The sequence below is a fragment of the Hemicordylus capensis genome, chromosome 4, assembly GCF_027244095.1.
Source record: "Hemicordylus capensis ecotype Gifberg chromosome 4, rHemCap1.1.pri, whole genome shotgun sequence".
Classification (NCBI taxonomy): Eukaryota; Metazoa; Chordata; class Lepidosauria; order Squamata; family Cordylidae; genus Hemicordylus; species Hemicordylus capensis.
This window is the reverse complement of record NC_069660.1, coordinates 178,639,091-178,783,269: the sequence shown is the minus strand read 5'-3', so window position 1 is coordinate 178,783,269 and position 144,179 is coordinate 178,639,091. Positions and strand designations below refer to the sequence as shown.

General features: G+C 43.4%; 1 protein-coding gene and 1 long non-coding RNA gene across 2 annotated transcripts; one reads left to right on the top strand and one right to left on the bottom strand.

Annotated features, from left to right (window-relative positions):
* Nucleotides 1-50,594: 50,594 nt before the first annotated feature.
* LOC128322063 (uncharacterized) lies at nucleotides 50,595-118,370 on the top strand. The gene is made up of 4 exons (XR_008305500.1): nucleotides 50,595-50,695; nucleotides 99,474-99,597; nucleotides 100,644-100,807; nucleotides 118,307-118,370. It is a non-coding gene; the product is annotated as an uncharacterized LOC128322063 (long non-coding RNA).
* A 17,666-nt stretch (nucleotides 118,371-136,036) lies between these two features.
* MED10 (mediator complex subunit 10) lies at nucleotides 136,037-140,858 on the bottom strand. Its single transcript, XM_053250798.1, has 4 exons — nucleotides 140,441-140,858; nucleotides 139,012-139,095; nucleotides 137,901-138,003; nucleotides 136,037-136,795 (listed from the first exon to the last, which is right to left on the bottom strand). Exons 1-4 carry the CDS (start codon nucleotides 140,560-140,562, stop codon nucleotides 136,700-136,702), a joined length of 405 nt encoding a protein of 134 aa, XP_053106773.1. The 5' UTR covers nucleotides 140,563-140,858; the 3' UTR covers nucleotides 136,037-136,699.
* Between the last annotated feature and the right edge of the window lie 3,321 nt (nucleotides 140,859-144,179).

The window sequence follows — 144,179 nt, the reverse complement described above, 5'->3', positions numbered from 1 at the left end:
TAATTCTAGGGATAAGTTGTAGGAGCAATCCCTCCTCCCAAAACAATTCTAGTCTGAAATATCTTGTCAATGACTGGAAAGTCTGAAGAGAATTTGATAGTTTTAATAAATACTCCGGATTTATTGTTGTGTCTATAGCTAATGACAAAAGTAACTATTTTTCCCCCTGTCGCTCAGCATGACCTAAATAAACAGCTTCTGCAGGTGTTGGTGTGAATCGGACTGTGGAGATAGACAATTCTTCTTCCAAAAAGGGAGAGAAATTCTGATTCAAGAGCTGTGTTTATGGCTGATATGGGTTTGTATTGGTCAGCATACGTAACACTACTGTAACCAAGTAATACTTTTGTCTTTTTGTTCCTGGAGCAATTTTGCAACTGTTCTTAATATATATATTTTAAAGTGAGGTGAATATATATATATACACACACACATACATATACATACATACATACACCTCTGTAGTATTGCCCCACAGTTTATTAATTTTGAACATATTTAAACCACTTTCCTGGCAGCTCAAAGTTGTTTACAACAGTAAAAAAAAGAAGAAGAAGAAACTCAAACAATACATAACATAAAATAAGGTCATTGACACGACCTAAAGGTGTGGGGCTGGGGAGGGTGGGGGGCAAGCAGGATCACACCTACCTTCCCCCCAGACGATCTTCTTCTTGGCAGTGCCACTTTTGCATCCACACTGCTGGGAGTGGCATGGAGATCTGGAGGCTGGAGAATGGATGGTATCTATCTTATGTTTCTTTTTAGATTGTGAGCTCTTTGGGGACAGGAATCCATATTTATTTTTATTTCCCTGTGTAAATGGCTTTGGGAACTTTTGTTGAAAAGCAGTATATAAATATTCATCATTATCATCATCAACTTTGTACAATGGATTCAATACCTACTAGAGAAAAAATATATTATTTACAAAAACTGTTTATTTTTCGATTCTTTTCAAGGGTTTTTACCAAAATCAACAACATGCAACAGAATGAAACTCAGGAAAACAAAACCTTGATTGCACAACTGCAAGCTGAGTGACAGATTGTTTTAAACCGGTTACCACTTTGTGTAGGAGTGTGATTCCGGTTCAAGACAACCAAAATATTTTAGGTTTCAGTTCAGCAAGTTGATTGGAAAAACTCTCTGAACCAGTATTGGGATTCAGGTTCAGTTCAACTTCCTCTTTAGAAGAGCTACCTCTTTACTGAGTTTTTAGAGTGTTCTAAAATCACTATATTCCAGTCAAACCTTGACTCTTTGTTTAGGTTCCGGTTCAAGTAATAACTACAAATTAGTTCAGTGACCAATTCAGATACTTTGAACCAGTTTAGAAATGCTTTATGCAGAATAATATCAAGACTCTTTAAGAGGCTGCCCTTGAAGCTTCTTACCATGAGCATGAAACACTCTTTTCAAATAAATGCAGTTTGTCTGCGAGCAGTTTTTCCACCACATTATCTGACCCAGCTTATGTAACAATTGTTTGCATAGAGAGCAATTCATTTTAAGAATACTGCACTCTGCCCATCAAAGGGTAAAATGTTTCCTAGAACCAGGCAACAGCAGCTGAGATAAAATGGCCTTTGTGGCGTCAAAATCAGCAAGGCCATTCGTTGCTGAGTCAGCTAATGGATGTTATCCATGAGGCAGCCACCTCTCTGATGACAAGAGTGATGGCAAGCAGATCTTCTGGCAAAGTTTGCTTCCTATGACCAAAATTTAAAAAAAAATTAGAACCTCTTTGGCACAATATTCCAAAGTATCTTCCAGATACACCACAAAGCCATTTTCTGAAGAAAGGCTCTGGATGGAATATCAAATGTCTGTCTTTCTAATCTGTATGCACATCTGTCTAGAGGAGCTATATACCAACATTCTGAGGCTATTCACATGATCTCAGCTGGAGCAGGGAAGGCGACGGGGGGAAGGCAGTGTTTCACCTACCTTCCCCCCAGAGGATCCTTTGCCAAGTCTTTGGCACACCAACATGTGCCCAGATGATCCACGCTGCTCTGTGGAACTCATTTCCCCAGCCTCCAGATAACCCTCAATGCACTGCGCAATGAGTGTGGTGCATTCAGGGAATCCCCCAATAGACAGGCACTCTAGGCTCTTGACTCTGTGCATACACGACCCCAGTGCAAGGGTTAAGGGTGCACGTGTGCCCTTGACTGACTAATAGCCAGGGTACAACGTAGGGTTAGGCAGGCAGACAGCAGCACTGGGATCCTCGTGGATCCCAGCATTGCACACGAGCAGCCTAACCCAGGCCGGGCTGCCCTAGCCTGGGTTAGGCTGCTCATAAGAACTGGCTTTCTGTCTCTTTGCAATTGTACACGTGATGCTAAATGCATCCTTGGTCTCATCATGCTTCAGTTGTCTTGGGTAGATAGATCAGGCCCCCATGGACTGAGAGCATGGCAGGGGGGTAGCTGGCTTTAGCCCACCTATCTGCCAAAGTCCCAGTCTGGCTTAAGGATGCGTCTGAAACATTTCAGAGGCCATTATAAAAGCCCCCGAAACGTTTCAGCCACCGGGGCCATTTCGGATTTCGGAGGCAGCGGGGGTGCTCCCTTAAGGGTGGGGGAGGGTGCACTTACCCCTCCCACCGCATTTCCCTGCCGCCCCATTGCCTGCTAAAAACCCTTTCCCCCGCCCCCTGCGCTTGCAATTGCAAATACTCAGAGCAGACCATACCCAACAGCTGTCAAACTACCCTTCAATGGTTTTTTTAAAATGCCAAGTTTGGGGGAAACGCCACTCTACACATCAAGGGAAAGCAGCGGGGCATAACAGGCTTTTTCCCCAAAAGCCACTGGAAACAGGATAATTTTAAGTCAGACATAAATCGGGCTGAGCCAGAACGTGCAGCCTTGCTTTGGGGGGGGGGAACGAATTCTGTCTGTACTGGTCCCTAATAGCCCTATTATTATTATTATTATTATTATTATTATTATTATTATTAACATTTATATCGCCCTCTTCCCCCAAGGAGCCCAGAGCAGTGTGCTACATACTTCTGTTTCTCCTCACAACAACCCTGTGAAGTAGGTTAGGCTGAGAGAGAAGTGACTGGCCCAGAGTCACCCAGCTAGTTTCATCGCTGAATGGGGATTTGAACTCGGGTCTCCCCGGTCCTAGTCCAGCATTCTAGCCACTACACCACGCTGGCTCCAAAGGGACTTGGAAGTAAAGGCAGCTGGTTTGTGGATTCACACTCTTCATCCCGAAGGAGATTCGAACCAAAAGCCATGTGTGTAAAGCCTCTAGGAGCGTCTTTCCTTGTCAAAGAGCAAGCGCATGGGGCCTGGCCCAGAGTGGAGCTGTGTTAGGAAATCATGTCGAAGCCCCCTTCTAGGATCCAACCTGGCTGTTATTTACCAAAGAAAACTGAAACACATCAGGACCAGTGATACATTTAACATTATGTGTAGTTGAGCCCACAGTCTTTGGCACAAATAAGAAGAACCCCCAGTATTATTCTAGCCCCGTGTGCAATCAGAGTGTAGAGGGGAGAAATGGGAGCACACCAGCTAGCCACACAGCAGCATACAGACGGCTGGTCATGCCACCTAGGCATGCTTACATTCAGCACTTGCCGCTGCAGACAAGGGCTGAATATGGAGAAGCCCAGGGGTTGTAGCCAGTGGTGCATCCCTATGGTGGTCTGGCTAGTCAACAACTCCTATTCCTCCCTTGACCTATTGGTTCTCCATCTGCACAGAGTTATTGTGCATTGTAGAAGTAGGCCAATAAGTTGACACTTGATTTTCAGTGGGACACTGCATAAACAACGTGCAACCTAGGATGCAGTTGGGAAGGGACTAAACTTGTTCTTCAACCCAATACTGGGGTCACCAGGGACATGGGACAGATTTGTCCCCACCTCAATTGTGCCTCCTGAGTGCACACCTTTACTTTCTCACATATAAATGAATAAGTATGGACCCCAAACAAGATGTTGCAGTATATCCATGGAGTGCATGTGCTACCTGAGTTTGCGGCTGAGCATGGTGCAAGAACAAAAGTTATCAACAAAGATAAGAGTCTTACTTCTTGCGCAAATTTGAGTCCCAGCTCTTTTTCAAACCCCTTCCCCCTCAGAAACACAAATGTATGAAATGGCTGGTGAGAAAACACCAGTTTCACACACCTTTTCCCCCTCAGAAGCAGAAGGGCTTCTGAATGTCTTGAGAGAGTTTTCTTCAAGATGAGACATTTCCTAGTATTTTTGTTCAAGCCCTCCTCCTGCCTTGCAACAGAATTCCATTAGCTCTGCCACCTGCTTGTCTGTTAACAGTGCTGAGACAAATAGCTTTCCATCCCATTGACTAACATGGGTGCAGCTGGCTGAGTTGCCCCCATTAGATGTCTTCCCCCCCCCGACGTATCAGCAGGTCACCCAAAGTCTGCTGGCAACTCACCCACAGGTGCTCTGGTTCTACATCTATAAGGATCATAATGTTTCCAGCTCTTTCAAAAATAGATATAAGATTGTTGTCACACCTACCTATGGGAAAAAGAAAAGTGCTGCACTTGGAGACATCACCATAGTGCAGACGAGATCTCTATGAGTTACCAAGAAACTCACCACTTTATCTTTTACACACTAAGTCCAGACCACAGAGGTATACAAAAAGGTGTTTTCTTAGAGGATGCCCTTCAGCTGTGGAATTCCCTCTCTATGGAGACTTCTGTGAATGATGTATGACATTTTTATTCAAATTAACTTTTCATGGCTGGGCACAGGAGGGGATACAGCAAGTTGAGAATTGAAATTGGAGCTTAATTAAAAAGATTGTTATTCACCCTTTGGAATGGAACAAACTTTGGAAGCCAAATTGTTCAATATATAAATAAATAATCTTTTTGGACATACCATGGTGTCTCTCTCTCTCTCTCTCTCTCTCTCTCTCTCTCACTCACTCACTCTCTCTCTCTCTCTCTCTCACACACACACACACCTGCCTCTTTTTTAATTGTTTCAGAATCTGAAGCAGACTAAAGGTGATTGTATCCCAAGTGATTGAGGAACCTGCAGTAGGTAGTAATAACAGCTGTTAATGTGATAGCTAGAAGGAAAAATTACCAGTGTAATTGAAGATTCCCTAATGTTCTGCACCATGCCAAAGGGGAAAACACCTTAAATGGAGCAGAGACACATGCCAGATGGTGTTGGAATGATATTTAATTATAAAGGACAATCAATGACAAAACAGGTTGACCAAACCCCAGAAAATTGGTCTCTGCTCCATTTTCTCTCACACAAAGAGCAAAAGCCCTGGAACTGAGGGATGGATTTCAGAATTGCAGGATTCAGGCAGAATGATAATCCACAGCTTTCTGGAATATGTTAGGAAAAGCTTTTCTTCCTGTAGGTTTATCATAACCAAAAATGTCATAACCAAACTTTCTTTTATGATTGTATTATATTATATGGGGCAGGGTTAAATGGGGGTTGACTGTTGTTAAAGTACTGCAACCTTGAGCACACAATAGATTCTGGCCACTTTTGTTCACACATGCTCAAAAAAGATAAATTTATACTGGAACAGAATGAGCATGAGATGGAGAACATGGCCGACATACTGCATAATGTTACCTGCACCTTGCAACATAAGATTTGTGCAGTTGCAATTGTACACCAAGTTTGCATTATTTCATCCTATTGATTTAAAACCTGCACCCTCCTTCCATCCCATAAATTATGGCATTTATTTTAATAAACACAAATATTGTTATAGCTGTGCTCCTTGCTTATGGAAAACAGCTCCCTCTCTGGAGGGCACCTAGAAATGACACTTGATGGAAGATGATAGCAGGGCTGTGTGTGTGCCTCAGCTCCATGGGTGCACTAAAAATTCACAGACTGTGGTACTGGGCACAGAATTCATGAGAATCTCTGTTTTTACTTTTTAAAGAAAGAGCAAGTTTCTAGCCTTTCTTTTATTGTTCCCATATTGAGAAATTACCCAGGCCATTCAGAAGAGTTTTATATTTGTTTTCTCCTATCAGACCAGGATTTCCCCATTTTGTACAATGTGGCCAGATTCTGATTGGTGGCTAATTTTATGGATGGATGGATGGATGGATTGATCGATTTATTGACTGTTAGATTTGTATACCACCTTTCATTAAAACAATCCCAAGACGGTTCACACAAAAATTAAAACAAGACTATACAAATTACACAATTAAAATGTTAAGCTAAAATATAAAAACATAAATCTGACTAAAAAGATTTAAAATACAAGCATAAGATAACCATACAAAATACAAAGAAGCAGCAGTAGAGACAATAATATAAAAGCCTGGGTAAAAAGCCAAGATTTCACACGCTTTCTAAAAACTGTGATGGAGACCAAAGAGCAAATAGCCATCAGGAGAGCATTCCAGAGTCTGGGGGCAGCAACAGAGAAGGCCCTGTCCTATGTGCACAGCAGCCGATCCTCTCTCATTGTCGACACCCGGAGCAGAGCCCCTCAGATGACCTCGTCAAGTGGGCAGCAACCCTTGGGAGCAGGCAGTCCCTCAGGTATCCCGGGCCCAAACTGTTAAGGGCTTTAAAGGTCAAAACCAGATAGAATTAGACAGCTGTTAGTGCTAAATTTAAATAGTATAGTTTAGGATGGATTATTAATTTAGTTTATTAATGTCTGCTGTTCTTAAATGACCTCTGTCTATTTTTTGTTTGCTGGTCAGAGACAAAAATAGTTTGATTGATTGTGGGTGGTTGGTTGGTTGGTCAGTTTCTAACCCTTAAAACCTCAGTCTGTGGATACAGAAACCTCAGACACTGGCCTGTACCAGCCTGAAGAACAGCCCCCTTCTACTCTTAAGAAAACTGGCCAGGTACAGACATAGCACAGAACTGCAGGTCCAGTGGACCCACGGTTCCATGTCCCCCTCCCACCACTCTCCTGTTCAGACGTTGAGAAGAGGGGCCTCTCTGCAGTCAGTGAGACTGCAGAGAGGCAGGGGAGCTTGCTGTGCTGGCCTCCTTCCTGACAGAAGGATAGCCTGCACAGGCAATTGGGCCAAAGTAAGGGAGGAGCTTCCTCCCTCAACCCTTGGGAGCAGGCAGTTCCTCAGGTATCCCGATCTTGTCAGGCCCAGATTGTGGTGCCAGTGTTCGGACATAGTGCTGGCACCGCTAAACTGGAGTTAAAAGCAGCGAAACTCTTCTCTGACCCAAGGTACAGAATGGAGTTTGGTGAGGGAAACTCCAGGTCCCTTTTCACCTTTGCCAAGTTCGGACATGCAGCTTCAGGAACCAGAGATGAAGGGATCTCTGGTTTCCCAGTATGTCCGAACTCAGCCACTATTTGTTAAACTCCCCTAAGCTTTAAAAAGCAGCTTTGGAATTGGGCACCAAAAGCCTTTAAGAGAAACTCAGCAGAAAAGCATCCTGTCTGCATACCTGCAGCACATTTCCTTTAAGGAGCTCTCCTGCCAAGTCCCAGCCAACTTTATAAAATGAAGAATTTTTTATTTTAGATAATGGTGTTGCTTTATTGTAGTAAAACAACAAGGGAAACATTCAAGCCTTCTGCAACCCCTCCAAAGGATCAGACCTGTCAAATTTCAGTCAGATAGGACAAAGGAGCTTCATTATATTCAATCAAAAAAGCACATCAGTTCCATTATTTTTTTAATCCCCCACCCTGTTCTGAGACCTTTCTGTGATCTGCATACATATACAGCCCATTCATTTTTATTCCCACTAATTTTCAGTGCAAAACTAAATAAAATGAATGGGGCTCATTTGTTTTAATTTTGATTCATTTTTTAAAATGAATCACTCACAATAAGGTATAAAAGAAACCCCCTGTCACAAAGATACACATCTCAGCCAGTTGCCATCAATAATTTCCCCAGATCCTGCCATGTTCTACCTATACCCTGCCAACTTCCACCCTGGTTCATCTTCTGGTCCGCCATATGCTTATTGCATTCTGGTTCCACTCCTGACATACCAGCCACTCTTCTCCCCAACCCAAGTAACCTGGTTCTGCTTTTGCTGTGTTGCTTTCCTACCTATGCGTTCAGAATGGTCAACAGTTTTGAAATCAATAGTTGGCAATCCTATGTGGCCTCTGAGGAGAGGGTGTGGCACTTTTATATTATGTTCAACACATTACAGTTGGTGCTGTAAAAATGCTGAAGTAGCAATAGTTGTTTCTATGGTAGTTAGAACTGGCTACAACATTTTGCTTAAACAAAATTCAAAGCAAATGTGGGCATTCCTCTTCAGGCAAAATATCCAAGGAATTTCAGAAGAAGCCAAACCATTTTCAATAAAATTATCAAACTATCCCAAGGAATTTGTACACATTTCCTAAATCATTTCACCTGAACTGAAATTTAAAGCAAATCTGATGGTTCTCTCCATGCAAAATATCTGAGGAACTGCAAGGGAATTTTTGAAATAATTTCAATAAGATCAACAAAAATTTCTTGGAGAAGGGGACTGAGTCCACCTATCTCCACAGTAGTGATATCAACATAAATTAAATGATCACAAATTTGATGAATAGCTTCAGCTTGAAAATAATGTAGATTATGTTTTGAAAACTTTGTTCAGTTTACCCAGCAAAAGAGTACTGTTTCCAGTTTCTCCAAGAACAATCCCACAAAGTTGATTTCAAGAGCTTTTAAAACCATTCTTGATGGTGATGTAAAGAAATACATCAAGAACATGCTTATAATTCTATGCATCTTATTATACTTCCATGTATGTTTTAAATCTTATAAATAACACTATAGTGGTCAAAGAGTCTGGATAGCCCCTGCTAACTGGGCAATGGAGCCTCTTTTAAAATGGCAGCTCTGTTATACTTCTACAGAGAGCAACTGTCCCTATTCAGCCCAGCACAGTATCTCTTCAGTGGCTGTTGCTGGTGTGTTCCTTGTGTTCCTTTCAGACTGTGAGTGAGTCCCTTAGGGACAATATTCTTATCCTCTTGCTATCTAAACCACACAGAGATTTTTTTAAAATTGGAAAGCAGTATATAAAAGCTAGTAGTAGTAGTAGTAGTAGTAGTAGTAATATCCAAAGAGGAAAATCATATTATTCCTTGTGGTCTAATATTATATAAGGAAACCAATTTTCCACAATGAATTTCTGTATAATGTACTTTCTGTAACGTGAAAGAATGATTCCATCCAGGCTATTCACATTGAGGCTATTCACACATGCATGCAAAACCGGGCTAAGGGAGCCCAGCCCGGTTTTGCACGCACTTGTGAACCACTGGGATTGAGCCGATCCCGGCAGCAACACGGCAGCAAACCCAAACCCGCCTAAGTAGCCGCCCTTGGAAGCCAGGTTAAGGGAGTGGGCGCTCCATTAACCTTGTTTTCCTGATCGTCAGCCGTGGCTGCCAGACTGCTGGCATGATGCACTGTGTACTCATGGTATTTCTGGAGGCTGATTTGGGGCACGGGGAATCATCTGGGCATGTGGGGAGCGCATCCAGCAACGCCAGCGGAATCATCTGCAGGGAAGTTAAATATATCCCGCCTTCCCTGCAGCCTGCTCTGGAGCCCTTCTCATGGATCATGAGAAAAGGCTCATCCTCTTTAACTGCTCCTCTAAAGAGAAAATCTGCACAAGCTTCCAGCTTTTAGCAATTATTATTTTAAAAATTACTTTTTAGATCATCTCTTTGGTATTGCTATTTTAGAAGAAGAAGAAGAAGAAGAAGAAGAAGAAGAAGAAGAAGAAGAAGAAGAAGAAGAAGAAGAAGAAGAAGAAGAAGAAGAAGAAACCACTTTCCTTTATGTCCCCATAAAGCTGGGTTAAGGGAATGGAATTGCTGTCACACTTGCTATTTCTTTATAAACATCTATTTACATAGCCACAGTTCCAGAATATTTGAAGACGAATCCCTCAATTTCTGCATTGCTTTAAGCATGACACTTGCAGGGCAGGGCCAACAGCTGCTGAAAAGAAGTCAGTATCAGGCATACTCACTCAACAGTGAGCATCACACAAGAATCCCTACATCTGCTGCTGCTTTGTTTTGCATGGAGGCTTTCCGCCTCATGTTGGAAGCTGAGAGAGGTGGTTTTCTAGTCCACCTGCACGAACTTCACAGCTAGCCAACAACAGTAACTTTGTCACCAGCCTTCATAACCACTATATTAACACAATTTATGGCTGCAGATATCTTTACCTCCCTGCTTCTCTTCCCCAGTGTATCATTCACATTGATCATGGTGTAACACGCCTTCCTTCACATACATTTCCAATGTTATGTGAGAGTCTCTAGACTCCTATTATAGCATATCCTCATGTATAAGAAGGTCAGGCTACAATAATTGAGACTTTAATCATAAGCATGTCAGAATTAAAGTTCGCATAGTGCCTGTAACTCTTTCTGCTTCCTTCCACATAACCACAAAAATGGCAGTTTTGATTATATGGCCTCAGAGCAGGAGTCTCAGGGGAGCTTTGAAATTCGAGTTACTCACTGTGTGACAGAAACCTTTGATCTCTTCTAGCTACCCAGAATGTGAAATTATAGTCTATGGAAAAGCCCACCATTGCTTCAAAATTCATTTGTGCATTCTGACAGGGAAGGAACCAATTGGCATACCTTGAAATGATTTATAGTTCATGGCATGATGAACAAGAGGCATGATACCTCTCAATGCCAGTTGCAGGGGAGCAACAGCAGGAGAGAGGGCATGCCCACCGCTTGCCTGAGGGCTCCCCAGAGGCATCTGGTGGGCCACACTGTGTGAAACAGGATGCTGGACTAGATAGGCCTTGGGCCTGATCTAGCAGGGTTGTTCTTATATTCTTATTATGACATTATAATCCAACAGTAAAATGTGTGACAAGTTTGCAAGATTACCATCCTGTAGGCTCCATTCCTGACCCCAGCATGAACCATGCTTAACACATATCCCTAGGTGTTCCAGTGATACAAGGCTGATTTACACAAGTATTTTCATCACTTGATAACCATACTATCAATGTAGTCAATAAAGCACATATTGACTTCTTTATGGTATTCTTTGGCTTTCTCAATTATCTAGCGTGTATCAGCAATGATGTCTCTTGTTCCTCGGCCTTTTCTGAAACCAGCTTGAACATCTGGCATTTCCCTTTCCACATAGGGCTTTAATCTGCGTTGGATGATACAGAGCATAATTTTGCTAGCACATGAAATTAAGGATATTGTGCGATGGTTTGTGCAATCTGTCAAGTCTCCTTTCTTTGTTATGGGTATGTAGACTGACCTCTTCCAATCTGTTGGCCGCTGTGTTGTTCTCCTAATTTGCTGGCATAGTTTGGTCAGACCCTTGACTAATTCTTCATCTGTTGCCTGCCACATTTCTGTAGCTATTCCATTAATTCCTGTAGCCTTCTGACTTGATAATGCCTAGAGTGCTGATCTAACTTCATCTTCCCCTACCAGAGGTTCTTGCAAGTAGGGAATATCTTCTAGAGTATCTTGGATGTTGATGTCCCTGCTGTACAGATTTTCAGTATACTCCTTCCATCTCTGTTTCATCTTCTCTGAATCAGTTACTATCTGTCCTTTGGCATCCCAACATACTAATTTGAGGTTGGAACCTCCTTCTGAGTTCAGAGCTCTTTTGGAAAATGTTCCTTGTTTTTCCGTGCCTATTTCCTTCCTCAAGGTCTTTACAGATGTCATTGTAGTACTGCTCCTTGTCTCTTCTAACAACTTTCCGCAATTCCCTTTTAAGTTCCTTCCTGAGGTCTACCACTGGAAAACTCCGCCCCCCCCCCACTGGAGATGCCACACATCAAACCCAGGACCCTTTTTCTGTATCTAAAGCCACAGTCCCTTCCTCATGTCACCTTAGGTAAAATGGGCCTCAATTTTTGTAGCACACTACAATTAAGTTGTGGGCTTGTTTTTCAAGATACATGTGTAGACTTTGAATGAGTTACATGTTTAAAAAATGTGCCAATGAGCACCACATTCTAATTTCCACACTCCTCCCTTGTTCTCGGCATGCAACAGATGTTTGAATTCATACCCCATAAATTCCTAGCGGAGCCTGTCAAAACGGTAGCAGGTGGCTTTGGCACTCACAAAAGCTCACAGGCAACCTTGGCCATGGCAATTGGCATGCCTGCTGGATGCGTTTGTTAAAATGAGAAACAGTGCAACTGGCAGGTTGCCTTTTCAAAAGATAAATCAAATGTTTCCCAGATCACATGCTTTTTGTTTCAAATCTGCCTCTGATTCAAAAGTGCACTGCTATTTCTGTCGACATTTGTTTTATAGTTTCAAGGTTGTCTCAGTATTCATGGGAGTGAATACTATATGAAATTTATATATGAGAAAGTTTAAGGGCAAATGATATGAAATATACACATGCATGTAATGCACAGGATAATCCAATAGATTATTTTTGGAAAGAAAATTAGCCTGAAGACAGGCAGTAGTTTGGGGCAGAAGGGCAACAGAGTGTGTTTCTGTGTGCTTAACTCTTTCCTTGATGGTTGTACAGCATGATATGTACATCTCTGTACATCATGATATGTACATCTCTATCTAGAGATATACATATCAAGTGGTATGAAATATGATAAATACATAAAATAAATTATGCTCAAATCCTCCCCATGTTTCTTTTTCTCTCCATAGGGTTCCACTGCATATTTACAAGGCTAGGCATCCTGCTCCTACTCCCCCAATTGCAGCTTCCTGAGGCTGCTTTTAATTTACAGAAAAACAAAACCCTGTCTGGGCTTCATTGCATGAAAGTGTTTGCCCCGTAGGCTGCAATACAGAAGAAACTAGGGGTGTGCAATTAAATTAGCCATGAAATCAATTCAGGTCGAATTGGGGTGTTTCGCAAATTCAACCCTGAATCAAATCAACCTCAGAAGAGAGGGCCCAATTCTGGGTCAAGGAGAATCACTCCCAGATTCTACCCAAATCAATTAGGGCAATTCAAATGCCATTTTGCAGCCCATTCTGCTGACACATTAAGTTTGGAGCAGAGAGCTGGTCTACCCGCTGAACCCAATTAATAGACTGGCTCTGCCCAGGAAAAAGTGCCATTTTGAGGCCCATTTTTCCAGCAAATGGGCCTCAAAATGGTGTACAAATTACCCCAATCAATGATGGTTATTTGGGGCTGATTCATCGAGGCAGCTGGCCAAGCCAGTTTCTTTCGATGAATCAGTTCAGGGGGTCTGCAGTTTAATTCGACCACAAATCGAATCACAGATTTTGATTCATGCACACCCCTAGAAGAAACCCATTGCAGAGTAGATGTTATTGCTTATATTGATAATTATATGAGGAATTTTTCTTGCAACAGAAGCTAGGAAAACAAAACATAGGATGCAGTAGTTGTGTTGTTCCTACTGTATAAGCAACTGAAAGTGGAGATATTTTGAGGAAACAATTAAGCAGCCAATGTGTACTATAAGAGACATATCTCAGTCCCACGATCCCTTGCAATAGTCCAGAGAATGTTGTGTCAATTTCAATGTGGCAGCAGAAGCAATGGCCACATTTGCACATAACACAGAACCACAGTTGTATAGGCCTGCGGTTCCACGGACATTATGTCTGAATACATGAAACCAGAGTCTGGCATTGCAATGCAACCAAGGGTTCAGAACTGGAACTCCAATCTGAACGCTCAGGTTGTATTGAGTTTTGTCGCCACAACACGAGGTTCCAAGGCAGCCTGCGGAATATCCAAATTCAGAACTGCCGGCTGCTGGCCCTGGAACCAAAGTTGAGGGAGGAAGCTCCTCCTTCAGCATAATTGGCTGTGCAGACTGTCTTTCAGTAAAGAAGGAAGCCTGCAAAGCCTGCAGTCTCACTGACTGCAGAGAGACTACCTGGATGTTTGAATCCAGATGGGAGAGCTGGAGTGACACAGAACCACAGGTCCATTGGATCTGTGGTTCTGCATCACATATGAATGCTGCCAATTAGGGCTGATCCAGTGCCTATTGTAGGCCATCACATTTTTCCTTTTTTGTTTGTTTAGAATTAAACTTTGCATCTTTTTCCAACTGTCTGGGAATGAAGTGAGCTACCATATATGGAAAACACCGTGGTGAGGCAGGAGAAAAGGGGTTCTTTGATTGACATCTCTAGTTGGCTAATGACAGGATGACTTTTCAGCCTTACAGCTGCTAAAAACATTCTACAGTTGATTGATCTGCTTCTCCATTCGCTTCCAATCATGTATGTAGTTTATTTACACACACACACACACACACACACACACACACACACACAATATAATTTTAATATTCCAATTTAATATTATTATTGTGTGTTTTATAGTCTTATATTATTTTAAAAGTCTTGTAAATGGCCTTGAGATTATTTTAATGAAAATAAATAAATAAATAAATAAATAAGGTTGCACTTCAAACCTGAGCACAAAAATTACCTCCTCAGAAATCTTTGTACCTATCTGCCTGAAACTAGGGTGGCATCAAGCCCTAACAAGTACCAGGTTTTATTGCTTATAACCAAAGTCATCACAATATAACATGAGGATATAGGTTAATTGAAATTAATAATGTCTGCTTATACTATTGGAGTATCTTCTGGACTCTCCCTCCTTGCTATAGACCTAACAAGGATCTACCATACCATCCATGGAAGTTTAATAGTTTTTAAGTATTTTAATTGGTTTAAATGGTTCTGGGTTGTTTTAAAATTGTTTTTACATTGGTTTAAGCAATGTGTTTTAAATGGTGTTTGTTTTTATGTTTTTTAAACCTGTTGTGCACCACCCAGAGCCTTTGGATGAGGCAGTCTAGAAATGTAATAAATAAAAAATTAAATAAAATTATGAATTATAGAGTGGCATCAAGCCCTAACAAGGTCTATTATCACTGGAAGTTCATTCCATTATGAATTAAAACAAAAAGCTAAAGGCATGCCTGTGATTTCCCATTATTTTCTATAAGCAACTGTAGTGGATTGCAGCCTTTGTCTCAGAGCAAGCTCACGTGAGGGAAAGAAATGCTGAATCATCCCTGCTGAGCTGCCTGGCTAGGCGTCTCCTAAAACTATTCGGTATCCGAAACAGATCAGAATTGGATCTGACCCAATTCTCTGTTCTGTGCACAGCCTCACATTTGAGTATGTGGGAAGTATTGAGTTTGAGGTCATATAGAAGTGCTATATGTGCTCACAGTGCAAGTGATGAACATGCATGTGAACCACTCCTAAGAGGTCTTCTAAAGCTAACAATTTGTATACCCTCCACCATCCCTGTGAAATCAACAAAACCACAGCATACTTTGACATAAGCTTTTAAAAATATGTTTAAAAGATTATTCAGAAGAGACTTACATTTTACATACCTGTCCTCTACACAAATCCTTGCCCCTCTAATAAAGGGCTTTTACAGAGCTCTTTCTTGATGAAAAAATTGACCAGTTTGGATTAGTGGAATGTAAATCCACACTTAGGATTTGCTTAAATAAACAGTGACCCTTAATGTAATTTCAGGATTTGTTGATTTGGGGTTCCTCTCCTAAATCACAGCCCTTCTTTACACAGGTGGGGAAGCTCATGAAGTTTTAGTTCCAAATCCTTACTCTTTGTCACATAACATTATCAACTCACTGTGTCTTTGCAGTGAATTCTGAGCTCACCAGTCTGCCCAATTGAAATATAAACCATGCTGTTATTTACCCAACTACTTTTCCAGAGATGAAAAGAGCCAAATCATGAGCCCCTAAGCATCCAGGAGTACTTTACCTCCTTTTGATTTTATTTCAACTCCGATTAAATTCCACTGATCATATCATCAGATCAGAGACTGAAGCAAACATAAATGATTTTGCCAGGACAACAGGCTGCATAAAAGGCTTTTATGTGTATTGTTGTGCCTAAAAGCTATTATTTTATTAAGCATCCCTCAAGAGGAATGTTGTGAAGTATGCATCTGTTAGAAAAATTTTAACACATCTGTGGCTTCATAGTGAAATTCTGTGAAATTATGAACCTGTACCAAAGTTTTACAAAATGGGACACTTTCTGTAAACATCAAACCCAACAAGCTATTTGTATACCTCCAGTGCAGCATAAGAAACAAACAGTTGTAAGAAATGTGCAAGAAAGATACCAAATCTCAGAGGGGATAAACCCCCAGGAACAGATGGCAGTCAGCCTTAGATGCTATGGGGAATTGGATGAAAAGCAATTAGTCGAGGATTTGATTACTAATAACCCCTGATAAAACTGTGGGAGTCCTTTAGCCTGCGGAAGCAACAAATATCAAAAACAGAGCCATCACTCTGTAGTACATTTATATAGTGGTGCCTTCAGAGTATGCTCAAGGCTAGGCTTTAAAAATGCACCTCTGATTTTCATTACATTATAATTATTACAAATAATATCAGCTACCTGCAGATCCTCTAATGCAATATGTGTCATCATCTGCCATTCTTTACTGTTTACATAGGGCAAACAGGAGATATATAAATTGGGCATTAAAATGGCAATACAAATAAATTGGTGGCTGAGTCTGCAATTCAGCCCTGCTGAATCAGGCCCAAGGCCTACCTAGTCCAGCATCCATTTCACACAGTGGCCCACCAGATGCCTCTGAGAAGCCCACAGGAAAGAGCTGAGGGCATGCCCTCTCTCTTGCTGTTGCCCCCTGCAACTTGAGGCATTTTGCCTTTGAGGCTAGAGGTGGCTTATAGCCACCAGACTAGTAGCCATCAATAGATCTGTCCTCCATGAACTTGTCTAAGCCCCTTTTACAGCCATCCAAGCTAGTCGCTACTGCCACTTCATGTGGCAGAGAATTCCATAGATAAATTACATGCTGTGTGAAAAAATACTTCCTTTTGTGGGTCCTAAATTTCCAGGCCTTCAGTTTCATGGGATGACCCCTGGTTCTAGTGTTGTGAGAGGGGGAGAAAAATTCCACTCAGTCCACTCTCTCTACTCCATGCATAATTTTATACACCTCTATCATATCTCCCCATAGTCGCCGCTTTTCCAAGGTAAAGAGCTCCAGATGCTGTAGCCTTGCCTCATAAGGAAGGTGCTCCAGGCCCCTGATCACCTTGGTTGCCCTCTTTTGCACCCTTTCCAGTTCTACAATGTCCTTCATAATTGTCACTTCTTATCAGTGACAAGTTACTCCAAATGTGGTTGCACCATAGATTTTTATAAGCGTATTATAATATTAGCATTTTTATTAACAAACCCCTTCCTAATGACCCCTAGCATAGAATTTGCCTTTTGCACAGCTGCCACACACTGAGTTGGCATGTTCAATGAGCTGTCCACCAAGACCCCAAGATTTCTCTCCTGGTCAGTCACTGACAATTCAGTTCCAATTAGCATATATGTGTGAAGTAGGGATGTGCGAACCGGTTCGAATTCAAACCGAACCAGCCACCAGGTTCGAGCTGCAGGTTCGAATTTAAACCGAACCGAAACAACAAAACCAAGGGTTGGTTGGCACCCTCTTTGCACTAGACCACCACTCACTCTGGGCCACCCCAGCACCCCACAAGTGGCTTTAAGTTTTTTCTCCATAGGGAAGAATGCAGGTTTCAGCAGCCCCATAACTGCACTTGGGGGTGCTGGGGTGGCCCAGAGCGAGGGTGCCAACCACCCCCATGGGTTGCTAACCCATGGGGTACTGGGTTTTGTTGTTTCTGAAGTGTTCTGAGTGTAGATTCTTTGGTAGCATATAAGATTTTCAATGACAAACTATGAATCCACTCTCATTGCTAACCTTAAAGACACATAAACTTCAAAAATCACTTAAAAATCAGCTCTTTGCCCAGTTCTTTTCAAATAATTCTGATAGCTTCCTTGCCCACCTTGGGAACTACCACCCACCACACTCCAATCTAGGACACCCCTTTCTCCCTGACGTGAAGCTATACATTTGCTGCAATCCTCATTATTCCCTATGAGGAATTCCAAAATAATTTTAAAATTCACCAATAATCAGAGGAGTGTCCGATTGTCTTGGAACTTTGTGGATAGTAGGCAACCCTGGTTGTCTACCACTTATCCCACTTTTGTGCCCCTAGGTGCTCCACAATAGGGGATATGGGCTGGTTCGGGTCCTATTATACCCTATGAGAAAAATAATTAAAAATATTTCAAATATTCATAAAAAATCATAGGGGTGTCTGATTGCTTCGGGGTTTGCATGGTTGTTGGCAACCATGGGTGCTCCACAATAAGGAATAATGGGCTGCTTGGAGTCCCATTATATCCTATGAGAAAAAATAGAAATAATTTTCAAAAATTCATTAAAAAAATCGTACGAGTGTCCGATTGCTTTGGGGTTTGGGTGGTAGGTACCCCTGGGTGCCAGCTACCATCCTACCAATTTTTGGGTGTCTGAACCAGTTCAAATTCGAACCGAACCAGGGGAGATTTGAGCAAAACCAAAACCAAACCACCGCCTCCTGGTTCGAACCTGGTTCGAATTCGAACCGAACCGGGCAAACCAGTTTTGTGCACATCCCTAATGTGAAGTTAGGTTGTGTGTTTGGGGTGTGTGTGACATATGCATCACTTTACACTTGCTTACACTGAACCACATTTTTCATTTTGTCACCCATTCACCCAGTTTGGAGAGATCCTTTTGGAGCTCCTCACAATCTGTTGTGGATTTCAGTACCCTTAATAGTTTAGTGTCATCTGTAAATTTGGCCACTTCACTGCTTACCCCTTCTTTTAGATCATTTATGAATAAGTTAAAGAGCACTGGTTGTAGTACAAATCCCTGGGGGGCCGCACTTCCTAACTACCTCTGTTGTGAACACTGTCTATTTATTCCTACTCTCTGTTTCCTGTTACCAATCCACACATGAACCTGTCCTTTCATCCCATGACAGCTAAGTTTACTCAAGCCTTTGGTGGGGAACTATGTCAGCCAGATCACCTTTGTCTACATGCCTGTTGACACTCTCAAAGAACTCCACAATGTTAATGAGGCAAGACGTGCCCTTGTAGAAGTCATGCTGGTTCTCCTTCAGCAAGGCCTGTTCTTAAATATGTTTAACAATTTTGTCCTTAAGTATGTTTTTCATCAATTTACCTGGCACTGAAGTTATGCGAACCGACCTGCAGTTTCCCAGATGCCCCCTGGATCCGTTTTGGATAATAAGAGTTACAGTAGCTACTTCCCACTCTTCTGGTACAGAGCCTGATGATCTCTAACAGCAATTTCACATTTGATTTCCTTCCTCTTGGGTGGAGTTCTGGGCTAACTTTTAGTTTTTCAAGGTAGTTTCTCATCCTCTCTCATCACCTCAAACTGCCCCAGTTCTTCAGCCTCCAAGCCTGAGAAGCTCAGTTCTGGAGTGGGTCACTATCCTCCAACATGAAGACAGCTGCAAAGAATTCATTCAGCTTCTCTGCATCCTTATCCTCCTTAATAATCCTTTTCATGCCCTTATCATCTAAGAGACCAACTGCCTCCCTGGCTCGTTTTCTGCTTCTGATATATTTAAAGAAGTTTTTGTTATCCCCCTTGACACATCTAGCTATATGCTCCTCAAACTCTCTTTTTGCATTCTTTATTGTCTCCTTGCATTTCTTTTGCCAGAGTTTATGTTCCTTCCTGTTCTCTTCATTTGAGCAGGACTTCCATTTTCGGAAGGAAATCTTTTCCCCTTTTATAGCTTCCCTGACTCTACTTGTTAGCCATGCTGGCGTCCTCCTGAACTTGATGGTACCTTTCCTCCTTTTTGGTATATATCCCAACTAAGCTTGTGGTTTTACATAAGTTCCATGGTTTCTGGGGTGATCTGACCCTGCTGGCTTTCCCTTTCAGTTTCCCCATTTTTTTAGAAGTTTCCTCTTCTGAAGTCCAGCTGTGTTGGACTTCTTTGGCAATGCTCCACTTGCATATAAGCTGAATTGGATCACACGATGGTCACTCTTCCCCAGTGGTTCTCCAACTCTGACATCTTGCACCAGGTACTGAGCACAACTCAGGGTTATGTCCAAGGTTGCTTTCTCTCTGGTTGGTTCCACAACCAGCTGTTCGAAGGCATGTCTAGAAATCTGGCCTCTCTGTCAATACCTGCACGTCAATTTGCCCAGTCTATGTAAGGGTAATTGAAATCACCCATTATTACGGCTCTGTCTCTCTTTGATGCCTCTCTGATTTGCTGCTCCAACTCTAGGTCACTCTCAACATTTTGATCTGGAGGGCAACAGCACATCTCTAGTAAGACATGTCCTTTCAGTTCTCGTATTATCACCCACAATGATTCTGAAGAGGACTCTGGACCTCCTGGGTTTTCTAGCTTGTTGGATTCTATCCCTTCTTTAATATACAAAGCTACACCACACCCAATTCTCCTTTCCCTGTCCTTCTGTAGAGTTTATATCCAGGACAAGCAGTGTCCCACTGGTTCTCACGGTTCTACCAGTCTGCCAGCAGTCTGGTTCCATCTTGGTTCAAGTGGAGCCTGTCTTTTGAACAGGCTTTGCTTGCCCCAAAATGTGGAGATTGGTGGGCCCCTTCTGATTGAATCAGTTATGCCTTAATTGGTTGACTTCTGTATGGCAGCCATGCTTCTGTATATGCTTCTTTTTCTGTTTTTTAAAATCTCATCTTGTAAAATACATTTTATTTCCCCTACATTAGAACCAGCATCTTCACTGCTCACTTTATGTATCTGATGAAGGAGGCTGTTCATTATGACACAAAAAATTGCTGGTCTTCAAAGTATCACAAGACTCTTATTTGTAGGATTATTCCTTTCAATTCTATCTTTTCCTTCCTCCAAGAAGCTCAGGGTGGCATCTATCCCCCCAACCAATTTTATCCTCACAGTAACCCTGTGAAGTAGATTAGGCTGAGGGCAGTAATTTGACCAAAGGCACCCAGAAAGCTTTATAGCTGAAAGGGGTTGACATTGACAAGCAGACCCAGTAATCCTTTCCTGTTCCCTTAAATGCCCCCAGACAGTCAAAAGGTATCTCCCTTCTGGGCGAGAAATCTCATTTCTCTCCACCAGTCCTTTCGCTCTCCATCTACCTCTGCTTGCTGTGGGGTAAAAAACTGAATCCCACTGATTGCAACTGACTTGGGATGGAAATGGACAAGGTGACTGATGGATAAGCAGGATAAAGTGCATAAATTGCCTAAAGGTATTTAAAGCGGCACAGGAAAGCTTTCATTAGTGTCAACAAAAGCTTCCCTCCCGGGGCTAGCAGCAGCTTCAGGGGCATGATTTTCACTGGTACCATGGCATAAACAGAAAAAGGTTAAATGTCCCTGCACATCAAGGTCTCAATCTTGACAATCTCTGTCACATGGCTATTTAACCCAAGAAAACAAACACAGAGGACCAAACTATGCATTTAACATAATATGTAACTTGACCCTAACATTGCCAAAAAGCTGAATGAAGGATGAAGCCATTCAAAAAGCAGCATGCTTGATTATCAAAGGCTGTGGTTGGGAAAAGCAAGGAGCTAATTTAGCCATGACCCCAATTATGCCCATTAATTGATACTTTTACTTTTTCTCATAGTGCCATTAATTTGTATGGGAGAAGTAAAGTGCTCTTTCCCCATAGACCTGAAGAGCAGTCATTCATTCAGGTGGGAAACAGTACAGGGTTCCTCTGGAGAACCCCATATTGGGGAGCTATGCCCACTTCTTACCCACTTGATACACTGGGAATCAAGAAGGGTTTTATCTGCATAGCCCCACCACCAGTTCTGAATACCCCTATGTTCAGTTCCTTCTCAATCATGTTACAGTGTGAAAGAATGTTGGTGACCAGCTATATATCTGAAAACATTCACAGCAAGCAGACAACCAGTTTGTATTGTGAAGGCACCCATTAGATGCAAGCTGGAAGATTTTGTATTATTTGAAAGTGACTGGTTTAAAAATACTTCACCTTACAAAAAATGTTGTTAAAGAAGCTGTTTGAATTGTGACAGAATGGTGACACAAATTTATCTCTGTGATAGTATTATGAGCACCAGTCTGAGCTCAAGGCTGTTTTTGGCAGTATGCTGCAATTATGTATATTGAATGACTTAAAATATTTAAAAGGGGGAGGAGGCAGCTTGGCAAGATTTATTTTTTAAATTGCAGGAACCAGGATGTGCCAATTTATTCACTTTGACAGCTGTTCAAATGGGACTAACTTAGGAATGTTATGAAGTTCATGATGTAAGTTTATTAAGGTTTTTTAAATTATAAAATGTGCTAACTCTAATGTGCTATTGTACATAGAGACTATGCAATCAAATTTTTTTAAAAAATTCCTTGCTTAGCAAGCAGATCAAAACATAATTTGTAAGGATCTGATTTTACACAGATGGATCAGAACGTTTTACATTTCAATTTTTTGGGGGTGAAAGATATATTCATCAGTATAACATTTTCTGTAGAGTTCATATAAATCATAGTCTTACTCTTCTTGAGAGGATTCAGCATGTGGCCTACATGGGTTCCTCAGTGGTCTTCCATTGGGAACTGATCAGGCCCATTCCTGTTTCGCTTTAGCCCAGGCCAGTAGCAGGGTTCAGCATTGCTGGACAGCAGCCAAGGGCCCAGGATCCTCAGAAGGGCTCACCACTGATCCTTGAGACCATCTCTGTGTCTTCATTTGGTGATGGTGAAGCAACTCTCTGAGTGTCCACCAAGGTAGGAGAGGATTTATGAGGACCGTTTGCTGAGGGTCCCCTGAAACTGATGGTGTAGCATCAGGTGCTCCTAGCCTAATTCACTTAGGGCCATGGAACCAAATACTTAAACTATTTTGGAAGTTTGCTGATTAGAATGTTTACTAAATCCCACTGGCATATGACTTGTAATAATACTAAGCACTTTTAGTATTTTTTAAGGGTTCAAAGCTCTTCACATAGAGATTGGTCAGTATTATTCTTCTCATATTGCAGATGGGGGCTGAGAGAGAGAGAGAGAGAGAGAGAGATATGCTTCCCTAAGGCGACCTAAGAGAGTTTGTGGCTAAGATGAGATGTAAATGTAAACCGCCCAGAGCCATTTTTGGATGGGCGGTATATAAATCAAATGAATGAATGAATGAATGTTGAACTTCCACATCCACAGTCTATCAATAATCATTCAGCTTTTGAACTGGAATAAACCTGTAGGTCATCTCCCTTCCACTCTGACTTATATACCACTTTTGGACAAAAGTTCTCAAAGCGGTTTACACAGAAAAATAAATAATAAACAAATACGATGGTTCCATGTCTCAAAAGGGCTCACAATCTAAAAGGAAACATAAGATTTTATGTTGCTCGTTTTTAATCTTAAAACCAGCAAAAGCCATTGGAAGATTGCTGTGCTGGGATTGGATAGCAACACAGTTGCTCTCCCCCTGCTTAATATCAGAGATCCACTACTTTAAAAGGTGACTGTTTGCACAGTTTGCAGGGGTAACTCCTCCCCTCCTCCCAATGTTTGCTGATATCCAGGTTGGTTTTTGACAATGGTTCTGATATGGCTTGGATATGCTTAGAGACACTGAAGATTTTTCCTTCTTCTGGAGAACTGTTGAATAAGTGTCATCCAGCTCTGCTACTATTATAGCACTCCAGGATGTAGACAGGACATATTATCATTATTTCTCGTTTACACAGTCAGACAGGTGTTATTGACTGGTTTGTTTTATCCAGACATCGAGTCCTTCCCAAGGACCTGGGATGGCTGAATTTTATTATCAATGTTGTTATAGAAAGCCAGCGTGGTGTAGTGGTTAGAGTGCAGGACTATGACCAGGGAGACCCGGGTTCAAATCCCCATTCAGCCGTGATACTAGCTGGGTGACTCTGGGCCAGTCACTTCTCTCTCAGCCTAGCCTACTTCACAGGGTTGTTGTGAAAGAGAAACTTTCATGTAGTACACTGCTCTGGGCTCCTTGGAGGAAGAGCGGGATATAAATGTAATAATAATAATGATGATGATGATGATGATGATATCATCGCGGAATATAGGCTGTTCCTAGTAAAGTTGCTTTTTGTAATTGGTTGGTGGTGATTTCTGTGGCCCCTATGGTGTTGAGGTGCTCTTCAAGTTGTTTTGGAATTGCATCTAGGGTGCCAGTTACCACTGGGATTACTTTGGTCTTTTTCTGCAACAGCCTTTCAATTTCAATTTGTAGATCTTTGTATTTGGTGATTTTTTCTTTTTCTTTTTCTTCTATTCTGCTATCCCCTGGTATTGCTATGTTGATTATTTTAACTTGTTTTTCTTTCTTCTTGACTACAGTTATATCTGGTGTATTGTGTAGCAGATGTTTGTCTTTTTGTAGTCGGAAGTCCCATAATATTATTGCATCTTCATTTTCTACCACTTTTTCAATTTTATGGTTCCACCCATTTTTGGCTACTGGTAGCTTGTATTTTTTGCAGATGTTCCAGTGTACCATCCCTGCTACCTTGTCATGCCTTTATCTGTAGTCAGTCAGTGCGATCTTTTTACAACAGCTGATTAGGTGGTCCACTATTTCATCTGCTTCTTTACAAAGGCAGCACTTGCTGTTTGTTGTGGATTTTTCGACTTTTGCTCTTATTGCATTATTATTATTATTTCTTGTTTACACAATCAGACAGGTGTTATTGACTGGTTTGTTTTATCCAGACATCGAGTCCTTCCCAAGTACCTGGGATGGCTGAATTTTATCATCAATACTGTTGGTTACTATAGATATCGTCGCAAAATATAGGCTGTTCCCAGTAAAGCTGCTTTTTGTAATTGGCTGATGGTGATTTCTGTGGCCCCTATGGTGTTGAGGTGCTCTTCAAGGTCTTTTGGAACTGCACCCAGGGCGCCAATTACCACTGGGATTATTTGGGTCTTTTTCTGCCACAGCCTTTCAATTTCAATTTGTAGATCTTTGTATTTGGTGATTTTTTCTATTTCTTTTTCTTCTATTCTGCTATCCCCTGGTATTGCTATGTCGATTATTTTCACTTGTTTTTCTTTCTTCTCGACTACACTTATATCTGGTGTATTGTGTGGCAGATGTTTGTCTGTTTGTAGTCGGAAGTCCCATAATATTTTTACATCTTCATTTTCTTCAACTTTTTCAATTGTATGGTCCCACCAATTTTTGGCTACAGCTAGCTTGTATTTTTTGCAGATGTTCCAGTGTACCATCCCTGCTACCTTGTCATGCCTTTATCTGTAGTCAGTCAGTGCGATCTTTTTACAACAGCTGATTAGGTGGTCCACTATTTCATCTGCTTCTTTACAAAGGCAGCACTTGCTGTTTGTTGTGGATTTTTCGACTTTTGCTCTTATTGCATTATTATTATTATTTCTTGTTTACACAATCAGACAGGTGTTATTGACTGGTTTGTTTTATCCAGACATCGAGTCCTTCCCAAGTACCTGGGATGGCTGAATTTTATCATCAATACTGTTGGTTACTATAGATATCGTCGCAAAATATAGGCTGTTCCCAGTAAAGCTGCTTTTTGTAATTGGCTGATGGTGATTTCTGTGGCCCCTATGGTGTTGAGGTGCTCTTCAAGGTCTTTTGGAACTGCACCCAGGGCGCCAATTACCACTGGGATTATTTGGGTCTTTTTCTGCCACAGCCTTTCAATTTCAATTTGTAGATCTTTGTATTTGGTGATTTTTTCTATTTCTTTTTCTTCTATTCTGCTATTCCCTGGTATTGCTATGTCGATTATTTTCACTTGTTTTTCTTTCTTCTCGACTACACTTATATCTGGTGTATTGTGTGGCAGATGTTTGTCTGTTTGTAGTCGGAAGTCCCATAATATTTTTACATCTTCATTTTCTTCAACTTTTTCAATTGTATGGTCCCACCAATTTTTGGCTACAGCTAGCTTGTATTTTTTGCAGATGTTCCAGTGTATCATCCCTGCTACCTTGTCATGCCTTTGTTTGTAGTCAGTCTGTGCGATCTTTTTACAACAGCTGATTAGGTGGTCCACTGTTTCATCTGCTTCTTTACAAAGGCGGCACTTGCTGTTTGTTGTGGATTTTTCGACTTTTGCTCTTATTGCATTTGTTCTTAGTGCCTGTTCTTGTGCAGCCAGTATTAAACCCTCTGTTTCTTTCTTCAAGTTGCCATTCTTAAGCCATTGCCAGGTCTTGGTGATGTTTGATTTTCCACTTATATTGTGCAAATATTGACCAAGCAGTGGCTTATTTTTCCATTTTTCTGCTCGGTTCTTGACTTGTTCTTTCTTGTAGGCCTGCTTTCTTTCATTGGTGTTGAATAGTTTCTTGTTATTGACCATTTGAAGTGCATCTTCTTCACTGTCCTTGATATATTCTTCAAGGCCTCTTTTCTCCTCCTCTACTGTTTGATGGACTTGCAGCATTCCTCTTCCACCTGAGCTGCGAGGGAGGTATAGCCTATCAACATCACTGCAGGGGTGCAGAGCATGATTGAGGGTCATTATTTTCCTGGTCTTACGATCCAGCATCTCTAGCTCTGCCTGGGTCCAGTCTATTATTCCTGCAGTGTATCTGATAACAGGTATAGCCCAGGTGTTTATGGCTTGTATGGTGTTCCCGCCATTGAGTTTGGACTTGAGGATTTTTCTAACTATTATTATTATTATTATTATTTTACACAGTCAGACAGGTGTTATTGACTGGTTTGTTTTATCTAGACATCGAGTCCTTCCCAAGTACCTGGGATGGCTGAATTTTATCATCAATACTGTTGTTTATTATAGATATCGTCGCAAAATATAGGCTGTTCCCAGTAAAGCTGCTTTTTGTAATTGGCTGATGGTGATTTCTGTGGCCCCTATGGTGTTGAGGTGCTCTTCAAGGTCTTTTGGAACTGTTTTTCTTTCTTCTCGACTACAGTTATATCTGGTGTATTGTGTGGCAGATGTTTGTCTGTCTGTAGTCGGAAGTCCCATAATATTTTTACATCATCATCATCATCATCATCATCATCATCATTATTATTTTATCACCTTTATAAACCACCCTATCAAAGCCTATGGGTGGTGCACAACAAGTTTAAAAAGACATAAAACAAACACCACCTAAAACACACTACTTAAGACAATCTTAAAACAATCTTAAAACTATTTAAAACCAATTAAAATATCTAAAAACAATTTTAAAAGCTTGGAAGGCCAGGCCAAAGAAATAATATCACAACTGAATCGATGTAAGCTGTAAAGGCAAAGTGTGCTGTCAAGTCGATTTTGACTGCTGGCGCCCAGAGAGCCCTGTGGTTTTCTTTGGTAGAATACAGGAGGGGTTTACCATTGCCTCCTCCCGTGTAGTATGAGATGATGCCTTTCAGCATCTTCCTATATCGCTGCTGCCCAATATAGTAGCAGCAGGGATTCGAACCTCCAACCTTCTGTAAGTTTAGTTTAATAATGTAAAGAGGGTAGAGCAGGAAGATGAAGACCCAGGAGCTCACTGAAGAAAGATGTTTCTTTTCTCACTGAAGAAAGATGGTCTAGAACTGAAGAAGATGGGTGTCAGAAATAAGGATCAAAGGGTGGTTACATTAGGATCATGTTGATTGGACCAGAGTACCCAGTTGCACATACACAAATGTTTAAGCACCCATGCATGTACACGTGCACATGTGTATACTGTATGTTGTCCAGACATATACATTTGCTACAGGAAATACTTATGTGTAGCACCAGTATATCCATTTGCTGTCCGAAGTCAGGAGGTCTCCTTAGTCTCGTAGCCTTCTCTTGGTTTTTATTAAGTCATCGGTTTTGTCACGGTCTAAGGCAGTGGTTCTTAATGTGGGGTCTACCAGATGTTACTGAACTACAACTCCCAGCATCCCCACCCATAGTTCAGCAACATCTGGTGGACCCCATGTTAAGAACTACTGGCCTAAGACCTCCCTCTCTCCTTTGCTCTTCCCCCTTCCCTTATATATCTGTTCTCTCTTTCACTCTCATTTCTTTACCACTCCTCTCATTCCCTCAACTCTCTTTTATTTTTTGTTCTCTTTTGTGTTTTAATTCCGATTTCTATTAAGGGGCTATGGGGGGGGTGCTGTTGGGTGGGATTTAATGGGGATGAACAACTTGCTTGCATGTCAGTGGGGTTGTTACATTTTGTTCTTATTTTAAAAGAAGAAAGAAAAGTAGCCAATATAGCAGCCAATTTTTTAATATATAGATATATATTTTTTAAAGATCAGCAAAGGCTTCTCATCTTCATGGGTGTGTTGTCTATTGAACTTTGACTACTGAATTCAAGTTTTGCACTGGTGTTGGTAATTTAACTGATTTTTTTACAAATTGCAGCTCCTGGGCAGGACTCCTAGTAAATGACTGCCTAAGAAGTTCTCCTAGTAAAAGAGAAGAAAGGGAGGAGAGAGTCTGGAGTTCGTGCTGTGCTGTGCTTCAGAGGACAGTGAACCAGAGGTGCACATCCCTCGTAAGCATTTGAAGATTCCCCCCTCAATTTACTGAACCTACCAAATGTAATACCTCATAACCTTAATTCCTCAAAACATTTTCTTCCCCCAAAAAGTATCTTTCCTCTCCCCGCACCCCAATTTAAGTGAGGAGTTGCTCCTCAATCTTTCCCTTTGTCTGCATCCCTGCAGTGCACAATTAATTTACTGTGCCCGAATATAACACAACAGGAGGGAGAGCCTGTACCCTTCAGAGGACTGAGGTAAAAAGAAAAAGGCAAAAACAGGCCTAGGACACACAATGCCTAGAGACTTTGAGTGAGGGGACTATCGTGCATTGCTGGTAGGAAGAAAGTAGACAGGCAAGGGAGGTTTAAAGCTAAGGAATCTAGTCCAGAGAACTAATGGGACATAGAGGTGCTAGGCCTAGAGCAACCATCTTCATTATTTTTCAAGCAGGAGTCACTCTGACCAAAACAACCCTTCAACAATGCCATTTCCCACCATGCTGACCCCATGCCACTGCTGCACTTTAACCAGCACTTGAGGAGCTCTTTAAGAGAAACGGAGCTCTATCAAGCCCCAGTGCCATCTTGGAAGCTGCACATGAGACACAGGGAAGTGTCATCCTTCACAGTACTCAGTGTTCACCTTCAAAGATGGTGCTAGGGCTTCAGAGGGCTCCATTTCCCTAAAAGAGCTCCACTGGATTTGGGAGCAGTCACCTCCATGCAGTTTCTCCAAAGCTTCACACAAGCCTAATGAACAAGTTAGTCAAGGAGCTGCACTCTGGTTTGTGGGGGCTGTCTGTCACTGGCATACAATGAAGAAGACTGGCCTTGTTCCCAATAGAAAAAGTCTGCCCATTTTGGCTTTTACTGTCACTGCATCGTAGACATGGCAAAGCCAAGGGGTTGACAAAGTCCATGACGCAATGAGTGACATATGGGAATGAATTTCACAAATCTATATACATATATATATTTGGCTGCAGGCTTTCAATGTGTGCATATTATATGTCATGTAAAGTCAAGCTCCTTCCTATCTGGGCCAGAGTGCAAGGCACCTCAAGTGCAAATCTGACTAAGAAGAGCATCCAGAAAATTTATAATACTTGATTTTCTATAATACAATTATTGCTAGACTAAGAATTTCAAGATACAATTTCAGGAGATTAAAATGGCTGGATTAATCCCTAGAGAAGTGATGATTCATAGTTTTAATCAATTTAGTAGGACAGATCTGTGCAAGGGTAATCAAAGGAGCCCTCAGGATTCAGTGTTAATGCCATTAAGGCCACATTGCCAAAAGAGAAAGTAGTTAATGTCACAGTGACACAAAATATTACTATTACATCTCTATCAATATATTAATCGGATGAACGAAGTTGTAGAGACAATCCATAGTGGTTAAATTTCTTAAACCTTCTTCAAGACAGCTGCATTTCTTTTCAGCACAGGCTTCTGCAAATAGGATCTCTCTTTCCAATGCTGAAGGCAAATCTGGTTACTTTTCAAAGATAAACATATGCATACCACCCCTCACACCATTAAAGGAGAGATTCTAAAATTAAACCTTTTCAGAATGCAAACATTTTGATATTGTATGCAGACACAATCCATGACCCTTTTTGTGGGAAGCTTCCAGAGCTGTATGAGTTATGGCGGCGGGGTGTGTGTGTGTGTGTGTGTGTCCCCACAAGGTGTCTATAGAGAGCCCTTTCCTCACCCCTGGTCTTCTAGCCATCAGCCAGGTGAATGTTTTGCTGAATGCACTGCAACAAGCCCAGTAACTTCAATGGGAGCACAGGTGTAGCGAACCCCCTGGGGACCAGGGGACAACATATTGGCAGGGTGCCCCCACTGTGCACCCCAGAGCCCCATGACCTGCCCCCTGCATCTGATGTCAGATGCAAGGGGCGAGGCCACCAACATCTCCCCGCTGCTGCTCCTACCTGCTGTTGGCCACTTCTGACACTGCTACTGCTGCTGCCCCTGCCCCGCCGCCGCTTATTAACTTGGCCCTGTAGTGGTGGCAGACGCTGTGGCTGTCAGGCCTCTCTGGCTGGCCTGCACAACTCTCTGGCCGAACTGCGTGCCTGCACAGTTCGACTGTGTACATTGCATGCCTGTGACATCACGGGCATGAGAAGTCTGTAGTCGAACTAGGCAAGTGCACAAGTCGGCTGGAGAGCTGTGCAGGCTGGCCAGAGAGGCCCAACAACCACAGCGCCGCCCGCCCACCCACCCCCCGCCACCATGGGGAGTGTCCTGCCCCACTCAGTTCACTTCCCAGCCCCCGGAGGCCAAGATAAGAAGCTGTGGGGCAGGGGTGGTGGCAGGGCGGTCTGCTTGGGAGCCACTTGGGGACCCCCTGACTCTCTGGGCCCAAGGACAGTTGTCCCTGCTTGGATGCTATGCCCCTGAATGGGAGGCCTTATGCGGTCACCCCACTTCACTCTAGCATCACTCTAACCTAGACATGCTCCTCATGGGAGGAGCTTGCACTCCAAGGCCCTGGAGAGGAGACCCTGTGTGAGACACAGAAAGGTTTCCTCCCAGCATGCAGCCCGTTACCTTTAGTGCTGTGATGTTCAAACACCCCTCTAGAATCAGTTCCCTCCGCTGCTCTCTTCCTCAGACTTCCTCCTTCATCTCCCCACTTGCCTTAGGTTCCCAAGGAAATAGCCTGCCCCTGGGATTCTTCTCATTTGCAGGAAAGGAAGTGAAAGGCAGCTAAAACCTTGAAGCTGCAAGTCAAACCCAAAGGTCTGGCAATCCTACAGGTGAAACTCGGAAAATTAGAATATCATGCAAAAGTCCATTAATTTCAGTAATGCAAATTAAAAGGTGAAACTGATATATGAGACAGATGCATTACATGCAAAGCGAGATAAGTCAAGCCTTAATTTGTTATAATTGTGATGATCATGGCATACAGCTCATGAAAACCCCAAATCCACAATCTCAGAAAATAAGAATATTACATGGAACCAAGAAGACAAGGATTGAAGAATAGAACAATATCGGACCTCTGAAAAGTATAAGCATGCATATGTATTCAGTACTTGGTCTGGGCCCCTTTTGCAGCAATTACTGCCTCAATGCAGAGTGGCATGGATGCTATCAGCCTGTGGCACTGATGAGGTATTATGGAAGACCAGGATGCTTCATTAGCGGCCTTCAGCAATTCTGCATTGTTTGGTCTCATGTCTCTCATCCTTCTCTTGGCAATGCCCCATAGATTCTCTATGGGGTCAGGTCAGGCGAGTTTGCTGGCCAGTCAAGCACAGTATACTGTATACTTTTCAGAGGTCCGATATTGTTCTATTCTTCAATCCTTGTCTTCTTGGTTCCATGTAATATTCTAATTTTCTGAGATTGTGGATTTGGGGTTTTCATGAGCTGTACGCCATGATCATCACAATTATAACAAATTAAGGCTTGACTTATCTCGCTTTGCATGTAATGCGTCTGTCTCATATATCAGTTTCACCTTTTAATTTGCATTACTGAAATTAATGAACTTTTGCACGATATTCTAATTTTCCGAGTTTCACCTGTATTTCAGCAGTGAGAGAAAGCTGTAATGATGATCACTCCAAACTAGAACTGCTCCATTTCTTCCGTGTTTAGAATTGTCTCAATCTTGTGCCCTAGCTCTGCAATGAATAGATATTTTCCCCACTGAATTTATTTATAATAAAATCAACTTGGTGCATGTCAGTAGTTCTCCTACTGCTGCTGCAAGACAGACCCCTGCCTTTGGCAGAAATAATTTTGCTTTGGGCAGTAGCAAGGATTTAATATAAATGGACACACTCAGAGGAACCTTCATCATGCCAAGACAAACATGTGTGTCTTTCACAAATAAGGGAGGAAGCCTCTTCAGATATGCTTTTGTCTCACTCAGAGGAACTCTTGTATGTGAAATGAGCCTCAGCCTAAGGACTATTTACTTTTACTTTTGTTTTAGTCATGTGCCATTGCAAGATTATTCAAAAACTGAAAAATATATGCAAATAACAATAGAACTGGAACTGGAAAGCATCCACAATCCAGTTCACAATCCACAATGTGGACATCAAAATAATTTTGGTGGCATTTTGCAGATGCCAAATAAAAACTGGCTACTTTTAGAGTCATCTCTTTTGGAATTTTGCAAGTAAATATTCCAGTTTTTTTCTAATTAGACCAATAAGACCTTCCTACCATAACCAAAACTAAAAGTTACTCCTCATCCATAACAGGACAATGGAATATCTAATGCAGAATGTCCTCAGCAACACTTCCCCGATGCAATGAATGCGATCACAAGGGATATTATTACAGCACTCATCTGAAACTGCTAACAATGTTTGCTGAATTCTAAGCAAAGAGAATTCCTTCCTCAAAAGAGTTATTCAAAATAACTAGTAGGATTAAAATCTATAGCCTTATTTTATCATGGCATGTCCTGGGGCTTTCTAATTACTTTACACAAACTCTCATGAGCCAGACCTCTCTTCATTAGATGCAGAAGGGGGCTCTACACCATGAATGCTCATGCCACAATAAATTTGTTTGTCTGCAAGGTGCCACCAGACCCTGCATCACTCGGGGATTATTAGTTTACTGATTTTTTCCCAGCAACACTGGAAAAGCCAGCATGTATGTAGCAGGAAATTAATTATTGAGAGACATTGTTGTATTGCTAGGGGTGATTTTAGAGTAAAACTAGAAAAAATGATTATATCCTAAATATAAGATTTAGAAACAAGTCCCAAAAAAGGTAGATGAACAGTGAATTGGCCCAATATTCACCTTTACTGACCAAAAATGTTCAGAATAGTGAAATCTCTCATCAACTGCTCTTTTGGAATATAATGCTTTATGGGGAACCAGAGTTAGGCTAAGAATTATTCTTTGGGAAAGGCTACTGAATTTTCAAAACAACAACAAAACAAACATGCTAGACACAGACACACACACACCCTCACCCCTGAATGGAAACTGCTACTTTATTAGGCCTACAGAAGGAGCCTCATGTGTAACTCTGATCCAGCAAGACAGGCATACTGAGAATGCTGGAAGGTAGGGTTGTTAGTTACCCCATGAAACAGCCATTTGTGAAGCAGCAGCTGCAGAAGATGAGTGCTCCCTCCCTCTCCTTCTCACATGCTGGTCCTTCCTCCACTCTCTAATGGGCTGGGGGGACACTGCAGCCAGAATTGCTGAGCAGAGGTGGTTGATGGATGAAAATACTCCCACCTAGATTTCTCATTCCACCCCACAGAACCATGTCTCTGAATATAAGATGCTAGGAGCACACCACAGCAGACAGCTATCACCAACCCAAATTTCCAGGGCCACCAGGCTGCAGCTGGAAACAGAATGCTAGACTAGATGGACATTTGGTCCACCTCAAATAGAGCTGAGAACTTCAACCCGCTCCTGTAGCTTAATAGCAGCTTACAGAAATAGGAACATAGGAAGCTGCCATATACTGAGTCAGACTATTGGTCTATCTAGCTCAGTATTGTCTTCACAGACTGGCTGTGGCTTCTCCGAGGTTGCAGGCAGGAATCTCTCTTCTAAACAGCAATGGGACAAATTGTGGAAATGGAAGTCGGACGTAAACCCCCACCCCCACCCCCAATTACCTGATGTGCCTTGAAATCCCCCACCCCCGAGTTACAGTACTGCCTGCATATACTTCATAACCTTGTGGGTTTCCAAATCCTTGTGTGTAAATCTTTGTAGATATATCATGTACAAACAACCACTTTGTACATAATTGTGCTTTGGCAACGTACTGTATGCTTTGGTAGTTTGTTGGTTCAATAAAAAAAATCTTGTCCTATAAAAAAAAAAATCTTGTCCTATCTTGGAGACGCCAGGGAGGGAACTTGAATATCTTACAGTGCTCACACTTCTAGTCTCCCTTTCATATGCAACCAGAGCAGGTGATGTTGTTTAATTCCATGTTGTGAAAAGCTTCACCTAATGATTTTTGCACATCAAACTTCTGATAGATACAAGAAAAGGGCAAGCCATGTGTTGTTGTTTAACCCCTTCTGGTCTGCTCTCAAACCCAGATCCATCCCAACATGTTCATATGACATAGACAGAGACTGGCCTTACTTAATGAGCATCTGATGTTCAAGGATCTACAGACTGACCTACAGGGGAAGGATCTACTGGTGCAGTGAGAGAGCAGCCCAACAGATCTGCCCAACTATCTGTACCAGTGTAGCTGGGTAGTGGCCATTTTTGACGTCCTCCCTTTCCCTAGGAAGCCCTCAGGCCACCTGAAAATATGTCCCCGAAGGCTGTGCAACCCTCAAAGCCATTTTGGGGGGGTGGCACAGAGGGCCTTCTGGGTAAGGGGAGGGCTTCAAAAATTGCTGCTTCACCACTGCACCAGTATAGTTATGTTATGTTAGTCTGCTCTCTCGCTGCACCAGTGCATTCTTCCTCTGTATGTCAGTCATAGAAATTAGTCAAATATTTCTGTTGAGAATATCTGCTGAGTAATCCTGAATCTTTGTCTTCTCTCAGCTTCATTTCATTGTAATGTCGAGGACAGTGGTTTGTTTTCTAAATAATCTAGTATTCTAAATTAGAGGGGTACATGGTTAAAATGGTTAAAGCTCATTTTCATAACAATTGAAAAATCATCAAGATATGAAACAGTCATTTCATATAAAATATATAAAATAAAATGTATTTATTTTAAAAAGTATTTTAAAAGTCAAGATATCTGAGCAATTTATCAAACATCATTTATGCCCTTGGATGATGACTGGTATTAAATACTAGACGGAAAGTGATGGGGTGGGGAGAGAGAGATCCCCTGATAACTGAACAAAGAAGCACTTTTTAAAAGTGGTTATTCTCTTTATTTAGCAGAGGGAGAGCAACTGGCCCTATCCATCCCCAGCACAGCATCCCTGCAGTGGCTGTTGCTGGCGATTATATTATGTTTCTTTTTTAGACTTTGAGCCCTTCAGGGACAGGGATCCGTTTTATTTATTTGTTTGTTTATATCTATGTAAACCACTTTGGGAACGTCTGTCAAAAAGTGGTATATAAATATCCGTCATATTGATATATACTGTCCCTTTAAGCTTTAGTGTAACTTTATAGTTTAAAAAAATATCCATGCGCTTCAATATGCTTTGGTGACTAATGCCTACTAGCTATTGGATACACCACACCTGCTTGGGTGGGGCAATACAAGGTGCTGGTTATTACCTGTAAAGCCCTAAACAGCTTAGGCCCTGGGTATTTAAGAGAACGTCTTCTTCGCCATGAGCCCCACTGCCTGTTATGATCATCTGGAGAGGTTCACCTGCTGTTGCCGCCAACTTGTTTGGCGGCTACTCTGGAACGGACCTTCTCCATTGCTGCCCCTGGACTTTGGAATGTGCTCCCTGCTGAAAGAAGAGCCTCCCCATCTCCGACAACTAAAAGGCAATGAAGACACATTTATTCACCCAGGCTTTTAATTAGATGTATGCTATATAAATATCCATAGTAGTAGTAGCAGAGGCAGCAGCAGCTGCCGCAGCTGCCGCCGCCACCACTGACCCAGCTGGAGCACAGCTAGAGCATGGGGGCTGGAGTTGCTGGGTGGCAACAGGAGAACAAAGCAGCCAATGAAGAGGAGGCAGAGGGAGCAAAGCAGCCAATGAAGAAGAGGCAGAGGAAGCAAAGCAGCCAATGAAGAGGAGGAAGAGGGAGTAAAGTGGCATGCAAATGAGTGGCAGGGTGCTCCAGAGTCTGCACCTGGGCTGCCTTCAACCTCACTATGCCGCTGAAATAAACCATTATAACAAAAAACCCTCTAAGTCCCTGTAGAGGTATAATCCACTTATAAGATTCAGCACCACTGAATCTAGCCACTAGTTTAGATGGGTTTTTTTGGGGGGGGGAGGCGTAAAGGATTGAACTAATTTATAGAGGAGGCTAGTCTATCAATGGGTTTCAGCCATGATAAAAATCATAAATAGACTTCCATGTTCAGAAGCAGTGTTCTTCCACTGCAGAGGAACAATAAGAGATACCCACTTTCCTGTAACGCCATTGAGTTTACAAAGGCCTTTATCTGGTCACTTTGGAAACAGAATGTTGCTGGTCTAATCCAACCAGGCAATTTTATGTTGTTATGGAGATGCTTTCTGTCAGATCAGTGAGCTACAAGGGTATGGGGGAGGTTTTGCAGCAGTATGGTATGAGAGAATCTCTCACACACCCCATACACACAGTACATAGCAGCCGACTCGACTGCCTTTCATTTCTTCAAAAACAATTTAGGTCAGAAATGGGGTAGCTCCTTTTCCCCCAGTCCTGTTCAAAAGTGCAGGAGCAGAACATGGAGACAAGGAAACAGACGAAGCTAAAATGACAGGGAAAGCTTCAGCCCGATTAATTTCTGTTTGTTGGACTACAGTAAAAGCACAGTAACCTGATGGACAGTCCTAATTGCGAAAAGGCAAGAAATGCTCTGTTGGTTTACATCAAATCTAACATTGATAGTCATACATACATTTGTACTTGGATGATGACCAATTGTAAGCACCCCACCAAATTTAATTAAATGCCTTCTGGGTTTGCACAAAATTAAGAGTTTAAGAAATTAAGAAAAGGTTTAGCAATGAACAATTAAAGAAGCTGGATGTGGTATGACAAGCAAGACATCAGAAGGCTACGATCAAAGAAAAGTTCTGATCACTTTGTAGGAGCACCTCAGCTCTGTTAACCGAAGGTTAAAAGGATATTTTTCCACCATGGATGGTGTGCGGAGCAAATAATGAGAAATGGCTTAAAACCCCGAACAAAATGTGTGGAATGTATTAGTGTCCAAACATGCCATTTAAAATGAAGTTGCCTTCCAGTGTCGATTCCTGATCCAAGGCAGGTTGCACTGGTGAAACCACCACCATCATTTTCTTTCTTTTCTTTTTATTTATTTATAGTGGGAAGTGGGGTAACAGAAGGAGAAAATAATAAAGAGAGAGAACAGGATAACAATAAGAGACCATGGCTGACATACAGACTAAGTTACTTAATAGTAACTCAGGAGTGACTCAGGAGTAACTCTAAAGGACTACTAAATTTCAATAGGATGCTTGCTGAGAAGTAAAGACATTTTAGTCAATTAATCATAATCAATTAATTCTCAATTAAATTTGCATATCGGTAAAAGGAATTGTTCTGAAGTCAGAAACTTATTTTGTTTTTAAATGGTGCACAGATATGGTGTCATGACAGGCATCGTCCTAGCCGAGGAATTCCCTCCTATGTGAGGAAAAAAGGAGGAATGTCTTTTTTAAGATGGTCCTTGCCACTGTGGTTTTCAAAAGTAATTATATTAAACATAATGGACAACATCCAGTCTAATATTTCCATGAATGGAAGACATTCCACTTGCACAAGCAGGGGACCATTTTTGTCAAATCCCCTTCCTTCTGCAGATCCCTATTCTCCCTGAAATATGACCCTGAGGATCCCACAAAACTCAGGGACATATTTCAAGGGGGACAGAGGACTGCAAAGGGAAGGGGGTATTGGCAACATTTGCCCCTCCCCTGTTGTGCAAGTAGGACATGTTTTGTGGAAGTACTGGTCTGCTGCCCTAGATATAAATAATCATGTTGCTTCATTAATCAGGTGAGCCTTTAAAACTTGATTAATCTAATTCACTTCCTGATCAGGTAACAAAAGAAGCAGTGCTGGGCTGGACTGACTCTATGGCAGGTGTTCCCAATCTTGGGCCTCCCAAATGTTGTTGGACTACAACTCCCATAATCCCCAGCCCCAATGACCGCTGCTCTAGGAAGTCCAAAGGTTTTCAAGCCACTGCATCACCTATCCTAGGGTCTTCCCAGCTGCCTTTCTCTGTAATCACTTGGGAGGCAAAGAGAGGTTGAAAGATCTCCCTTTACCTCCAAAACATGAGAGTGGACTGGATGCAAGTGTGATGCACTAAAAGGGCATGCTATCTCTAAGCCCAGTTCAGTGCCAGGCGGAGGCTGTGCCCTCTTTTTAATTTTGGAGCAATTGGCAAGGCAAGTTGGGCACATAGAAAGTGTGCCCCTTTACACATTTATCTATAAGCCAAGTTCTCTCTGCCGAACCATCATTTTGAAAAACAAAGAGAGGGCTCAGCCTTACAGTACGCTTGCGTCCAATATGCTCTGCAATATTTATAAACCGATAAACTTACAAAGACACTGTTAAGCGTCTAGAGTTTCGTGCTCTTTTTGTCTTTTGGGGTGTCAGTAAAAGAAAGAGCAGGCGAGCAGGCTGCGAGATGGGAGATTCAAGGAAAGATTCTGGAGAGAACCTGAAATGGGAGTGTGAAGCGAATAAGCTGCAGCAACTCAGGATGTTGAGAGTTTGGCGCTTCTGATGCAACCTGCTGTTATCTCGTAAGAATGCTCTGTTATCTTTTCAACTGTATCCAATGCTCAGACTGTATATTTGTGTAAATAAGCTAAATATTACAAAGGCACCATAAATCTGCAATGACTCTCCTTCCAAAGGAAACCAGAATCCAAGGCATGCTGCAAATCCCTGGAACTTCCCACTGCTCAGGGAAGTCAGGCAACTGGGGCAGTGTGAACAGTGTTATTACAAGGGTCCTGCAGGGTTCAAAATCAGCGGCCCCTGCTCCTAGAGGGATTGCACAAAAAAGGAAAGGAAAGGTTGTGCCATCAAATTCAAACCAACAGCCTGCTGCGCCATTAGGTACCTTACATTTTTATCCAGTAAACAGACAACTCACAGCCAATCCCAAGAAAGCAACAAAGGAGGTTTACATTGCCTTTTATGGCTTCGGGCTCTTGCCTTACTCTGTTGTGCAGGCTGATTAATGCAGATGGGCATATACACAGATTGCAATTGCTTCTTAATGACGTTGTGTGTGTGTGTGTGTTTTTAAGCCATTCTGATTTGTCTGAAAGAGCACATGATCTCTTAACTGTTCTCTCCACAGAGGATTACCTTTTCACTCCAGTTTATTTGGTCCGCCTAATTAGGGCCTTGTGCTACAATGGCAAATAATAGGTATTACACAAAGGCTGGGAGACCAAGACTGGCATCTGGTGGAGCTGACAGATGCAGAAGCCAGTCTCAATGCTTGCCTGGCAGGCAGTTCAGGACCCAGCAAAGGGGAGTCGCATGATTAATGAGCCTTGTGTCTCCTCTCCATGGGCCCTCTGCTTGGTGCAATTCATTAAGCACTTATGTGGATGACTATTATCCCAGTACAAGGGGAGTGTCCAGTGGCTGCCATAATAACAGCCATGAAGCAAATCAAATGGAAATGGGGGCCCTGGGGGAGAGGGGTGAAAAGGGCACACAAACCAGTTTGCTGTCACTGTCTGTGTGCAATCCATTTGCTCCGTGTTTTCAAAAGGCACTTGCAGTTGCAAATGAGGCTGCAGATGTACTTCACTGTTCCTAGCAGGAGCAGAGTGCTTTAAAGGGGTTTTAAAAGCAAAATAGAAGCACTTCATTTTTTTTTTAAAAAAAGGACACTTTCTTACCAGCCACTCTGAATTATGAAATAAAATGCCTAGCATCGACTTTTTCCCCCTTTTCTTAAGGAGAGTTGGAACAAGTAGTTTTTATACTGCCATAGACTGTTATACAGTCCGTATATGGTTTCTCTTAAGTCTGGCGGCAGCAATCCAAAGTATACTTTCTGTACAATCAGTAAGAACATACGCCCAAGTAGGACTGCCAGCTGATAAAAAAAATGTTATTTGGCCAGTTATTTTATTTTATTTGACTTTTATTTTATTTATTTATTGTTAATTTTTATACCCCCTTTCATCACAATACTCTCAAGGTGGTTTACATTTAAAACAATATAAAACTAAACATTGCACAATAAAATTATATTTAAATATAAAAAATACAAACCTAATTAAAAGTATTAAAAATATGTACAATATAACCATAAGATAAAAAAAGCAGCAGCAAGAAAAAACACTCATATAAAAGCCTGGCAAAGATCCATTTTTTGCCTCCAAACCTGAATTTAAACCTTCAATTTGTAGTGAGTTCCACCACTGAAACTTCGTTTCCAAAGGGCCATTGTTTCGTTCATATTCTGCTGCCACCATAACCTGGGTTTTGTGCCCACAGCCATGGTTTTTATTTATTATATTTATTGTTAAATTTGTATACTACCTTTCATTAAAATAATCTCAAGGCAGTTTACAAGACAATTAAAACATGAAACTATAAAAACTGCACAATAAAATTTAAATAGGACTATTAAAATTCAAATCTAATTCAAAAATTGTGTATATATATGTAATTATATATGTACAATATAACCATAAGATACAAAGCAGCAGCAAAAAAACCAAAACACCACTCATATAAAAGCCAAGATTTTACTTGCTTTCTAAAAGCTGTGATGGGAGATTTGGGAGTGGAAGCCCACTAGCAGAGTATTTCAAAATCTGGGGGCAATAACTGAGAAGGCCTGGTCCTGCGTGCATGAAAGGCAAGTCTCCCTCATTGTTGGCACACAGAGCAGCCCCCCTGATGACCTCGTTGAGTGGGTAGAAACTCTTGGGAGCAGGCGGCCCCTCAGGTATCCAGGGCCAAACTGTTAAACACCTTAAAGGTCAAAACCAGCACCTTGAATTGGACCCAGAAATCCAGATTGGTGGCCAATATAGCTCATTCAAAATGGGTGTAATATGGTCTCAGCAGGCAGCTCCAGATAATATCCTAGCTGCCACATTTTGCACTAGCTGCAGTTTCCAAGTATTCTTCAAGGGCAACCCCATGTAGAGCACATTGCAGTAATCCAGCCGTAACGTGACTAAGGCCTGGGTAACAATGGCTAGATCTGCCTTCTCAAGGATGCAGCTGGCGCACTAGCCAAAGCCATCCAAAGGCACCGCTGGCCACCACCTCTACCTGAGCTTCCAAAAGCAGAGCCGTGTCCAGCAATACTCCCAAGCTGCGCACCTGCCCTTTCAATGGGAGTGCAACCCCATCCAGAACTGGTAGAATCTCCTCATTCCAACTGGCTGTCCTACTGACCAACAGCACCTCCATCTTGCCTGGATTCAAACTCAGTTTGTTAGCCCACATTCAACCCAACTGCCTCCACCACCCAATTCAGGACATCCACTGTCTCCCTAGGATCAGGTGGCAAAGAGAGATGGAGCTGAGTGTAATCTGCATATTGTTGACAACTCAGTCCCAGATGACCTCTCCTAGTGGTTTCGTGTAGATGTTAAACAGCATGGGGGACAAAACTGAAACCTGTGGGACCTCACAGGCCAATGGCCATGGAGCCAAGCAGTAGTTCCCCAGCACCAACTTCTGGACCCTTCCCCCAAGACAGGACCAAAGCCACTCCAAAGCAGTGCCTCCAATCCCCATACTCGAGAGGTGGTCCAGAAAAATAACATGGTCGATGGTATTGAATGCCACTGAGAGGTTCAGCAGAACCAAATGGGATGCACTCCACCCAAGGGCGTAGCTAGGAGTGGAGGCTGTGTTCGCCCCTCTCCCCGATGCCCCCACAGAGTGAGTGAGATAATGAATAAAATAGGGGGTGGAGCTGGGGGGGCACTCTGGTGCTTGGAGGCCTGGGTTCTTTGAACTCATCCACTCAATTATCAATCAGTTATAGCTACGCTCCTGACTCCACCTGTCTAGCTCCCAGCGTAGGTCATCCTAGAGTGACCAAGGCAGTTTCAGTCCCATATCCAGAATGGAAGCCAGATTGAAAAGGGTCTAGATAATCCAAAACCCTCTGCAGCTGTGATGCCACCACATGCTCTTTCACCTAGCCCAAGAAGGGAAGCGATTTTGCCTTTTATCTAGTTAGATATAGGTACCATTGAGAGATACTGATGGGAACATGAAGGAACTTACAATTTAATAAGCAAATGATACAACTAATTGTTAAAAGTAAATGCCATTTTTAATGTTTTCTTTTCATTCCTTATTTGAGAACCAGCAGATCTGTCCATTTTACTAGGCCGCCTTCGGACATCAAACCAAACTGGAGGCAACTTCAAGTTCAGGTTTGTGGTCATCCGAATGCGAGAACCCACGCTTCTGTCACAAAAGCAACCCAAGGTTTTCAACCCCAACCCTGAATTGGAACCTTCAATTCCACTTGAGTTTTGCTGCCAAAACCTCAGGTCAGAAGGTAGCATCATGTCACCCAAAGGCTGCTACTGTGTAAAACCAGAGTTGAGGATAGGATGCTCCTCCTCTCTCATTCTCTGATTGGCTGTCACAACTTTCCTTCAAATGAAGGAGGAAGCCCGCGCAGCCAGTTCCTTCCCTGCTTGCAGTCTCCCAGACAGCAGATTGGCAATGTCTGGGAGCATGGCAGGGAGAATGGGGGTAAACTGCAGGTCTGTTGGACCTGCAGTTTGCCCTTATGTGGCTATTCTGTCCAAGGGAAATTGCCAAAGTTCATTTTAGACAAGAAAGGGAGACACAACAGCAAGGTTTGCACCTCAAGTGTACTCTTAACCCTTAATCTCACCAATTAAAATTTGATCCCACTGATTAATCAACTAAAGTTTTAGTTGATTAATCTCCTGGTTAAATGCATTAAAGCCTGTATATCTTAAGTAAATAAATTTAAAATAGAGATGAAAAGCTCTTAGAGAACTGCACAAATGAACAAGTAAGCTCATTGTTAAGTGTCAGCTCAAACGTTTCCTCCTAAGTCTTCCAAGGACACTAAATATGAACTGATAATTGATTTATTACACATTCAAAAGTGCTGCATGCAGCCTTCTTGCTTACCCAACAGAATGAAAACTCCACTGGTTATTGTCTAAGCATTTGCAGGCACGTAAGTGGAGTTGCAGGGAGGTCTGAAGAACACTTTAAATGGTTCCCCTTGGCAGCCAGCCACAGGCAGAAAGCCGACCTGCCAATATTCTCCATACCACCACAAATCACTTGTGACACCTAGATGGAGCAAAAGCAATTTTTTTTAAGGCAGGAGGGTTGTAGTGGTTTGTGGAAAAGTGGTCTTATTGTTGATCCACTGCAACAAATTCACAGGAACAGTTAAAACAGCACCTTTATATGGAAGAAACCATATTACCAATGTAGTATACAAGCCTTTTTATGATATAGACCTCCTCCTCGAGCTGAATGCCTTAAAAAAAAAACATTTTTAAGGGGGTAAGAATGAGTCTGGGGCTCACAGTGGATGAAGTTCCATGATCCTTTCTTCCACTTTCCCCCCCAGCCCAAAGCAGGGGCACACCTAGGTAATTTTGGTGCCCAGACCTGAAGGGCTTTGGACCTCCACCCACCCCCACCAGTGAGTTAAAATTAAAAGGGTTTTTAAAATAAAAAATAAAAAAGTTATACCTGCATTTTTCGAAGCAGCGCCAAAAGGTCCAGGGGGCCTCCTGCCTGCCACCACCCCACACTGCCACTGCCCCACTACCTCGTGAAAACTTCAAAAATCCTAGCCATGCCTTGTGCGTGGCCAGGGGGTAGGGTGTGTGGGGAGCTGAGCCAAGCAGGCCTCCCCCATCCCCATGGATCTGGTGTCAGTGTTGGTGGGTGGAGCGGGACTCAGGAGCAGCCGCTGGGCTTAACCGGAGCCTCGAAGTTCTCAAGGGCCACTCTGGGCCAAGCGGTTGAGCCCAGCAGCTGCTCCCGAGTCCCACTCCACCCACCAACGCCAGGTGCAGGAGGTTGGGGAAGCCTGCTCAGCTCATCTCCCCACCCCCTGGCCACGCACATGGCATGGCTAGAATTTTTGAGTTTTTGCAGGGCAGCGGCAGGGTGGGGTGGTAGCAGGCAGGAGGCCCCCCCTGGACCTTGGAGGCCATGGGCTGGTTCCCCAATGTCCGGGGGTTAAAGCACCTCTGCCTGGGTGGATTGAGTCTGAGCAGAAAGAGGTCCAGCCAGGTTGAGAATGCTGCTTAACGTGTCCCGTCCCCCCTGCCAGTCATTTTTCAGTTTAAAATTGCTTGCTTTTTCAGTTCTAGGGAAGATATCAGAACCTCATATCCTTTTTCCTGCCAGTTAAAAAAGCAGGTTGGCTGACGCTGCTGGAACCAAAAGGTTTAAGTCGCCTCTCTCCATGGCCTGCCCAGGCAGCTTCAGGTTTATGGTGTTAAGTCCTTGTCGGGAGCTCCTTTCACTCCAAATATAGTAATAGAGGATGCTCTTGCAGATTAATTAGAGTAGAATTGTGCCTTGTGTAAAAGCTCTCGGGTTGCAAAGAGGCATGCTGGGACAGAGAACTAAGGAAAAGGTTCATTTTGTAATTATAAAAACTAATGGCTCTCAAGAATAACCAGAAGTGTTTTATTTTCCCTAGACTGGCTGAAAAGATAATTATATTCCAACTGTTGCTACTGAAAAGTGGATACTCGTGCTACTACTACCTGATATAATGCCATCAATGCACATAGCACTTTATAAGCAAAAAGAGAGAGTGACTGACAGCCAGACTAAATTACTCATGAGTAGTCCCATTGAAATCAATGGGGCAAGTTAGTCAGGATGAACACAACCAATTTCAATGGGACTACTCATGAGTCATTTAGTCTGGCTGCAGCCAATGTTTTACTTCAAAGTTCCAAACTTCATTCTAAATACTGACACTGAAGAGGCAACACAGGGTGGAGAAAGAACTAAAGGAGCACCAGTGACTAGACAGTCCACGGAAACTCACATAGTGGCCGACATCTTGCACAGCACAATGCAGGTGCCAATCCTCCTGAGCTACTGTGAGCTCCTAGCAAAGCGCCAGAGGTCTTGCGCTTCTGAGGGTCAAGTCGTGTGTTTCTGATCTAACCAGCACTTCAGGAGTGCAGGCAAGCGAAGTATTTGTGCTTTTTTGCACAAAAGTGCTTCCCTGGGAGCCCTCAGCAGCACAGATGGATCGGCACACCCTGTGTGATGCTGAAGTGCCCATTCGGTCTATTTGCGGCTCCTTTTAATTGCATTTCAGTTAAATTACATGATTCAGCTGCTTGCAAACTAAATAGAGATCCCTGTATTGGAACCGAATGAAGGGAAAATAATGAAAAGATAAATTGACATAAGTGTATGTGATCAGGGATCTTTGGGGGTATTTTTACAGAGCGCCTGTCAGTACAGTTCAGCGCTCTTTAAAATCAAATAAGGAATGTCTGCAGAATATAGAACAGGTCTTGATGCCTGGCCCCTCTCCAGGTCTAGAAGAAGAAAGGCTGCATGTTGTGTTCTGCTCGAAGACTACATTTGAGGCACTGTACAGTCCATGGGTCCAAACAGATGCATTCCTGGATTTCTTTTCCAGCCACTGAAATTTCCAAAATTACACATCTTTCCTTGACTGCATTTGTTGGGAATGTTTGAAACACTCATAAGAAATTAAGGGCTAAATTTTAATCCTCTGGAAGCACTCCTATATGCAAGTGCTGTGTGTACACCATCATTGCATAGAAGATCAGGAAGACCACAGAATGTGGTATTTGATACAAAAGTCAGCTTCCTGAGAATCTCAGCATTTTTGTTGTTTGTTTTAAACAAGTTTTCCGTCCTTACCCCTGTTATCTGGGCAAAGAGGCACCTTTTTAACGTGGTGATTCTCTTTATTTTAGCAGGGGGAGAGTAACTGGCCCTATCCACCCCCAGCACAGTTTCCCTCCAGTGACTGTTGCTGGTGTCTGTCTTATGTTTTCTCTCGGAGAGGAGAGCTGGTCTTATGGTAGCAAGCATGACTTGTCCCCATAGCTAAGCAGGGTCTGCCTTGGTTGCAGAGGCATAACTATAGGGGGGGCAGGGGGGGCACGTGCCCCGGGCGCCATATTTTTGGGTCACATGGGGGGCGCCGCCATGACCAATTTTTTTTAAAAAAAATTTTTAATATAAATTTCTCCTGCTCAGTGCAGCACCGCTGCAGCAGTCAAAGGAGCGCGTCGATGCCCCCTCCCCCATGAGCGGTCCCTTCCGCGCCGCCCGCGCTCCCCCCCCCATTGCTTTGCTGGCAGCCAGTCAGTGGCCTGGCTTGGCGGCGGGGGGCACCGCAGCAGGCGCCTTTCATGCTGCTCACTGCGCCTGCCCTTGGCTGAGGCTTGCTTGCTCCGTCGCTTGCTTAGTCTGGAACAGCCAGAAAGAGGCCCTCAAGTGGCTTGCAAGCCAGAGATCAGTTACGCACGCACGCGCGACTCAGCCGGTGTGCCAAGTCACGCTGCGCATGCGTGTGGTGCGTCCGTCCTCCTCTGTTCGCCTGCACATGGTGGCGCGGTCGCCATCGCGGAGGAAAGCGTGGTTGCTGGGGCTGGGGCTGCACTCCAGCAGGCGCAGGCAGGACGATGAGGACACACATGGACACCCACACGGAAGAAAGGATTCGGCGGCGGGCGGGTGGAAGCAGCAGACCAAGTATCAGGGTGAGAAATTGAATGAGTTGCAAAAACTACAGAAGCCACATGTGGGGGGGGAAACATATTAAAGAATCAGGCCTTTATTTAGCTGCCCAACTATGGTCTCAGGTGCCTAACAGGTGTTAATGTTTGCATTATACGCTCCTCTCTCCGCCCCAAAAGAAAGAAAAACAATCATAAAGATTCTTTGGCACTCAATCTTAAATGCATGCATGTATATGGAACTGAGAGTCAATTCCCACAGCCTGGGTAGTACAGCAGTGTGAGTTGACTCAAGCAGTGTAACATAGCTGCCTGTGCATTGTTACAAGGTGTTTCAAGAGAGTTTTACCATGAGTTCTGCTTGCTGGCATGCTCGTTTTTGCACTGTGAAAGCTTGCCTTGTGATCTCCGTTTACGCTGAAGTGCTCCTATAACAGCTCCATCTCAGAAAAACCTGCAGTGTTAGCTTTAACAAGTGCCTGTGGTATCCTGCTAAAGACACAAAGTTTGGCAAGAAAAATGGGGGAGGGGGTTATATGCCAGGACCTTTGGAGATTGTCTCTTGCTTGTGAGGAAAAACCTAAGTATAATGTGGTGTGTATCATCAATCATTGCATCATAATTCTGTTGTTTGAGATACAAGCCAACTCCACAGGGTTGTTGCTTGTGAGGAAAAACCTAAGTATAATGTGGTGTGTGTCATCATTGCATCATAATTCTGTTGTTTGAGATACAGGCCAACTCCACAGGGTTGTTGCTTGTGAGGAAAAACCTAAGTATAATGTGGTGTGTGTCATCATTGCATCATAATTCTGTTGTTTGAGATACAAGCCAACTTCACAGGGTTGTTGTGAGGAAAAAACACATGTGTGTCAGTCAGATGTATGCTGGGGGTCGGCGGGGGGGCAGCGCAATTTCAGTGCTTGCCCCAGGTGCCGTTTTCCCTAGTTACGCCTCTGCTTGGTTGCATATGAATGGGAGACTTGATGTGTGAGCACTGCAATATATTCCCCTCAGGGGATGAAGCCGCTCTGGGAAGAGCAGAAGTTTTCAAGTTCCCTCCCTGGCTTCTCCAAGACAGGGCTGAGAGAGATTCCTGCCTGCAACCTTGGAGAAGCCACTGCCAGTCTGTGAAGACAATACTGAGCTAGATAGACCAATGGTCTGACTCAGTATATGGCAGCTTCCTATGTTCCTATGTTTCTTTTTAGAACGCGAGCCCTTTTATGGATTGTGATTCTTTTTATATTGTGAGCCCTTCAGGGACAGGGAGCCATCTTACTTATTTACTTACTTATTTATTTCTCTGTGTAAACCACTTTGGAAACTTTTGTTGAAAAGAGGTATATAAATATTTGTTGTTGTTGTTACAACTACAAATACCGTATTTTATGGACTATAAGACTCACTTTTTCCCTCGAAAAATATCCGCCAAAATTCAGGTGCGCCTTATATGTTTTAACAGTTTAATATGTTAAAACTCTGAAAAATTGGATTAAAATTAAGGTGCGTCTTATAGTCCGTAGCGTCTTATAGTCGATAAATACGGTATTTACTTGGAAATGCCCACTGAAACTTCAGAAACCAAAGAAGTGGCTGAAAGAGATTTCCAGTAGTTGAGGGTGGGGCTTCAGCTTCTTGTCCTCCTGCATAAAGAGCCAAAGCGGATCAATCATGCAAAATAGTAACCATTTCTGAATAAACCGTGCAAAATAAGAGAGACAATGCACCTTTACTCAAGTTGCATAATTCAGCTTTTTCTTGGCGTGGAAAAGAATTGCCTGGTGGGGGAGGGTTTTAGCCCCAAGTACGGTACACAGAGTTCTGACTGTACAGAGAAAGTTGAGGTTTTACCACATGACTATATGGAAGAAAACTCATCTTGGGGCAAGGCTGTGGAGGATGTAAGCCAGCTTGGGCAACAGAGGTCCAGTCTGATGAAGATTCATGGAGCTCTGGAGCCTAGTTTCCCAGCATCTATGACCACTATGTCAACTGATGCAACAAAGAAATATAGTGGCTGGCATGATGGGGAAAATTACTCAGAGTAGTACTCAATACCTATCCTTTTAATTTAAATGGAACGATGAGAATGTTCCCCATCATGCAAGCCAGTCTCTCCATTTAGGCAGTCTCAATTTGTGGCAACAATCCATTATTATGCCTAATTACGTTTCTTACTCACTCACTTATGGGGCATCAAAGCCAACAATTATTAGAAAACATCACCCTTAAAACTCAATACATGAAACCCACCTCACAACAATGGATCTTCCTCCAGCAAAAGGCAAGGACAAAATTCTGATCTACATAAGATCTATTTTCTCTTCATTCATTGGAAGCAGCCTCTGGTGAGGGTGGGGTGTGGGGTAGAGATTTGCAGTGGCCGGCAGGAACCTATCTATGCTTGTGTGACCTCCTGTCTAGAAATTTTCAGCTAGGTGTTCTCTAGTGCAATCCTAACATTTTATTCACAAAGCCGCAGAAACACTAATGTTTCAAATACAGATCCACCCAGCCATAAGAAGGAAACCAAGCAACTCTTTGTGGTTTATTATTTAGAATATAACAGTTCTAGATAATGACTGCTGGCAAATATGTTAGCAAGCTGATTATTGTCAACATTTTGGGCATGCTTTCAAGTCATAACAGCATTCACAGTTTGTGTCAAGAAAAACAAGATGTCCCCTCCCCCATCACCTTCTGTAGAGAAGAGAGCAAAACAGTGGTTATCATTGTAATATCAAGGCAAGAACATTATCTCTACTTTTAGAAATGAAAAGGCATTATGACACTATCTCCAGCAACCTCTGAATCGTGCTTTTAATATTGTGTCCCTGAATCACACACACACACACACACACACACACACACACACACATACACACACACTTTTTACAATTGCATTTAATAATTAAAAAAATCAGATTCAGCTCTAATGAAAAACAGGGATGTGAGGGTAGGCCTATTCCCTGACCTGCTTTCAAAATGATGTATGGCTCTGAGCTAAGGCGTTTCTCCCCTCAGCCCTGCCCCGTTCCTTCATCATCTAGTATGCAGATGGTGTCGGCTGCAAAAACTAATAACTCAGAGCAACTGTGAGGAGAATTGACTCCTGAAGCAATCTATAATGGACGCATTAAAAGTACTTTATGGTAGAGGAGCTGGAGTGGTCTTTTAAAATGCCTGTCAATTCTGCAGAACAAAAATTTGGTCGTACCAAAATGGCATCACTATGAAACTACAAAAAGACGCAGGCTTTTGAATTCCTAGCAAATATTTCATATCAACAATTTGTTTGTATATCTTGAAGATCGCCAAGTCAGTGGTCACCTTATCCTTTATTTCAGTGGTTTTCATACTGTGTACCAAGGATCCCTGATGTTGCCTGGAAGCTTTTCCTTACTGAGAGCATAAGTAAGGGAAGACAAGCTTCCCAGAACGACTGCTTGCTTGTCCATTATTGATTTTTCTCTCACAATGTGCAGCTGTAGGGGTGTGTTGGGTGCACTGTAAGATGCACACTTCAACTTGGTTCACGCAGGGAATTGTGAGCCCTAACCGGGCTTTGCATAACTGAGTGTGCACACTAGAACCTATCCAGGCGCGTAACAACGATTGGGCAAGGGGAGACAGTTGTCTGGGGGCCCCACTGCCTGGAGGGGCACCTCATGTGACTCCCCATTGCCCCCTGCCCAGCCCCAAGGCCCCTCAGCCACTTGCCCTCTTCGCCGTCTCTCCTGCTTGTTCTGCTGGCCCGCAATGGAAGCAGCAGGCAAGCTGCCAAGAGCTCCTTTTCTCCCGCCTCTCAGCTGATCGGCGGGTGGGCGGGGCTTCCACGGAGGCCTCCGTGTAGGCCGCAGTGAAGCCTGAACTCGAGTAGGGCCCAAGCCAGCCAGGAAGGAGGAGGCAGCCAGAGAGGCCTTCACTGTTCTCTGCAGCAGAAGACCCCCTGCTGCCAGGTAGAGTGTGAACTCCTTTTTGTGGTTACCTTCCCCGCCCGGATATATAGGGATCTGCTTGCCATAGGGCTTTGATATGGGGGCGGGGAGGGACTGAGAAGTCTCTGAATATTTATTTTTAAACAGCTTGGAAAATTTGCTGGCTTAAAAAAAACTATCTAAAAAGTCCTATAAGTGGCTTGTTTCATGGCAGAAAATTACAACAACTTCTGGAAGAAACAGTATTATATTTATTTTATTCATTCATTCATATATTTATAAATGCACTTATGTTCAAGTTGTTTTGCAACCCAGAAGGTCTGAGTAAGAACTGTGAAGCATGTCTTCTGCTTTTATTTTATTTTATTTTTCTTGTGTGTGAACTGCTTCCCAATTACTTGCAGGGACTTCAGGGTAAATCTGGCCAACATGTGAATGCAGCACCTCTATTCCAGAGGAGATGTGTGTTAAAGGGCTTTAAAAGCCTCCTATGAAAAACCTCCTGGAATCGAACTTGACTGAATTTGTTCAGAATTCTGAGAAAACAAACATAGGCTCACCCTGCATGGTTGAAAGTCTCCTTGGCTAATCTGCAGTGAGGGGGCCATTTTAATCATTCATCTTTCTAGTGTGTTCTAGGCATTAAAAGTAATACAAATGTATAGTACTCAATGTATATCACTATATATTGTGATGTGTGTGTGTATTCAGTGAAATGTATTTGCAGGCAGCATACTTATTTTGGAATAGCAGACTTAAATCCTTGGGGGCCTGGGGTGTGTGGAGGCCCTGGACTTTGAGTGGGGGGGGCCCATTTTAAAATCTTGTCTCTGGGCCCACTCCAACCTTGCTACGCCCCTGAACCTATCCCAGAATCCGTGCAATGCTCTGGGATTCTGGGGTAGAGGCTTAGGGACTCCATGGCAGCCAGTTAAAGTGTTCCCTGAAGCAGAAAGTTTGAAGGGAGAAAATCACTTTAGACCTTTATTACTATAGGCCTTGCTTTACTTGTGAATGTAATGAACTTTAATAAATAAAGATTTGCAAGCTCAGCCAAGGCTGTGAATAGCTTCTCCAATCGAAGAGGCCAGAGGTCTTTTGAGTGAAACAACTCTCTTCCATTCACTTCATTATTAATACAAGGAAGGAGTCTGTTCACAAAGGAGCTGTGGACGAAGACTCCGAGACATCACCAACTCACCATCTAAGGCATGTGAAAAATCAGTTAGTCATGATGGTCAGTTAGAATTAATGCTTACTTTCCAGCATTTCACAGATGAAAATAGTGACATGTTAGTATTGTTCCTTGCGTTTCTATTAAGGATCCCTATGTGAGCCCCACCTCACCATTATTACATGCTGTTGAGGGCTCTTCACTGTCTGCTTGTTTCTGTATTCGGCAGAGTTATTTTGCTATAGCATGTCCTGGAAAAACAGAATTACTCTACAATATGGTATCATCAACAATATGAAATATATAGCTGCTGCTGCTGCTGCTGTAGGTCAGGGAGTGCACTACCTAGTATAGTATCAGACTATTCATGTGCATACATTTAACTACATATGAACTAGAGAGAAGATGCACCCACCAGCCCACTCAGAGATTTTAACATGGAAAGGAAGCTGAACCATGAAGAATGTAAACACTAGCAACTTTTATTAACAATTTTTAAATTTTATTTTACATTTATATTTATTTTTACATTTATATTCCGCTCTTCCTCCAAGAAGCTCAGAGTGGTGTACATGCTTTTTAAAATCTTCACAACAACCCTGTGAGGTAGATTAACAAGGTATCCCTCAAAGCAGGCAGTGGGGGGAGACCAAAAAAGGGACAATTATTTACGGTTGGTTTGTAATTGTTTAGCAAAACGCCAAGAGGAAGCTGCCCACTCCAGTTACGAAGTAGTTCAGAGCCTTATTGTTGCAGTTAGTCAAGAACAAGCATGGAGATTGTAGTGCAGTATAAAGTAAATAAGGTTTATTAGGTTAAGTACATTTGAGATAGGAAAGACCTATCCTAATTATGAGCTACATAATGAACAGGAGGGGAGAGGGAGAGATGCTCCCATCTGCAGTCTGAGGAGAAAGGAAGTAGGACTGATTCGCTACAGGAAATACTTGAGGATTAGGCAGGGGTCATAAAGTAGAGGTAAAGCAGGGACAGGTAAGGGGACCCTCACTAACTACCTCTACTCCCAATGCCCCTAGTGGTCATTAGGATAGTTGGTGCAAAAGGATGAACTCCATCTCCAAAATTTACCAGGGACAAAGACTAAACACCAAAGAAGAGGGACTGGCGATGGTAAATAAGGGCAGTTGGAGAATAAGCTTGTAAACTGGTATGTTAATCAGTTTGCTGATTTCTACTTGAGGAGAGAAATGGAGAATATAGACTATATGGAATGGTGACATCAGGGATGGTTCACTGTGTATCTAATCAGGAGAGTTTCTGCATAAAATAAAGGATTATGTATTAATGTTTAATTGTTCTGGATACCCCCCTATTTTCTCCAAAGGACACTTGGATGGCAAAGAAGTGGAAATACTGTGGAGGATTTTGCTGTTCAATGTGTCATCTCTATTCTGAAGAATTTTGTTATATATCTTGACAGCTGTAAATGTACAGTCCTGTTTTTGGAAAAGGAAATGTTCTAGTGTGTCACTTTTGATGGTTGAAAATCACTTTTTAATGTAAGAAGCTCACTTTCTGATGGATACACTCCATGCATTAGAAGTCACAGAGTTAGTAAATTTCCTAACAATTTAAACTACTGCAAAAGGAATTAAGCAGGAATTGATACTTAATGATTTCTGGAAGCTATCAAGTCAGTCAAGACTGTTATTAAAACATACTTGCAAAAATGGTTGAAATCGATTTCTAATGCTCTACAAATCCTATACATACTTACTTGGTCCCATAGACTTCTGTGAGATTTACTGTCTAAGAAACACAGAAGAGAGAGAGCTGTACACGGATGAGGTTGATATTAACACTTTTCAATTAACCACCTTTGCATTTCACATTCTCATATTTCCGTTTTCTTTCTTGCATATTGTGTTTCTGGGCACAATCTTGAAAGTCAGCCTCTATATGTAGCATCACATGTTACATGTGTTTTTAAATAAAGCCTCAGTCTTCTCAAATTATTTTTTTCTGTGTATTTCTAAGGGACATACCAGGATAGTGATCAGATTCTAGCTGATACATTTTTTGCTACCTCTACTATGTGATCTTCTCCCCATTATTTTGGGAAAATTAACATGAGTTTTTAAAATGTTATAAAAATAGATAATACGGTTTGGACTCTGTATTGCTATGCACTAATCAACCATGTTAAATTCTGAAAAGACAAAACGATTGCATCATGAAGATAACATGGGATATCTAAAAACATCAAACTAATAAAGCTTTCCTTCCTTTGCCCCGGAAGCTCCCTTGATTTGATAGCTGGGTATTCTCAAAGTTTATCCCATTCCACGCCAGGGTTGGCTGGGTCTCAGGGAAACCAGGAGAACATGCCAAAGCAGGAGGCCAGCAAGAAACATGAGCAACGACTACTTACCAGAGAAGATTCAGGACTTGGGTAGCTCCAAGTGTACCAGCAATGAGGCTGAATGCAAAGTATCCACCAGGTAGAGGGCGACACTATTTCAACGAGGAGTGGTTCTCAACTCAGCCTTGACTCTAGCCTTGACCCTAGTTCCACCCATTCTCCAGCATGAGTTGTCAGAATTTGAAAAAACAGGCATTGGCTTTGGTGAGGTTGAAGGAGGTTGAATTGGCCTTGGTGGGGTTGAATTCGAAGCAACTATTCCTCAGGCACTGGCTTTGATGAGGTTGAAGGGCCTTTACCCTGGCAGGCCTCAATTCAGAGGTAGGAGGAAGGCCTCCTCTGGCATAGAATCTACAGGGCTGGGCTTACCATCCCTACTTGTCCCCTGAAATGCCCAAGTCCTTCCTGCACTGAGGGGCTTCTGTACCTGGGGTCATGAGAATGTTTTCTAAGAAAGCAACAGAAATCATTGTCCAAAGGTCTGCTGCTCCTGCAAAGGCCTCAGACTATTTCCCCTTCCCTTGCTTTCCCTGCCCTATACTTAGACCTCACTCCCAAAGTATTTGTGCAATGCTGCTACTGCTTTCTCTCTCCTCAAAACCCACCTGAGGCCATGCAAGGGGGTGGCTTCAGGTGGTGGCCCCCTGCCATAGGTGTCACCCCACCTGCTGCTCTCATCTCCCCTCTGCTGCCATCCCTGATTTGTTCTTCAGTTTCCCCTCACTGAACCCACCACCCACATCACTGATCCCATCACCTACTATTCAACCTCCCGGGCCAGAGCCCAGCACTGACCACCACTCCTCTCTCTGCAATGCTGCACGGCTGCTCCATGAAATAAAGTGGGCAAATCTGGCACTGGAGGGGTCTGAAAGAGAAAGAGCTCTTGCAGTGGCACAGCTCTGCTGACCAGAGACTGATGGCAAAGACAGATGCATGCTGACTTCTTCAGCAAGCAGTGGTGCTGACCAAAGGACCAAGTGCACTGCTGAACGTAAGGCCAGGAGGAAAAGAGGAGCAGAGGAGCATCAGTGTTGGGCTCTGGCCCAGGGAGTGGGGCTAGTGAGGTGGGGCAGTGGGGGGGGGGTCAGTGCCAGGCTCACCGAGGGGGCGGGCGAGGGAAGGTGGTGGTGCATTGCAACTTACCACAAATGGCAACAGGCAACGATCCACCTCTAATTAAGCCTTTGATGTTATCCTTACATTCTCACCTCCTACAGAAACCAAGTATAAATATATACTAAGTGCATATTCTTCCCCTGTTACTGCTCCCCTGTCTGTCGAAATTTAGACTGCCTAGTTATCAGGACTGAGACTTTTGTTGTTGTTGTTTGTTTATGTTGCTCTGGAAAGTGATGTGTCCAACAAAAGCAGTAGCAACATTTCAAGCACAAATAAGGTTGTCAATTCTGATTATTTCTAGAGTCGCCCCCCCCATCCCCTCAAATATTTTTCACAACATCAAGCCATGAAAATCCCTGGGGTTGCTTTCAATAGTCACCTGGATATTGATGCCAATTCTTGGAGACTCCAAGCCAACCCTGGAAGGCTGACAACCCTAAGCACTCAGTCCTTTTACACCCATGGAACAAGCTAGTCCCTCCCATTGCTTTCTTTGAGACAAAGTCACAGTGCACATTAGCTGGATTGGGGCTGTTTTCTGAGGCTGTATTTCACCCTTTGGGATTGTCAATTCACATATGCATCATAAGATGTGAGTTTGCTGCTCCCAGGAATTATTTCAACAGCAACTTGTGAGCTCCACTATACTTTTTAGAGGGTCCAAGAGCTGTTGCAGTTGCATCCCAGAGTGACCAACTCACATCAACATCACTCATGCACATGGATGGTTTCAATAAGTGCAAAAAGTCACTTCAATTTCACATAAACCCAGTCATCCCATATTGCCTGAGAAGCTGAAAATGTCCTTCTCAGGAGAATGGAAAAACAGGCCATGCATACTTCAAGAAGGCCTGTGCAACTCATGACTTACCAAGTCAAATGCAGCCACTGCTTATACTGTGTGGCCTCCCAGGTGCTTGACAACCCTCCAGTATTTTGCTATCCCAGGCAGGCAGCAAAAACAGGCCTTGTGGGCTATAAGCAGTTTAGTCCTACAAATTTCCTTGCAAGTGAACCATTGACAACTGACCAATCAACTTTCATTTTCTTTGTAGTATATGGTAGTCATGAATGCCGTGCTGAAAGCCAGTGTTGACATTTTTAAAAGGGATCTTCAGTTCTTGAAAAATAGGCTAGACAATTTTACTAGTTTAGTCATTACAATATTATGGTTCCATTTAAAAATATGATATACAAAGTAAGACCTGTATATGAAGCACCTCATGTTAAAATATGTACACCTTATAGAGCTTCAGTCACACTTGTGCAAAAGCATTTTCTTCTGTGTGTCCTTTTTACAAGTGCTACTAGGCTCATTCATTTTCATCTTTTCTTTTTTTTCCTTTTCCTTTTTTTTTTTTTTTTTTTTTTTTTTGCTTGTCCATTAACTTTTGCATGGGGGCTTGCCAGAAAGACAAGTGGCAAGGCTGTTTTTATTCTCCTCCTTCAGCTTTCATGTGGGGCTCTTGCCCAAGACTTATCAAGAATTACTAGGCTCCATCCTTTAATTCCCTGGGCTCTAGCCCCAGGCCTCATTCAGGTACCAGAATTCTTAATTTCTAGAATTGGCAGCCCTCATAGTACTTTGATCATTAGGAACTTAAATTTAGAACCTCTTGTTATTTATGAGCTGGATCAAGACTGCATCTTTAGACTTTTCTTCCCATTTATTTTCAGTTTCTATTCAAGTGTTACTCCACCATTAGAGAGGATATTCATTTCCCAACACATAGGCCAGATTTGGACTTAACAGGGAACTGGAGGCAGAGCAGCCAGAGGTCCCCAAACCTGAACATCCAAATGTGGGAAACCACAGTTCGGACCCTAACTCAACATGTAGGTGCACTCACCAAACTCCAATCTGAACCTTCAGTTTGATGTGAGGTTCACTGCTCAGGCCTCCAGTTTCTGGCTGCATCCATTATGTCCAAATTCAGTAATAGAGACAGTCTTCCCTGGAACCAGAGTTGAGGGAAGGAAGCCCCTCCCTCTCTCCATCCTGACTGGCTATCATGACTGTCCATCAGTGAAAGGAGGGAGCCTGACAGCCAGTTCTCCTCCTCTCTGCAGTCTCGCAGAGGCCAGTGCTTACATCCAAATTCAGACAGGTAAGCGTGTCGTGGTGGGGGGAGTGGAAATGTGGGTCCATTGGACCCTCGGTTCTGTGTTATGTCTGAATTCGTCCATAAAGTGAGCAAGAGTTTTATTCTTATATTGAAAGGTGTTCTTGAACAAAACTTGGGTTCTCTTCAAGGGCTGAACTACATGTTATGTTAATTGCAAAGTTTGGCCCTGCATCTTAGTTAAAAACAGCTGTGGGGATGGGAGAGGGATCCAGATTGGGGCTGTGGTGTACTGGTCGGTGGGGCTATTTAGCCCTTTCCCACTATGCATCATTCTAACAAAAATCTTGCCATAAAGCTGCTAGTAGCCCCAGGAGGGAAGTTTTCACTGGTGCCAATTAATGTATGGAACTCACTATAAGGTATGATGATGACCACTAACTTAGATGGACTTTAAAAAAAGAAATTGGCAAATTCATGGAAGATAGAGTTATCAGGCATACTAGTGAAATTGTTCCTCCACATGTAATATGGAAGTAATGTACCTCTCAATACCAAATGCGGTGGGCAAAGCTCAGTGCTAGAGTACATTCTTGGCATACAAAAAGTCCCAGATTTAATCCCTGGCATCTCCAAGTAAAAGGATCTCATATATTGTTGTGACCTTCTCTGGGGACACAGGAGATCTTCTAGCCTTGATGTGCAGGGTTTTCTGCTTTTTCCCTGATGAACTTCTCTAATTTGGCTCCAAATGCTGCAGAGAAGACAGCTGCAGTCTTTTGCCCAACCATACACTAGGGAAACGGCCAGATCTAACTGATAATATATGTTTGCTTGATGTTTGTCTGTTAATTGATTTTACAATCCAAAGGGAGGGGGGAGAAGGCAGAGATTTACTTGAAAGTCAGTGTGATATTTAAAATGTGCATCTTAGGGCATCATTAGGCAGCTATTAAGTGAGTCCCCAGTGGCCATAGGGATAGCCTTACATTTTGTTGATTGCCCACCCCTGTCTTTAAGTTCACTTTATTTATTTGGCAAATTTAAAGCCCTCTTTCCAGCTATTGTTCTCAAAGCAGGATTCAATAAAGGGAGGGGGAGCCAGTAAAATTACAGCGTGGTAAAACATTAACAGTAAAACAATAAACAATGCTAGATTAGAACAATAGCAAGTAAAAGCAAAATGTATATAGGCCTTCATGCTGAGCTTGTCTAGGCCTTTAGACAACTGCTGATGTTGGCAGGCATGTATGATTGACAGGTTTGCAGTCATGCTTTTGAATATCTTTGTTGAGGTACTTCACCAGATTTCAGCATTATCATGCAAAATTTACATTCCATGCAGTTGGTACAGTCTGTCAGTTGTCATCCTTACATTTAGATCAAAGACGTTTACCCAAATCAGGAATACATCCTTACCTAACTGATGGGGGAAGATCTTTCCATTACGTGACAAATCTTTTGTGCAATGGGGCAAAATCTGGCAACACAAGAGGTAACACAGTCTTATCTACAAGAAGATAGGTTACAGAAAAGTCCATTGATCTTCCCTGTAAGTTCTCTAAAAGGGGTAAAATCAATTTATCAAAAGCAATCATGCTTTGGTTTCATTCATACTTTACATCTTTAGGCATACACTTAGAATATAGGCAGACATACACATATAACAAATGTAAGATGGGAAATGGCTGGCACAGAATGAGATGACATCAAGAAAAGGTTCTGTGGTATCTTAAACACTAACAATTTGATTGTGGAATGCATATACTTCTGTGATCATATAAGTGGACAGATATATGGTCTACTGTATTTATGATGACTTGCTACTTTATATAGCTATATCTGGTGCCTTTCAAAATGACAATTTCCCAAGGTGGTCGCTATATTAGTTGGCTACAGCAAAATGCCACCATACAATATGAGCCAGTATGGTGTAGTGGTTAGAGTGCTGGACTAGGAGCGGGGAGACCCGAGTTCAAATCCCCATTCAGCCATGAGACTAGCTGGGTGACTCTGGGCCAGTCACTTCTCTCTCAGCCTAACCTACTTCACAGGGTTGTTGTGAGGAGAAACTCAAGTATGTAATACACCTCTCTGGGCTCCTTGGAGGAAGAGCGGGATATAAATGTAATAATAATAAATACAGAAAGAGAGGGGTGGTATAAATAGGCCTCTAGTGAAGGGAGAGCTACTGCATCTCTTTGACTTCCCCTTGTTTCTCTCCCCTTGTTGCTCCTGGCTAATTTGCCTTCTCCTTCCTAACGGCTAGAGAAAATTAGCCACGAAGAAGCAATATAAGAAGATGCAAAGGAAGGACATTGAAAAACAGGTGGATTATGTTTGTGTTATTTTTGTCCTCTCCAGCTTTCACTGCCTATTTTTGGGAGAGTGTTTTAGAGGTGCTTCCCTCACAAACACAAAGTAATCTCTTATGTAGATTTAACTAAGAGTTTATTCAGAGACATCTCAATTTTCTCCTTATCCTGTCCCTCCCTTTTCCTTTCTGACTCCACTCCCACACACTCTACAGGATCTCCTCTGGAACAAACCTAAACAACAAAACATACAAGATTACTGGATGAAATACAAAAGAGAGTCTTTAGAAGTCTCAATAGGCAGAGTAATCATGTAGTGCAGCTGCTCTTGTGAATACCTGAATTCTAAGTTACACTTGGGAAGACTTGCTCAAAGGTCAACAAGTTGTTCTAGTAAGAACTAATAAGCCTACTTTCCTTTCACTGTCTCTACATCTGGAGTAAATTTGGTGCAAATCAAGGTCCACAAGTTAGATCTCTTGCGCCTAAATGTTCATGTGTCCACCATCTTGGATCAGGGTGGATGTCATCATTACAAACTGTACCATTGAGGTGTCCCTGTGTGTCACTCACTACAACTGTTCCAAATTTGGTTCAAATCGATTTAGACAGTTCTCAAGTTAGTGCACTTGCACCTCAAAGGTTTATGCATCTGTCATCTTGGATCGGTGTGAATGACATCATCACAAACTACAGCATTGGGGCATCCCTATGTGTCCATTCAGCTGTAAAAAATTTGGTTCAGATTGGTTAGACTATCCACAAGTTAGTGCACTTGCACCTCAAAAGTTTATGTGTCCACCATTTTGAATTGGGGTTCAAATCGGTTAAGCGGTTCACAAGTTAGCTCACTTGTGCCTCAAAGGTTTATGCTTCCACCAACTTGAATCAGGGTGGATGACATCATCCCAAACTACACCACTGAGGTGTCCCTGTGTGTCACTCGCTACAACTGTACGTAATTTGGTTCAAATGTTAGACAGTCCACAGGTTAGCCCACTTGTGCCTCAGATGTTCACGTGGCTGCCATCTTGAATTGGAGTGGATGACTTCATCAAACACCATCTTGAATTGGGGTGGATGACATCATCACAATCTTTGCCATTGAGGTGTCCCTATGTGTTCCTACAGCTGTAGCAAATTTGGTTCAAATTGGTTAAGCGATTCACAAGTTAGTCCACTTGCGCCTCAAAAGTTTACGCGTCTGCCATCTTGGATTGGGGTGGATGACATCATCACAAACTATGCCATTGAGGTGTCCCTGTGTGCCACTCACTGCAACTGTACGTAATGTGGTCAGGCATTCCACAAATTAGCCCGCTTGCACCTCAGATGTTCACGTGGCTGCCATCTTGGATTGGAATGGATGACATCATCACACACCATGCCATTTGGGCATCCCTATTTTGGTTCATATTGGTCCAGGCATTGCAAAGTTGATAGTGGGGGACATACAGACACAAATACAGAATGCCGGGTGATCTCAAAAGCCTACTGGAAAGTAGGCTAAAAATGGAAACTTGTTAATGCTACTTCAGCATCATGCTTTTGAGACTAAGTTTTGGACTACAAGACAAAGCATGACATGATCTATTAGCTAATCAGGGTCTGCCCCTGGTTACATTTGAATGGGACACTACATGTGAGCACTGTAAGATATTCCCCTTAGGGGATGGACCTGCTCTGAGAAGAGTATCTAGGTTCCAAGTTCCCTCCCTGGCATCTCCAAGATAGGGCTGAGAGATATTTCTTCCTGCAACCTTGAAAAAGCTGCTGCCAGTCTGCAATACTGAGCTAGATAGACCATGGTCTGACTCGGCATATGGCAGCTTCCTATGTTCCTATGTATGACCTCATGACCTGTGAGGAAATGAGATAAGAGTGAATGAGTGAAGTGTGTTGTGTGTTTTCCTCTATATATTTGTTCAGTACATAGGGATGAAAGTAAGGGATGGGTCATAAGTATGCTGTTGCAGGTGCAGAGCCAGCCAAACGGATAAATAAATAAATAAAGGCTATCAGGCAGCAAGCACTGCCTGAAATGGACAGGCAGAGCTCACTTGGGCTCTCTGGAGCCTGGGCCACGCCCCTGTGTGTGTGACAGATATACAAAGGGGTTTTGGCCAGGCTTGGGATAGCCCAAGCAAGCTCTCCCCCATCCATTTCAGGCAGTGCTTGCTGCCTAACGGCCTTTATTTATCTTTCTCTCCTTCGCTGGAGTGAGAGAAAGAGAAATAAAGGCTGTCAGGCAGCAAATGTCGCCTGAAATGGATGGGAGAGAGCTCACTCAGGGGTCTTCAGAGCCCAAGCCATGCCCCTGCAAGCATAATTATTGTTGTTATTATTATATGAGAGAGAGAGAGAGAGAGGGAGGAGGAGGAGGGGGGGCGGCATCAGAAAATATGCTGTGCTGGAATAAACAAGGACAGTGGTTATCCCTCTGCTAAGTATAAGAGAATCAACACTTCAAAGTACCTCTTGACCCAGTTAGAGGGGAGATTGTAGTCCCAGCCTAGAGTGCATCTGTGAACAAGGAAACTCTTGAAAAGTTTATGAAGCAAGCCAGTGGCTCCTATAGTCTCATGCCAAAAGAGCTCCTTGTAGCAGTGTAGGAAGCAATCAATGTATGTAGCATCTGGTATACAGGAAGTATCTCAGCTATTTGCATTCTACCCGCCAAGGATCTCCTCTGCCTGAGAACAAAGACATTGAATACATGCAGGTGTCCTCCCCACAGCTACAAGGGCTCGAGTATGACAGGTAGCCCTGCCCTCTACCAAAAACTTGGTAGGAATTTTCTGTAACTAATGAATCAGTAGCAAGAAATGTCATTTTGCACATGCTCAGAAGCAATTGATTCCTTTGTAAAAGAAATAAACATGCCTGTAAATTTGCATGGATTTCCCAATTGTTATATAAAATAGCCCAAACAAATCACAGCAGAAAAATGAAAAGGTACAATAAACTGAATAAGCGATCTTGAGAAAATTGGTTTGTGTTGCATGTGTAATTTACAGCATGGATTATTTTATACAAATTTATTCATCAATTCTTTACAGAAATTAGGAAGAATGCTCTGTCTTCATTTAATCATGCAAATCTTTAACCTTTCTGTTTCTTTTTATTATTATTGGCAAGATATAAAAGAGTGAGCTTTCTTAAGCTTCTGCAATCCCCTGAAATAATTACTTTTGTGAGTACAATCATAACATCAATATAGTAAATGGACTGGCTCCACACTTGCATTCGTACCAACAAATACGTTCTTTGCTGCAGAAAGAAACTGTACTTTCTGGAACTGAAAAAGCTATTGTTGTTCAAGCTATTGTTGTTGGGTCTGTACTATTTTTGGTAGGGCAGGCAGAGGGGTGGTATTTCTAAGGTTGCCAGACAGCCTGGATTTCAAGGGACATCCTTTGGAGTGGCAAAAACATTCCACTTCCATCCAGCATACCACCTTTGCATGTCCCTGGAGTTACTAATCTGCTAGCATCTATACTGGCTCTGCCCCTGATTTGCCAGATTCTACCCAGTCTGGATGCCTGAGGTGCCATATTCTTGTCGGGGTTGTAATTTTTACCCCCAGATTAATTAGCAGAACACTAAAGAAGCTACCCACTCCAGTTACAAAGTAGAATGTAGGGATGTGCACGGAACCGTGGAGGCACGGTCCGGTGCTGGTGGGAGTCTCCCTTTAAGGGTGGGGGGTTTGCACTTACCCCTCCCAATGCTTTCCCCCACCCGCGCTCCCTTTTTTGAAATGATTTTGGGGCGGCAGCGTTCCTCCCTGCCCCCATTGTTAGCTGGAAATACCGGAAGTAACAAGCGCACATGTGCCCGCTGCCACATGCACCTGCCCGCTGCGCACATCGCATGTTGTGTGCGCACGTCACGCACGCAATGTGTGATTGTGCGGCGGGCACAGGCGCGTGGCGGAGGGCACATGAGCGCTTGTTACTTCCAGTATTTCCGGCTAACAACAGGGGCAGGAGCGGCAAGGATGAACACTGCTGCCCCAAAATCGTTTCAAAAAAAGGGAATGCTGGTTGGGGGGGGAAGTGGCAGGAGGGGTAAGTGCAACCCTCCCACTTTTAAAGAACCACCCCCCGCTGGCACTGGACTGCCAGACCGGGCCACATTCAAACCGGTTCAGAGGCCTCTAACATGGCCTCCGGACCGGTTCGTGTACATCCCTAGTAGACTGCAGAGTTTAGTTGTTGCAGCCAGGGGCATAGCTAGGAGATAGGGGGCCCGTGTTCGCCCCTCTCTCCTGTGGCCCCTCAGAGTGAGGGAGATAATGAAGAAAATAGGGAGGGATGGAGTTGGGGGCCCACAGGAACTCAGGGGCCTGGGTTATTTGAACCCATCTGCTCAATTATAGCTACACGCCTGGTTGCAGCTATTTAGAGAAGACACATGGAGATTCTTGTAGAACTAAGTACTAAGCTATAGTGAACATCCCCTCCCCTCCCCTAAAGAGTGAACTGGAAGTGAGCCCTGACCTGACTGACAAGCTAGGGGTCAGACACTCAGCACACAGTGGGTGGGACCTTGAGGGCCATGAGTCAGGAAGAGAAGCGTATTTTTGTTCAGAAGCAGCTAGGTGGGAGGAGAGAGAGGACAGGTGGAAGGCTTAGTGTGGAGCAATGGAGTTTTGCTGCCTCACAGTCGATGGCTAGCCTGGATAATTCTCTCATGGAAGGACATCTGCAGATTCTTGAGAGACAGGATTGCAGGAAGCTTGAATTATCTCCTGGAGTTTGGGGTGAGTTCAAGGGGAAAGGAAGCCAGGGCTTTTGGCCTTTGGGAGTTCAGCCTAGGGACCAGTTTGCTAGTTAGTTCGCGACAGGAACTTATCTTCCTTTTTTTGTGCTTTGCAAATCCTTACAACTGTTTTATTGTGTTTTATCTGTAATGTAGCAAGCTAAGAAACACTAGCCTGAGCCCAACTCTGCATCCAGAGTGCTGCAAAAGTATCTGTAACCTTTAAAGGTGCTTTTAAAGGTTCTTATATCCCTGTTCCTTGCAACTGGGGTGTTTTTTTTAAGTATTCATGCAACTACTGAGTGTTTCTTTTACCTGTAACTAAAAGTTGAGAAAGCCTCACATGGAAGTGGTCTGTAGTATTTTGAATAAAGCTTTTCTCTTTTTGTTCTTAGATAGATAGTTTATTTACGATCCATGACCAAAACATTTTGTTCTTTGTATTTTACCTGCCTCTGAGTGGATTTTTAACTCAGGAAAAGGGGTTTTACTCTGGTGCAACACAAGTCTCAAATTTGATTGCTCAGCAATTCTACCAGGTTTTCTTATCACGTGTAGGCTTGCACATAGAGGTTTTTGTGTACTTTTCCAATATTAAAGAGAAGGAGAGTTCCCTGGAATTTCACCCGTACTGGCGGGGGAGCGGTAAACTGTTAAAAATGGGCATGGTGGCAGTAATTGAGCTACTAAATGAATGGCTTAAGTTTAAAGGAACAGCCTTTGTGGGTGAAAGCAAGAGAGAGGATGATTCAGCATTTTTCTTCCCCTTACGTGGGCTTGCTTTGAGACAAAGACTGGGTTAAATCCGCAACATAAGCATTTATTGGTGAAGTACACTTTGGATAGGAAAGATCTAATCCTAATCTATAGAACTACATAATGAATAGGTAGGAAGAGATAGAGATTTTTCCCTCTGCTCTCTAAGAGCAAAGGAAGGGATTCTGACTCAGCACAGGAAATACCTGAAGATTCATATCAGAGGACATAAAGTACAGACAGGTAGAACAGCTAGGGGAACCTTACTCACTAGTTCTACTCCCAATGCCCCTAGTGGTCTTTAGGATAGTTGGTGCAAAAGGTCAATGCACTGGAACTTCAACAATTCTTTCAGGCTTCATCTCTTCCATGCCTCCCCGCAGAAGGTCAGTATTTTCGAAACCCCAAATTATCTATCTTCTATGCCTCCTATTGAGACAAATGGTGTTGTGGTTACCTCCGCAACTGACTAAGTGTTCAAATGTCCCCTATCCAGAGTCGCTCTTACCCCTGGACTTCTGGACTGTGGTCCAGGGCCTCCACACCTCTGGGGACCCCTGAATCCTTTTTAGTCTGTCTGGGGTGAGGTGGTCTCCATGTTGCGCCAGGCGGCTGAGTGTGACTTTGACCTGTGCCAAGTGTGACATCTGCTTTAAAGACAGAGGGAGGAGTGGGGAAAGAAATATGTGGGATGGGAATATATTAAGTTGTGTGCTGAAATGTTTCTGCTAATGCATATTTGCATAAATATACCTGTTTTATATTCTTACATTCTTGTGAGTTCAGTTGCTGTTTGTGCTCTCAAGAACCTATGTGTTAAAAATACTGTGTGTGGGGGGGGGGGGATAATGCTTAACTTGCAGCATCAAGGGATGGGCAGTAGGGGGGCATCCAAAGGCCTTTAGGTCCAGGTTCCAAAATTATCTAGGTGCACCTCTGCCCCTATCCAACCTCTTTTTGGACTAGGATTGCCAAAACTGACTAGAGCTATCCCTGGAGATTTTTCCTCATCCCCAGCCCCCCCCCCCAGGAATTTAATAATGTCAAGCCATTAAAATATGCATGATTGCTTTCTATAGTGACCTGGAGATTGTTGCCAGTGCTTGGAGACTCCAGGCCAGTCCTATTGTGTATAACCAAAGCTGGTTGAACTCAAGCTGGGCAGCAGTTGAAGGCCATTTCCAATCTCTGTGAAGAAAGAAGTCAAGATGAGCCAATGATGTCCTGTTGACAGTGTGACCGAAACTACACACCACTGTCTGGACTGTTACCCAGACACTAACTGGGAGAAAACAAATATTAAAGAGACACAAATATTACAGAATCCTACCCTTGGCTTTGAAAAGATGTTCTCCCAGATTTTGGCAAGGTTCATCCTTATTTTCCAGTTACAAAGTTCTTTTAAAAATCCAGTGTTCCAAATGTATAGTTTCATATAGTACTATGTTGCAGTTATAAAAATGCTCTACGTTTAGGATGTTCAAAAGATGAGAGGCTATTATACTCTATTCCTAATTTCTGTAACACCTGCCAACAACAAGCGTGCTTAATTGCACAGTACAATTTGCTAATTGACTCCATGGGGTTCATTTGGAATGTCAGCCAGTGTTTTCTTATTTATAGTGTTGTTGACCTCGTTCTTAGTCCTTACTCTCCATAAAAGCATGAGGTCTATCTAGTCCAGCACTCATTCCAAACAGCAGCCAGCCAGATGCCTCTAAAAGCCTGAAAGAATTCCAGAAAGGTCACGTGTGTGTGTGTCCATGCGCATGCGCACGCACTGAAAAGCATATTTACCTGATTTCTAAATTACTTTGCTTGTATGCATGGCCATGGAGCCAGGGTTCCCACCCTCAATTGTTGTTGGACGACGACTCCCATCATGTCCAGCCACAATGGCTAAGGCATGGTGAGTTCCATGGAGGCGCACTACCTGGGTTTTAGCGTCCTATGGAGGCCAGAGATTACACCATTTATGGTGTCTTTGTAATATCTGATTTATTTACACAAATCTGCAAGCGGAGCAACAGGTGCAGGTGAACAGCATTCTGCATTGTCATCTCAGATTCCCAGAAAGAGGCTCTGCAGACCATCACGTCTAACTCTCAGCTCTCTCAGTCTTGTTTAACCAGTCCCTAAGGTCATTCACATGACCGCTGTACGTGGGGCTGGGGAGAGCCAGGGGGGAGGCAGGGTTGCACCTACCTTCCTCCCAGATGATCTGTCCTTTCTCTTTAGCTGCACTGCTAGCGCACCCGGACAAGCCACACTGCAGTGAGTGGTGTGACCATCTGGAGGTTGGGGAAACGAATCCTGGCCCCCATAAATCCCACAGTTTCCCTGCTGCCGGGTGCTCTAGCCACCTGACTCTGTGATCGCTGGAGCTACAGGCAGCCCGAGCATTCATACAACTGGGAACTGGGGTAGAAGGGTAGGCTCACTCCCTTCACTCCAGATGAGCTGCCCTAGCCGGTTAGGGCTGTGAAAGCCCAGGTAGGGCTGGCCATGTGAATAACTACTCTGTCTGCAAATTAGTCCCTTTACACTCACCTCAGCTAGAAGATCTTCTCCCAACTAGGAGACGTCCAGAAGATTAGGAGAGGTTCCTGAATGGGAAGCATTGGAATGCATTACAGTTCTTCATATTATGATTATTCATATAGCATGTACCATCTGGGCATGAAAATGTGCAAATTTGTAGAATGCTGCTCTAATCATGTTCATTACACTGGCCCACCCTCTCCACAGTCTTAAAGCACACTCTATCAGAAGGTTCTCCTGCACAACTCCCAATGAAACGAGAAGGAACTGCACAAGAGCTCCTTCCCATTCATTTCATTTCAAATGAGCCTGCACCGGAGTGCTTCAGGGTTCAAGATCATTTGGAGGAAGCCTCCCTGCATTCAGCACTGCCTTGTACAGGCAAATGTGTGGGCACCCAGGGCTATGGCCAGCCAATGTATCAACCTTGGTGGGGGGGGGAGGAAGCTAGCTGGCACAGCCCTGCCCCCCTCATGTCCAATCTCCATGTCTATTGAATGGGGAGAGGGTGGCGGTGGTGAGAGGTGAAGTCTTTTGCCACCCCCACAGTTGCTGCAAGGAGGGTAGGGGTGGCGAGGAGGAAGGGAGACCCTCCATTTTTCTTCTAAATGCCACCACAGCGGCGGGATGGGGGGCAGAGCCAGCGATTCGTGGCTGCTGCGGGAAGCAGGGGACGAAAAGAAAGTCCCCCCTGCTCTTTTACATTAAAACACCGCTGCCTGTGCGGTGGAATTGGGCTGCAGCGGCGGCAGTGGGGAGGGTTGTATATATTGGGAGAGGAAGTCCCCCATTTACCTTAAAGCAGCATCTGTTCCCTGCCTGCCAGGGTGTGTGGAGCAACAGCGAGGGAGAGCTCCTCCCAGCTCCCCTCTTCCCTCATATGAGTGCACATCCCTGATGCAGCCCGTTTGGGCCCTTGGCTGCATTGGGGGCGTGCACTCCTTTGGGAGGGAGGAGGTCACTGTACGTGACCCAAAATGAAAAGAAGCAAGCCGTTAATTCTGCTTACCAGCTGGAACTTACTTGTTGATTTATTTGTTTCAGTCTGCCCATGCTCATGCGTACACACACACACACACACACACACACACACACACACACCACCACCAATGTTTGCCATTGAAGCCACTCTCGTTTCCTACCAGAGAATCTACTCTCAGAAGAACACCTCAGAAACAACAAAACCCAGTGCCCCATGGCCTTGTCGTTTGGGGGGTGGTTGGCACCCTATATGCACTATATCACACCCTGCTGTGGGTCACCCTGGTGCCCCCCAAATGGAGTTATGGGGCTGCTGAAATTCCCCATTATTCCCTATGGGGAAAGAGCTTAAAGATGCACAAAGTTCAGAAATTCTTTAAAAATCACCCCTTTCACCAATTTCTTTGAAATCTGGGTGGTAGCAGGCACCCATTGGGGCACTACCACCTGACCCACTCTTATGCCCCCCAAACCCCTTTTCTGCCCTGAATCTGACCCCAAAATATGCCAACTTCAAAAATATTTTTAAAATCACCCCTTGCCCAATTACTTTGAAATCTGGGTGGTAGCTTCCTTGCACCCATTGGGCACTACCACCCACTCTGGGCCACCCTGTTGCCCCCCATGTGGAGCTATAAGGCTGCTGAAATCTCCATTATTCCCTATGGGGGAAAGCTTAAAGATGCACCAACTTCAAAACATCTTTTAAAATCTCTCCTTTGCCCAATTTCTTTGACATTTAGTGGTAGCTTCCACCCATTGTGCACTACCACCACCCCACTCTTTTGTCCCCAGGACCCCTTTTATTGGCCCAAATCGATTCAGATTCAGAAAATTCGGGTACAAATCGAATCTGGAGTGATTCCAGGGAGGGGGCAGCTTTTAGACCCAAAACAAATCAGGGGTGATTCGATTCAGGTACAAATAAAAATGAAAAAATTAAATAAATCCTATTTAACATAACATTTAAAAGCCCCGTGTGAAAAACCTCCAGGTGCTTAGGGGGAAAATCAGGAGATATCTCCACCTTGCTTTGCATGCAAGTTGCCCAATCAGGTTGGCCACTGTTTGAAACTTGAGTGCATGACTATATGGACCCTATGATCTATTCCAACTTGTGCAGCTTTGTGTCATGTGCTTATTGGTGGAGAAACTCGTGTGCCTGTTGGAGTTCTGAGCTTCCAGAACCAGCAAAATTTGGGGAATGTGGGGAGATGCAACAAGGTGTTTCCCCCATTCAAATGCAAGTGGGTTACAGCTCTTCAGTTCTGCTGCAAGGTGTTGTGGTACCTACTTCAGGTACATCTCCCATGAGATGTTAACATGTCCCCTACTAACTGAGAAAGAGGCACCTTTTAAAAGTGGTGATTTTCTTTATTTAGCAGGGAGAGAGCAACTGGCCCTATCCAACCCCAGCACAGCATCCCTCCATTGGCTGTTGCTGGTGTCTGTCTTAAGTTCCTTTTATAGACTGTGAGCCCTTTGGGGAAAGGGAGCCATTTAATTTATGTAGTTATTTCTGTATGTAAACCACTTTGGGAACTTTGGTTGAAAAGCGGTATATAAATATTTGTCATATGTGTATTCGTACATCTCTGACTGAGCTACAACATCTCTAGATACACCAGGCCTCACTTAATCTGCCCTTAAAACAGCAGTAGACAATCAACTCCAGCATATGTTATAGATCTAGGTATGGGTGCATCTTCAAGTTTACCTTTCTTTTCAAATACTGTATTAGAGAAGGAACACAAAAGAGCTAACAGGTTTTGTAACAAGTGGAGAGATATAACATTGTACCAAGTGAAGATATATACATGTCAAGGTAGTTGAATACCTAATAGCTCAAAGATGTTTCTTTAATGGCTTTTGTATGACTTAGGTGTGATTTTATTGGCAGTATTAGCTTTCATATGCGCTCTCTTTTTCATATATAAATAGCATGCATGTGGAGGGAGGCTGATCCAAATGGGGCTTAGACCGTACTCTCCAACATGGTCCCACAGACTAGTTCAGGTACTTTCTATAAGAAAAGTTAGCACTCCAGGGCAAATAGTGTGATTAAAGTTGCATCTTTTGGGACTTATCACTAATGGCTAATGATTGTTTTTCAATGGCTTTCAGTGGCTGGTGGGAACTAAAGGAAACAGTATGGCAGTTGGAGTGTATCCAGCAAAGAACAGAGATTTAGCTGGGGGCTCCTGGTGTATTCTCTTTGCTTTGAGGGGAACTGATGTTTTGTTAATGACCAATGTGGTATTTTGTAGTATCTTGGGGAAGTGTAGCAAACATGCTATTATCATATCAAGAAATATATGGATGTTGGTTTTCAAGGCTCCCAACTGTCAGCTAATGTAAAAGAAAATGCCCTCTTTACTTACTCTTTCGTTTAAATCCCCCCCCCCCATTGCAACACATTTTAAAGTAATTCCTTGGAAGTTTGCTTTTTGTTTTGGTGCTCAAAAATATAATGAATCTTTCACCACTTACGTTAAGTATTGTGATGCAATCTTTGACCATCTCTCACTTCCAAATGCCTTTTTTTTAATCCTTGCATCAAAACCTTCTTTGTTGCAAAATTATTCCCAAAGATGATCAAATGATTGCATAATGGCAGATCTGAAATGCAACAGAAGGTGTTTACATATTCCTCTGCTGACTTCGGGCCTAATGCAAATTCAGCAACATTATATTATTATAAAAGTTTAAATACCAGTGACAGCATAACTGGCAGATAATATGTGAAGAAAATGTACATATTAAATTCTGAAGGCTGTTCACAGGCTACACAAATCAGCACAAATCAGAAATGCCAAGTACAAAGCAGCAAAATGCCTATAATTATGATGTGTGTGTGTGTGAGAGAGAGAGAGAGAGAGAGAGAGAATGAATGATGGTCCTGTGTATGTCAAGGACTTCCAATATGGTGCCAAGAGGGCAGAATTGAGCCAGGCTAATGGTGAAGGATGGAAATGACTTGACTAGCAAGGCAGAGGTTGCCGGTTCGAATCCCCACTGGTATGTTTCCCAGACTATGGGAAATGCCTGTGTTGGGCAGCAGCAATATAGGAAGATGCTGAAAGGTATCATCTCATACTGCACAGGAGATGGCAATGGTAAACCCCTCCTGTATTCTACCAAAGACAACCACAGGGCTCTGTGGGTGCCAGGAGTCAGCACTGACTCAATGACACCCTTTATTTTTACCTTTACCAAAGAGACAGTGAACGTCAGGCTGCATCACACGTGCCTTGCTGCTTCTGGTGAAGGCCAATCAGCAATGTCTGTCAGAGCTACATAGTGATTTCAGGGGGCCTACCATATCTATATATATCTCCATATATATATATATGATTTGTTGTCATATTTTTAGCTTAATACTTTTAACTGTCATTTTTATTATGTTTTTTTAAATTTTTGTAAACTGCCTTGGGATTGTTTTTAATGAAAGGCAGTATGTAAATTTAACAATAAATTAAAAAAAATAAAACCTATAGTTAGCCCTGCCCCACTCTGATCCAGGATGCAGTGGCACACCCAGGTCATTTGGGAGCCCAGACCTGAAGGGCCACCCCCATCACGATGGCCGGGGGTGTGTGTGAGAAGAAAGTGCCCCCCCCCCTTTTGCAGTGTAAATAAAAAGTGCTGCTGCACAGCAGTGGCACTGGCTGTGGGGAGGGGGGTAAGGGGGGAGAGATCCCCTTTACCGAGCTCTTTACCCAGAGGTAGGGTGGGATGGTGAATGGCGGTGGTGGTTGCAGGGAGGGTGGAGGGGCAAGGAGGGCAGAATTCCCTGTTACTGTCTAGGATGAGAGGCGGAGACCTCCTTCCAGCTCTGCTCCCGCCTCCCAAGTGAATGGACGGCCTCTCGCCTCTCTGCTGAGCAGGCCGTTTCTTCCATGTGGAGGAAGCAGAGAGACCAGGGGCGTAGCAAGGTTGTCGTGGGCCCAGAGACAAGATTTTAAAATGGGACCCCTCGCTGAAGCTCAGCTCATGAATTTAAAAAATTGTAAATGAGGCTGAATAGTGGTAACAAAAAGCATAGTGATATAGCTATAGCTATAGCTATAGATATAGCTATAGCTATAGCTATAGATATAGATATAGATATAGATATAGATATAGATATAGATATAGATATAGATATAGATGAGAGACATGCTGTTCTGGTAGCTCCAGGTCTTAACACTCACATCAGTTTCGGAGGATGAATACAACTGAAGGAAGCCTGGGCGGGTGTGCAGCTGGGGAGTCAGTCATGTGCCTTGCCTCTGGGGGGTCCCCCAAGGCAGTGGGCCCCCAGACAACTGTCTCCCCTTGCCCTATTATAGTTACGCCCCTCAGAGAGACCTGTCCAGTCACTTGGGAGGAGGGAGCAGAGCTGGGAGGAGGTTGCCAGGGGAACTCTCCCCTCCTCACCCCCCACCCTCCCTGCAACCGCCACCACCACGCCCCATCCCACCCTCCCCCCAGGTAAAGATCTTGGTAAAGGGGAACTCTCCCCTTCCCATCACCCCACCCTCCCTGCAGCTAGTGCCACTGCATAGTGGCAGTTTTTTAAAAGGGACGCTGGAGCTGCATGGGGGCAGTGGCGGGGAGTGCGGAGTGGCTGCAGGAGACCATCTCAGACCTTTGGAGCCCCCCCCCCCGGACCTAGGAGGCCATGGGCCAGCGCACCATGGTATAGGTGTAGGGGTGCCTCTGCCAGGATGGTCACTGTCTGCTTGAGAAGGAATTCCCCGGTCCAGCTAGCTTCAGTCATTTGGGCCTCTGTGCTGTGGCAGAAAGACAGAATTCTAGAATTACATAATTTTAGAGCTGGAACAAGGGGCCTGGGAGGCCTTCTAATCCAACCCCCTGCTCAGTGCAGGAAATCACCTCAGCATCTCTGAAAAAATCCCTAGCCTGCCCCTGCTAACTGGGCAAAGAGGCACCTTTGTAATGTGGTGATTCTCTTTATTTAGCAGGGGGAGAGCAACTGGCCCTATCCACCCCCAGGACAGTACCTCCAGTGACTGTTGCTGGTGTCTATCTTGTGTTTCTTTTTTAGATTGTGAGCCCATTGGGGACAGGGAGCCATCTTATTTTTTTATTATTTCTCTATGTAAACCACCCTGAGCCATTTTTGGAAGGGTGCTATAGAAATTGAATTATTATTAATAATTATTATTAGTATTAGTATTTTTCTTTTTCTTCTATTCTGCTATCACCTGGTATTGCAATGTTGAAACAAGTCAAAATAATCAACATAGCAATACCAGGTGATAGCAGAATAGAAGAAAAAGAAATAGAAAAAATAACAAAATACAGAGATCTACAAACTGAAATTGAAAGGCTGTGGCAGAAGAAGACCAAAATAATCCCAGTAGTAGTTGGCACCCTAGGTGCAATTCCAAAACACGTTGAAGAGCACCTCAACACCATAGGGGCCACCGAAATCACCATCAGTCAGCCAGTTACAAAAAGCAGCTTTACTGGGAATAGCCTATATTCTACAGCGATAATAATAACAGCAACAATATTGATAATAAAATGCAGCCATCCCAGGTCCTTGGGAAGGACTCGATGTCTGGATAAAACAAACCTGTCTGACTGTGTAAACAACAACAACAACAACAATATAGTTAGGACATTCCTCCTAATGTCTACCCTCAATCTGCTTCCTTGTAATTTCAACCCATTGGTTCTAGTCCTGTTCTCAGGAGTAACAGAGACCAAGCCAACTCCTTCTTCCATGTGACAGCTCCTCAGCATCTCCCCTGCTCTCTCAGACAAGCATGAGCTTCTTCATCACGATCTCGCACGGCCAGAAGGGGCCTTGTGCAATTTCCACAACACCACCTTATTTATTATTATTATTTCTTGTTTACACAGTCAGACAGGTGTTATTGACTGGTTTGTTTTATCCAGACATCAAGTCCTTCCCAAGGACCTGGGATGGCTGAATTTTATTGTCAATGGTTATAGATATCGTCGCAGAATATAGGCTGTTCCCAGTAAAGCTGCTTTTTGTAATTGGCTGATGGTGATTTCTGTGGCCCCTATGGTGTTGAGGTGCTCTTCAAGGTCTTTTGGGACTGCACCCAAGGCGCCAATTACCACTGGGATGATTTTGGTCTTCTTCTGCCACAGCCTTTCAATTTGAATTTGTAGATCTTTGTATTTGGTGATTTTTTCTATTTCTTTTTCTTCTATTCTGCTATCCCCTGGTATTGCTATGTCGATTATTTTAACTTGTTTTTCTTTCTTCTCGACTACAGTGATATCTGGTGTATTGTGTGGCAGATGTTTGTCTGTTTGTAGTCGGAAGTCCCATAATATTTTTACATCTTCATTTTCTTCAACTTTTTCAATTTTATGGTCCCACCAATTCTTGGCTACAGGTAGCTTGTATTTTTTGCAGATGTTCCAGTGTATCATCCCTGCTACCTTGTCATGCCTTTGTTTGTAGTCAGTCTGTGCGATCTTCTTACAACAGCTGATCAGGTGGTCCACGGTTTCATCTGCTTCTTTACAAAGGCGGCACTTGCTGTTTGTGGTGGATTTTTCGACTTTTGCTCTTATTGCATTTGTTCTTAGTGCCTGTTCTTGTGCAGCCAGTATTAAACCCTCTGTTTCTTTCTTCAAGTTGCCATTCTTAAGCCATTGCCAGGTCTTGGTGATGTCTGATTTTCCACTTATATTGTGTAAATATTGACCATGCAGGGGCTTATTTCTCCATTTTTCTGCTCGGTTCTTGACTTGTTCTTTCTTGTAGGCCTGATTTCTTTCATTGGTGTTGAATAGTTTCTCGTTATTGACCATCTTAAGTGCATCTTCTTCACTGCCCTTGATATATTCTTCAAGGCCTCTTTTCTCCTCCTCTACTGTTTGATGGACTTGCAGCATTCCTCTTCCACCTGAGCTGCAAGGGAGGTAGAGCCTATCTACATCACTGCGGGGGTGCAGAGCATGATTGATGGTCATGATTTTCCTGGTCTTACGATCTAGCGTCTCTAGCTCTGCCTGGGTCCAGTCTATTATTCCTGCAGTGTATCTAATAACAGGTATAGCCCAGGTGTTTATGGCTTGTATGATGTTCCCGCCATTGAGTTTGGACTTGAGGATTTTTCTGACTCTCCTGATGTATTCACTTCCAATTTTTCTTTTAACTTCAGTGTGTGCGATGTTATCAGCCTGGAGAATGCCCAAGTATATGTAAGGTTCTTTCTCTTCCAGGTTCTTGATGTTGCTTCCATTGGGCAGTTCTATTCCTTCTGTTTTTGTTATTTTCCCTCTGTTCATTATTTTATTATTATTATTAATAATAATAATAATAATAATAATAATAATAATAATTTGATTTCTGGCCAACTCTTGCTTTCTGTGATTAACCCCCCACCTTTCATACAATTTTCCAGACGAATAGGGGCAAGGGTGGCTTAATGACAAGGGACAGCCAGCAGGTGGCACTGCAGAAATCATGTGAGGTCTCTGCTGGCTGTGTGACCTGCACAGAAGATCATGCTGGAAGAGCCAACTCTTGTTTGTGAGAGTGTGTAGATGCTGAGCAAGTACACTTTTTTCCAAAGCATTATTTTTGGTGCATGGAAAAGCCCAAAATGAGTATCCTGCTTTCCTTTCACAACAAAGTTGGGCTGGGCAGGAGTCAAGCTTTTAGAACCCCCCAGCAAGTTACACAGGGCTTCACATACTATCATGGTGCACCTCGAAGCTATGAGTTATGGTCAGGCTATGAGCTATGGTTTCTAGGCATCTTGCCACACAGGGCAGTGAGCTCACAGTAAACATCTGGGTCCAGAGCTGTGAGATGCTATGGAGCCCCCTGTTGCAGACCATGGTGGAGCATTGCTGAAGCAGCAGCCAGCCCAAGTGCTGGTGACAAGAAACAATGACTTGGGCCTTTTGATAGGCAAGGCTCTGAAACTGTAGGCTCTGGCCAGTTTCCAGGAGCTGCTGCAGGCTCAGTTTCCAGGAGCTGCTGCAGGTGGTCCTGGAGGGGTGAGGGTAAGACCAGGTGCCTGGATGAAGGGCACGAGAAAAGCAGTTGAGAAATGCTGTTGACCTCGTCTGCCTCCATTGAGGGCCTATTCCTTGTAGATCCCACTCTTCCTCCAAGGAGCCCAGAGTGGTGTACTACATACTTAAGTTTCTCCTCACAACCTGTGAAGTAGGTTAGGCTGAGAGAGAAGTGACTAGCCCAGAGTCACCCAGCAAGTATCATGGCTGAATGGGGATTTGAACTCGGGTCTCCCCGGTCCTAGTCCAGCACTCTAACCACTACACCACACTGGCTTCCATTTATTGCATCTTTGAAGGTCTGGTGGTGCTTGTGGTGTTTTTTTTGGTTAACCCATTCCTTCATCCAGGCCAGCTTTTGAATGGGGCTTTAGTTATTACTTGTATTCCAGTCCTGGAGTAGAGGTGGGGCTAACAAACGGCTAGCAGCAAGAAAAGCAGTCTGCACTTGCCTCTCTGTACATAATATCTATTTCATTAAACAATATTCCTGATTCCACTCCACTGCCTTGTCCTTGCATACCACACATCTTTCCCTTGGATGCTCTCCTTTCTGATGAAGGCAATGATCTAATCTGTGGGGATCTCCAGTGAAGACAATGACCTATTTGGGAGGGGATCTCTGATGAAGGCAATGATCTATTTGAGTGGTATCTGCAATATGACCTGTAAGAGCTTATCCCTGGCCAGTGGGGGAAGGGAACTAAACTTAGGCTTGTCTGCTTCCTGTGGGGTGTGTGTAGGTGTGCTATTCAGCTGAAGGATCACCAGTGAATGAAAGCACTATTATAGTTAAAGGGGACTTTGGGGCCTGGGGGGCAGCCCATGAATGCCTCTTTTGGGGGGATTTGCTTGCCTTGTCTACTATGAGGATTGGGAGAGGGAGCCTTCTTCAACCTCAGCCAGGTCTCTTATTGGGCATCTGGGTGCAATGCACTCCTCCTGGGATCCCTGTCAATGACAGCCAGGCCACCCCATGTTGGCTGGAGGGCAGATTTTGCCCTCACCATGTCCCCAAGCATATTGGTTTACTTCTCCCTATAGAACCAAACAGCAGAGAAACAAGGGGGTACAGTTAGGGATGCCTGTGGATCCCCAGTTTGTTGGTTCAGAAATGGTTCTTTTTTGAATTAGGAAGATGAGATGTAGATATTATTATAAAATAAATAATTATCCTGCTGAAATATATTCTGATTAACTGAGAGGGGAGGGGAGGGGTGAGCCTTCTAGCAATCCTTCGTTCTGGCACTTTGTTTCAGTCAACACATTTTAAAATCTCATACCAATGTCCATAACCAAACACGAGGCATCACATATATGTGGCATTATCTTGTTTTGAACTGGAGGAGAGGGCAAAGAATCTATTTCATGTGGAGACCCAGGTCACTCGATCCTGTTAATCTGAACCACATATAGATTCAGCTCTAACAAAGAGACATCCATCCATTTTTGGTGGCTAGGCACAATTGCAGGGTGTGCAAGATGAAATGCATCCCTTGAGTAAATCAATATGTCTCTGTTCAAGCCAATGTAGCAGCCCTGATATTTGCTAACACGGGATGTCACCAGTTTTAGAATACATGACAGGAGGCTGAGGTCGATTTCTATCTGTATTATGTTACTCCAATATTTGTAAAGCCAAAATATAAACACCCTTCTTACCGTTTAAAGCTGACCATGAATAATTAAGCCCATTGACAGCACAGTATTTAACCTCTCAGCCCCATCATCATGAATATTTATTGCTTGGGCTCATCTTCCCTCAACCCACTCCCCCTCCTGCAGTAGAAAATCCATTGTGTAAAAGTGCCTCGGTAGCAATGCAGGACAGCAGAAGGCAAAAGAGCTGACAGTAGTGTATACAAGGTTTTCAGGTTAATTAAGAGGTTTTCTGCTGGGGGGAGGTCACCTTGCAAATGAGACACATCAGTCAAGAAGCCATAATTGCAAACTTTTCCATGAAGGAGCAAATCAGTATGCCAACGGGTTTGCATGTGCCCTTCGCCTCCCATCAAGTTGTCTCTGTATTTTGCCATAGCAAGCAAATGTAAGACTATGAGTGGAAATCATTTTGCTGGATCATGTTATCGAATAGATGGAATCATAGATGGAATCTGTTTTGTATCACCTGGCAATGCAAAGCCTCCCTCTGGAGTGGCTGAGTGATTTAAAATAATAGATTGTCCTCAGGATCACTCATGGTTCATTTGACAAATGCAGTTTAAGTGGCAGGGGTGTAACTTTAAGAGGGCAAGGGGAGACAGTTGTCTGGGGGCCCACTGACTTGGGTCCCCCCCCGAGGCAAGTCACATGACTGACTCCCCCAGCCGGGCTTCCTTCAGTTGTATTCATCCTCCGAAATTGATGTGAGTGTTAAGACGTGGAGCTACCAGAACAGCATGTCTTTCTCTAGTACCGTTAAATGACTTGCATCATCCACAATTTACAAAACCTTTTAAAAAATAATTTAGGATGATGTTCTATTGTGGCACGTAGGAGATAGATATAGATATAGATATAGATATAGATATAGATATAGATATAGATATAGATATTTTACTATCCTTTTTGTTACCACTATTCAGCCTCATCTGAGATTTCTTTATTTCATGAGCTGAGCTTCAGTGAGGGGGTGGGGCCATATTCTACAAAATATGTAAATAAAATAAAATAAATAAATAAATTTTAAAATCTTGTCTCTGGGCCCACTCCAATCTTGCTACGCCCCTGTTAAGTGGCTTTTCAAGAAAACCAGGCCAAAATCAGATTGTAATTGTTATGTATTTCTGATTTTAGTGTAAACTGCCCTGAACCACTTTAGGAAATAAAATAAATAAAATAAAGCAATAAAAGTGATAAGGGATGTCAGGTCAAGACTGGTTCCAAAATATTTGTACAGCAAACAGTTGCGGGGAGGGGATGCAGAGGCAGGTGTTTCATTCAAGGTCTTAGAATGATGGACAGGTTTTTTATAAGTCATGCATCACAGAGAAAGCTTCTTCTAATCTGATTATATCTGTGAGCCAGAAGCAGCATCAGAAATGTATGGCAGGGGGAAAGGGAAAGGCACTGTCACCTTGCGGCATTCAGTTTTTATGAAGATGAGTGAGTATTTGCTCAGCCCCTTGGAGCTGTTAAGCAGGTGCCTGATTGAGATGAACATTTGCTGTTAAGGGGGCATATCTCAATGACAGAGAGCACACACTTTGATGCAGAAGATCTCTGGTTCAGACCTTGCCATCTCCAGTTAAAAGGATTCCAGGGAGCAGTGTTGGGAAAGACCCCTACCTGAGACCTTGGCAAGCCTCTGACAGTCAGCACACACAATTCTTTGCTGCAGGATCAATGCTCTGACTCAGTATAAGTCAGTGGCATAGGTTTATCCCTCTTAATGTCAAAATTCTGGTTGGAATATCCTGTGGTGCCATGGTATAATAACAGAGTAAAAAAAAAATCAATAGGAATATTTTGTGCTGAATGATCACAATTCTAAAACATATGTGCATTCAACCAGCACATATATATGACGCTGACTCATATTTATGTATTTTAATTTAACATATTCATAGCCTCTTTTTGAGAAACAAACTCTCAAAGTGAGTGACTATCTAATAAAAAACAAATTATAAACAAGTTGATCTGGTAAGAACTAATCTGCCTACTTTCCTTTCACTGTAGTCTTAATTGATAATTAATTAATTATCATCTTCAAAAGTTTACCCACTTCAGGCTTAAACATTCACACATCTGCCATCTTGAATTGGGGTGGATGACATCATCACAAACTTTGCCATTGAAGTGTCCCTGTGAGTCACTTACTACAACTGTACCAAATTTGGTTCAAATTTTATTTTATTTATTTATTTTTACATTTCTATACCACCTTTCGTTAAAAGAAAACCCCAAGGCGGTTTACAAAAATTAAAACATACAATAAAAGCAATAAAAACATCAAGCAATAAAAAACATCAAGCTAAAAACATATAAAACAGGCATAAAAACAAGACAACAGATAACAGATAAAGACAACAAGATAAATTGGTTAGGCAGTCCACGTTAGCCCACTTGTGCCTCAACTGTTCATGCATCCACCATCTTGAATCAGGGTGGATGACATCTTTACAAACTATGCTGCTAAGGTGTCTTTATGTGTCACTGCAGCTGTAGCAAATTTGAATCAGGAAGGCGCCACTCTGAATGCAAGTGGCCACACACTGCATTGATACTGATGTCCAGAACAAAACTCATTCCACACACAGATGGGAAAAATTAGAGAGAACACTGTGTGTGAGCTGGCCATTCAGCTGGTTCAGTTTGAATCCAGACTGAATTCAAACTGACCCAGGCCAGTCCAGGCTCGGGCTTGGCTGAACCCGGTCTGGTCCGGTTTGGCCATCGAGCCAGGCCGAGCCAGCTTGTGGGCCAGCTTGGGGGTAATACTTGTAAAGGGGAATCCAGCTAGGAGCCATTTCTTAGAGTTGGGGGACGATCTGGTTCAAACTTCGACTGGTTTGAACTTGGACAGCCAAACCGGGCCAGTTCAATGTCGAGCGTAGCTCGAAGCAAGCTGGCTCACACATCCCTATCCTGTTGTTTAGTCAATTGAAGAGACAACATGTAGCCCCACAAATCTAGTGTCTGTCTCTGTCCAATGGATTGGATTTCTTCAGCAACCTGCAATGCACACCTTGGCACGTTGCCCAGCATGCAGGACCTTTACTTAGAATTACCATAGAAAATGTTTTGACAGCTTCCATCTGGGGAAGGAGAAGAGGCACAGGTGCAAGGAACCCTTTCATTAACAAAACACCTGATCTAGCATGGCTGCTCAGCAAGGCATCCTTTTAAAGGTGTTGCATGTGTTGTCTGGTTGGGCATCAGAGCATTGATTGTCTTCATGCCTGAACAGTGTCTATATTTTTAAAGTTACCATGGACAGTACTGCTCCCTCCAACTGTATAGAGGGATACCTTCAAATCTGTAAATAGAGAGATATGTATCTAGATGTTCAGCCTTGGCCCTCCCAGTTTGGAGGTACCCCGGACTGCTGCAGTATTATGAATTCCAGTAAAGGAATATCTACTATGAATGAGATAACCCTAAGTTTTTTGTACCAGTTTGTAGGGGAAGGGGGGCCCCAGCACCTTCCCCAGCAGCTTTCACAGCTCAGCCATACCTCATGAGTGAAGCCATCCAACAGGACAAAGGGATTGGGCTCAAAGGTTCTGTGCAATGGCAGAACATGCAATAGATGCTTATGCCCTTCTCCCAAGGATCATTCTCTCATGAGAGAGCCTGGCCATGGAGACACACATGTAGGCCGGAGGGCTGTTGCTGCCCAGCCTGGTTGCTAGTTCCATGCAAGCCCCAGAGAAAGGTCCCTCAGCAACACCATTCTTGGTCCAGGCAACAGCCACAAACCAAGTGTCTAAATACTCTCTCAGACATATCCATGTCTTCTTCTTCTTCTTCTTCCCCGCACAGACACCTGGCTTGCCAGGGATTACTCTAATCCAGGGGTGCTCTGCCGCAGGATGTCTGCAGCCAGTGTTCCTTCTAACAGGGATTCCCAGATGTTGTTGACTACAACTCCCAGAATCCCCAGCTGCAATGGATTTTGCTTGGGGATTATGGGAGTTGTAGTCAACAACATCTGGGAATCCCTGTTAGAGAGAACACTGTCTGCAGCAGCCAATTTACATACACCGCAATGCCGGTCCTGACTCCTTGCCCACAGTCTGACGATGTGGTGGTACTGATGGGATGCACCCTTGGTGGACCAGAAAGAGGGAGGGGTCCCTCTGCCCAGAAGCCGGAGGTTGCCGAACCACCATCAATTGATCATCTGAGGCATGATTCTCAGCTTCACAGATTAACTGCAGCTTCCTCTAAACGAGATTTCACGCTATGTCCGAAAGGGCCTTTGCTTTCTTCTCTGATGTTCTCAGTTTCACAGACAAACATCTCTCCAGTGAAACTGATGTGACCCAGTCTGCGTATGAAGAACGTACCACCTCAGTCCATATGGACTCTCACATTCAAACATTGCCATTGTAGACATCTTTAACACTACATCACAGCAGGCGCGGGCCGTGAACGCGCCTCCGGTGGGGGGGTGGCGGGAGACTTCTTTAGGTGTAAATGGAGCAGGTGCTCCGTGCCACCCAGCAGCCCCCACGGCGGGGAATCGCCTCCGCCACTCACCTGGCCGCTGGCGGGGGCTCGTCTCTGTGGGAGCCAGGTAAGTGGTGGAAGCGATTCCTCACCGCGGGGGCTGCTGGGCGGCATGGAACACCTGCTCCATTTATACTTAAAGAAGCTGCCTGCTGCCTGCTGACACCGCCCCCACCCCCCAGAGGCCCATTCACAGCCCGTGCCTGCATCACAGTACAGGATCAACATTTAAAGTTTGCTCTAACCAAGAGCCAGAAGAGTGGCAGACAAGACAAACAAGTGAGCATAACCATTAATAATTCCAGAAGAGTCACTGTGTTGGTCTATTGCAGCAAAAACAACAGAGTCCAGTGACATGTGAAAGAGGAATCAATGTATTGTGACATGAGTTTTTGGAAGCAAGAGGTTGATTTTTTCAGAGACATGCAATGAAAGTATAGGATATTCTATATAAACACATATCAGAATTCTCAACTTTTCGTTTCAAAATTTTTGGCATGCTAAAGCCTCCGGAAAAATAAAGAGTGCCTTCTTTCATGAGGATTTTGTTTTTTCCAGAAAAAGGACTTAAAAGCAAAGAGCCTATACACATGTGCAGAGTGCCTTTCCTTCATAACTAGATAGCACTTCTGCTTCAAAGAAATGAACCTGACCACATAATGCCTCTGAAATGTGCAGAATGCATTTCCCCACTGACTGGAAGCATCCTTAGAAGTTATCAGTGTTAGAGGAGTGCCTATAACTCTATGCAAAGGACCATCAAATTTTAAAGCATTATACAGGGGGGAAAAAATTAAACACACACAGAGGCTTTACATATTCCTATTCTGCAATCATCCAGGAAGATGAAATTGTTGCTGGTTGACAACCCTAATCATATGTTCAATATGGTTTCAAACCATATAGGGCTGGAAAGGGAGAGACAAACACTTTTGAAGATGCGAAGACCAGGTTTCTGCCATGATTCAGCTAGATGCTGTCAAGCACATACTGTATGATTCTTCTACTACCGTGATCGTAAAAATGATGGAAGAGACATGGACACTGAGTGTTCCAGGTAGGCCAGAAATAAAGATAGTTGAGAAGTTGAGATACCTGAGTGACTTCTTTTTCACAAAAATAGAATTTTTTGGTACCTTAGACCAGGGATTACCAACCTTTAAATAAACAGAATAGAATAGAATAGAATAGAATAGAATAGAATAGAATAGAATAGAATAGAATATATCCCTTCTGTAACAAACCTTCAGCTCAGGTACTCCATAGAGAGGGGTGTGATTGTGTGTACAAATTTAAATGTTAGTTTTGAGACAGGCTACTCGGGTCACTACTCGAGTCATTGACAATAACTTACTCATAAGCAGTCTTACTGAAATTAATTGAACAAATTTACTTGTTCTGTTAATTTCAATGGCAATACTCAGTACTAACTTTCTGAAACCTGTCAGTCAGGCTGAGCTTCAGCATGGCAATCAGCCAAACAGGAGCAGGGGTGGGGGGGGTGTCTCCTTCCTCCTCTTCTGCAGTGGACACTGTTGAGGATATGATGGTTTCAAGCCAGCAATCCTCAGATGGGGAATAAATAATGCAGCTGCAGTGTAGGGAGGCAGAAACCCTTTAGAAGAAGGGCCCCAAGTATCCTAAGAGTACTAGTACCCCTAAGAGTACTGAGCCCTAAGAGTACTAGTACCCCTGTTTGGAACCCCTGCCTTAGATGACTTCAAAGAATCAGCAAGGTGGTTTCAGCCACAGAAGTAGTACTTCCATCATCTGTGAACTGACCAGTACAGGTGTTCATCCAGCACACAGGAAAATTACCTTTGTGGTGCAAATGGTGGCTAGTGAAGGGTGTGTGTGTATGTGTGTGTGTGTGTGTGTGTGTGTGTGTGTGTGTGTGTTGTACAAACAGAGATCAGAGACTCTGCTTAGTTTGTGATCTCTAATGAGATCACACCTTCTGGCTGTTATAACCTTGACATTAACAGTGAGTTTAGGTTATGGAGTGTTATCCTCGTAATTCACATTCCATAAAGTGAACGTTCCAGGTGTCATTTGTAATAAGCTCAGTGAAATGTCAGAGCTCCTTTATGGATCTGTAAATTAATGATGGGAAATTAAAAGCTGTAATAGGAACAGTTAGGACAACAACCTGTGCGATTCAAGCAAGAACTTGTTTTGGGGGAAAGTGTGTTGCAAAGAATGGTCTTATGCATGACGACAGTAATGTGTCTCTTTGAAGAGATCTCTTTGAAGAGATCCAGGACAGCATCTGTAATGTACTTATAATCAATATCATTGCATTTTTGGAAAGAAAAACAGAGCAAAATCTCTCCTATCAGCAATTTATTACATGGAGCTATTGATAAATAATTGATTTTTAAATTTTATATAATAAAATAATTGATATTTTATAATTGGTGTTGATGAAATCAAAGCTCATATTCTTATCAATTTGCTATTGTGATGAAATATTGATGGAAGTTCATATAATAGTATGCCGTGCTACCTAAAGAATATTTAAGTAGGATAAAAAAGAGATAAAACAATAATCAATAATGTTAAGTTTTCACAGTTGTACACTCAGTAAGTTGGCTATATGGCATTGAGGGAACAGAAAGGAAAATTATCAGCTCTTTCTTCCCCTCTCCCCACCCCACCCCATTCATAGGAACATAGGAAGCTGCCATATACTGAGTCAGACCATTGGTCCACCTAGCTCTATATTGTCTTCACAGACTGGCAGTGGTTTTTCTAAGGCTGCAGGAAGGAATCTCTCTCAGCCCTATCTTGGAGAAGCCGGAGAGGGAACTTGAAACCTAGATGCTCTTCCCTGAGGGGAATATCTTACAGTACTCACACATGTAGTCCCCCATTCATATGCAACCAGGGTAGACCCTGCTTAGCTAAGGGGACAAGTCATGCTTGCTACCACAAGACCAGCTCTCCTCCTCAAAATGGTTAGGTTAGATATAGTGATACAGTATCCTGAGCTCCTGCATCACTGCCACTAACATTTGAAAGAAAGTGATCACATTATCACAGTTGGCAACATGGTTAATTCCCACCCCAGCATTCAGATGTGACCATCAGTGGCGGTGGCGCTCTTACCTCTGGACTTCGAGGCCAAAGTCCAGGGCCTCCACACCCCCAGGAGGCTCCCCAAATCCTCCTCTTTAGTCTGTCCTGGGTGGTGTGGTTGTTGCTGGACCGCAGTGCACCGGGCGGCCAAGGGCAATTGTGATCTGTGTCGGGTGCTTTAGAGACAGGGGGTGGGGGGTGGAGAAAGAAATATGTGGGATGAAAATATGTTAAGTTGTGTGTTGAATTATTTCTGCTAATGCATATTTGCAGAAATATACCTGTTTTATATTCTTAGTTGAGTTTCTGAGTTTCTTAGTTGAGTTGAGTATCTGTTTGTGCCCTCAAGAACCCAAGTGTTACAAATACTGTGTGTGCCATGGGGTGTGTGTGTGTGTAGGCGGGGTGATGTTTAACTAGCTCCAAAATTACCTGGGTGCACCTCTGATCAGCAGCATGGGGTCAGGCAAACAGCAAATACCATGCAGTCACAGTTAATGTAGGCAGGGGGGCCTTAGATTTCATTTTATTTTATTACCTTTCTATACCACCTAAACTGGTCTCTAGATGAGCTGCAATCTTCTAGTCAATCTGAAAGAAAGGTGTGCATGTTTAGAAAAGCTTCAGTGTTTTATCTGCCACTGTTATACAGTATGTAGTTTCCAATCAATAATTTATTTATTTATTTATATTTTATTTAACATATGATTTTATTATGTTTTAACTGTAAACCACCTTGGTAAATGTAATTTGTTTTGTACACTTTTGCAAAAATTAAAAAGAAATTGTTTATTTGAAAGATGATATCTAAATTAACTTTTAATTAGAAAAAGTTTACGATTGCATTTACAAAAGCAAACGGCAGAGGATACAGTTTCCTGAGATAGATAGATAGACAGACAGATAGGCAAATGCCCACAGACCTCTGCACAAGAAGAACTTTCCTGGTATCAGCCATACTGTAAACATATTAGCCCCATTCAGATATTATGCTGTGTACAGATCTCTGTACACTCATCCAGGTGTTTGTGTGAATGATTTTTCTTGCATTCATTTTAAAAGTGAACCTAGACATAGGCCCTTCAAATGCATGGTATGGATAGAAAGTGTATTTTTGTACATGAGTTCAACATAACATGTGAATGATTGTACCTGTGTACAGATCTGTGTACACTGTACACTCACTGTACGAGTGCTGAACATAACATGTGAATAGGTCTGTTACTCATTCCCCTTTTCTTGAAGTGGTAAGACATTCCAGGTATGTTCCAGGGAAAATGCGAGTTTAGTTTATTTTGGATGAGAAAGCATGGGAAATTCTAAGAGTCGACACCAACTTGACGGCACTTAAATGTCAATCAGTCAATCAAATCACCTTCCCAAACTCTGATTCCAAAGGGAAAATGCGAGTTTAGTTTATTTTGGATGAGAAAGCATGGGAAATTCTAAGAGTCGACACCAACTTGACGGCACTTAAATGTCAATCAGTCAATCAAATCACCTTCCCAAACTCTGATTCCAAAGGGAAAATGCGAGTTTAGTTTATTTTGGATGAGAAAGCATGGGAAATTCTAAGAGTCGACACCAACTTGACGGCACTTAAATGTCAATCAGTCAATCAAATCACCTTCCCAAACTCTGATTCCAAAGCTCAAAAGTGATTTCCTGCAATAGAAAAATTAACATTTCCTGTTAAATCCCTGTCCCCAGTTATGAAATACTTGAGGAAAAACCACTGTGATAAGCCCATTCACAATAAACAAAATTGCCAACTCAAACCAGTATCTCAAACCATTTCAGAATCACTGTATGCACAAGGGTGGAATTGGCTCGTATGTGCACTTGCCGTTGCATGTAATATGTGATGCCAATGGTACACGTTGATGGACATGTCCATGTATGCCCAGTTCCCAGGATCTGGAAACTGATCATTTTTAACTCCCTTTTTGAAGAGCACCCCTGAAAGTGCTCCCACATAGCCATGGCAGCAGGTAGTTCTAGATCACCAACCATCTGAATTGGCCCTTTGACACCAAAGCACACAGCAAAGTGCCTGCTTGTGCAGAGGTAGGTAGGGGTGTGTGTGTGTGTGTGTGTGTGTGTGTGTGTGTGTGTGTGTGTGTGAGAGAGAGAGAGAGAGAGAGAGAGAGAGAGAGAGAGAGAGAGCGCACACACGTGTGCAGGCTCAAACAGACAGATTAGGATTGATCATTGTAAACTGCTTCTGCGGCAAGCAGTGCTTTGCTACCTTTTACAAATTATTGCCATTCATTTTATTATTGTGAGTTCATGCTATACTAGTTTTATCTGTACAAATACCCTCAGGAGCACTTAACGTCATTTCTCTGAGAATAATCCCATTGCTTCTGTTCTATTGGCATAATGAATACAACGCTCTTGTATGAATTATGGCCTAAAACTGCTGAAATGCAGCAAAAAAACCCCTATTTAAATGAAGAACAGACGTGTGTGTGTGTGTGTGCTCATGTGCATGCACCCGTGCATCTTATGACTGTTTTATACATTAATTTCTGTAGTTACCCTGGGGCTGTGGAACGTGTTCCCTGTTGAAGTAAGAGCTTCCCTATCTCTGATGGTCTTAAAAGAGCACTGCAGACACACTTGTTCAGCCAGGCTTTTAGTCGCTATTTTAAAATTTACTTGTTTGTATGTTTGTTACATTTCTACACTGCCCCATCCAACAGCTCTGGGCAGTTTACAAACTAAAACAAAATGCAATCATTCAAAACTCAAACATAAAAAAACATAAATTCTGAACAATTAAAACAATTTAGAATTTTTAATTTGTTTTAACTGTTGGTTTCAAAGTTTATAGGTGTTTTAATTAGTTGTGAACCACCTTGAGACCTGGTTATAAGTGGTATAAAATGTGTTTAATAAAAATAAACAAATAGAAAATTTTGATATTACTACTTACAACAGGCCACTGACATACTGCAAAGTGAAACACAGGGGGCTGAGCACCAATGATGTTGCAGAAAAGGGCTGTCTGAAAGTTTCTCAAATGCAGTTGCACAATGCAATACCCATTATTTCCAATGTGTGTTGTGTTGTACAATTATGTTTGCAGAACTTTAAGACAGAGCAGAACAGTCCTGTTCTGCAACACCATCAGTAGGGTTTACACACATGCAATTTACATAGTGTGTAAATGTCACAACACCATCAGCATGGTTTACACACCACCCACAATTTGCTGCGTGGTCTGTCAGTGACTGTTTGAAGAAAGCCAACTACGTAAGTGGTGTTGGTGACAAGGTTCCTTGCCCACCCTGAACACAATAATGCTTTTGTGGGTAACCACATCATCAGTTTCTTTCAAACATTATGGGGAGTGGTGAAGGAGGAAACACCTCTCAGCAGTTCCTCTGTCGCTGCTGGTAACATATTAATTGTCCCACATATGAAGAGACAATGCAGATCCTAATATTACCAATCTGAAGATTCTACTTCTACAGATTAAAACAGTGTAACTCTCATGTAACCAAGTGTAACACTTACATGCATCTGAATACCCTATTGTCCAAATGTTCTATATGTCCCCAGTCTACCTGGAAAAAGAACATTAGGGTGCATTTAGCTTAGGATCGATTTAAGCAGTTTTTCCGTGGCAATTTAATGTAATCAGAACTGAACTACCATACCAGTCTCTCATTGCTGCAATTTCTCTGGAACACAACAGTGATCTGCAATTGAAGATTTTCCCTTTGTCCAAAGCCTAGTTCTTATTGAGGCAATAAACCAGTACCTGGGGTGTATCACTTCAGGTTTCATGTGGGGGCACATCTATATATTTAATTATCTAAGGCATACCCATGGCTAATCCCATGTGTGGCAGCTCTTGTGCGGGTTCGGAGAGCTGCCGGATAGGCTAGCCACAGGACGGGTGGGAGGGGGAAAATCGTGGCAGTGGCCAGACGTCTGGCCAGCTGGCTAGTAGCAGGGACGACACCGAGAAAATATCAGCAGGCAGAAGGAGGTGGTGGGGACAGATGGGGACAAGGGAAGGAGGCGGCAGCAACTGGCAGGCGGGGAAGAAGGAGGCAGCAGCGGGTGGGGGAGAACGAGGCAGAAACAGGCAGGCGAGGAAGAAGGAGGCGGCAATGGGCGGGTGAGGGAAGAAAGAGGCGGCAGCGGGCGGGTGGAAGAATGAGGCGGAAATGAGTGGGCAGGGGAAGAAGGAAGTAGCAATGGGCAGGCAAGGAAGAAGGAGATGGCAACGGATGGGTGGGGGAAGAAGGACGCAGCAACGGGTGGGCGACAAAATGGTGACGGGGGGGGCAGTGGCAGGCAACAAACTAGAGGCGCAGATGCTCTGCTCCCAGCCCAGCTAGTATGACTGAATGCTCCTCTACACAGAACAATATCCATGCACATAGAAAACTAGCATGTTAGAGAAAAAAACAGGCTATAACTCTGCTCCATGGAATACAAAATGTTATCCTGAACGTGCAAAGTGACTTCCATTTGTACATCTCCACGTTCAAGGGATATGTCACCTTGCTTTCTATATGGTATTTTCCTTCCCCTTTGTACATGGCTGTGAAACATTGAGATGGTATTCAAACCTAAAACAAAAACCCCCAACACATGCACCTCTTTTCATTTCAGTATCTCAATGCCAAATGGATTTATCAGATTACAGACAATCTAACAAACGATTAATGGAATGGAAAGTGGACTGGCCAACTGAGTGAAGAGTGAGGACGTCTCAGTTTTTTGCAGCTAAAAATGATGTTTTGTTTCCTTTTGAGTGAAACGCTTTAGAACCAGAACTTGATCAACATTTGGTTGAGCTGTCTGGGGCCAAATAAAGTTGCCTTGGGAACCAGTAAGGCCTCCTGTGTGCTATCAGATGACCATCCCCATTTTGAACATTGCACCTATTCAGCATGCATAATCTAAGGTTCCCATTTCTAAGGTTCCCATTTCTTAAAAATTTCAGGTGGGACCCAAGGAGGAGCTGAGTGTGAGTGGGGCAGAATCTGACAGGGCCAGAGGTGGGGCTCACAGGAAACAAATACTGACCAACATGACAGGCAGCCCTCTGTCAACATTAGGGATCCGCCAGGGCTGCTGTGCAGCTAGAAAGGTTGCTTGAAAGGCTGCTGTGGAATTACTTTACCCTGCTTCTGGACAGTCACACTGTGCTCCTTCCATTGTTTCCAGTAGAAGGAGTGATGCACAAAAGTGGTTTTCAGTCATTCCATAACAGCCCCATCATCATTGGGGCTGTTTTTCCATGTGCACAGCAGCCCCCATGGGTCCCTAACATTTTATTATTTATTTATTTAGCATATTTGTATTCTGCCTACTACTGAATTCTCTAGGCAGTTTACAAAAGTAAAACAATTTTAAGAAAATTAACAAATTATTTTTTCAAAATTAAAACAAAATTAATAAATTTTAAAACAATTAAAATATATAGAAGTTCAAATTAAAATAGCTAAAAACCACTAAATAGCTAAAAGGCTTGGCTGAAGAGAAGTGTCTTCAGCTGTTTCCTAAAAGTCAACAGGGATGGAGCAGCTCTAATCTCAGCAGGAAGTGCATTCCACAGTCCCGGGGCAACCACAGAGAAGGCACACCTTTGAGTCATCACCAGAGAGCTGGTGGCACCCTCAGAAGAACCTCCCCTGAAGATCTTAATAGAGAGTGGGGTTCATAAGAAAGAAGGCATCCTATTAAATACCTTGGGCCCAAGCCATTAAGGGCTTTATAGGAAATAACCTGCACTTTGTATTTTGCCCGGAAACCTATTGGTAGCCAGTGTAGTTCTTTTTAAACCAGAGTAATATGTTCTCTTCGGGATGACCTGGAGACCAATCTGGAAGCAGCATATTGCACCAATTGCAGTTTCTGGATGATGTGCAAAGGTAGCCCCACAGAGAGTGCATCACAGTAGTCAAGCCTGGAGGTTACCAGCATGTGCACCACTGTCTTAAGGTCACTTACTTCCAGGAAAGGGAGCAGTTGGTGAACCAACTGAAGCTGATAGAAAGCACTCCTGGCCACCGCCTCCACCTGAGGTATCAGAAAGAGGGTTGGTTCCAGAAGTACTCCCAAACCTCGGACCTGTTCCTTCTGGGGGAGTGTAATCCCATCCAGAACCAGAAGATCTATCCCATTTCCCAAACTGCAGCTTCCTACAGTGAGCACCTCCATCTTGTTTGGATTCAGTCTCAGTTTGTTATACCTCATCCAGCCCATTACTGCCTCGAGTCAGGCATTTAGGGATGTTATGCCATTGCTTGATGAAGATGACATCGAGAAGTACATTTGGGTGTCATCAGAGTACTGATAACACTCTGCCCCGAATTCCCTGATGATCTCTCCCAGCAGTTTCATGTAGATGGTAAAAAGCATTAGAGCCCTGAGGGACACCATACAAAAGCTCTCTCTTCATAGAGCAACAGTCTCCAAGTAACACCTTATGCAATCTGCCCAAGAGGTATGAGTGGAACCACTGCAATGCAGTGCTACTTACGCCCATTCCTCCCAGGCAATCCAGAAGGATACCATAGTCGGTATCGAAAGCCACCAAGAGATCCCAAAGGACCAACAGAGTCACACTCCCTCTGTCAATTCGCCTTTGGAGAACATCCATCAGGCTGACCAAGGCAGTCTCCACCCTAAACCCTGCCCAAAAAACAGTTTGAAATGGGTCTTATCTGTTTCATCCAAGACTGCCTGGAGATGAGAGGCCACCACCTTCTCAATCACCTTGGCCAACTATAGGAGATTGGAAATAGGCCTATAATCCCTCTACTCTGAGGAATCAAGTGTAAGGTTCTTCAAGAGAGGTCTAAGAATTGCCCCTTTAAATGAGGAGGCATCTTACCTTCCCTCAGAGAATCATTTATGATTTCAACCAGACCCTGTACAACAATCTCCCTGCTTGATAATATAAACTAAGATATATCGGACAAGAGTCAAGAGATCAGGTGGCAGGACAGACAGACAGCTTGTTCACATCCTCAGTAATCACAAACTGAAACTGATCCAATTTAACCACACAAGGAGTTACTGGATACCCCTGCTAAGGACTCTGCATAAATTGTGGAATCCAGTGTGGCTTGAATACAAGAGATTTGGTCCACAAAAAACTCATCAAAAGCTCCACAGAGGCTAACTGATGGCTCCAAAGCTGGAGTGGAAGGGGCCTGTATAAGTCCCCTCACCACCCTCAACAATTCTGCTGGACGTGAACCTGCGGTCTCAATACACGCAGCAGAGAATCGCTTATTTGCTGCATGTTTTGCCAGAGCATAGCTTTTCAATTGTACTCTGTGCTGTAATCTGTCAGATTCGAGTTGAGTCCTTCTCCATTTGTGCTATAGTCATCTACCTAGCCACTTCGGCTTCAGCTCCCATAGTTCTCCTGCATACCATGGAGCTACTTTAGAAGTGGGTCAAAGAGGACGCTTTGGAGCGATCAAGACTATCACCCTAGTGAGCTTGCTATTCCAATTTTCTACCAAGGTGTCAACAAGATCGCCGGCAAAGCCAGCAGTAAAACTCTCCAAGGTTTCTTGGAATCCTATTGAATCCAATAGCCTCCTTGGGCAGACCATCCTAAGAGTCCCTTCACCCCTGCAGAGGTGACTAGTGGCTGCAAATTGAACCTTCATCAGTTGGTGGTCCGTCTATGACAATGGGAAAATTATAGGAGTCCCCACCCATGGAACACCTCCCTGATCAGAGCAAAAAGCCAAATTGAGTGTGTATGTAGTGACCAGCCTCCCCTCCCACTAAAGAGTTAACTGGAAGTGAACCCTTGTCTTGACTGACTGGCTGGTCAGCTCCAGGGCTCAACCAATCAGTACACCAGGTGCGTGGGACCTAGAGAGCTGCTGCTGTTTCTTTGGTGTGTGCTTTGCATTTCCTAAATATCTATTTGCAACTATGTAACTTAATTTTAAAGTGTACCGCCCCAGCATCATTCGGAGTGCTTTTTAAGTGTTCTTTTAAACAACTACGTATTTTAAAGTGTATGTAAAAATTAAAAGCCTCAGATGGAACTAGTCTGTAGTAATTAATGTGCTTGCCCAGTGTCTGCAGGCTCTTAGGGTCTGGATGGGCCAAAACGAGCTCAGACTTAATCCCTCCAAGACTGAATTGTTTTTCTTTACTCCTTGATCTGGCCAATTGCCAAGTCTGAGTCTCTCCCTGGACAGGGTCGCGCTGCCCCTGAAGGAGGCTGGCCACGACTTGGGGCTCCTCTTGGACTCTTGGCTCCTGCTCGAGCAGCAGGTGGAGGCTGTGGCCAGAGGTGCCTTTGCCCAGCTTCGACTGGTCACCAGTTGCGGCTCTATCTTGACCGGCAGGCCCTGGCAATGGTAACTCATGCACCCGTCATCTCTCATCTGGATTACTGTAATGTGCTCTACCTGGGGTTGCCTTTGAAGATGATCCGGAAGCTTCAGTTGGTCCAGAATGCGGCAGCCCACCTACTTATGGGCGCTAGGAGATATGATAGTGTGACATCTCTCTTGCAGTTGCTGCACTGGTTACCTATTTGCTTCCAGGTACAATTCAAAGTGCTGGTTCGCACCTTTAAAACCCTTCAGAGGTTAGCACCTGTTTACCTTCAGGACTGCCTCTCCCAGCCAGTCCTGTCCCATCCTGTGACATCTTCTCAGGTTGCCCTTCTTTTGGGTCCTGGTTTCAGAGAGGTCCATAGTACTAAGGCCAATGGAAGGGCTTTCTTTATTGCTGCCCCTTCACTTTGGAATTCTCTCCCCCCACACCGCCCACCAGATTTGGTCTGCCTTCTCCCTTTCAGCCTTTAAACCTTTTTGAAGACATTTCTTTTCCACCAGGTGTTTGCCCTTTAATATATAAATATAAATATAAATATAAATATAAATATAAATATAAATATATATATATATATATATATATATATATATATAAATAAAATCTCAGATACTGTTCTTGTGTGTACACCATCCTGAGTCTGTGGATTGGGAGGTATATTAAATCTCTTAATAAATAAATAATAATAATAATAATTAAATAAAAGTCCCTCCCCTTGTTCTTTACCTTTTTCAAGCCTCCTCCAAGGGCAGTTATTGACTCAGGAGGGGGGGATTTCTCTGGTGCAAAACATGTCTCAATGAGAAATTAACAATTAGCTCCACATGCAGGCAAAATACACAGGAGGGAGAGGGGTTTTTTTTACTTTATTCTTGCCTGTTAGCAAAAAGGGGGAGCAGATTTTTGCATTTGCCCAGTACCCAGTTATAGAGGGAACTTGGACCAAAGCACTTGATCCAATGGTCCAGTTCTAGGCAAGTGCTTAGAGTGTTTGGTGGCAGGAGGAACCTACCAGAGCTTCTGGGTTTTCCCAGAATCCTTTTCTTAATTTTCAGCTCCTGAAACTTATAGAGTTTTAAACCAGCCAGTCTGCGTCTCAGAGCACAGGACAGGGATGACTCAGCACTAAAGTCTTCCGCATGCTGCTGAACTGGTTTAGACTGGTCAGGGAGATTATCTATTAACCTGGCCTGAGAGGAGAAAGGAGTTTTCCACTACCCACAATTCACTACATTGTGACCAGCAGCATGTGTCAGACCTGAGACCACTTGGGAAAGGCCCACAGTTGACATGGCCGCTATGAACTCCCAAGCTGCTCCTGCCAGTTCTGTTGCAAAGTGCACATTGAAGTCACCCACTACCATCAACCTGGGCATCTCCAATGCCATCTCTGCAACCAAATCCAACAACTCAATTAGGGATTCTGTTGGGCAGAGGGGTGATCGATCAGTACATCAACAGAAGATCCATTCTATCTCTTAGTCCCAAGATTCAAGCACACACACTCAATAAAGGCAGGTGCTCTGACAGGGATCCTGCTAAAAGATATAGTGTTCTTATAAATCACAGCCACTCCACCTCCCCACCCACATCCTCTCAATTGCTCCACAACAGAGTATCCTGTAGAGAGAAGCTGGGGCCAAATTGGGCCACTAGCCTCTCCCAACTAGGTCTCTGTAATGCACACCACATTGGCTCCCTCATCCACAATCAAATCATGGATAATTTCCTATTTATTTTGGACCAACCTGGCATTGCAAAGGAGCTAGGTGAGGCTCTATGGGTAGTTGGCACTATTCCCCAAGGTCAAAGAGCTGACAGGGCAGCTGGAAAGGCAGACAGCTATTAAGTTTCTGTTTTCCCTTCCCCTGTAACGGCCTGCTGAACTGCCAACACTCTTTCTTCTTCTCTTTTCCACCACCACTGAAATAGGTTCCCTTGCTGAGGAACCACCTCCCACACCTCTCCATCCCCGAATAAGCTAAGACACATTCCTCAGCTAGACTAACAAAGAGGAAGTCCCAAGACTAACCACAAGTCCTTCAGAGAAGTGCCACTGCTCCCAGCCCTCAGTCCCACAACCCAAGCCCAGCCACCCAAGGTCGGCCCCCTTTGGTGGGCAGCTTTGGTGGCCGCCTACAGACAGGCCGCTGGCTGTGCCTTTGGCCGCCACTGCTTTAAGAAGCCCAAGAAGGGAAGGTGGAGAGAGCAGCCAGCCAGCCAGCCCTTCTGGCAAAAGCTCAACAGCTGGGGAAATAATCAGCAGAAGCAGCAGATTGCTAAAAGTAATGTGGCAAGGCCTAGAGTAGGAACACAGCACCCAAAATGTGTGCAAAAGCTCTCCTTACAGGTAAGCAGCAGCTAGATGGAAGAAATCTTCCCCCAAACCTACCCTCTGCCTCCTCCCAACATCAATGGAGGGCTGTCCATCATGTTGACCAGTGTGTTCGTCTAAGGTAAACAGTGGTGGATTAATGGAGAGGCAGAGTAGGTATTTGCATACAGCGGCAAATTTTGCTGCTCCTGTATGGGGAGTGGCAGTGGTGGCAGCAATGTGGGGGCAAGGGGAACCCTTTTACATTTGTAAAAAACACCGCTGCACAGCAGTGGCAATAACTGCAGGGAATGGGGGCTGAGGGGAAAGTTTCGCTTTTGCCCTGTAAAGAATGTCGCTGCTGGTGGCAGGGTGGGGCACAGCGGCAGGGGCTGCAGGGTGGGTGGGTGACGAGGAGGGGAGAGTTTCCCCTTTTAACTTTGAAAAGGCCAATGCATGGCAGGATGGGTGGGGGTGGCGAGCGCCTTCCAGATCCCCTCCTCCCAAGGGCCTGAAAAATGGACTGCACAGCAGGGAGGCCATGCAGTCCCTTGGGCGGGGGGGATCTGGAAGGAGCTGCCCCCCCCCACCCATCCCACCACACACTGGCCTTTTCAATGGTAAAAGGGGGAACTCAACTCTCCTCACACACCCCACCCTCCCTCCCTGCAGTCGCTGCGCCCCATCCCGGTGTTCTTTACAGGGCAAAAGGGGAACTTGCTCCTTGCCCCCCTCCCCGCAGCTACTGACAATGACACACAGTGGCACTTTTTTTAAAAAAAGGTAAAAGGGTGGGTTTTGCCTAAGGGCGGCAAAATGCTTAATCCACCCCTGAAGGTAAACAGTTAGTATATGCGCTTACAAAGCTTCCCCACCCCAACATGACCTAAGTGAAGGCCAGCACTGTTTTAATCATAACATGTAATCACTGCACTCATGCTTACTTTGCTACGTATGTGCTTCACTCCTCAGGATGCGGCCAGGGCTTTCTCAACAGCTGCTTTATATTTCACATGTAAACTTGTGCACTAAGTAAGGAAGTCTGCCAGAGTTACTCCTCACTGAGTTTTTGGAAGCTGGCGAAAACCTGGCTTTTTAAGAACAAAAATTGCCCAGTGGTGCTGCCAAAAGCACCAGTGCTGTAGACTAGTTTTATTTGACTGCTGTTTTATTGGATTGAAGTCCATTCTTTATTTTATTGTGGGTTTTGTTGCAGTTTATAATTTTACTTTACATGTAAACGTTGAGAGCCTTCAGGCAATGAAGTAGTGTATAAATTAAACAATACATAATACATATAGACTATAATAGCACATTGATTGAGCCATTAACAGGAAACTGAGTAAAACAGGAAGCTTAGCAACATTTTATTTGTGATGTCCTCTTTTTCAAGGGGAAATCTTGAGGGGAGCCGTGTGGGTAACCCTGCCATCTGAATGCTAGTGATCAAGGCAGACCCTGTGAGAGGGCTGGAAGAAAGGAAGATTGTTAGGGTCTTCCCATTTCGGAAGGAGGGTTGTTTCCCAGGCAACAGCAGGACAGAGCCAAGCAAGGCAGTACAGAGAAACATGAAGAAAGGCAGGAGGCAGCTCTGAGGGTGTTAAGCATCCCTTAGAGCCTGTTGTTTTGAAGGATGTAGTCAGAGGCGTAACTATAGGGGGGCAGGGGGGGCACGTGCCCCGGGCGCCATCTTTTCTGGTCACATGGGGGGCGCCGACATGACAAAAAATATTTTTAATTTTTTTAAAAAATTTTGTTAATACAAATGTTTCCTGCTCAGTGCAGCAGCGCTGCAGCAGTCAAGGGAGTGCGTAGGCAGCCCACCCCCCACAAGCGGTCCCTTCCGTGCCGCCCACGCCCCCCCCCATTGCTTTGCTGGCGCCTGGCGGCCAGTCAGTGGCCTGGCTTGGCGGCGGCGGCGGGCGCTTGTGAGGAAAAGCCTAAGTATAATGTAGTATGTTGTGGCGCGGGGGGCGCCATTTCAGTGCTTGCCCCGGGCGCCATTTTCCCTAGTTACGCCTCTGGATGTAGTGGGCTGACTGTGAAAGGCTAAGTGCTGTCCGGAAAGTTTTTAAATGAAGGGGGTGGGATGCATACAGCATGCCATTCCAAGAGGAAACCCAGGAAGAGTCCTATCTGTTACCACCACCACCACCACCCGCTCCTGCATTATTATTATTTTTCTATTATCATTATTTTTACATTTATATCCCGCTCTTCCTCCAAGGAGCCCAGAGCAGTGTACTACAGACTTGAGTTTCTCTTTCACAACAACCCTGTGAAGTAGGTTAGGCTGAGAGAGGAGTGACTGGCCCAGAGTCACCCAGCTAGTTTCATGACTGAATGGGGATTTGAACTCGGGTCTCCTCGGTCCTAGTCCAGCACTCTAACCACTACACCACGCTGGCATGCAAGTTCTCTTCCATTCCCAACATGAATTCCAACTTTCTGACATTTTTAAAACCAGTTTTGCCAGTTTCAGATTGATTCCAACATTTCTGATACAACTTTGCACAGGTCTCTCACACAGAATTTGCTTGACTATGAGTACTCTTTTCATAACTTGTTAGAAAAAGAACTAACTTGGAATGACTTGTTTGTCAACATTCTTATCCACTTCTACTACAGATACTAGACCTTACCTCTTCATACTGAGTGTGGATGCCTGGCTAACATATAACTCGAACACACCATTAAGTCCAATGCGATGTATCTAAGGTCTTCACAATGTTGTCTGATGAGGTTTTTTTCTCCTCATACTTTGTTTCATTGCAGATGAGATGCCAGCTGGTGACTCAGAGTTTGAGAAACTAGCCAACTTGGACAGGAGCTGAAATATCTTAGGCGGTTTGTTAGTGTGCAAGGAAGACAGACTGTTATATTTCCAGTTGTGTTCAAGGTAAGAGAAGTGTTAATGGAACTTTCCCAATTGACATTGGGAAAACGTCCCTGGGCTTTGGAATGCCCTCCCCAAAGAGCTTCGCCATGCTCCCTCCCTCAGTATTTTTTTTTAAAATTAAAACACATCTTTTTAAAGAGGCTTTTTGATTGTTTATCTGCTACTTCTATCTGGTAGGTTCTTTAGTTTTTATAGTTCTCAGTTTTTAGCTTTTTATTAACTTTTAATTTTAAACCTTTTTTAAAAAAAATAATTTTAAATGTGGTTTTAGCCTGGTCTTTTAACTCATTTAATTTTGTTAGTTTTATTTTACATTGTATCTATTTTATTAATGTTGTGAGCCGCCCCAAGCAGTAGTGTACTGGGGGGGCGGGGTATAAATAAATTGCCAAAGATCTACTTGGCACATGATTGCAGCTTGCTAATTTAGAAGCTGATGTTTGGTTTTGATGGAGAAACTCATATTTGATCTTCATGCTGATTTCGTAGATGCCCAGAAAATAACCTTAGAAGAAGACAGAGTTTTATCTGCAAAGAAAGGGGGGAAAGTAACCACTGCTTGAAATTTCAGAGGGAATCCTCTCCGATGGCTAAGTAGCACTTCCAGTGAGGTCACTTCCAGGAGCTTTCCCAGACAGCAGACTTTACCAGGGGTTTTCTGTGAAGCTTTACTGTGAGTTCAAGGTTCCCCCCAAAAAAACTGATGCAAAAAGTGGATTTTTTTTACCCTGATACAAATTAGGGTACACACTAACAGGTGATGAAAAACCTGAACTGTGTGTGAAGTTCTCCCTGATAGTTCACAGGGTCTTTGGGGCAAATTTGGCCAATACCTTCCATTTCGGAGATATAAAATAAAAGCTGGGTGTTGCTAAGTGCCATGACATGGGATACAGACAAAGACAGCAGAAAGCTACAGTCTCGCACAGGCTAGCTGACAGGATGCAATGTAACTCACCTTGTACTATGGCAAAACTAGTTGATGGCCTTCACTCTGCCAGATCTGTCTGTTTTCTTTTCTTGCTTTCCTTCCTTGCTGATGAAAGAAGCTGAAGCAGAACTGCTAGCCCACCAGGAGAACAGAGTCTGCTTCAGAACCAATGCTCTACCATGCTTGATTTCCTGGGCTTTTAATTGGAGAAGCAAATGTCATCATTACATCTTCACATTCTGTGGCAAAGATTGGCTCAATGCCCATTCTGACATGCAGGTACTGAAACCAGATTTTCATCATTTTAATGTAAGAACTCCAGTCTAGCTCCTGTAGATTGCTTCTTAATATAGGAAGTATTTTCTGTTTTTTCTGGTGCTGAACCACAACTCTCATCAGATACTGAAGAACATTTGATATTAGATATTGGACGTTCTGTCTGAGCATATGCATGTTTGCATTTGTGGGTGTACTCAAGGGCAGTAGGTAGTAATAAACAGAGGTGCCCCTAGATAATGTTGGAGTCTGGACCTAAAGGCCTTTAGAGGGCCCCACAACCACCACAGCAAACTAAGCATCATTTTTTAACACATAGGTTCTTGAGGGCACAAACCACACCACCCAGGACAGACCAAAGAGGATGGGGGGGGCAGGGGATGTGGAGGCCCTGGACTTTGTCCCTGAAGTCCAGGGGTAAGAGCGCCTCTGGTAATAATGTACATTTACATGAATAGGATGAATTGATTTGCATGAATAGGATTGATGGTGTGAAGGCAGAGAAAGCACATGGGCAATCTTGATGTTGCACTACCCCATCAAACTACAGTTAGAAGTATGGTCATTGTAACATCCTCATTTCCTTTCCCTTTTGGTGCTCAGTTTATACACAACCAGCACTTCAAACCACTCTGAGATCTTGAACCTTCCTGCTTCAGGAAAGAGCAGATAGGAAAACTGCTCTTTTCCTTCAAAATGTTGTCATGCTTTTCTTCTTTTAGTTGATTCTGGAGTTCAGTAAAGTAGCGTGTTGCTCATTGCCTTATTCTTTTTTGCACTATCTGTGTGTGCTTCCTTAGGCAATCTCCTTCTACCTGGGGATTGCCCTTTCTCCAAATGTATCATTTATGCTGTCCACATACATAACTATAGGAACATAGGAAGCTGCCATATACCGAGTCAGACGATTGGTCCATCTAGCTCAGTATTTTCTACACAGACTGGCAGCGGCTTCTCCAAGGTTGCGGGCAGGAATCTCTCTCAGCCCTATCTTGGAGATGCCAGAGAGGGAACTTGGAACCTTCTGCATGCAAGCATCTTTACTTGATCACCAACAATCTGAACCCCATTTATTTGAGGAAGAGATCTCCTTACAATAGTCCCCCAGTGACATACATTATCTCCCAGGAGCTTCCCAAGTGTATATATTACAAAGTACTCACTTAGCAATGCACTTGGCACAAATGCAGAGGCATGCACCAAGACACAGGCCTAGCAGCTCTCAGTATCGATAAGGAGGGAACCTGGAACCTTGCACTTGCAGTGACCACTCAAGCAATTGCCCCCCTAGCTCCCAGTTGCAGGAAGGGCCCCAACCTTCCAGGCTGTCAGTAGAACGGAAGCTGGCAGATCCACCCCTTTCCAGTCACAAAGCTGCCTTCTCTCTCGGCATTAGTAGCTCCTCGTATTTATGTGAAAGGAAGTTGGAAGCAACCCTGCCCAATAGCAGACCCTCCATCAACTGTCCTCCCAGCCCCTGACTGGAGCAAGGACCCCAACACTGCCAGTGATATGGATAGAGACAGGGACCCAATGGAACAGATAGCTTCCATTGAGATCCTACAGCTGCCTTCCACTCTCTGCTGAAAGTTACTAATGACATCCAGTTTCATTCAGGCTTGCTCCAAGACAAAAACGATGCAATCTAGATGAGAAAGAATCCACTTATGCGATGGTGTTCACTACACAGTACACGTTTATCTGGAAGTGAGAAATGCAGAAGTTGGCACAGTTACTATCTGTGATTGCTGGGTTGTACACTTCACAGGAGAGATTTAACATCTGTGATCTAAAAATACATAATTGTTGTTCTGAACAGCTGACTTGCACGTAAGAGAATTCTGAGCAATAGGGCAATCAGATTTTTTTAAAGTGATTAACTCTTTTGCGTCAACTTATTACTGTATTAACCAAATTAATACAGTAGCTCATGCCAAGTGATATTTTGTGGGTAATTAAAGATACCTGCATTTCTAAAGTAATTGCTAAATCGTCTTTGACATGTTCCCCCAATAAGAAGTGCACACAAATAATTTAGCATGTTATGATTGGCACAGAAACACCCCTTTCAAAGGGACAGCGCTGATTAAAAAAAACCATTTTAAATCCGTGATTTATTCATTAATCAGTATATCAATTATGCTAATTAACACTGCCAGCCTGAATGAATCACAAAACAGCTAATTACATTCCGTTCTCTGAAACAGTAGCATGCTTTTTAAAACACTGCCTCTGCAGCAGTGATTAATGGAGCTACTGAGTGCAGGTGTGAATCACAAGCGATTTTTAAAATAGCTAATCTGGGGAAAGAACAAAGAAATTAGTGAACCATGTAAATTACATGAGATGCGGGGCTTTTCCCCCCAACTCACCAAGGTCATGATTCAGGACACTATTTGATAGAAATACGTTTTCTCTAAAAAGGAGCTTATCTGGACTCTTGCTATGATATTATCTATAATAGATAGATGACAGTGGAATCCATTTCAGAATGTGCTGGTTCAGGGCATCCCCTAATTCAACAGTCTATTTTAGATGTTCTTATTTTAGACGTCCCTGTTGCTGAATTGCCGACAAGGGGAGGGAGTAGGGACAAGGAGAGAGCTGGCTTCCTCCACCCTCTCCCACTTCCCTTCCTCATTCACTCGCACAAGCTTCACATATTGAAAGATGGCCATGTCCCCACCTTGGGATGCTGCAGATGGCCATGTCCCCACCTTGGGATGCTGCATGCCCAATAGGTTACAGCTGGAACATCTGTGCCCTCTTCTCCATATGTGGCAAGAAGGATTGCACTTGATAACCTCTCAGGGACTTGAAGGTGATATTGAAGAGGTATCATTTCCTGCAGTACACATGTTCATTTTTTTCACCCTCTGGTTAAACTGGTTTGGCAGGTTTCTGTAGTGCTTCAGGCACTGGGGAGAAGCTTCTGTAGTGCTTTGAGCAGTGGGGGAGAAGCTGAAACTAGCTTCTAGCTGTCTGACTATCCTTGCTTCAATGGTGAGTCTGACTGACACAGGTTGATGCAGTCAGTGTAGTTGGTTACAAAACAATCCACAGTCTCAGCAGTTACCATTCTATAAGCCACATCTTCTCAATTTCAGTTCCCCTAATTGCGATGAGAATAAGAGTGTTCTACCTTATAGTGGTAGCCACCTAATGGTGCAGCAGGGAAGTAACTTGCTTATGGACAGGGGCGAAGCAAGGTTGGAGTGGGCCCAGAGACAAGATTTTAAAATGCCCCCCTGCTCACTGAAGCTCAGCTCATGAAGTAAAGAAATCTTAAAAGAGGCTGAATCGTGGTAACAAAAAGCATAGCTATATCTCTCCTCAATGATTTCTAAAAAGGCTTTGTAAATTGTGGACGATGCAAGACATTTAATGGTCCTAGAGAAAGACCTGCTGTTCTGGTAGCTCCAGGGCTTAACACTCACATCAGTTTCGGAGGATGAAGACAACTGAAGGAAGCCCGGGCGGGGGCGTGGCTGGGGGAGTCAGTCATGTGACTTGCCTTTGGGGGCCCTCCCAAGTCAGTGGGCCCCCAGACAACTGTCTCCCCTTGCCCTATTATAGTCATGCCCCTGCTTATGGAGCAAGAGGTTGCTGGTTCAAATCCCCGCGGGTATGTTTCCCAGACTATGGGAAACACTTCTATTGGGCAGCAGTGATATAGGAAGATGCTGAAAGGCATCATCTCATACTGTGTGGGAGATGGCAATGGTAAGCCCCTCCTGTATTCTACCAAAGAAAACCACAGGGCTCTGTGGTCGCCAGGAGTCAACACCGACTTGACGGCACAACTTTACCTTACAGTGGTGTTGTAAGGCTTAGTGAGATAACATGGAAAACTTGGAACACTCTAAAGTATGGTATAAATGCTTGCTTTATTGCTATTGGGCAGAGTCAATGGTGAATGAACATACTTCCCCTACTTCATACCCAGTGGGTGATGTCCAAATCCTGCCTCACCTCTGTGTTAGCAGTCTTCCATGACCATGGGTGGTAACTAGCACTTGAGCCAATGAGCAAATTTTTACCAATTGTCCCAACCCCTTGCACGAGTGCTAGTGAGCAAGTGGAAGGAATGATCAGGATATAGCCCATAACCATTTTGTAAACCTTTTAAAACTGCTTAAATTTGCTGCTCTTCCTGTAAAAGTATAAAAGCTTATCTTCACAATTAGCTCTTTAAAAAGGAAACAAGATAAAATCCCCCTCCCCCTCTCTTCCAACTCTGAGTTTCCAATAAGAATGAAATTGACAGCTAGATCAGAAACCATGCAGTCCAATCAATTTCATCATCCCCTTGATTGATTTTACAGATCCAGAAGGAATGTTTGCAATGAAGAAACTGAATTAAAATATGTTTCCCTCACAGCCAGGCTCTATGTGGCCTGAGTCAGACATGAGTCCTCAATTATCACATGAAGAACTCCCTTGAAGATTCCTTATGGGAATCCAGATTTATCTTATTTACATTCTTTGTATTTATTAGGGGTTTGCTATCCTGTTGCTTGGCACCAAAAGAGGCCTTACGGTACCTTCGCATGGTTTAAAACTTACAAAAATTACAATAAAATCACATAAAAGCAAATCAAAGCAAATTTTTAAAAATCCATAGGAAACATAGGAAACTGCCATTTACTGAGTCAGACCATTGGTCTATCTAGCTCAGTATTATCTTCACAGACTGGCAGCGGCTTCTCCAAGGTTGCAAGCAGGAATCTCTCTCAGCCCTATCTTGGAGAAGCCAGGGAGGGAACTTGAAACCTTCTGCTCTTCCCAGAGCGGCTTCATCCCCTGAGGGGAATATCTTGCAGTGCTCACACATCAAGTCTCCCATTCAGATGCAACCAGGTCAGACCTTGCTTAGCTATGGGGACAAGTCATGCTTGCTACCACAAGACCAGCTCTCCTCCCTTGATGTCCATCTAACATTAATGTCCATCTAACATTAAAGATTAAAACAACCTTCATGTACTTTCCAAAAGCAAAAACATTTTAGCCAAGCACCTGAAATATCAAGATAGGTTGCCTGGCTAGATGTTTTGAGCCCTATGTTCCACAGTGAGGGTGCTACCACTCAAAAGGTCTTGCTTCTTGTCACATTTTCTTAGACTTAAGAACATAAGAACAGTCCTGCTGGATCAAGCCCAAGGCTTATCTAGTCCAGCATCCTGTTTTACACAGTGGCCCACCAGATGCCTCTGGGAGGTCCACAGGCAAGAGCTGAGGGCATGCCCTCTCTCTTACTCCCCTGCAACTGGTATTTATAGGCTTAATACGCTGTGGCATTCAATGCAGGGTCTTAGTTTACAGTCTCTTACATTCTTCTGTTTTTATAAAAAGTATGAGGCAGCACCTTTTAGACTAACTAATATTTTAATGCTTGAGCTTTTGTGGGTTATAATCCATTTCTTCAGATGCAGGATGAAAGCACAGCAAGCATGGTCAGTTAACAGCAGGTTGTGACAAACATTCCATATACATTTCTTCTGCTTAGTTTTACATTTACAGAAAGCAGAAGACTGAATTCGAATAATCACATAAATATGTCTGGGTTATGTGCTCACGTGTTCGATATGGGGCCAATTTATACATTTTCTGGGCAGCATATCAAGTAATCATGCATAAGTCAGATGGCTGACACCACTGCTTCTCACACCATCGTCACTTTGGATTGCCAGTATATCAAATAAAACATTCTAGTACCTGAGTAGAATTGGAGGCAGAGTCATCTGGGATGGAGATAAATGCCCATCTGCTTCAGGGTGGAGACCAGACTGGTTCTAGCACTGGGAACAGGAGGTAGAGTCCACCAGTTTTTGGTGGGTTTGGGGCAGAACCTAGCATAGCATCTGTCTGTTCATTCAGGGTGTACAGCTTTGGTGGGAAACAGCTGAGATAAAGAACTGGTCTTACTTATACCTTTCTGGCAAACACAAAACAACAACAAAACTATACACACATAAATGTGGCTAGTTATTTCAAATTAATTCAGTTTGGAATAGGACGATTCAACCAATTGGTGTGTTGAAAGCATGCCTAAAAATTCAATGCAAAAAGAACACATAAATGAACATGATTTTGGTAACAGTCAGTATCACATCTGATCTTTGATGCCCAGGGCACTGGGGGCAGATGTCCTTTTATTGTTCCACTCTTGTTGCAAGACTGATTTATTCCTAATTTTAAATCAGGATTTTTAAAGCGCTCTCATACAAATGAAATCAACCAGCACAACAAATTTTTAGTCAATGACTTTCATGCATGACTCATTCGGGAAGATATTGTTTTAAAAAAAAACACTTTAAAAAAAAAATCGGGAGAGAAAGATGAATGAATGCATCAACCTAAAATAATAAAAGTATCCCTCCCACCTAAGTCTGATGAGTACTAATGCAATCTGGACTCCTGGGAGAAATTAGACCTGACAAAACAGCATGAAAAACAGGCTTGTGTTGCCTGAGTAATAGACAACTCAGCAGTTCGTTTTATGGTACATAGCGGCATAGATCTTGTCAACCTACATCCCTTTCTTATTAAATACAGAGGATGGCAACTCTCCAGATATGCCAAAGTGAAGTAATTGTTTTAATTGCATGAGAGTCCCATATTGCACAAGAACTCCACTGCCCCACTGCAGTTTTAGCTTTTATGATCAGATGATCATTAAGGGTGGGAGTTTTGAAACAGTTCTGTTGATGCAGCCCCTAACAGCCCTATTCAAGGGAAACCAGGACTGTGTTAAGTGCTGTATCAAAATGAAGCTTCCTTCAAAAACAATAGTTGCCTCTTTGGTCTTTTGCTATAAGCCCCTCTGTGAGTCACTAAAGCATACTCTGGAAAATTTGTACTGGGAAAAGCTCTGCTTTTCTACCAACAGGAGATTGGTAAGCAGCAAAGTGTAAGCAAATGAAGCAGCAAAGTGTCCAAATATGCAGATGACGCTAAACTATTTAGGGCAGCGAAATCCACAACAGATTGTGAGGAGCTGCAAAAAGATCTCTCCAAACTGGGGGAGTGGGCAACAAAATGGCAAATGCGGTTTAATGTAAGTAAGTGTAAAGTGATGCACATTGGAGCAAGAAATCCCGACTTCACATATACGCTGATAGGATCTGAGCTGTCAGTGACTGACCAGGAGAGAGATCTTGGGGCCGTGGTGAACAGCTCATTGAAAGTGTCAACTCAGAGCTGTGAAAAAGGCAAATTCCATGCTAGGAGTCATTAGGAAGGGGATTTAAAATAAAACTGTTAATATTATAATGTCCTTATACAAATCTATGGTGCGGCAACATCTGGAGTACCGCGTACAGCTTTGGTCACCATATCTTAAGAAGGATATTGTAGAACTGGAAAAGGTGCAGAAGAGAGCAACCAAAATGATCAAGGGCCTGGAGCACCTTTCTTTATGAGGCTAGGCTACAGCATCTGGGGCTCTTTACCTTGGAAAAGGGGTGACTACGGTGAGACATGATTGAGATGTATAAAATTATGCATAAAGTGGAGAGGGTGGACAGAGATACATTTCTCTCCCTCTCTCACAACACTGGAACCAGGGCGCACCCCATGGTCAGGAAATTTAGGACCCACAAGAGGAAGTACTTTTTCACACAGCGCATAATTAATCTAGGGAATTCTTTGCCATGGATGACTTTAAAAGGGGCTTGGACACATTTATGGAGGACAGATCTATCAACAGCTACTAGTCTGGTGGCTGTGGACCACCTCCAGCATCAGAGGCACAATGCCTCTCAATATCAGTTGCAGAGGAGCAACAGCAGGAGAGAGGGCATGCACATATCTCTTGCCTTTGGGCTCCCCAGAGGCACCTGGTGAGCCACTGTATGAAATAGGACACTGGACTCGATAGGCCTTGGGCCTGATCCAACAGGGCTGTTCTTATGTCTGGTCCCATTTTGTTATTACATGAAAGGTCAATTTCTCTAAAGGTGAAGAGAGTGCTGCCAGATGGCTAGGGACATTGAAAGCTTGAGCTGTGAGCTTAGAAGGCCCTATTTCAAATGTCAGCTTGAACGCATGAAAGGGAATTGCTCTCCCCCAGCCTCCCATCAGCTACTATCTCCCCTCTGCAACACGGGGACAATAATACAGGCCTGCTTTTCAGTGTCATAAGATAAACAGACTGAGGCACTTCTCACGATCAAGTGAGAAGAGCCAAATCGGGTTTGCGGGGAGAGCAGGCTAAGCCCACTCTGCCCGCAGACGATCAGGAAGCCCTCCCTGGGCGGCCGCAGCAGCCACCCACATGACTTCTGGCTCTGTCACGAAGCCAGCGGGGGCTTCGGAGTTTGGGGGCCATGCGGAGTTTGGGGGCCATGTTGGAGAGACCCCCAAGCCAGGAGGCTGCTTTTTAGGCTCCTGGTCAGGGGTCTACTCATGAGTTGCCATGGCGCGGAGCTGCGCCATGGCAACACACAATTTTAAAAACCAGGTTTGCTGAGTGCTTGCTCTGCAAATCCAGTTTAAGGGCAGGGGCTACCCACTTGTAATCCACGGGGCTCGCCTGCGGCCAGTGAAAATCGGGCTAGGCTCTTCTAGCCTGATTTTCGCTGGTCATGAGAATAGCCTCACTTAGTCGTTAGATAGCACATTTTAAATATTGCAAGTGCTTCACATCTATAATTCCAGTAGTAATGTTCCCTACAGATAATAGAGTTGAAGATACAGTACATGAACAGAATATGCTGAATGGGGGGTTCTTGTGCAGAGGGAACCCACAGTCTGGTTCTCCTCAGGAACCCAGAGTACAGGCTGCCCATGCTCCAAGAGCAGCCACTGCATGTGGCCTTGGGAAGAACCAGGGCTACTGTATACATCTACAGGAGACATACAAGGGCCTCTCATTCAGTGTAATGGCTATGCGTGTTTCCATGTGTCTAGTGAACACCAGCTACTCAGGGACACAGAGGGGGATGAAATGATGCCTGATAGCTGCAGTCAGCAACTACTTTGGAGCAGGCGGCAGGTTATAAACTGAGTAAGGGTGAAATGGACAGCAACATGGGCTCAGCCCATTGACTCGCGCCCATGCAAGCCAAAATGCCAACACATTTCACTGCTGTTGCTACATCTTACTATGTGTTGCTTTACTCATTTTTGTGCATAATCATATTGTGATGTATTGTCATCATTTTATTTTGGGTGCGTATCAGTTTTGGGTTTTATCTAGTTCTGTTCTAAGTCTCTGAATATTTTTCTTTAGAAAAGCAACTAGTATGCATAAATATGGGGGGAAACTGGGTTCTTCCTAAGCAGGATTATTTATTTATCCTGAAATGAAAACAAAACACATGACTTGATGAAGAAGTCTGAACGTTCTGGCCAAACTTTATTTTCCCTCTCTCACTGGAAGACTTCCCAGACTTATTTTAGAGCCATGGAAAGAACAAGGAGTCAGAAGCACAAGCTGATAAGGAAATTTTTCATGTTCTGTCTTTCCATTCATAAGAACGTTTCTGAGACAGAACCACAACAATGTGTATTCCATGCAAATAATTCAATCCTCACCTCTGTATAACTATTGCAAGCATCTTGCCAATGCACATTATAATTGCTACTAAGTAATTTATAACTACTTCTTGCCAATGCACATATATCCTGGGGGCTTCTTTTTCTTCTGTGTATGGTTTTCTTCCTGCCATGCAAATTCACAAAGAGGGGCAATACCAGGACTCTTCTTAACAGTACACCACAACATAATACAGCCCCAGCTTCCTGTATATGGTAGAACAGTGGGTTGCTGTATCAGAAACCAGACCTGGAGCAATGATTGGATGATTAGAGGATTTATAAACCAATTCTCTGGCACAAGATTAGCACCCAAAGTGTTGTAAGAAGCAATCCAAAATCACCACACCGCATAAAATAATTCTAGTCAATAAGTTGCAGGAATAATGCCTTGATAAAACATTTCATATCCAACTTAAAAATAGCAACAGTTACAACATATCCAACTAGCTGGTGGGAAATACCATTTGAAAAAGACAGGTTTCCATTTGGCACTAAAAGACCCATCATTAGCAGGGCCAAACAAGCCTCACTAGGAAAGGTGATTTACATCTAAGGAAGGTGATTCCCTTAGCTTTGGCAATGAACGCATGAAGCTCCAGATTTCACTTGCCAGGAATAAAGATGCAGCTTTCTCCAAAGCTGTTGGGAACACCAACTGTAGTTATTTGGATGAAGGAAAGACAAGATCCCTGTCCAGGCAATACGAAGTGGGGATGTTGTATATGATTACTGTGTCCACAAAATATAAGCCCTGACCATGTGTTGATGCTTTAACCCCATCCTCTGCTCTCCACATTTACAGTGCCCCAGCATTTTAATCACAGGAAGAATCTGCCCACAGGTCCAGTTTTTGCCTCTTCATTGTCTCTTTGGACAAACACTGCAATTGTGGAGAGTGGGTTTAGGCATAAAGCTAGAGTACGTCAGGACAGGGGCAGGACTTACAGGCACACTCTTGTGGACACTGTAACCATGTACAGCACCTGCAAGCAGAAGAATGCCTGAGCAAGAATGCCTGACCTTGGACTTAATCTTGAGTGGCACCCAGGACCTGGTGCAGGATGTCAGTGTTGTCAGCCCTTTAGGTAACAGTGACCATAGTGAGATCAAATTCAGCATACATGCAGGGAGAGAATCACCAAGGAAGTCTAACACAGACATTTTGAATTTCAGAAGAGGAAGCTTCTCTAAAATGAGGAGTATGGTGAAAAGAAAGCTGAAAGGGAAAATCAGAAGAGTCACTTCGCTCCAAAATGCATGGAGTTTACTCAAAACCACAATACTAGAAGCCCAGTTAGAATGTATACCCCAAAGGAGGAAAGGTACCACTAAGTGCAGGAGGATGCCAGCATGGCTAACCGGTAATGGCAAGGAAGCCATAAAAGGGAAGAAGACATCTTTCTGAAATTGGAAGGCCTGTCCAAATGAAGAGAACAGAAAGGAACACAAACTCTGGCAAAAGAAATGCAAGGTGACAATAAGGGAGGCAAAAAGAGAGTTTGAGGAACATTTAGCTAAAAGCATCAAGGGGAATAACAAAAACTTATTTAAATACATCAGAAGCAGTTGGACCATTAGACAATGAGGGAGTGAAAGGGATATTAAGGAGGATATGGAGGTTGCAGAGAAGCTAAATTAGTTCTTTGCGTCCATCTTCATGGCAGAGGATACTGATCATATACCTGTTCCTGAACCAGGCTTTTCGGGGATGGAGGCTAAAGAATTGAGTTAGATATCATAGCAGTGACATGAGATGATGTTCTGAACTGTCTAGAAAAACTGAAAAGTAGCAAATCACCAGGCCTGGATGGCATCCATCCAAGAGTCCTCAAAGAACTCAAATGTGAAATTGACGACCTCCTTGCTAAAATATATAACTTATCCCTGCAATCAGGCTCTGGAAAGTACCAAAGGTAACACCAATTTTCAAAAAAGGATCCAGGGGCGATCCGAGAAATTACAGGCCAGTTAGTTTATTGTCGGTTCTAGGTAAACTGATGGAAAACATCCTCAAGGATCTATATAAATATTTCTCTTAGCCACCTACCGTGGGGATGTATGTCTTCGGGGCGGAACTCTCCAAACTGGGTGAGTGGGCAACAAAGTGGCAAATGTGGTTCAGTGTTTCAAAGTGTAAAGTGATGCACATTGGGACAAAAAACCCCAACTTCAAGTGTACGCTGATGCAATCTTAGCTGCCGGTGACTGACCAGGAGAGGGATTTTGGGATCGTGGTGGACAACTCGTTGAAAGTGTTGACTCAATGTGCAGCAGCTGTGAAAAAGGCCGATTCTATGCTAGGGATCATTAGGAAAGGGGTTGAAAATAAAACTGCTAACATTATAATGCTCTTATACAAAACTATGGTGCGGCCACACCTGGAGTACTGCATACAATTCTGATCACCACATCTAAAAAAGGTCATTGTAGAACTGGAAAAGATGCAGAAGGCGGCAACCAAGATGATCAGAGGCCTAGAGCATCTTGCTTATGAGGCAAGGCTACAACACCTGGGGCTAATTAAAAGCCTAGTCAAGGTCTTCCAGGCAACTGTGGCCAAACATGAGGAAGAAATTAACATATCTAAAAACAATTAAGCAATTCTGTTTCAGAAACAGATGCATGCTCCATAGACCTGGTGGACACAGTTCTGTTTCAGTGTAATCAGATATACAGCATATTATGTTAATTAAGACATTTCAATAAAGCAGGCGGGTGCTGGTATTTGTACAACTATACAAATTGGTATGTGTGCTTTTCTATAATTGCCATCTCACACCTGCAGTAACTTCATTTAAATAATTGTCAACATGTGTGAATTTGCATAATTATGCATTCATCCAAATCTATCTTTGTTTAGAGGAAAAGATATTTCACAGCTCATTATGTCAGCACCATCTTTAACTGCACCAAAGCACACTTTGCTTGGTGACTTGAGTTGCAGGGGTATCCAAATACCTAAAATGCTTTCACTTCCCCTTGAAATCTGGTGAGCCCATAGTCCAAGACAGCTTGATTACAAGAACAATCTGAACACAGACCATTGTACATCTCTCCCTTGAAACAGGACACCTGGTGTCTTCCTAAAAAAAAAAAGTTAGAGATACTTCAACACTAGCTAAAATGCTGAAATTTGGTACAGATGCTGTTCCTGTATTCAGTATGCATGCTGGAAAATTTTGAAATTGGGATATTTGGACATCTATCCCTCAAATCAGGGAACTTCCATTAAAAAAAATACATCTAGCAAACAAGTCTGATGAATGTCCAGGTCCTTCCCTTTACATGGGAGTTAGCAGGAATTTAAAAGGGTCCTGGCTTACACATGTGTAGTCCAGGTGTGCTCTCTGGGGTGCTTACAATGGCCCTTAGAGCAGCTTTGGTGGGCTGGTAGCAACATGGGAGCATAGGAACATAGGAAACTGCCATGTACTGAGTCAGACCATTGGTCTATCTAGCTCAGTATTGTCTTCACAGACTGGCAGCGGCTTCTCCAAGGTTGCAGGCAGGAATCTCTCTCAGCCCTATCTTGGAGAAGCCAGGGAGGGAACTTGAAACCTTCTGCTCTTCCCAGAGTGGCTTCATCCCCTGAGGGGAATATCTTGCAGTGCTCACACATCAAGTCTCCCATTCAGATGCAACCAGAGCAGACCCTGCTTAGCTATGGGGACAGGTCATGCTTGCTACCACAAGACCAGCTCTCCTCTCATGGTATGGCTCCTTACTGAAGAGCCTCAGCCCTGCAGAATCAGGTTCCAAAACCTCTTCCTATAGATGGCCTACAAAGTGCTCTTCCTTGAACCAAACCTCAGGCTCCCTAAGTTCCCCGAGGCAGACTCCTGATGATCTACATCTTTAAAGGACCACTCTGATGAGACATGACAGGATATATGTTAAGATACAGTGTTAACAAATGATATTTCAAAGCAAATATCAAGCGAATATCAAAAACAAGGCTTTTTTAAAAAGAGGGGGGGAGGATTTACTCAGCCTAAGAATTTCTCAGATTGCAGAAGTAGCAAGCATGGGAAATATATAGTTCCTTAGGGGCTCTTACACAGAAAAGAAAACCAGCACCAGTAAGACAAATGAGCTTCCAGCCTCTTGAGCTCTGAATGGCCAGTATACAGGTGATGTCAACCTATGAGGTTGAAAGTTGTGAATTTTATTATTGCAGAGCGTTGTGGCCAAGAAAAAAAAATCTAATTTGCTACTGCATCAGTGACTCTGTGCTATAATCAAATGAAGATGGAGGGAAAACCATTAGCTGAAGGTGGAACATATTAAAATGGAAGTGTAAGAGAAGGGGGAGCAATAATAAAACTAGCTTTCATTTTGCTGAATATTTCAATTCCTTTTTCTGCAAGATTGTAAAAAGCACCTCTCTTAATTTTTGTTCATGTGCTTAACTTGTTAGAATCTTGCTGCCAGTTAATTTCAGACACTGTGCATTGACAGGATTTGGATTTAAAATAGTCTGAGTGTAGTTAGATTTAGAGATGTAAAAGCCGATAAAGGGAATGGAAAAACCTGTTTTTTTCCCCTGGGGTTTCCCCCCAAATTTCTGATCTCTCCTGAAAAAAAACCCAGAAATTTTGGGGACAAATGGGGGGACATGGAGTGTTGTTGCCCCCCCCCCCATTTTTTCCATCCCACCCCCACCCCCAGGCCTTCACATCTCTAGTTAGGTTACATTAGAAGGTTATATGGAATACAACAGCACACGGAAAGAGCCCTATTCACCTATCATTCAGACATTATAAAAATCGCCCCACTGTAACTGTGTACAGCAGGGGGAAGGACAAAAACGTCCTGCCCCCACCATGTCAAGAGATTTATGTTTTGGGCAGTATACAAACATGTTAAACAAACAAACAAACAAATAATCAGCAGCACAGCCCACCACTCACACTTACAGCAGGGCTTGTCTGAAGAGGAAAAAGCCCAATGCGTGATGGCAGGCGCTTCCGTGATTACAAGACTGGATCCACTACAGTAGTACACTTCCTGCCTGCAACCTGCATTTGAGGGTGCCTGTACCCAGGTTCACTTTTGAAATGAAACACAAAAGCATGCGCACGCATACAGAAACCTGTATGCATATACAGCATAATATCTCAATATGGCTTAGGGAGGATGACAGACATGGAGTTGCTCCTGAAAATGGCTACTCTGTTACTAGTTCCCCCTTCTTTTCCTGCAAAGTATAGTTATGGAAATGCATGGTCTGACATCATGATATATCATGTTTCTTCACCAGCCAGTTTCTATAGGGCTGGCTGTAAGACTGGACAGGGCCCTGGGACAGGGAGTAGCAAAATTAGACTGGGCCCCGAGACAGAGAGTGTTTGGGCATATTCCTCTGGCTCCAATCTGCATTTCAGGGACCCTACATATGAACTGCTTTCGACCAAGTCAGACATTGGTCCATCCAGCTCAGAATTTTCTACACAGACTGGCAGTGGCTTCTGCAAGGTTGCAGACAGGAGTCTCTTTCATTCCTGTCTTGGAGGTGCCAGGGAGGGAACTTGGAATCTTCTGCATGTGAGCATGCAGGTGCACTTCCCAGAGTGGTCTCATCCCCTAGGGAATAGCTTACAGTGCTCACATATATTCTCCCCTTCAAATACAAACCAGGGCAGATCCTGCTTAGCAAATCCATGCTTGCTACCAAAAGACTAGCTCTCCTCTCTGCACCCAGGTTCACTTTTAAAATGAATGCAGGGACAACATTCCACACACAAAAATGTACATATGTACAGACATCGGAATACAGTACAACCTAATGTCCAAATAGGGCTAGAGAATCTCTCCAGTGGCTGTTGCAGTTGTCTCCTTTGTTTTTAGATTGTGAGCCCGTTGGGGACAGAGAACCACTTTATCATACTTTTCACGATGTCAACCACTTTGAGAACTTTTGGTGTTTAAAAGAGGTATAGAAATATTCTTCATAACAAGAAGTGTGTTGGGGGACCAATACAGCCCGAAATCTAATGAAATGTGGCCAATACACACCATGTGCAAGCCCAGTTCCTCAAGTGGGGAAGATGCACCACCCGCACATTGCTCCTAGGCTCAGCCGTGCAAGGGAGATCCAAAGCAGTCTTGTGCAGAACAACCCACCAGCAAGCTTATGTACAGATACACACAGGACAGTGATTCAGTTTAGGTTTCCGTGATTTCACTCAGGGAAGAAGGCATTGCTACTGGCCTCACATGAGCCTTAAAAGGGGATAGGGGTTGAGTGGAAGCAAGGGCACTCGGCTGGAAGAACTTCAGAGCAGGAAAGGACAGACTTTGCCACCACACGTATGTGAAACTAACAACATGTACTTATCAAGGAACTGCAAAGCTCGAAAAAAGAAGTTTATGGCTGTAGGTTTATTGAAGAGTCCAGTTGCCTAGGTGAGGTAGCTATTAAGGCAGAGAAAGGAGCACAAAAGGACTTTAGGAATTCAAATGGAAATAACAATCTTGAGTTTGATCTGATTGCATTTGCAGGGGGGCTGACCTACAATGACCTTTGTCCATGAATCCTGTTGTTCCAAAACTGAGAACCGGGGCCATAGCTAAGGGGAGAGGGGGCCCATGTTCACCCCTCTCTCTGGCACCCCCTTGGAGTGAGGGAGGTAATGAAGAAAAGAGGGGGGTGGAGCTGGGGGGCCCTCAGGAGCTGGGTGGGGCGGGTTGATCCACTCAATTATAGCTACACCCCTGCTGAGAATTCTTGTTCCATTGCAAGAACTCTTGGTGTGGCCTAAGCCTTCAGGCCCTCTCTACTTGCCTTTCCTGGTCTAAAAAAGACTGCCAGTGGCTTCTCCCAAGGTCGTAGGCAGGAGTCTCTTTCATTCCTATCTTGGAGATGCCAAGGAGGGAGCTTGGAATCTTCTGCATACAAGCTTGCAGATGTTCTTCCCAGAGCAGTCCCAACTCCTGTGGGAAATATCTTACAGTGCTCACATGGAGGGCAGAGCTACAAAGCGCATTGGCATTAAGGGCAGGGCTTGCCAGGGCACTCCTGTGGGTGCTGTACCTGGGTACAGTTTCCATGCTTTTCAGAATAGGCCTCCTGTTTACATTAACACTGCAAGCTGGCTGTATTTCTAAAATATAAATGCAGAGCACTGGTCTCAGACCTCACCCCTGCAGGTGAATTGCCCGTTCAAGAAGCTATCCAGATGAAACATTAAAGTGCTTCTGTCAGGTCCCTGGCCACTCATTCGCAGTGATCAACCTGGCCAAACGTCCAACCATATATATTTGGCTCAGCATGGAATTAATTTGACCAACAGCAGCTTTTCCACTGTTCCACAGAGCCTGCTGGATTTCTACAGCATCCTTCTTGTCTCTTCTCTCAGAAACGGCGAGCTGTGACTTCAGATCTACATCAATCCATGTGGCCATCCCCATCTTAAACATTACAACACATTTCACCCACAGGAAAAAAGTTCATTAACCTCTGGTCATTCCAAATAAATACAAAAATACAGGCAAAATTTAACAAGGAAAGAGAGTTAAAACAAATCTTCTTAGAAGAGAATTGATCCAAATTTAACAATGGTTTACATTCCAGCTCCAATTAATTCATATTTTTTCATTCTCAGTCCAGACAATAATTTGCACCAGTTCAGATACCTTTTATACAGAATTATTAATGTAAAATGTTTACAGTTGCAGTGCAACTTCTATAAAATGAAGAGATGATAATTTTTTATTGCTTTTATTGTTAGATTTATATACCGCCTACGTTAAAAACAACCCCAAGGTGGTAATATTTAACTGGATAGTGTTTATGTGCTTAAACATGCCATTAGCATGGACTAGTGGCACATCCTCTAGAACAGTCAGTCAAATATGACAACTGAATGGACAGAATTAATTTCAGGCCTAAATATTTTCTCTGTATTGGCTAGCATAGAAAACACCATTTTAACTCATATCAGTTTTTGTTTCTCCAAACAGTGAATGACAGCATGTATATGAATTAGTGATACAGTCACTTTCGGGGTATAATTCTGGTTAACCCATCTCAAAAAGTATATGTAGAGCTCAAGAAAGATACAGCAACTTGCATCTGCTGAATCCTAAGCATCTTTATATGCAGAAGACTTGCATTCAATAGGGCTTACTTCCAAGACAGACTGCAATTGGGTTGCATCCTCTGAACATCATCAAAAGTGCAGAGACTCTATTGACAAGAAAAGTTTAAAGTGCTTGAGATCTTTACATTTAAAAGACAAAATAAGACAGTACACAGCCTTGCTGACCTTAGCAGCAAGTGAGAAAGTGATATAGGCGAGGAGATGCTGATATGTTCCAGGCAAGCGGCGGCAGATTCTTCTTTGAAATGAATAACTGCCAACAACTGAACCGACCGGTATGGTTAGTTTTGTTCTGTTTTTCCTCTTTTGCTGTAGTATGTCATTATGTGTTTCAGCATCGTTTCTTAACTTGTTGATGACTGTTCTTAAGTGGGGGAAGCTGGGGGCGAGTAATGCACTGCAAACAGTTATTTGTAATTGTACTGTCAAAGACGAAAATGATCAATAAAATGTTAGTAACAGAACTTAAAAAAAAAATACAGATAAATGTTTCTCCCACTCCCATAATTCTGGAACTTGGGAACCCACCACAGCTCATTGGCAAGAGGTCCAAGAATTACGCCAGCGTGGTGTAGTGGTTAGAGTGCCGGACTAGGACCAGGGAGACCCGAGCTCAAATCCCCATTCAGCCATGATACTAGCTGGGTGACTCTGGGCCAGTCCCTTCTCTCTCAGCCTAACCTACTTCACAGGGTTGTTGTGAGGAGAAACTTTATTCACACTTTCGATTCAACACATATACAACCTGTATGCCGTGCACACACATACAGAGCTATACAATGTACATTATTCACATATGTTGAACGCACATACAGCAGCACACTTCCTATCTGTACCCTGCATTTGAGAGGGTCTGTACGCAGGTTCAGTTTTGAAATGAACACATGTAGAGCCATCACACAGAGCCATGTACACCTGAATGCACATACAACACACTGTCTGAATGGGGCTAGGTCTATCAAGCTAAGTGGAACCTCAGTGTTCAAAGGAAGCATGTCTTAAGTACCAGATGCTGGGAAGAAAACAAAAGGGGAAGACCTCAGGTGAGTTCCTGGTGGGAAGGATGCTGGAGAGTACAAGTTACTCTCCTATCATGCAGTGCTTTTAGCCCCAAGAGACCTAGGAAATCAGCCCCAGGGAATCCTGAGCCACCACCCTCACAGCCGCATTCTGAACCAGCTGTGTTTTCTGGAGGGTCTTCAGAGGCAACTCCATATAGGCAGTGCTGTAGTCAGCCAACCAAGATGTAACCATAGCAAGGCCTGACTGGGGAAGAAGTGAGCACAGCACCCGAAGCTGGGTGAAAGTCCCCCTGGGCCACAGCAGAGCAGACACCGGACTATCCAGATGTAAGCCTGCATCCCGACACTGAGAAAATGCCTCTTGATATGGGTTCAGTACCCCTATGTAGTGCACAAAGAGGGAATTTTAATGTTTTGGGTATCTAGTTTTTTTCTCATCTCTGTACATCAATTCTTAGCTAATGCTAAAACTTACAATTATGAACTAGAAAGCAGCAGTGTGCAATGATAAAATCAAATGATAAAATAAAACGATGGCCTGTAAAAAGATCCAGCAACCCATAAAACCAGCTGCAATCTTCATCTTCTGGCAATGAAAATGCCTTCCAGAGAGTGTTGTTTTAGAGTCCCTTCCTTCTGAAAGGGGAGATAGGGGAGCCACCCTATGAGTGGTGAGTTCTTTGACTGTGGTGCCTCTACCACTGAGTGGTACAGAGAGGAGACTGTGCAGGCCCACAGCCCCAAGGCCAGCTGAAGCAGGATGGCCAACTCTGACTCACTGGAGCTGTTCTGGAGACTTCAACCCATCTCCCAGGTGTGTAGGGACAATGGAGAGAGGGGGTATGGCTGCACTGGGGCTGCCACTGCCCTGCCACTGCCTGGGGGCTGCCAGCCACCTCTCCCACACTCCCCCCGCCACTGCCACCCAGGCACTCTGCTAGCAGCTCTCTAATGCCACTGAGGTGCATGGTAATTTCAATGAGAACAGGAGTCCCCTTCAAGGGAGGCCTGTTCTCACTGGCATCTGGACCCATGCTGGCTTAGCAACAGCATCACCAGGCCACAATGGTACACCTGCAGTGAGAGCAGCCAGTTGGGCGTTGGTGGTCAGGTGACCAGCAGAGAAGGCGGCAGGTGGGCGAATGGCTGCAACAAAAAAGAGAAAAGAATCACCCTCCTGTCCCAGAATCTGGCCCCAGGACCACCTCTGACCTTCCTACACCCCTGCCCCCCACCTTTCACAACATCAAGCCATTAAAATCTCCAGGGAGTTATTCGCACTTGGCTTCAGGCTTCAGGTAAACATTGAGTGAAGCCACTTCAAAGTACACTTGCGGCATTGAGGGAAGCAGCCCCTCCCCTCTGCTCAAGTTTTTTCTTTTGAAACAAGTCCACATGGCATGCACTGTGTTTTCCTTCTAGGCAATGGGAGCGGGTGGGAGAGAGAGCCCCTGCAGAGATAGATTTGCATTTCTGAAGAGGGCATGCCTCTTATCATGCTAATGATTCTATGTCAGTGCCTCTCCCATTTGCTCAGGCATTTTCAGAAAAAGTAGCTTAAAACCAGCATTTTAAAAACCCAGACATACATTGAGATAAGCTAGAATTTGCATCACAAAGCCCGGTTTCTGTGTAGAGTGGGTCCAAAAATCTTGAAGGGACTTTGAGGTAAGTTTGGCTGGTGTGTGAATGCACACACTCTCTTCTGAAGGAGATTCAGGGCCTGTAAAAAGCCTCTAGGATTGCATTCAGTGGTTACTTGGAGACTGATGCTATTCCTGGATGGATGGGAACCCTAGGGCTGAGAGTACACTGGTTGCGGAAAATCAATGCCAAACACCTAGAATCTAAATACTAATATGCTAAAAGTGATAACATTATATTAAAACTGAAACTTGGTCACATTTAAAGATAAGTCCCTGGTGCTTTCATAGAATAAAAAGTTCATTTTGTATTCATTGGCCAGAACACTGGAAGGCAGACTTAATTACTACTGGGTAATATGTACCACAGGCTTTCCCTTGACATCTCCATAGGTAAAAAGGCTAGATAATGACTGTTTCTAAAAAGTAAAAAATGAAACCTGAATATATGGAGCTGTGCCTTGCCTGAATCTCATTCACCTTCATTCATGTTTCTTAGTCTCATCTTGGAAAACAGTTGCCTTTCCCCATTGGGCTCAGCCCCACACAGCTGAGAGTCTTTGGGATACTACAGACCGCTTTGTTCTTTCCCCCGGTGTTCTACCCATTGCCGTCATGAGTCAAACCATCGCATTCTGCACCAGCTGACGGTGGAGGAGAGGGCGTAGGAAGGAGAGAAGAACTCCTGACTAAGATGTTTTGGAGCTTCTAAATTTGAACAGAACGATGCCTGCAAAGCCTTCCCAGGCGTGTTGAAACAGTGCAGGCTGTCGCTGGCATTCCTGGGTGGCTGCCCACATCATGTGGCTCTAGCTCAGCAGAATGCCTCCTTTAGGCAAGCCAAAGTGACAGGCAAGCCAGGAACTTTCCTTTGCTGTGGGATCTCCTCCTCCTAACTCACATTCCTCTATTCTTTTGAACCTTAGACATTTAGGCTAAAATTCTGTGCAGATTTGCTCAAAAGTCCGATTGATATCGGGAGTTTGCTTTATAAATGGGCATCGAATTGCATGGGATATTAGCACGCCATGCTCAGCTACATGTTTAACTCAGTGTGACCTAAATCCAGAGGTGGCTTATTTTACTGTGATGTGGCAAATTTGAGCTATCATTCAAGACAGCAGCTTGGGAGAAAGACAGATCTGTCCTATGGGATATAAGCCATCAGGAAGTTCTCTCGTTCAAGCCCCCGACTGTGTTCCCTGGGTGTTGTGCTCATTCATGAGTATGAGGACTTGGATTTTTTTCATCTCCGGCAACAAGGTGGGCTGGCAATAAAAATGGAAAGAATATGCTACATCAAATAATTTTGTAGATTTCTGTTGTGCATTAAAATATGTTCAGGGAAGGGAACGGATTTTATTATCCACATATATTTCCCGCCTCTCCTTCAAGAAGCTCAGGGCAGTGTACATGGGTCACCCCATTTTATCCTCACAACTCTGCAAGGAAGGTTTGAGAGATGGTGCCTGGCGCAAGGTCACCAAGTGAAGTTCATGGCCAAAGTAGAGATTTGAGCCTTGCTCTACCTAGTCTAGTCGGACTGACTGACTACCACAACACACTGGCTATACTTTAAAAAGCAATATTTGAGCCCTGCAAATACCAATAAAGACAAACCAGTTTAAATAGGGCTGGGCTATCATGGAGCTAAATAAATCATAGTTGATAAACTGCATGTATCATAATCAATTAAATCTGTATATGAGTAAAGACATTACATCTGTAGAAAAAGCATTACAATTACACACTTCCCAGGTTCAAACAACAGGGAAGTCCCAGGGCAGCACTACAGCCTTTAGGTTCCTCTGAATGAGAGACAAGTAGAAACTTATGTAACATTTTCCTTATTTACAAATACGTAAGCCGAGCATAGTGGAAGCATGTAGACACTTTCGTAAGCAGGGAACAAATTCACTAACCCTGCATCAGATCCTCCTGCAACCTAAGGATCCTTCAGCTTCAGCCAACTCGGCTCCCTTCCTTTCAATGGGTGCTTCCACACAAGAGCCCTTTAGCACTCCTGAGGCATTGCTTCTCCACAATTAACTGGAAGCAGAATGAAAACGGAGACTCTAGGCATAGCATTTCATTATCCAGCAGCGATGCCCTTTCCCCATGGCTAAGATCCTTCTAAAATGTCTTCACAGAAATAAGTTCCAAAGTTCCTTTCCAATGCAGGTTCAGCCTGTCTGGTTGGTTGCTTACCTGTTCAGCAGGGGTGGGGAATTAACGCTGAATAGCCACTGATTTAACCCTTGAATGGCCTCTCCAAATTGCCTAAGTGTGCTTCTTTCCCCAGGGGTGAAGAGAGAGGCTTTAGCTACTTATTTTCTCTCACTATTTTCCCCACCTTTCCTTTCTTAAAAATGTCCAGATAGCACTGTATCACCGTTTTAAAGAATAAAAGTAAAAAAGAATTATCACCCAGGGTTCCAAAACATGTGAAGAAACTCTGAAATTGATGCTCAGCATTGCCCCTCGCAAACAAACACTGAATGCACAACCAGTGAGGATGTGGCTTGACATTAGGGGGCAGGGCCAGAGGGCATGTCCCATGCCACACTCCTCACATTTTTTAAACATGGAGAGATTTTGTCTAAATAAGACTTGGGTCACAGCAGAAGCTTCTGGGGTGGTCTTCTAGTGCGTGGAACAGGGTTTTCTCTCACCAGCACCAATTTTTTCTATTTATTTAAAACACACATAAGTCTCGTTTCTATTAAAATACAATCAAAAGTGATGTATTAAAAAAAATAAAGCTTAAGTGTAGGAAGAAAAAAACAATTTAAGCCAATACAATTAACATTAAAACAAACAAACAAACCTCCTGGGTAAGGATTAGGGATGTGCATGATCCTGTTCGGAGGCCCTTTTACGGGCCTCCAAAGAGGTTCAAACACTGGGCAGTTCGAAAGGTTTGAAGGTGAAGAAGGATACCTTTAAGGGCGGGGGAGGGTGCACTTACCACCACCACCCCGCCGCATTTCCCCCACTGGTGCTCATTTAAAAACCAGTCCAGCAGGGCGGGACTGTACGTCCCTGCTGCCCCATCTGCTCCTTGGACTGGAAGTGACTGGAAGTAGCCCATGCATGTGCACATGTCAGCGTGTACGTGCACCCAATATGCACAGGCACATGGGCTACTTCCGGTCACTTCCGGTCCGAGGAGTGGATGGGGCAGCAGGGAGGTACACTGCTGCCCCGCTGGACCGGTTTTAAAGTGAGCCCCGGTGGGGTAAACACAGTGGGGGGGGGGTTAAACACAGCAGGGGGTAAGTGCACCCTCCCCCATCCTTAAAGCTATTCCCCCGCCTTCGAACCAGCCCCCGCCAGTTCTGTGCACATCCCTAGTAACAATGAGCAGCAGCAAAAACTGTAACTTCTATTGAGGGGTAGAAAAGACCCATAAAGTTAGACTGTGACAAGTGGGGGAGCAGTCCATTCATGCGGTGCTTGAGGCCCACAAAAACCTGGCATTCTCTCTTCACAAGGTCAACCAAATGCCTTAAGTAAATGACCACATTTCTTCTTTGTATCCATCATTTGCCAGTCAGGGATAATTCTTAAGCCCTGTTCAAACCTTGCTGTGCATGTGCACAAGGTGTCTGTATACATGTACATGTTTCTATTTGAACAACTGTATGTGTGTTCATTTTAAAAGTGCACCTGAGTACAGGAATCCCCAAATGCATGGTACAGATAGGACATGTGCTGATAGGATATACTTGTGCTGAACATAATAATGTGTGAATAACTGTACGCGTACACAAATGTTTTCGTATGTGGAGGATAGTGTGTGAATAGGGCTTTAGCATGGCCCAGTTGTACTTGTTCCAACCAATTTCTATGATGCAGATGTTTCTGAAATTTTCTGGCAAAGATCCTGATTGAGTGCCTTTAGTAAATGACCAAACTCCTCTGAATTAGGTGGAAATGGGGACCTGATTGGGTCATTTGTTGAAGGTGCTTGCTTGGCCTTGTTTTACTGATAAAGATAAAGTGTGCCGTCCAGTCGATTTCGACTCCTAGCACCCACAGAGTCCTATGGTTGTCTTTGGTAGAATACATGAGAGGTTTACCATTGCCTCTTCGCATGCAGTATGAGATGATGCCATTCAGCATTTTCCTATATCGCGGCTGCCCGATATAGTACCAGTGGGGATTCGAACAGGCAACCTTCTGCTTGTTAGTCAAGCATTTCCCCGCTGCGCCATTAGGTGACTTTTACTGATACATATCTGAAGTTTCTGAAATTTCTTGATGGCCTCCCAGAATCCTAATGATGAGCATCAACATTCACCAAGTTTCTAACACTTGTGCAGTGAGTATATGAAGAGAGGGTTCCTTATGAAGAGAGAGTTCCTTGCTAAACATGGAACTCTTTTGGGCTTGAAAAGATGGTAACAGAATCATCCCAGAAGACTCAGCAGAATGACTAAAGCCTCTTCCCAATGGCAACTTCCTTCATGGCTAGGCTAGTGGTATAACTCTAAATCCACAGTGAGTGGGCAGGTATCGTGTGTGTGGCAAGCGGGGGGGAGAAGCTGCTAGAGCAACGTTTTGAACTGTGGTCACTGTTTGTTTTATACTGTGTCTTTCATGTGGCTTCCAGGTCTTAGGATGCACAATGCATAGATAGGCACAGAACATAAGAATTGCCTTGCTGGATCAGACCAAGGTCCACCCAGCCCAACATCCTTTTTGCATGAGTGGCCGGTTATGACATTGAGAAGCTGACAAGTAGGACATAAAGACCCTGTTTGTCCCCAGCATATGGTATTCAGAGGTGTACTATCTTTGGACGCAGAGGTTCCATTTAGTTGTCCTGGCTAATAGCTGTTGATAGGCCCACCCACCATAAATCTGCCCAGTCCTTTTAGCAGATACCAGACATTTTTTTAAAAAAACATCCATTTGGAAGCAGCTGAAGGTAAAAGGCAGGAAGTAATAATGGTAGTGGGGGCATCAAAATTGCCACCAAGTATGATGGTCAGAAGAATTATCTATAACTAGCTGGACTGGGCACAGAGTATCTGCTCCTCTGGCCGGCCCACCAACCGCCGTTGGGGAACAACGTTGTTCACCACCACCACCATGCTGCCATGCCTGCCTGGCTGGCTGCGCCCCCTCCCCCCCTGCTTTCTGGTGGTCCTCTCCCCCCACCCCACACTTTCTGGCTTGTGGGCTGGCTGGAAAGCCAGTCTGCCAGCTGCTCCCACCCCTTTCTCCCAGTGGCTGGCCAGGCCAGGCCAACCCATCACCTCCTCCTGCCTCCTCCTCCCAGCATGTGGCTGGGCCAGGCTGGCCCACTGCTGCCGCCTCCTCCTGCCACCGCCTCCGGCAAACCGGCGGCCAGGCCAGGGCCTCCTCCTCCCGGCGGGTAGGCCAAGTCAACCCGCTGTCTCCTCCGGCTGACTGGCAGCTGGGCCAGGCCGACCCATCACCACCGCCATTGTCTGCTGTCCCCGTCGCTATCCCTAGGCACCTACTCTCGCAAGAGCTGCCACAGAAAGGATTCGCGACGGGTACATTTAGGAGAATTAAATATATAGATAGGGCTGAAGCCCCTAATTTTTGAGATATCTAGAAAGCATTACAATATTTGTGCATCTTTCCTGGCCCTTTTGCCAAGAAAAGGATGCAGGGGTTGAGGTAGTTTTCAAACTTGAAACATTTGATTTCTGAACATACATAGCCAGTTTACTTCCAACGTCTCAGAGATACTATCTTACAAGCAAAGAGTCCCAACCAAGCAACTGAATTCAAAAGTCTTGCTTCACTTGGTCAAAGAATTAAAAAATAGAAATCAATATAAGGCTCTAGGACAGGAAGAAGAGTGAGTCACTTGATCAACAGTGATCGACAGCCTAATCTAGGCACCTCAGTTAAATTTCAAGGCACCATGGCTGCCTGGCACCTGGGATTTGTCACGTCCTGTGTTATTACTATTATCATTAGCAACAACATTGATTATTTAGACAGCTCCTACAACAAAGCCCTGTACAAAACAAATGAAGAAGAGCAGATAAGCCCTGCCTGCAAGCACACATTCTAAAAGGCAAACAATAACAGAAGGGAAGAAGAAACAGAGGGGGGAAATATGATTGAACTACTGTTAAAATGCAGAAGGGGATGTGCAGATTATGAATGGGAACGATTCCCATTCCCACTCAGTATAAACATGAGGGATATGTTGTTGTTGTTAATTTATGTCCCATTCAATATTATAATCATTGTAAATATAATAATGGACGTGCAGGTAGATGTGTGATAGGAATACTATAAAGGATCTGAAAACCACCAGAAAAACCTTACCCAGGAAGTGGAGAAACAGATAGGACATAAGGCTCAAGTTCAATTCAATGACAAACACTGACAGACAACACACAGAAGTCTGAGCTGTTCGATACCCTTTTTTGCTTGGTTCTTTGCAAATAAGAGAGGCTGTGGTGGGAGAGTAACTATAATAATATTGACAGTAGCAAGGCAGGAGAAGAGGACAGTGGGTCACACTTAACAAAGGAGCATGTCAGTGAAGACTTGAAGGCTCTCTGAATGCATTCAAGTGACAGAATGACAAAAGAATTAGTTGGGCCTCAATACTGCAGGAGACCTTGAAGAAAATTGTTCCATAACTGGTATTTTAACTCCTAGTGGGAAATAACTGGGTGCAGGTATGGAACAGCTAATCCGGAAAGGTTTCTTCACCACCTTTTGCATAGGGTCTTGCATATTTTAATTTGGGTTGCACCTCAGGCTCAAAATTCATTAGATATCAACAGCCCTCTTGCTGGTACTCCTGCAAGGGTTGCTGAGGAGGATATATTAATCTCTCCTTTGTCTCTCTAGCCATGAAGTCCTTTCAAGCCTTCCAGCCTTCCTATATTACTTGTTTTTTATTACTTGTTTAAAAACCTCTTCCCCCCCCCCAAAAAAAGCTCAAAGCAGTGTACAAAAATTGAAAATCAAATAAAACACAATTGAAAACAACCAATTTATAATACAATTGTCAATATCCAAACTAATGAGAGAGGAGAGGAGAACAGGTCTTGCGGTAGCAAACACTACTTGTCCCCTTAGCTAAGCAGGGTCTGCCCTGGTTGCATATGAAAGGGAGACTACTGTGAGTACTGTAAGATATTCCCCTCAGGGGATGGAGCTGCTCTGAGAAGAGCATCTAGGTTCCAAGTTTCCTCCCTGGCATTTCCAAGGTAGGGCTGAGAGAGATTCCTGCCTGCAACCTTGGAGAAGCCGCTGTCAGTCTGTGTAGACAATACTGAACGAGATGGACCAATGGTCTGACTCAGTATATGGCAGGTTCCTATGTTCCTAATATTGCATGCATGGAATAACTCGTGTGCCCAGTCAAGGAGGGGCAATTCTTATCTATCCACCCCACTTCTCTGTGTCCCTTTTGAAAATATATTTGTCACATTCATCTTTGTCCAAGCAAGCTATCCAGCAACCAATCTCCAATGTTGTCAAGAAAAGCCTCAGAGGTTTAAAACACCACCTATGGCACAGCTGATTATTAGTCCAAACAGCCCTCCTGGTGGTGTCTTTGCACTGAGTCAGATACAGATGGCAGATGGCTATAGGTGTTTCCCATAGTCTGGGAAACATACCAGCAGGGATTCAAACCAGCAACCTCTTGCTCCCTATTATTTATTTTATTTATTTATTTGATTCCTATATCACCCTTCCAAAAATGGCTCAGGGCAGTTTACATTAAAACAAAACTAAAATCAATTAATTATTAAAATCAAAAACTGTAAAAACAACATAAAACCATCATTAAGACAATTCAAACACTTTTAAAAACCCTGGAAAACCAGGCCAAATCTTTACAGTTTAAAAACCCTGGAAGGCCAGGCCGAACAGATAGGTCTTGAGGGTTCTCCTGAAGGCCAATAATGAACTCAGATTCTGGGGTGCCATCTGTATGGCCATCTGCCATACCCTTGACTGCATCTGTGGGGCCATGGTTCCTGCTGCTGCGGTGGGTGCTGCTCTGTGGGGAGTCTACGCAGGACTGACCAGGGTGACTCAGAAGTCCCTTAGTATCACCTGCCCAGACTGGTCATCTCTGGGCCTGAGACCGTGGGCCTGTGACTGGTGGGGTTGCCGCTGAAGGGGCGACACCAAAGGGAGCCTCCACTTTGGGGATAATGAGGGTGAAGGCCAGGCTCCGTGGCCTAGGATTTTAGTTGTATGTGTTAGTGGTGGGTGGGCTTTTATATTGTGGCTTCTGTTTTAAGTTAAGTCCTGGGTGGGATTGTTTTATAAGATGTCTGGATTTATCTTGAGATCAGGAGACAGGGGGCGTATCCACTTACTACGGGCAGCTATTTCAGTGGTGGTGGGGAATAGAAGTAATGTTGGCAGGTCAGTGGGCTGTTACAGGGGAAGGGAAATCAGAAAACTACTAGTTGTTTCCCCTTCCGGCTGTCCTGCCAGATCTTTGACTTTGGGGAGCAAAGTCAGATGGCCATACAGATGGCACCCCCAGGCTCACCTCTTGGGAGCAATCAGCTGAGAAGCCAATAGTCAGTGGTCTTCCTCCCTGTGGGGCTTCTGGCAGGTTGAAGCTGCAGGCAACATCACTTTATAGGCCCAAGGGACTGCTGAGTCACCCTGGGCCCCGGTCCTGCACAGACTCCCCACAGCAGCAGCAACCACAGGCCCAGGGGTGTAGCAAGGTTGTAGTGGGCCCAGAGACAAGATTTTAGAATTGGCCCCCGCTCACTGAAGCTCAGCTCATGAAATAAAGAAATCTTAAATGAAGCTGAATAGTGGTAATAAAAAGCAAAGTAAAATATATACACACACACACACACACATATATAACCTATGTGCTACAATAGAACATCATCCTAATTTATTTTTAAAAGGTTTTGTAAATTGTGGATGATGCAAGTCATTTAATGGTACTAGAGAAAGACATGCTGTCCTGGTACTCCAGGTCTTAACGCACATAAGTTTCAGAGGAGGAATACAACTGAAGGAACCCCAGGCAGGTGCGTGGCTGGGGGAGTCAATCATGTGACTTGCCTCTAGCGGCCCCCCCCAAAGCAGTGGGCCCTCAGACAACTGTCTCTCCTTGCCCTATTATAGTTATGCCCCTGCACAGGCCCACAGATGCAGTTTAGAGCTCATCTCTGCCACAAATTCACTTGTATAAGTCCTAGATAAGTAATTGTTCTCTTAGCTTGAGCCTTGGTTTCATAATACAGAGATAATAGCACTGGCCTCTTGCTCAGCACAGTTGAAAGGATTATTAACAAAATGTGTGTGGAGTGCTTTAAGCACTTTGGAAAAGCTCTATACTAACTCTGTTAATGCTGTTCAAAATCATCAGCAATAGCTTTGATAAGGGAGTAGAACAGATGAAACACTTGAAGTAGGTGATTAAGACAAGCTGGGAAGAACTTCAAGCAGTTATTTCCACTAAAGACTGCAGTTGAAAAAATAGGCTACACACACACTACTTAAATTAAGAATTCAATCATGTTGAAACTTAAGTTTGAGAAATACATATCTGTTTGGTAAAAAATCATGTTTTTAAAATGCTGAATCACTGAGACTGGCTTAGATATAATGAACACAAATGCAAGAAAGGAAAAGTTACTTGCATGCAACTTTTTCAAACATGGAGTCAGACTGTATTATGATCTACTACAGTTCATACTAGGGCATGTGCAGATAGGCAAGTGGTTTTGCTCACATTTTCATTCTAGTTGGACTCAATCAGACAAAGAACACCACACAAACTCACCTCTGCATGAACAGGATTGGCTAGAGATCTCTAGCAGACAGAGGCATAGACTATATAACAGAGAATTAAGTTTCTTTTTTGCAGCAGAATAAATACTATTTTTTCTCTATCCTGAGCGGCACTACTTTTTGCTTTTCTTAATGATACAACAAGTGCCAGAAGTTCCAGAAGTGCCTTCTATCAGCTTCTGTTGATACACCAGCTGTGTCAGTTTCTTGAAATAAATGACCTCAGAGCAGTAGTACATTGACTACTGCAATGCGCTCTATGTGGGGCTGCCTTTGTACGTAATCTGGAAACTGCAGTTAGCCCAGAACGTGGCAGCTGGGTTGGTCTCTGGGTCATCTCGGAGAGACCATATCACTCCTATCTTAAAAGTTCTACACTGGTTGCCGATAGGTTTCCAGGCAAAATAGAAGGTCTTGATTATAATGTATAAAGCCCTAAACAGCCTGGGCCCTGGTTATTTAAGAGAACGTGTTCTTTGCTATGAACCACACCGCCCATTGAGATCATCTGGAGAGGTCCATCTGCATTTGCCACCGGCTCACGTGGTAACTACTTGGGGACGGGCCTTCTCCATTACTGGCCCGAAGTTTTGGAACGTCCTCCCTGCTGAAATAAGATCCTCCCCATCTCTCAAAACTTTTAAGAATATAGTCAAGATACAAGGTAAGCAACCCCTGCTAACTTAGGAAAGAGGCACCTTTTAATGTGGTGATTCTCTTTATTTAGCAGGGGGAGAGTAACTGGCCCTATTCACCCCCAGCACAGGACCTCCAGTGACTGTTGCTGGTGTCTATCTGGTGTTTCTTTTTAGATTGTGAGCCCTTTGGGGACAGGGATCCATTTTTTAAATTTATTATTTGTCTGTGTAAACCACCCTGAGCCATTTTTGGAAGGGCAGTATAGAAAATGAATGAATAAATAAATAAATAAATAGAATTTGTTCACTCCAGCTTTTAATTAGATACTGTTTTAATAGTTTGATGGTTTTTAATAGTTTTAAAGTTATTTTAAATCTTAAATTATTGTAATGTTTAAACCTTTTTATTTGTTGTTGCACTGTTTTGTTGTAAACCGCCCAGAGACTTGTATTTTGGGCAGTATGCAGATATGTTAAATAAAATAAATAATAAGTAGGGGTACACAGGGTGACTTGCCCTGAGTGCAGACTAAACATGGTACAAAATAGACAGAGGTCATGTAACATACTGACAGTTCTATTAATGTTTTTAGAATGCAATTCAACATCATTGTAAGATGATAAATGAGAAGCCACATTAATCTGATGAGAGGCTTAGCAAGGGCAGCAGGCCAGGTAGATTGAGAGCTGCAGCTTTTCACTGGCTCTAGTTTGCAGCCTTATATCATGCAGTATTTGATAGGCAAACCATTAGTGTGGGAGGACAGAACCAGAGTAGTAGTAGCCAGCATTCTATTATTATTTTACACAACAGTTTCTAAGCAACAACAGTCTACCCACATATTGGATCTTAGCAATAATAATTGTAAAGGTCCACAGCTCTTTCAAGGTTCATGGTGCAATCAGGAGGCTGTTTTAAATATAGACAGACGCAAGTGCCTGTATTGTTAAAGTGCATTTTTCAGCTTTTTATCATTATAAAGCCTGAAAATTCTGTTCATTATATGATTAGTTATGTCACCAATTTCCATTGTACTACAAGGCTACTGCCTTAACTGCTTTATATTGCTATTAATTTAAGATAATTTCTGCACCTTAATGGAAGTATGCAGGGGTTAGAGATGTTCTGTAGGAATCATCATTTATACAGCAGCACCAGGGTATGTCATGTCACTCTGTTAAAAAAAAAGGGGGGGGGGGACGACAGGGAGAGAAAGGGTCCTGCCCTATGGAGCCAACACTCAAATCACCGAAAAGAAAAAATGGTTTCACAACACATCAGAGCGTTTTAAGTTTTCTAAAATCCTATTGTTCAATATACATAATTAGCAGGTTCTTTCCCCTGCCCCCTCCAGTTAGGGAGTTTATGTCCTCAAAAGCTGAAATTAGCTGAAGTCCCCAAAAACATTAAATACAGACCCTTCTTTGGGGGCAAATATAAAAACATTCAAGCAGACAGTGATTCAGTAAGAAACCCCTGAAAATGTTTTGTAAGAATATTTTGCTGTATATAAAATGGCTGCATACCGAGCAGATTCACCAGTTTCAAACATTGCTTAAAGAGTTGGCAAGAACAGGGAATGGATAGTGTATCCAGTAACTAGAGGATTTAATCATAGATGAAAAGCAAGATGTTCTCTTGATCTGGACAGCACACCAGGCAAAGTGCCACTCTTGCAGCTTTTCGTTGGCCCTTTGCCCACACATTAAAGCATATCCAGTCACTGAGTACTGCTGGGTGGGGGAGGAGAAAAACAGACATACAACTCTCCCCCAGGCCAGAGGGGACTCCTCAGCGGAGAGGAAGAGTGTAATACAGGAGCCTGCCCTGTGCATAGAAGCAGGAATCTCCAGTGATGAGGAGCTGTTTAGTGCATATGTCTCATACTATAGGACAGAATCTGAGATGCTGACAACACATAGTAGAGGATATTGCTAGAAGTTGGAGTATACTCATTGTGGAGACTCTAGGGAGCAAGACCCTGGTTGTTAGAGCCTCTGCACCCTGCAATTTCTCCCATTTTCCATTACTCCTTTTCACTGCCACCAACAACCACGTAGAGGCAGGTTGGCTGTCTACCTGCACCACAATGAATGCCCCCCCCCCAAAAAAACACTCAGGTTCAGGCAGGCAACATGGGTATTCCCTGAAGTCTAAGGGAAGCCCCCAAAATGCCAGAGCCTGTAGGTCCTCAAAGTGGGTGTGAATATGACAAATATTTATATTCCCGCTTTTCAACAAAAGTTCCCAAAGGAATTTACATAGATATAAATAAGTAAAATTAAAATGGCTCCCTGTTCCTAAAGGGCTCACAATCTAAAAAAGAAAAAGAAACACAAGATAGACACCAGCAACAGCTACTGGAGGGATGCTGTGCTGGGGATGGATAGGGCCAGTTGAGTAGAGTGTGAGTGGAGTGAATGTGATTTTATACCCAGCACAGTCTGATGTTACTATAAAAACGTAAAAGGTCTGGTTTGTTACAGTAAAAGAGAGTTTACAAGTAAGTAGTACAGACACCATAAATCTTCTTACTTTCTGCTCTAGATGTTATTGGACCAGGAGACAAAAACTCTTGAAGTTGCAGGAAAATATGGTTTCAGAATCCCAAGCCTAGAAGCATGGCTGTAGCAGTTCTTTGTCCCTTGCAAGGTGCAAATGAATCTGACCTCTTCTCTCTTGAAGAGAATTAGGAACTCGGAACTCTAGTTGTTCCATTTTCCCCTTAAAGGGAAACAAACAGAAATCTGCCTCTGGTTGTCTGGCACCTCAGAAACGTAAGAAAATCCTTAGTTAACAGGGTTTTTTGTAGGTGTGTGTGTGTGTGTGTGTGTGTGTGTGTGTGTGAAGTATGCTTGAGCAAGTTGAGAGCCTCAATCATTCTTTTAATCATTACAACCCTATGCAGAAAAATAAAAAGGAAGATAACTATTCATCCATCTGCATCCACGACTCTTCATATCTATCAAGATGTCAGTCATCTCCAAATTGTCAGGAGTGAAAAATACAAGGAGAATGTACATCTTTGCCTCACTTCAGTTAAATGGAGTCTTACAATCACAATTGCGACTGGATGAAGATTCTGCCAGTAGGTCTAAAGGAAGCCTTTTTCCAGTCATAACCTTTGACTCTACCTTGATCTTTCAGATGAGATTTGCTTCAGCCCCTCCATAACCAGAAGTGATACATAGTACATATTAGCAAGTTCCCTCATTGTTAACAATCTCATGGAAAATGCGAAGAAGCTAATTACAATTGTGGAGGACAAAGCTACAGACCAGCAGAAAGCTCTCACTATGCTCCACAATGAAGTTACAGTACTGTGGGCTAAAGTGCTGGACCTGGAAGGTCAACGCTGCAGGTATAACATCTAAATAGAATTCCTGAACAGGCTGAAGAAAAATACCCTTTTAAGTTTGCTGATGCACTATTGTGGTATCTGCTTCATTTGACTGAGTATGACATCTCCATTGAGCAAGCTGACAGATCCATCAGGCTGCTTTCTCCCCCTGCCCCATGCACAGGCAAACCATCACAAGCTATCCTTGTAGAATTACTTGTTTCAAGTGAAGAAAAATTCATTGCAACACTCCAGGAAGGGGAGGTGGTGAGTTACGCTGGGTTCCTGATCAAGTTAAAATCTGATTGTTTCAGGATTTTGCTTAGCTGGTTGATCCAAGGAATGAATTTGCCCAAGCAAAACAGCTGGCTCATGATAAGCAATTACTTTGCTTCTTTAAATAAGTGGGCAGGGAACTAACATTGGCTTTTCTTTAGACCTCAATTTACTGTTGAAGTAAATTGCAAGTTACAATGCACACATATAACTGATGAACATCTACTCCCTACCGCAGTAACCCTGTGCAGATGCACCAGGATTTTCCATTACATGAAGGGAGATTTTCAGCTATCACCCTCGCCTCTGCAGCCACTGATACATCCCAAAATATGTATCTGAGGCCTAGGGGACCCTCAGGGACAGTTTCCATAGGCACAGGGGGCTGCAGAGGAAGGAGGGGCACCAAAACGTCATCCCTTCTGCCTCAACCTACTCCATGGAAAGCTATTTCATTTGAGGCAATGTGCAAATACTCTCTAGTATTTGATCTGATGGTTCATTCCCACATGTAAATCACTAGCTGTTACAATTCTCAAGTGAACATATAGGAGTGACCCAGCCTTTAATTACTGGCCTGGATCTAGACAAGTACAAGCAGCATGAGGCTCTCACAACTTCTCTGTTGGGTGCTTGCTGCAGGACACTCTGAGAAGCCAATCCTGAGGGTTGGAGGGACTCTCAGAAGATAGCACCTTTCACTGTCAGCAGAACTCCAACACACATGGAAGTGTGGTTCTGCTCACAAAAATGCTAGTTGAGCTCCAACCTACTGTACTTTAAGAGTTAGCCATTTGTTTAAAGATTTAGATTTCCCATCAATTTGTATTTATCAAAACAGGTATTGTGTGTAAAACCCCTAGAGACCACATGAAAGATGAAAACTTATTTCAAAGACTTTATTATACTGGTTAAACCAAATGAGATTGCAATAAAATTCAAAGAAGTTTTTTTAAAAACATTGTACAAAACTGAGAATGCCAAAAAGATTGTTCTGAGATATCTTTAACTATCTATGTACAAAATGCAAAATATTCTGGTTTGATCTTTTATACAGTTACAGAATCAGTTTTTACTGTTCCAGCAGACAAAAACATCATGAAAAAGGGTGCCCAGCCAAACTTGTAATAATTCAAGACAAAGTTAACCAAAACAATTTTTACTGTATCTCTCCTTGTAGGTTGCAGTGTATCACAAGTGGCAGACAGCCATTTCCACCATCCCAATTCACTTTATACAAGGCAAGACGTTGGATGATTTAAACTATTTTAATAATCAAATAATAGACGAGCAAAGCTGATGCTTTTCAGTTCACATATGCATTAGTCATTACATTTAAAAGATGGTTTCAGCTGCTGGTTTCATCCAGAGTTCAATTCTGTATGTCCTTAGAAAGCTGTAATGGCTTCAAACATAGCCTGTTGTCGTCCAAGAAGCAATATATTTAATAACCATTTCAGTGAGTATGTCTTCATTCCTCTTGTTAGGTTAAGGACACAATAGCCTATCTCCAGTGCTTGAAGGATAATACAGAATGTAATTAACACTTAAGGAGAAGGATCTTCACCCCGAATAGCCTTATACTTGGCCATATCCTCTGGGAACACTTTAGTCAACTCTTGAATCAACAAGCTTTTGAATTTCTAGAAAGAAAGAAAATTTCATGCAAGAAAATTGAGCCTTTCGGAGCTGGAACCAACAGGATAGTACTAGCAGCAATGCATGCCCAATAAGCAAGGACACCACATGCTAATGTCCACTAAACAGGAAGTGTGCACATTTTTGACTGTGTACCATTAAACAAAGTGCTGAAATAATTTTTTGTAGACTCTCTTCTCTAATCAGGGGAATACGAGATCCAAAAAGCCATGGCAAACACACCCAGTGGCAATTGTACTTTCTGTGAACAGCAGATCCCACCATGTCACAAGTTGTTTTGAGAACTTCTCTCAGATTCAGAAGCAGTTTGCCACGAAGAACAGAGAACTGCTAGTCAAGAAACAAGTCCAAAGCACTGTCGGCCACACAGATTCTTTGGATCCTGATCACAACTACTCTAGTGCATTAGTATTCTTTACTAAAATTTGCAAAACATCTAGTATTTTAATTGCAACAGAAGCAAAAGAGTAAGCAACAAAATTAGATTGCCCATAAAAAACCCCTATTTTTGAGTTTGCCTTCTAAAAGAGATGATATTTACCACAAAGCATTATTTAGAAAATGATCTACATAGTTAGCCACTATTGACAATTATACTAGTACAAGGGAGGTCTATTTCCTAGGTAAATGTGTATAAAATCCAGAACAAACATCTTTGATTTGAAAGATGAGGACAAATGCTGACTGGATTAAAATACTAAAGGAAATTCACTTTACCAATGACACCACAGTTGGCAGTGCCCTCATGCCCACGTTGCAGTGTGACATTTTGTCACAGCAATAGATATGGCATATCCTAACTGCTTATCTGCAAACTCAGCAAATCTTAGGGATGGGTTATAGAACTACTTGGGACACTACAATCAAATTGCAAATTATGTAAAATTGAGACATTACACTCAAATTGCAAAATCCTGTTACTAGTTCAGAACTTGAGCTGTCACAGATTTTGATACTTCAACTATAAAACATGAAAATCTTTCACATAAGACAACAACTAGTCAAACTGGTCACCTTCACTACAGATTTAGCCAAACAGCCCCCTTATTAAGTAGCAAGGGTTTGGGGGGGGAAACAGTTGCATCTTACCTTCATAGTGTCAATTTTGCCTTTCACCTGTTCATTTTTAGCTAATGCCCTTTCCAAACACTCTTTAGTATAAAGCTGGGGGTTGCGACCTTGATCTATATACCTGGGGAAATAAGCCACATTGTGTAAATGACCTGAAAGTTTGATTGTCCTTACAAGTCAGATTTTATAGGAAGCTCACACACTTTGTAAAGCACAAGCACATGGGCTATCCCTATTTTCTGATACACACACTATAATATGATTTAAATCAGATCATGCTACTGACATGTTATTATCACTAAGCATCTAATAGTATATACAAACTGCTAGAAAGAACTGGCACAGTGTGATCAGCCAATTCTTGGCATTTGAAACAAGCACTCTCTTTCCAAATAAGAAACAGATCATTGCTCAAAGCAGAGTGTTCAAAGAATGAACAAGTAGAACGAAAATGGAATTAAAACAGTCTAGGAAAGGAACTGGAGAAGTGTGTTAACAATAGATATTTTTCTGTAGAATCTATATATTTAATTCTCTAAGGCATACCCGTGGCTAATCCCATGCATGGCAGCCAGAAAGCAGGGGGGGCGCGGTGGTCGGCCAGTCAGAAAGCGGCGTGGGGGGGGGACACACAGAGGAGCAGCGGTGGGGGGAGAAGCGGGCAGGCCCGCAAGCCAGAAAGGTGGAGGGTGGGTGGGGGTGGAGAAGCAGGTGGAGGGAGAGAAGAAGCAGGCCAGCCCTCCAGTTAGAAAGCGGCATGGGGGGCAGGGGAGAAGTGGGTTGGCCCGCCACCCAGAAAGCAGCCAGGCAGAGAAGCCCGCCGGAAAGAAAGCCGCGGGGTCAGGAGGGAGAAAAAGGCGGCAGCAGGTTGGTAGGCTGGCCAGAGGCACAGATGCTCTGCACCCAGCACAGCTAGTGCTTCTTTAAACCAAGAACAAAATTTGGTATCAACGATTTTACAGAGTAAGGTGCTACTGCTACCTTTTTTCTGCTGTACACACACACACACACACACACGTCATGCTCAGAGTCACTATTATAAAAAGGTTCAAGACTATCTTTCCTTAACAGTACCAACAGGCAATTAAAGCTAGTTATAGCCTGTGAAGTTGAGAAACTAAACACTTACTCAAAGACTTCCAAAGGCACACTGATGTCATGAAGTTGCTGCCGGCATTTGTCAATATCTTGCAAGCCAGTAACCATAAAATTCCTACACAGAAACAGATTTTACACAGAGATATAAATTACACAGAGCGGTTTACACAGAGATATAAATAAATAAGATGGCTCCTTGTCCCCAAAGGGCTCACAATCTAAAAAGAAACATAAGACAGACACCAGCAACAGTCACTGGAGGTACTGTGCTGGGGGTGGATAGGGCCAGTTACTCTCCCCCTGCTAAATAAAGAGAATTACTACATTAAAAGGTGCCTCTTTGCCAAGTTAGCAGGGAATATTTGAAGATATTTGGAGAACTGCTACAAATATGCAGATACAGAAATACAAACTACAAACGAAATGGGTACATTAGAATACACCACTTCAGTGCCCTACTTTGGAGCGATTCCCACTAACTGAAAAAAGCCTTCTGTATTCAGAAGAGAAAGCTTACATATAGCCATGAATAATATTGTTACCAATATGTATGTCATTTTCCAGCAGAGTTCTAAAGGAAAATAGAAGATAGTTCTCCATTTCAAAATAGTTCACAAACTAAAGATGATGTGTTGGTCTATATCATGGAAAATACTACCCTGCATTGGTCATTAATATAACACCATGTGATACTAGTATCTGAATTTGTGTATTTTTCCTCTTGCCTCCCAAATCTTTTTGTTTTGTATATGTGTTGAATTATAAGCATTACTTTAAGTTGTACACACCTTTGAGTGCATTTGCAGAAAATCAGTTTACAAATATAGCAAATATTGCACTAGAGTAGTATGGTGCTTTTATTTTTTTTTAACATGAGGAACTTTCAAAAATACAAATATACATGCCTATCTTTTCAACCTACACAGCATGTAGAACAGCTCTAAGAGCACAAGGTTTACCTTGCTGGATCGGACAGCCAAAAATATACAGAAGGTTGCTCCAAAAAAAAAAAGCAAGAAAGAAAAATGTCCAATGCATTTCAAATTGGATGCTTTCCCCATCCCAAGTATTTTTATTTTGCAACTCTTTTCAGAAGAGTTCCCTTTCTTAGTTTAGTTTCCTTAATCCCCATTAAAAACCAATGGGATTTAAATATGCCTTGGTTAGGTAGATCATACCAAAAGGTTCCATCTAGCCCGTTATTCGGTTCCCAACAGGAACAAGAACAGGAACTGTGCATCAATTGTTTCCCTAACCCCCTACGGAATTCTAGAGAATACTGTACACTTGCCAATTCGCAAAGGGGCAGCAATACAACCACGACTTATGGGCTCCCCCAAGCCCTGCCGGGACTTCTCTCGCCCTGCTCCCCAGTGCCAGTAGAGCACAATGGGGCTGGGAAGAGAGAAGGAGGCCCGGGAAGCCAAGGAGGGCGAGGGGAGGACAGGAGAGACGCTCACAGTTTCTGGCTGAGGCCGGCCTGGCTGCTCGGCTGGAAGTCGCTGACGATGATGCCCAGCTGCCGGATATTCTCTACGAACTTCTCCAGGTGCTCCTCCAGGGAGTCGAACTTCTCTGCCATCCCTCCGTCCCTTTCCTCCCTCAGTCAGAGACCACCGGCCTCCGCCGCCCAAACCACTTGAACTCTACCTACCACCGTTGTTAAGGCCGTCACCATAGAACCCGCCACCATTTCCGCTTCCGGGTCACGGCGTGAGACGCTATTTCCCAATAGGATGCTACTGAAATCTCTAGTTTAGGCTCCGCCCCGCGGTAAATTTGAAACAAACGGAAAAACACCTGACAGTTATAATTCTCTTTTTATAGCACTATTAAAAAAAAAAAAAATCCTTCTGGCGCGTGCGCAGACGAATACCCCCATCCCACCGGCGCGGTCAAGTCACAGAGTCCCTTCTGAAAGAAAAAGGCGGGGCTGCCTATAACCACGCCCTCCTGCTGCTGCTTGCTGCTGCCGCCGCTTTTTGGAGACCAATCGAATGTTAACCTCAGTCTTTCCCTAAAAGCAGGAAAAGAAATGTCGCGCTGTGGCGCATGCGCAGCTCTCGCCTGTTTTTATTGTGTATTCATTTATTTGCCTAATTATTATTTTAAATTAATTGCAATAATAATAGTTGGAATGCATTCTTAACCCAACTAGGTCCATGTAGCAAGTACATATATTAAACAATTATGCCTCATTGCAGCTGGAATGAGAATACAGGTCATTTTGTGTTAATAATCTTGACATCGACCGGAATGAATGATTGCTTTAATTAAGATAATTGCTTGTTTCGTTAATTCTCCAATAAAACAGATTTTGTGTTATTTACAAAAGTCCCAGTGCTCTGAGACTCTACGAACAAATCGCGTTTCATGCATCCGACCATATGAGCTCTTCTGGCCCACGAAAGCTTTTGCTGTTAAGAGTGCCACAGAATATTTTGTTACAGCAACATCTAGCATGCCCTCCCCCTTTGGAATGTATGAACAAAATTCAAATGCAATTATTGCTAAGAGTTCAAAACATCGTTTAACATGAAGGCCTTCCTTATGTAAGCACTGTTGATTAATGGGCAGGAAGCTTTTATAAGGAATGTTTGTATTTTACCTGATAGTGTCAATTTTACCATTCATCTGTTCATGTTTAGCGAGAGCTCTTTTCAAATACTCTTTAGTATAATGTTTCGGATTGTGGTCTTGATCTCTGTATCTGGGGAAATAAATTTTGTTGCATAAATATCCTAAATGCATTATTGTCTTTGGGGAAAACAGAATGAAATATTCTCAGAAATATAATTAGTTGGGGGATGGGGGACAGGAGGGCATATAGAAGATGAATTTAAATAGAACAATTTATTATTATTATTATTATTATTATTATTATTACAACATTGACAGAGAAATATTACTGGGGGGGTACAATGGGTATTTTCATTCAAAATTGACAGCTGTGGTAAGAAGATAGGATCTCAGGGTGTCTTCCAGATTTTTTTTTTAAGGCATCTTGCTAATAATATTATTTATAATAATATAAATACATGGCATCATGTTAACAGTTTTAAAAGAAATGACACCCTTTTCTCATCTGAAAACTCTTTTTCATTCATAGATCTGTTATTACGATTCCTCCCTTTACCCCACTAAAATATAAAGTAGAATAAGCCCACAAATGTATGCCGATTATGCATTTATTATACTAGAATGGTCCGTAGGACAAGATAAACAGGACACTGATTCTATGCCTAAGCAGTGGTATCTGGACTTGTTATTACAAAACAAGGAAACAAATATATCTATGACTCAAAGCATAAGTTAATGTTTTCATTTTAATTATTTATCTAATTATTCACCAGATCTGGTAGAACAAGTTCAGTAATAAGGGGACTTTGATTCAAAAGGTTTCTCTTACAAAGAAAAGAAAAAGAGCAGAGCATCAAGGATTTAGTTTCAGATCCAGTTGTTGGACAAGAACATAAGAGGACACTTGCTCTCAAAAACAAATTAGAGTCAACAAGGGAACAGATGGATTTATTCAACCATGGTCATGAGAAATATTGAGAAACTGGGGGGAAATACTAGTTTTTATATTAAAGCAGCAGCAGCAATTAAATGTAATCCCTCCACTTTAAAAGGAATGAGACATTTTCTCTAAATATATAGTAAATGTTTCTTGAATTTTATGGTAATTTGGAATGAACATCAACTATGATGAGGGATATCTTGCCCAGGAAAGGTCCAGCATAATCTATGTGAAGCCTTGGCCAGGATGCTGTGGCCATTCCAAGGGAAGTGAGGGCACCTTTGGAGGAGCATGGTGGCTGGACTGGCAAGCCCCACACTATCTGACTACCGACTCAATTTCCTGGGCCATGCCAGGACACCAAACATAACTGTGGGTTAATGGCTTCATACGCACAATGCCTGGGTGACCTTCATGCAACAGTGTCAGAAGTGCGGGTCAGCACTTTGGGGAAATAACTAACCATGAACCTGTGAGCAATCACCCCTCCTGGACATGGAAGGAATCTCGTCATTGCCAGTATGGCTGTAGGGCAGTGTCCCCGTGTCTGTCCATTCTGCAGACACCATCCTCTGAACTCTGGACAACAGAGCATCTGCACTAGTCTCTCACTGGATTATAGCAGCAGTGGACATCATCTCAATAAGAAGGACAGTTTCCCTAGGTTGAGGTACAACTCTGGACATATCTGGCAGAGGAAGTCTACTACAGACATCACGTGACCCATGGCTGGCCCTAGTTCATATTCAAAATGGTAATCATAAGCTGACAGTGTCAAAGCCCATCTTTGGATCCTGGATGAAGCCAGTGAAGGCACTCCAAATAGCTTCTCCAAATAGACCTAGCAGTGTTTTGTGGTCCAAGCAAAGGACAAAATCTCTGCCAAACAGATATGGATTTTTTTTTTTTACCCCCAGAACTGCTGCTAGACCTTCATGTTCCACCTGCGAGTAGTTCTTTTCTGCTGGAGCCAGTAATCTAAACACATAACTAATGGGACACTCCGAACCATCTGGCATGTTATGGGCCAACACTGCCCCCACACCATATGGCGAAGCATCACAAGACAAGTTCTTCTTTTGCATCATAATGAATAAGGAGGGTGGAAGATGTTAATAGCTTCTTGGCTTCTGAGAAGGCAGCTGCCTGTGCTGGCCCCGACTGGAATTTCACACCCTTATGCAAAAGGTCATGAAACAGAGCTAGGACCAATGACAAATTTGGCAGGAATTTACTATAATATTTCAGTAAGCCCAGGACAACTTCAGTTCAGACACGGAACGTGGAGGTGGTTCCTCAGTTATAGCCCTTACCTTTTCCTCAGCTGGGTGTAACCCCACTGCATCGATTCTATGGCTCAGGTAGACAGCTTTCAGGGACTGGAAAATGCATTTGTCCCTCTTGAGGCGCATCCCAGCCAACGAGAGCTTGGTCAGTACCTTGACTAAGTTTTGCGAACGTTCCACCTCCATCTCCCATTAGCAAAATATCATCCAAGTCTATACAAACATGAGACATGCCCTGGGATAAAAAAATCCATAGCCCTCTGGAAAATGCCTGGGGCCACTGCAACGCCAAGCAGCAAGCAATTGTAGCAAAACTGTCCTTTAGGGTTATCAATTGTCACATATGGTTTGGAACTGTCATCCAAAGGGATCTGGAGATATGCATCACTCAAG

Excerpts from the sequence above, each read along its gene's own strand:
- MED10 (XM_053250798.1), bottom strand. The coding sequence starts at position 140,562 with ATGGCAGAGAAGTTCGACTCCCTGGAGGAGCACCTGGAGAAGTTCGTA. Across the intron at positions 139,096-140,440 it reads GCCGGCCTCAGCCAGAAACT|GAATTTTATGGTTACTGGCT; the intron begins GTGAGCGTCTCT and ends GTTTCTGTGTAG. Across the intron at positions 136,796-137,900 it reads GCAAAATTGACACTATGAAG|AAATTCAAAAGCTTGTTGAT; the intron begins GTAAGATGCAAC and ends CTTTCTTTCTAG.